Raw genomic sequence first — 121,688 nt, 5'->3', positions numbered from 1 at the left:
AGTTTGAAGTGCAACTTTTGTACTGAACAGTAAAATATTTCTACTTGAACTTGATGCCGCTTGCAGCTATTTTCCTCCTGCCTTGTAAAACGGTCGGCTCGGATCAATTTGTGGAGCAAATGAAGTGCGTTATAATTCAATGCAGCTCAAGACACACAGCTGCGTTTTACTGCTGTCTGAATTCATGGATGTATGCTGTAGCATTTGAGAAGAAAACTATTACAAGCTGAATTTGAGGTCCAGAAATAAATTGCCGTCAGCTCGACTGATGATGAAAGTTTATCAGACCAAATCCCCTTTGTGTTAATGGGATGAAGATGAATCGTATAATCTGTCCGGTTTCTCTCTCCCCTCTACACGTCCTTGCGTTCGATACAGATAAGCGATCATGGCTATATCTGATAATGTAAACTGTCCACACAGACTCTGACAATATGAAGGTGAGCTCAGCCGTAAAGTTGGCTGCATTAGTGCAGCCTGAAGTCTGAGCTCCAGCTTGATGGGTAAATAAAAAATAAATGTGGCAGAAATAATTCAAGGATGCTCTGATGCTTTATTTATCTTTGCATTGCTTTTTAAATGTGTTTGCCGCAAGAAAGTGATTTTTTTTTCTTGTTCTTGTCATCCGGAGTGTCGAGTGTCTGCTGCAAGTGTCCTTTGGGCGCTACGCAGCGTGTCCCCTGTCCAGCGGCTTGCCTCTCTGGTGTAACTCGATCTGAGCTAAACCTCGGCAGGTGCCTAAAGCTGCAGAGGAGCGACGGAGCTCTTCAGGGAACCCTGGAGTCCAGGCTCTGTCTTCCCGGCTTCTTTAGCGTTATCCTCCTGAGAGAATTTGGATCAAAATGAAAGTTTTCTAAGTTGTGCATGATTCTACAGAGATTCCATTAAAGAGCTTGTTATTCTATTTTTTTGGTATGAATCCTTTTCTGGACAATCATGAAGAAGCATGTGTTGAACTCGGCTTGAGGTGAGATCTGGGGCTTTGGTGTTTACCTTTTGCACCTTACAAAGATTTCACCTTTCCGGCACCTTCCTTCCCTCTTTTCATTCCATTTACCTCTCGGTGCATCCTTTAAACGCACCATTCAAATTTACCTCGTGGGTTGCAGTCTTACATTTCATTGATGCATTTATCTCTACAAAGTTGTTATTGTTATTATTGATATTTATTTATTTTCAAGCATGAGAGGTACACTTGAATTAAACACACACTGATTGATCTTTGGTTTCATGATGATGGAAGAAACTAGCATTATCACATTTGTATAGACACCGTGTGGAGTCGATCGCCATTTGTGTGTGTTTGGACACGTTTTGAAAGTCCCAGTCTATTCAGATACTAATCAGAGAAGGAGACATGCTCTGAAGTACAAGTAGTAAAAGTAGCAATACCATGCAATGAAAGTACTGCAGTACATCACAGCAGAGAAGTATTCACACCCACAACGCATGAAATCATTTTCAACAAGTTTCATCGGATCAATATTAATCATCACACAGAGACTGTTGGTGTCATTTTACCGCTGCTCTATTGAGAGCATTTTAACGTAATGCATTTGTGTCTGGTTTAGCAGCAGCACAGCAGCATAGAGGGTCATCAATTCGGCCCAAAAAAATCAGCGGCTGCACCCTCCCCTCACTGGAGGAACTGCACGGCTGTCGGTGTCTAAAACGGGCTCAGAAGATCATCGGGGACTCTTTCCATACTGGCCACAGTGTGTTTGAGATGTTGTCGTCAGGCGGTACAGGAGCATCAAAGCTCGGACAAACAGGCTAAAAACAGCTTCTATCCGACAGCAGTGCGGACCCTGAATGCAGCAAAGGGTTGATTTAAATGATTGTACACCGGTACTCTGTTATTATCCATTTTTTTTATTATCTTATTTTCTCTTATGTGGGTGTATGAGTGGATGTTTGCAGAGGGGAGTAGAAACTGCTTTGCTCAGCGACATCAGGATGAGGGTTCATCTCGAGGGGGTGTGTTTATTGTGCATGAATGAATCCAGGGAAAGTTAGTTTACTGGCCTCTTGAGGACTTGGGAAAAGAGGTGTTGAAGTCGTTTCTCAGATGAGCTGCTTTCCACCAGAAACACTCCATTAATGCAGGGGCGATTCTAGGACCGGGACTGAAGGGGGCCTCAGCCCCCAGCGAAGACACAGCATGAATACTGGGCCCCGTAAAAGCCAGCGCCGCTGACCCAGGTTATTTGGGGGCCCTAAGCAAAAATAAGCCCAAAGAGGTCCTTGCTCAAGGGCACCTACCCTAAAGGTAGACTAGCTCCTCTCCAGCCACAAATCCAGGGCCGGGACTTGAACCAGTAACCCTCTGTCTGGTTGAAGTGGAATGGGCAGACTGTTTTTTTGGTCTCGTATTATCATGAGTAATGTTTTCTTATACATATTTAATTAGCTAGTGCTCTTCTCACTGTCATGTTTGTGTCATGGGCCAGTCAGCAGCTGTCCCAGTAGCCAATCAGCAGCTATCCCAGTAGCCAGTCAGCAGCTATCCCAGTAGCCAATCAGCAGCTATCCCAGTAGCCAATTAGCAGCTATCCCAGTAGCCAATCAGCAGCTATCCCAGTAGCCAGTCAGCAGCTATCCCAGTAGCCAATCAGCAGCTATCCCAGTAGCCAGTCAGCAGCTATCCCAGTAGCCAATCAGCAGCTATCCCAGTAGCCAATCAGCAGCTATCCCAGTAGCCAGTCCGCAGCTATCCAGTAGCCAGTGTGGTGAGTACCAGACAACTGCGAGTGGCAGATCTAGAAGAAATATGTAATGCTGACACCTTAGGACTTTCACCTAAATATATATTTACTTTATTTCCAAATTGATTTATCTGTAGGATTTCCCAGACACAACCACATGGCACATGCACTGGTCAGCTCAGTGTGATAACAATTTAACAAACTTCATTTAATCATAAAATATTTGTCCAATAGAAATACATTTATCTGAAAACATTGTGAATTTTTTATTGTCCAAGTTAGACACAAACATAAAACCCAGTTTAAGCAGAGTTAAATGAACAGAATGTCTGAGGTCACTGCCCACTAAAGAAAAGCAAGCAAAAAGGGTCTATAAACAAAACAAACCTGGGTCAGAACGAAAGTAATAAAAGAAAGCATGCAAAAGAAACGAGGCAGCCCTTCCCCCCCCCCCCCCCCAGAACCGCATCAGTAAACACACACCACGGACACCACTCCAGCCAAAGAGAGAAAGAGAGAGAGAGAGAGAGAGGAAGAGTGTAAACCCGCCCCATCAGCGGCTAATGCCCTCCAGGACAGGTGCTGCTACCACAGCTGCTCCAATCCCCGCACGACAAAACAAACACAAACAAAGAAAACACCGTGCAACATAAATAACCATTCGGTTACACCAGTATGGAGTTTGCACAATTTTTCTTATTGCTTTGGCCACACAGCAAACCAAAAAAACAGGAACATCGGCATGCAAATAAAAGTTGCACTGGATGACGGTGCAGAACCCGGTGCAGTCAGCTCTCTTGCTTTACAGGATTTACACTGGAGCTGTCCGGTTAACAGAAAAAACAACTCGGTCTCGGCTGCAAAACTCACAACTGAGCACAGGCCAGGTTTGCAAAGACACTTGAAAGTTCTGTCTTTGTGGCGCAATAGAATCTGACATTCATGTGTGCACCCGATGGGGGAACATAAAAACCCTAAATAAATGCCAAACCATAATAGTCCTCCGCTGTTTGCCGCTGTCGCCGATCTCTTCAGACAAACAGGGCTTCGCTGCATCTGTGGCTTTACTGGCCTGTAAATGAGAAATCTGTTCCTTTAAACCACGTGAAGCAATGAAGCAGCCAAATCTAAGCCAGACATGAGTGATCTGTTAGCTGCCAATGTGAACCCGGTCCATTCAGGACTCATTTAATGACATGAGTGATCTGTTAGCTGCCAATGTGAACCCGGTCCATTCAGGACTCATTTAATGACATGAGTGATCTGTTAGCTGCCAATGTGAACCCGGTCCACTCAGGACTCATTTAATGGGAGCTCTTCCCACGTTAGCGGGCTGGAGCCGTGAACCACAGGGGTAAGTAGGAAGCCCGCGTTTCACCAATCACTTCTACAGCTGTTAATTGGTTGTTTCAAAGTGTGAGTAACTCAAAGAGTGTGTGTGTCCATGGCCAGCTGGGATTTGTACCAACAACCTCTAACCCTCGTGAGCAGATAGAAGCTAATGAATGATGGGCTTTAAACACATGCCAAAGCGTGAGTGGTGATTAGTTCTCTGATTGGGCTCATTTTAATGAAGCTGATGGCTGTAATCGGCTTGACGGTGGGAGCTGGTGGGAGATACCTGCGGTGAAAAGCACCTTCACTGGGACACACACACACACAGGCGACTGAGATGAAAACATTATCATCTGTAAAAGAAGGATTTGAAAGGCAAGTGTGTTCCCCGGTAGTACGTTTGTGCTCCTGTGATGAAGACGCCGTCCAGAGAGGACAGAGGAGTAATAATTATGGAAGGAGAGGTTAAGTGTGCGTGAGAGACACACTCAGCAAAGGAAATAGGACAGGATTAGACATCAGATGAAGTCCAGGAGTAAAACAGACACACACACACACACACACACACACACACATGTTTTTCATTTCTAAAAATGACTTTAAAAAGTGAAGAAATGTGAACCTGAATATTTTTCGAGGTCGTGCTCCACGATTAAAGGAGGGATCCTGAAACGGAACACTAAAGAAATTAAACAAAGCCTTCACAGATTAAGTCTCTGGAGGTTACCCACAACGGAGCAACAAAAGAGGAGCAAAGCTGGCTCTCTGTGGGAAGATGGAATAACTGGAGAGAAAATATTTGAGCAAATGAACAAAAGGAATCAAAAAAAAAAAAAAAAACATCAAGTAAAATAGACGACAAAGGAGATGAAAATGTTGAACATTCATTTTATGCACTGTAAACAGATGAAGCAGGAAGTCCTTCCCATTTCCCCAACAAAAACTCAGTTTATGAGTCGATTGCATGTTTAATTCTGGGAAATTCCATTCCTGCCGCGGCGCTCTGCATTTATCCGGGCTTGGGACCGGCTCGAGGGAGAAACTGGCTGACCGTGAATTCTAGGAGAATATTCCTACCATCACTGAAAAGCAGCTGATGTTTAAACAGCCCTGCATGTCTTGAAGAAAACCAATTCATGATCCCCACCGATGATCAGATAATGAAGCATTCTCGTCGGCTCGCATTCCTCAAACTCAAGCCCTCATTTTCTTCGCCAGTAGCTGCTCTATTAATTATTGTGTGGCGGCGAAATAAACATATTTTCAGAGAAATGCAAGATTTGATCCAGTAGATTTGGATTATCTGGATCAGCACACGCACACATTTTTATTTTCATTTATATTTTGTATATGATCAATTGTTTTTTATATTTTTTTTTAATGTTTTTGGGCCAGAAAGATGAGCAACCACGTTGGTGGGAGCTCGTGTGGATCCACTATAAATAAACATTATAAACAAACAGCACGCACTCATAGATAAACACCATGAATACATGGAATGGTTTTAAATTATTTAGGGATTTGGGGAGATTAGGATGAATTTACAACATGAAGGGAAATGTCTTTGAAAGAAACTGACCGGATCCTGGCCCGATTTTACAAATGAATGGACAAACGAGGGAACAAACAAACACACAAACAAATAAAGCAACTGGCTTTGCCCATCTTCCTTAGGCGTCGCTCATCAGCTTTGCTCTAAGGTCGTCTTCTCCTTTCTGTTCCAGCGGACTCCATGCTTAATTTAAATGACTAAAGTTAGTTTAAAGTCAGCTCTCTGCCTCTCAATCAGCCTGAAGCAGATTTTTTATTTTTTTTAACGATGGGAATGAAGACGCTTTTCACAACTTCAAAACTCTGCTGCTCAATCGGGCTTCACGTGCAGCATGGAGGGATTTGCTGCATCTTCTTGATCGCAGCGCCAGCCCACCGTAGCGTGTGTGAGTTTCTGGTGCTCGTTGCCACACCAGCTGTGTCTGACTGTTGAAACACACGTCCGTTACATCAGGCAGAATAAATCCAGAGGCCATGGATGGAGCCGTCAGACGGACGGACGGCAGGATGCACCATTGTTTTCATTAACATTAATTAGTAGTGGTAACTTCTATTTGTCATTGCCATCTATGGTGAGCGTCCACGGCTCCCAGTGGCAGCAATCCACCCTCAGCCTGTCGCTGCAGGATGTGTGTGCATGTGTGTGTGTGTGTGTGTGTGGTGTAAGTGTGTTTCATGTGTGTGCTACACAGATATCTGAGAGTGCGTTTGACTGCATGGTTACCGATGGCAATTAAAGCTATAAATCTAAACTGTCAGTGTGTTGGTGCTACACCAGGGACACACACACACACACACACACACACACACAGTCTCAGGATCTGGACATATGATTTGAAATATTTATCCTGACTTTTTCTTTATTCTTCTCTCACACTCAAGTCCATCAAGTCTCCTTTCCTTTCTCAGGATTCTTCTTCTCTCCTCTTGAATCCTAATGTGAGGCTATATTCAATGAATTAATCATGCATTCTGAAGTAGGCTAATGGTTGCTATGATGTAGAAATAAGAATCCATTAGCGCTAATAAGAAGAGTAGCTTGGTTCTAAGAATTTCATATATCAAGGGCACTCAAAGACCCTGGTCCTCTTTATTAAAAAAATAATGTTAAATACAAAATTGTAGATATTTCCTTCATTATCTCAATCTGACTGAAATGCATTGATTATCTGCTTCCTCTGTCTCCTTGCATTTAACGGATAAGAAATGTCATAATACAATATGAAAGTAAGGTTTTATGTATTTCTGTTTTTTGTGGTGACGTTTCTGACATGATGAATTTGCAAATGCTCAGCGTGAGTCCAGATCTGTAGAACACGGCATTCAAAGACAGCAGAAACAAGCCGGCACGAGCCGCTGGTTTAAACAGATTTTAATCCATATTTTATAGACATTAAATATTTAAAAACAATGGAACTGCTTCACAACTTCTCATCACGTACAACAACTTCATTATAAAAAAGAACGATATAAAAGGCAAAAGATAGCACTGATATCGAACGGAAAGACAGCTGAAGTTGTGCAAACACATTGAAAAATTACAACGCAACCCATGTTGGACAGATGTGCTCCCAGATGTTACCTGGTAGAACCCTTTGCAATGCCGTGTTTAGACAGTGATGCACATCAGAACCACAGACAGAGGTTTGTCCGACTGAATCAGAGGCACTGTGTTGCTGCCTGGCGCCAAACCGTCGGCTGGAAGCCTCTTGTCTCTATTTACCACGTCAGATGCTCCAGTTTTAACATTGTAAGACCGACGTGTGCCGCAGTGACTTGATTTCATCATTAACGGATTGATGCAACAACTAAAGTGGATCAGCGCAGCGCGTATCTGCTACGAGGCGGGAGGACAGAAAGGCCGACAGATCGGTTTCAGGGTTACGATAGATTTAAATTCAGATTTGTGGAGAAAACTGACATGGACGTTTTTATATAGCTTCCTGCTTTGTGAGTTGTTTTCTTTACCTGAGCCAATCCCTGCATGATTTCACACGGTTGTGTCCCGGGAAGGACAGCAGAAGCATCAAAGCAGCTTTGGGAGATGACTTGTTCATTGACAGGTTAGTTTGAAATGTTTTTCGTTTGACTTCGGTAGAGCCTGCATCTCACCTTTACTTCCATGCTAGCTGAACGTAGGAGCTCGATAGAAACGGCAATCCAAATGGCCGAGAAAGGAAAATGTGAAGCATTTTTTAAAATCTGCTTTCTTTCCAAAAGTAAAGTTTTAATTTGGCACCTGTTAAATACGTAGTTAGCGCTGTGGCAGCTTAGCTTAGCTGCCGAACCTAATTTATTACATACGGATGTAATCCATTTATTTTAACTCATTGAGTGCCAGCCATTTTCAGCTCAGCTATATGCTGAGTGCCCCAGTTTTCACGCATTTTTCCAAGGCCCCACAGAATACTCTTGATTATGACTATGCACACACTAAATGTTTCATCAGGAAAGTCTGTTCCTCCCATTTTTTTGTTCCATTTGAGTCATTGGCCATTGAAGAGAGGCAGATTTCAATGTCAAGGTTGGCAGTGAATGTTTGGGTCTTTCGACGTGAATGGCACTCAAAGAGTTAAAATGTGAATTATTATTTTATTAAAGTGTGTTTTTTCAGTAGGGTTTGCTGCAGGAACTCTTTCGCACTAGTTTGGTTTATTATGAGGCTTAAACGAAATACCAGGCAGATGTTTTTTTACTTTAGCGCAGCTAGTTTTCTGTCCATAATCTGTCCATATTATCTAACACTCCTAAAGAAAATGCATAGCTGTATTTCCAAAAATTTCAGTGTTCCTCTACACTGCGTACAAAGACAAATAAATAAAAACAGTACTGAAAATACCAGTCCTCCCACGATATTGCAATATTTGACTACCGGTACTTCTACTTGTTGGTAATTCAGCATGAACTGAAAACAACAGATTATTTTCTTCAATCCACCAGCGCAGTAGTGAGAAAACGGTATTACATCCCTCCGGTGACCTCAACGAACGACACTCGTTTTAAATCTTTCACTGCTGCGTGTCTTTGATTTTACAACTGAGGACAATCAATTGCAATCAGAAAAATAAGAGTAAAAAAAAAAAGCAGCTCTCTGGTAGATTGAATGAATTTGAAAAGCAAAGCGTTTTATTGTCCTTATAAATGGCGCTGCTGTGCGTTCATTTACTGTAGGAGACAGTTTGGGTAATTTCCTATGCAATCAAAATCTGTGATTTCCTGAAACGCAAACAAATATTAGAGACACTCAGAACTACCGGAGTGATTATCAGCTTGGAACCATCTGTTGTCAAAAAGAAATACGTCTGTTTAGCTTTCTTCTGTAATCACCGCGGCAGCGACATCGTTCCTGTCACGGCTGCTTTTGATAAACACGTTGACAACTGTGATTTATGTAACAGCAGCTAATGAGATGCTTAATAAGACGCCAGCGGAATAAAAGGCCATGCCGAGGCAGCGCTCCTCCTAAGTGTTTCACAATATACCGACACGCTGATATTGAATATTTGCAAATGAACTGTGGCATGAACTCAACATTCAAGCATAACCATCATGTGACATGTAGCACAGTGGGATGAAACCAATGCCTCCCAATGTGTTTGACCTTGTACAGCATATTATTGAGTCAGTATATTTGTGTAGCTGCATGTAATTGAAAGAAGGAGCATTGTGTGAAATTAACAATAACAATATAGCAACATCACTGTTTTCACCATAAAACAAAACGACATCAAACATCATTAAATTGGATCAACGACTGACTTGAACTTGTTGTCAAACGGAAACAATGGTGGGTTTTGTTCGTTGGCTGTTGGGGGGGGGGGGGGGGGCGCAATTTGGCTTTAGAGAATAAAAAAATAACAACTTTCAGAAGGCATTTTCAAAAAGTTAGGGAGCGTGTTCCAAAAATGTTCACGGGTAAACATTTTCCAGCCTTCAGGTAAAGAACTACAAGTCCATTTTAAAGGAACAGCCCGACATTTCTGAAGCTACGTGTTCCGTCTGTAGCGTGCTAATGTCGGTCAGCTTCCAGTTAGTTTGGCTTAGTGCAGACAAGGAAAACATTGGGAAATGACTTTCTATTTAGAAGGCGTGTTTGCGTGTATAAAATGTCACGCTTTATCCTGTTTTGTGACTTGATGTTCTGCCAGACCGTTAGCTTCTGTGTCGTGCACGTAAAACAGATCTGCGTGTTTTGTTTTGTTTCAAAATGGACACAAGTAGTTCTCGGCCTGAAGCCGTCACTTATTGCGTGCTATGGTTCAATTTCTCCGGCATGTCAGACAAACTGATGCTTGCTCAAAGCATCAAGAAAAACAAAACAGCAACTGATGCAATTTTGACAAATCACACATTTTTCTTAAAGCCAAACCGCTGGCGTCTTCATAAACGCCAGTTTAAAAAGCTCGTGGAAACATTTCATTTTACGAAAAACAATCTCTTATTTATACCAATATGGTATGGAAAATCAATCACTTAGATTAATTCTTTGTTCTTAAATAAATAGAGCAAATCCCACTGGACACAAATAGAGGCACTTGAGTTTCTATCTAGTTTTTTTTGTCATAGTGAACATTTCTTTATCACATCCACATTGTCTTCCATACACATTCATCAAATGGTCCAATGATCCAAAACTTAAAAAAAAACTCATGCTTGATGGGCTGGATTTCCAGAGACCATGATAAATAATCCAGATTTCAAGCGTTGGTGATTCGAGGTGGCACGCAGGGTTAAAATCAGATTATGTTTGGCGCTGTGCAAATGCAGCTATAGCCTGTCTCTCACACACACACATTCACACACACACACACACACACACACACACACACACACACACACACAAATATGCTTTCGTCATTCATTTTCACTGAATCATTCAAAAGACACTAAAAACAAAACAAAAAACATAAAAACAATCCACCATCTGTACATTATGGTACACAAACATTATCATTGTCCAGTCAGGAAACTATTTAAATAGACTTGACAATCAGCTGTACACAGATACACACCAACAACACAGCACGACAAATGTTGGGAAACGACTACGAGAGTTTGAGCGGACGAGTCGGTCTCATTAAGTTGCTGTACAAAGTGGCTGCCGACACACAGGGGACATTTCCTCTCTGTGTGCTCAATCTTCACATGGGTGGGGGTTCAACTGGAGTCAAATCACACTGAATCTTGCAGCCCCCCCCCCCCCCCCAAAGCTTTTGACACCATAGTGGGTGGGTTACTAAGGGAACTATAACCGAGTGGGTAAACCAGTAAGAGAAGAACCAGGCGAGTGCTTCTGCAACAAACTCTCATCTGCAGGACCAGTGAGCTGAGAGCTTTTTATGCTGAGCCTAAATTCCCAACACTGACCAGATGCTCTAAACCTTCATCGAGACAGACGCCATTATTCATGTTGAAACCCATTATATGAAGTGATATGTGTAAATCCATGTGATTCATTATTAGAACTGAACACAAGCATCACATACTGAGTGCGATGCAAAGAATTTCTCGAGGCTTCTGATCAAAAATATGTAAAATTTGTAAACTACTACTAAAGGAATACACGGCAGGAGTTCCTAGCCTCTGGGTAAAAGAGAAGCAAAGCTCAGCCTCCATCGATTCAGCAAGTGGCCGTAGCTGAGCCCCCCTCCCCTTCCATTGTGGCCTTTATCTAACGGATTGGACCACTACTCCTCCGGGATCAATATTAGCCCGAGGTTTTCCCAATCACAAACACATTTCTAGGCCTCTGCTGGAGCAGACGACCCTCTGATGAGCCCCTGCCAGACCTTTCTCCTCTTTAATCACACCAGCCGCTCACATATCACTTTGAAAATCATCCTGTTTCAGTGAAACAAACAACAACCCATTTTGTGCATTTCCTCTATTCAGCGAGATTTGTTTGTCGTCAATAGTCCATTTAGGACAGGAAGATATCCGTAACCATATTGCAAACCCTCCGAACTGCAGCATCAGCCACGTGGAAACTCGTACCGCGTGATTTATGGTTTAAATTCATGAATTTCGACGCGGTTCAAGCTTAATAGCTGGTGGAATTTCAGCCCAATTGATCCACACAGTCCACCCTGTTACAGAACTACGGGTGGCGTCGAAGGATCCCAGCGGGGAATGAAGCATCCTCTCGAGTCTCATCTCACTTGTTGTCCCCGTTCGAGCTGCCGGGCCCACCTTTCTTCATCATCATTAAATGTTCTCTTGTATTCCCGCTCGGGCCCCGGCCCTTACAGAAGGTGAGCCTCTATGCGGAGCCAGTGCAGTCCCTGTCTGATGTGTCGGACCAGCTCCGTCATGCTGCTCTGCTGACTCAGCGGCTCCATCACCAAGTCCAGCTCCTGGAAGAACTCTGCAGGAGGGCAACACAGAGGCATTTACTGACAATCAAGCAGCACAAGGATGCGGCGATGCCCCCCCGGGTGAAAGAAGATGGCACAACGAGTGAAAAGCAAACGCTGTTAGCATGTGTTTGGTGAGTACAGAGAATAAACTGCACAATAAAAAAAACACAAAAATCATCTGACGGGGATTAACACCTGGGGAGGGGACAATGGGCAATGTTTCAGGGTTGTCAAGGCAACTAGCCAAGACTTTGAGCCAGGCATTGTTTCAAGTTGAACCAATCAGCTGCCATTTGGCCGATGGTTCATTTCAAACATCTGCATGTGAACGCAGATGAGAACTATAATGTTAACCAGTGGGATCCAAGATTACATCATCTCCTCCACTGGGCTGCATGCAGTCAGAGTCTACCGAAACCTGATTGGTTGAAACCATTTCGACTGCAAACTACCAGCATCTTCCGCAGCGCTGACTCGTGGTATTCATCACATGCTGCAGTCCTACCGTGGCTGTCGGTGGCCAGCCTGTCGGCCAGCTCCCAGTGCTCGTAGCTCCGCAGGATGTTGTTGGTGATGTTCACGTGGCTGGCAGCCATGTGGTGAATCCTCTGGGGAATAGCAACGCTTCCTGATGAGCTGGGGCCACCTGAAGAACCTCCTCCTCCTCCTCCTCCCCCACTGCTGGCTGGGGAGGGGCTGAGGGAAAGAGGAGACGGAGTCCCATTGACCCTGTCCCAATGAAACAAATAGAATTAGGAAGGATAAAAGTGGAACGGAAGCACTTTACATGAGGCCTCACCCATTCACACTCCTGTGGGCAACTGCCCTGACCCAAACCAGACCAGTGATCTGATCCTGACCCAAACCAAACCAGTGATCTGATCCTGACCCAAACCAGTGATCTGATCCTGACCCAAACCAAACCAGTGATCTGATCCTGACCCAAACCAAACCAGTGATCTGATCCTGACCCAAACCAGACCAGTGATCTGATCCTGACCCAAACCAGTGATCTGAAGCCTTAAATCAAGAACTTCACTTTGTTCGCTGTATGGCAGTGATGTAATGTCTGTGATGTGACCTTGACCTATGCTGACCATCTGATTTGTGCCTGATTCCATTCTGCACTCACTCACACACACACACACACACGCGCACACACACACACGCACACACACACAGCTCAAGTCTTCTTGTTGTGCAGTGTCAGAGCTGTCCAAACTCATTAGCTTCACTTCCCCAGCGCCCCCACCCCCTGTATCACCAGCCGGTACTCTGCAGCCCCTCCAGTCTTCACATCTACAACAAATCAATCCCTTTATTTGCTTCCTGAGGGGTGTGTGAGGAAGTGGGTTTCACAGGCGGCGTGGCATTTCACAGAAAAGCTCTGGTGAATTATATATTCCCAATTATCTACGTGGAAAAAGAGGTGTGTGTGTGGGGGGGGGGGTTACTTGTGTGTGTGTGTGTGGGTGTGGGTGTGTGCTTGTACTCACTTCCCATTTGTCCTCCAGGGAGAAGGTGCTTGGTGGGAGCTCTTGGTTGAATTCTGGGTCACAAAAAGACAGATTTAAATAATTGCACTGTAATAAGGTTTACAATAATGAAAGAAAGAGAATGAAGAAGGAGAAAGTCACGGAGGTTTCCCCGGCTTATGTTCTAGCTGTGGCTCGATATTTAAAACCAGAGAGCAGTATCAATCCTCTCCTTTAACTCAGCAGCCGACTAAGCATATTTCACAGGCTGTTGAACTTGTTCTCCATTTAATTATTTGTCTTACAAGGCCGGCTCCCATTTATAAATTGCAGTAAATGCACCCGCGCCAGCCAAAAGGCTACTTGAATTAGCAAAGGTATTAAAGTGGAAAGCTCAACTAACTCGGCTGATTATGACGCGATTACAGCATTTTCTCCTGATGCAGTGAGTTAAAGCACAGAGCGAATCACGTCTTTCTCTCTTTGTGCATTCGTCCATTTATCCCCTCATACGAGGAACCAATGCAGACAAACGCGCCGGCTAAATGACGAAATGATGAATATTAATATTACGCAAGCTGAACCGCACTGAGCCACAGTTCGGCCTGAAGAATGGATCCCGTAACGTTCCTCAGTGACGAGCACGTAAAAGCTACATTGGATAAACGCATCACAGGGCTGCTCTTTTCTTCCTTTATTTTAATTAACAGCTCTGACTGATCTCGGTTATTTATTTCTTCCTGTCAAAACATACTGCACGTACACAGCAACCCCCCAGACGTTTCCTTTGCAGATATCCAGTCCCATCATTGCAAACGTGGCACTGTGATAATGACATCCTCTGTAATTCATGAAACTAAACATAATTAATCAAAACAAGCATATTAAACAAGCCGGTGTGATGATTGATGGGGCTAATTAATGCATTAATATCAGAGCTAACGAATGGATTTTAATAAGGCCGTGCAAAATTAATGCACAGGCACCATGGAAATTACTATGGAATGTATTTGAGGGTTTGTAATGAGCTTTTTCACAACACAGAGAGAGAGAGAATAAAAGAGCAGAAGGAAATGAAGCCCACATCCAAATCTGTGTGTGTGTTTGTGTGTGCGTGCGCGCGCTTGCGTGTGTGTGTGTGTGTGTTACCTTGAAGTACTCGATTAGTGACCGCGAGTACTTGACAGCGTGGTCTTTCTTCAAATGGAACATCCTCAGATACAGCAGAGACAGACAGCGGTTACTATGGGAACAAAACCATTAGAAGGCAGATGAAACCTCTGTACACATTCCCTTTAAAGCTCCATCCTCCACTTCATCCACATCAAACACGCCTTTTACGGATTAGGAAGACCTCGGGTGTGTATGATAAAATGTAAAATCCACATCGGGCTTCTGAATTCTTGGTTCACAGACGAGACAGCGAACGTTTTCAATGTTTTTAACCATTGTGAGGCAATAAAGGTGGTTTTTAGCTGATTGATTTGGTGACGGGTAAATATTTTAACCATCAAATGTTCCCAGTTGACCATGTACTTTAACACAATTACTTCTGTTAAGCAGAGTTGTATTACAGTCTCTGATTTAAAATGAAAATAAAATATTGTGCATATTTGCAAACATTTTTAGATGAAAAAAAAAATCATCAGATCAGAAAATTCTTTCATTTTGACGACGCCTTCAAGCTGAAGCATTTGAGACGGGGAATTTTGCTTTATTTCTTTTTTAATCAACATATAAATCAGAATATACTGTTCTACAAATGGCGAAGTTCTTTTTCTGGTCTTGTAATACAAATAATGGTCGGTACGTAACACTTTACACAGTAATTGTACTTTACACAGTAATTGTACTTTACACGTACTCTTACATAAACGCAGACATAATAGTTGTTCCTCTGGAAGGCTTTGTGTTCCTGATAGCATCATTCTGTTTGAGGATTGTACACATCGTCGATGTTCTCCGCTGACGAATCAACTACACGGAGACCACGGTCACGTTGATGGATCATGTCATGCTTCATCTTCATCACGCTTTCTTTGGACCCATCACTTATTGTAAAGAATACTCACAGATCCAGTGAAAAATCACTGAATGGGTGAAGCGCGCTCTGAGTCTCAAATTTATGCTCGCAGGCTCGGAACGCTCGTATGTCGAGGTATTACTGCAGCAGCTGATTGTTAAAATATGATCATGTATGCCGTCACCCGTTCTAAGTCTTTTTGGAACACTGCATCGCCCCAGTAGGTGGCACTATTGTACTCGGATAGCTTTTTGACCTTTGCAGCGCCACGTTGGCGTTGGATTCTGAGAAGGTCCGTGGTTGCAACACACTGATAAACATTAATGTGAGAATTAACTGGTCCTTCAAAGATGTACCAAAGATCACATTTAAATGACATATTACAAACTTCACTGCAATATCGTCAGTATCGTCCTCGTTAAATGTCCCTTCATGACGACAGACATTCATCATCACTGTAATAATGACATCAGCAGCAGCTGTCCAGTCAGACAACAGTAATGTTTCAAAATGTGTCTTTTCTTTTTAGAATAGACTAAGTTTAAATTCGGTCTGTTTAAAAATCAACAAAATGAGTCATCCTTACTTTTGCACGCATGCACACACGCACGCACACACACACACACACACACACACACACACACACACACACGCAGAGCATCATACCACAGCACAGCGAGCTTCTTCTCGGCGGCCGTGGCTGAATGGCTGGTGAAGTTCTTCAACCTCATGGCGTACCTGCAGGCCAGACAGGCTCATTACTCATCAGATGACATTCCGCTGAGTCATGTTCTGAACACATTTTTACGTCAGGCTCGTTACTCATCAGGTGACATTCCGCTGAGTCATGTTCTGAACACATTTATACATCATGCTCGTTACTCATCAGGTGACATTCCGCTGAGTCATGTTCTGAACACATTTATACGTCATGCTCGTTACTCATCAGGTGACATTCCGCTGAGTCATGTTCTGAACACATTTATACATCATGCTCGTTACTCATCAGATGACATTCCGCTGAGTCATGTTCTGAACACATTTATACGTCATGCTCGTTACTCATCAGGTGACATTCCGCTGAGTCATGTCCTGAACACATTTATACGTCATGCTCGTTACTCATCAGAAGACATTCCGCTGAGTCATGTTCTGAACACATTTATACGTCATGCTCGTTACTCATCAGACAACATTCCGCTGAGTCATGTTCTGAACACATTTATACGTCAGGCTCATTACTCATCAGACGACATTCCGCTGAGTCATGTTCTGAACACATTTATACGTCATGCTCGTTACTCATCAGACGACATTCCGCTGAGTCATGTTCTGAACACATTTATACGTCATGCTCGTTACTCAGGTGACATTCCGCTGAGTCATGTTCTGAACACATTTATACGTCATGCTTGCTTTAATTGTGAACTCAAGGAAACCCTTTGACATGGGGACTGTGAATCAGCCACGCGCAACTTGGTGATTCATTTGTTGAGCGTGCTGACAGCCACTATCCCATTGGCAGGAGTAGCCCGAAGCGAGACGAGCTAAAGGTTAGCTTTAATCTGACCCTATCGATGGATACAGTTCTCCTTTGGGTATTGATTAGGCACTTAAAGAAGCGCTGTAGGGGCTAGCTGCTGCTTCTGCCCACCGTGACCCTGTTTGGTAGATTAGCCAGGTGGTTAATCAGTCACAATGAAATTCAGCAGCGACAGGTGAATCTGGGGAGAATAGCTCCACGCTATTGGTCGCTTTATTGATCGCTGTAGAAACCCTTCGCTTTCCCTCTGGTCCGGGAGGTCACAGATCAGCAGCCCTGGTCGGTCTCCTGCTTGAGGACCCTCAGCAGGACGAGTGCAGAGCCTGGACCTGATTCCTTCAGACAAGGTTGTTGATGACATCACGAGTCCTATAAATGCCTACATTCTGGATAATCTCATCTGGAATATTAGTTTGATCCAGATCAGACTCCTCATTTCAATCATGTCCAAGCACTGTCAGTGGTATCCACCAATTTAGAAGCAAAATTCTGGTAATGACACCATCCCATCTGAGCCAGCCCCTGCGGCCGGGCCCGATATATATACAGATATTTATTGACAACTACTTAAATAATCCTTGCTGGAGGTAAGCAGACATGCATTCATAACGTGGTATTGGGTATTGGTTAGTTTCTATGATGTCATATCAATGCCATACAGTACCTGATGAGCTCCACAGTCTCAGAGTACATGGTGTACGGTGACTTGGCCTCGAGCGGGTCTCGCTCCATAGCGTTTCCACATTCTATGAAGGAGAGAGCGCCATCTGCGTAGTTCACTGCTTTACCGAATTTGTCCATCTACGGACAGAGACCAGGAAGGAAAACAGAGGGACAGTAAGAGAAGACGGACGCTCATCACGAAACTGGCTGCAGAAGAAAACATCTCACCAAAGCGTCAGCCTTGTGCTTCAGTCTCTTGGCCTCCTGCATGTAATAGTCTGCACTTTGGAGTCTGGGAACAGCACAGAGGAGGGAGGACATAAATACCAAGCTTGACACATCGATTAACAAAAAAGCCACGCGTGTTTCGGAGCTTATTTTCATAATTGTCGACTGTGTGCGGCTCGGAGTGAGCTACGCTAGCCTACTTTGGTGGACATACTGCACCTCGGGCCAAATGTAACCTGAGTATAACATGTTGTCTCATGAATAATTCAGGAGGGCCTTTGGGGAGAAGAAGTAACAAGACGAATCATCTCTCCAGATTTCCACGCAGCCAGAGTGCTGCTGTGTTATGGTGAACTCCAATGAACAGGGTGAAACGCTATCAATCATTCAGATCAGATGATTCGTCATTGGAGTTTTTCCTGTATGGACACGGTTCCAGAAGCGGGTTCGCGCTTCAGAGACTCTGAATTGTGTTTACGTTTTTTTTTTTTTACAATTATTTTTAATTCAACATTATTTAGCTTGGAAATCTCACTGAGATAATATTTTTTTTTTTTTTTACAACTGTAAGCATCGAAGCAAATGAATGTGTAATTATATCAGACATGTCTTTCTAAAATAAAAATACAAATGAATGCACGCCTTGGTTGTCCTTTTTAAATATCAGCTTGTGCATGTTGGGTTTTTGGTAGAAAAGGCTAAATCCAGGTCAGAAAGGGCATCGCCGTAAATATTATTGAGTGGGGAGGGCAATTAGCAACCTGCATATCTGGAGGTTAGAAATAAAGTACACCATAAAACAATGTCGCCTTGTGTGTTAAAGCCCTTCATCTGTCAGTCTGGCCTCAAATGAGATGTTTACTGTAACCAGACCTGAAGAGAGATTCTCTCCATCTACATGAATGAACTCGCTTGTCTCGACGTCAATCTCCTCGCAGTGGGACGAGATACAAAGGGTGTTTACGGAAAGTCTGCAAGGTCTGCTAAACGACGATTACAACACAAACGCAGGACAGAGCTCTCAAAGAGATAATCCCAGTTCAGTTCCACCACATCTAATCGGTCAGGATTAATCTTCTGATGGTTTATCAGTGTTTAAACGTAAAACGTGCTCACAGTGGCGCCTGTGGGCACGCGCTCTACATACGTGTCTGCAAACGAAAGCCTGGGCCGCCGGTGCTCCGCCGCTTCAGCCGCCGGCTCCGACCACACCTCCGAGTCCGACTGCCCGTTTGCATGGTAGCCGTCTCCACTGGGCTTCTCGCCACGGGAATCCACTTCCTAGAGAAGAGAAGGCATTAAATCCATGGTTATAATACTATTAATTAGTATAACAATGTGTGGCTTTCATCAAGCAGCCACTTAAATGTTATTGTCGGCTTCTTATTCACTGTGAAGGATTGAGCGCTGCATTAGCGAGCTCGCTGTCAGCGCGCTGAGTAGGTGTTGAGAGAGCGAGACAAGCGAACAAATTGTGTGCATTAATGAAATGTTTTAAACACTTGCTTCCAGCTCTAGTGATTTAGAGGAAGCTGTTCTTCATGGAATGTCCTGCTGTGTTTAGTACATGAGCTTCCAGGCTGCGTTCTCGCCTCAAACTCAAAGTAAGATGCATATTAGCTCTTTAAGTCTAACCCTTTAAAGCCCACACCATGAAGTAATCATCAGAACACTCCTTCTGACAAATTAGTCACCAACCCCCCCCCCCCCCTATTTGTTAAAAATATTCTGCTCTAATTTATGTAACTTTTGCAAAATCCAGATTTTTTTTCATGGAAAATGCAGATGCATGTGTTGGCTTGTATCAATCAGCTTTTTCAGGGGGGGGGGGGGGGGGGGGGGTGAGAGTTAGGGTTAGGGGGGGGAACTTTTGAAGTAGAAGTTGTACTGAAAGAGGCCATGTGTATCAAATATGATGCGTTTAGCAATAAAGGGTTAAAGAATGGCAGAATCATAAACAAAAACACAACATTTTCCTGTGAAAGTTATCGTCAGTCTCTCTCCGGCACATCTGCTCTATGATTTGAACTCATTTGTAAGAGGCGACAACACAACGCGCTTACACTCCCATTCCTGCCGTGAGACGACGCTTTGCTTTCACCCCTCCTGTGTCTGTGTGAGAGGGAGGAGGCGGAGGAGGTGGAGCAGGGCAGCATCCCAGCGGGGCCGCCCTCCTGGCCCAGAGAGGGGCCGCCGTCACCAGCACGCTTACGAGGAGGCTCGTTGGACAGGGGGGACAGCAGCGGAGGAAGCAGCTTCTCGTCCCGCTGTCGGGACTGCTTTCTGTTCAGAGAGCCACTGGACACACACACACACACACACACACACACACACACCACAGTTAACATCATAGTGCTATGAAAGACAATTAATTTCGCAGCAGTAAAGATGGCGTGCTCATAAAACTAGGCTGTTTAGGCGAGAGGAAGACGTGCATCAGTTCTAAGATTGGTGCTACAAGGTCAAGCAAAAGACGAAAACATAAAAGGCATTTCCTTCTCAACTATCAACAAACAATCAACAGACCAGTGAATATTCAGGCTCGTCAGTACAAACTGGGAGCCAGTACTTGTGTTTAGTGCCTCTGTTTTGAAACAGGATACAATGTGGCAGCCGGCTGGTAACAAACCTTCTTGGCAGACGTTAAAAAACATTCACTCTGAAGTTTGCACCAGCCCGAGAGGCAACCAGAAGTTTATTGTAAGCAATTGAGCAGAATGGCTCTGCGTGCATGTAGAGAAGTTTAACACTCATTTGTGTTTACCAGCCACATATATATTATTACATATAAATCAGTACAAAATGCTTTTTGTTTCTCCATTTCAGAAATGTGTCAGCAGCCAAATCTCCTGCCGACACTCTCACTCTGACCCACGTTAGAGAGAAATGCATCGTAAAGCCTGAAATAAAAAGACAGGATCTGTTATTCGGAGTGTTACTTCTGCCCTTTATGGCCCGAACCTCTGCAAATAGAATCACAGATTAACACCAGTCAGAAGAGCACACTAAAATAGATTCATTTTGCACAAGTGTTTTACAATTTAAACTCCAGTTACACTGCATTAATTACTATCTCTCTCATGCATTCAATCTACTGCTATTCCTGTAACCATCAAACATCCAAGGACCAGCTTTACATTTATGACGCCTCCCTTGTGCGCCCCGACAGCCTAACAATCGCATCACAACTTCATTTTCAATCGCTAAATAATATTTTCCTTCTTAAATTGCTGTAATTCTGCAGCCCTGCTAGCGCATTAGCAGCTACTCCCTCCGCTGCTTTACTGTAGCTCTTGTGACTCATATTGTTTGCAACACAACAGATAAGATTTTGTTATGCTTTTCTGCAGCCTGGAAACTCTGGGGGGGGGGGGGGTTGATGCAGAGCAAAAAGTTGCTGAGCTTGCAGAACAACGCCCTGAGCCCCAACATTAGTGATAATACACAAACCCAGGGAGACAAAGACTAATTAGTGGCTGCACTGCGTTTGGATATGTGAGAGTATGTGTACGCCTGGTGTCTGGGTAGAGTATGCATCATATGTGCCTGGCTATGCTAATTTGCATGTGTGTGTGCGTGTGTGTGTGTGTGTCCCTCTGTTTGTAGAAGCCGGGGTGTGAGAGCATCATATTTCTTTTAAGTGATAAGAAATTCAAAGGCCCCCAGCACAGAATTACCCCAGAGTACATTTTTCGATTGTACATTTTCAATGACTCAACGGTTACTCAGCCAGGTGGGAAGAGACCTGGCTTTTAAATTCAAACTGGAATTTGGCTGCAGCACAAAGACGTGTTTAACACGAGGGAAGAGTTTTCTTTTTTGTTGTATTCATTGGTAGAAGGACTTTCAGGACTCTGGCAGTGCAGTCGGAGAGTTGTTCACACACAGTCAATCAGATGTTTCCACAAAGCAGTAACCTTAGCGATCCATCGTAGGCAGAGGCCGCAGAGCAGACAGTCACACTGAGCTCAGCTGTCAGGTTTTATTCTCAGGACTCTTCTGCCCACTCAGCCTCGGCAACTAAACTATTAGATTCAGTAAAAAAAAAAAAGATACTTTGGGTTGACTCTTTCTTGGTCAAGCCAAGGCAGGGATCAGCCAATCACAACAGGTCAGGACTCACCAAGAACTCAACATGAGCAGCAAAAAAACAACTTCACACTAAACGTTTTGAAATTAGCATTTGCCCATTAGTGATTTGTTTTTTTGGACGTTCTCCTAGAAAATAATGGGCTGGGAAAAAAGGAAGGCAGATCAGAGATCACAAATGTATTCTATTCCCATTTCTCTCATTGCTGATGCGCTCATCTTCCTCCTCTTCGTCATCTCTGTCTTCGAATCACAGTTATCCAATTTCCAGCAGCGTCCTGTGGGTTGTCAACGCTGCTGGTGGTCGTTGTTAACCCGGGCCTCGACCAATCCGGTATGACTTTCTTATTTACGTTGCTTTTTTTGGGGGCAAATTTTGACTCCGGATGCCAGTCCTGATGAAACCCTCTGCATTTATCCGGGCTTGCGACCGGCTCAAGGGAGAAACTGGTAATGCTACGTTAGCGCCTGCTAACCGCACTACCCGTGCTACCCATGAAGCTGCATTACTAATGTATGTGTTAAAAATCTCTTTTTTCCCCCCTTGTTATTAATTAAAAAAAACTATTCATATATCTGAAGCAAAAAGAGAAGAAGCCAAAGTTAAGGCAGATTTTACCAAGGTGAAAGAAAAAAACATTTAATGGGGAGAAAAACAATAAATCATGAATATGTTCTTTCTGATTATTTATTGTCCAAATATGACCTCACTGATTAGAACAGGGTGATAATAACTGTCAACAGTCACAGGTCACACTTACTGAATGGGTGAGAGCAGGATGATCACATCATCCACTTTACAGCTTCCATAAAAAGCTTCTTGGATGATGAAGAGCGCCAGACGTCTGCTGAGCAATGTCACAGTTTCAAGTCCCCACAGCCATCCTCTTCCTCGGCTGGGCCCTCACTGATAATGGTTATTAAATTATGTTCTCTATCACGTCGTCTCGCTCACACTGACATGCTGGTTTTTAGAAATTCACAGTTTTGTCGTGCGTGTGCTGCGGCGTGAACTAAACCCACGTCTCCCGTGACTTCGCAGTCACATTATCCTTCGTCCAGGTGCTCAGTTTAGGGGTTACACAGCTTGGAGGGAACAACGGGGAAAGACAAACTTGATCTTTCGGCACATTTTGGCGCATGCCGGAATGCTTTCTGTTGGAATACCAAACGCTTCAAACAAATCACATCCTACACATTGCATGTCTGACAAACACAGTCAGGAAGCAAAGCAAGGGCAGCATAATCGCTGAAGATGAAAGGATTTTTTTTCTTGTAAATTAAATGTACTCAGAGGAGACTGATTGATCGTTGCTCCGTGAAGGAGTGGTTGGGAACGTGATGCTCATACGGGTAGATGAAGCAACACAGTCCAGCTGCTGATGCCTGATAACGCATGAAGACATGTTGCTACGCGCCAACAATGGAAACGATAATCACCCCTGCAAAGAAAGGCTGCTTCCTCACCCGTCTCCCTTTTGTTGCCGGTTTGTCCTCAGAGTTACACAAAAACTAAAGAATAGACGTCCATGAAACGTGTAAGGATGGGCCTTAGGACCAAACAGACCCAGTTGCATTGGCTGCGTTTACGTGGACAAAATGTCTTTAATCCGATCAGAGTTCGGATTAAAATTGTGATCGGATGCACTGTGTTAAAAATATTGATCCGATTAGGACTTGCGTGTTCATGCATCACACTTTAGATCAGAATATTTTATTTTGACATGCGCAATTGTACCTAATATATAGTAGTAGAAGAAGAAGCCGTAGTGACTTCCGCTGTAAACAAAAACATGACTCCGCCCTTTTCTGCTTGAATCGTCAGCGTTATTTCGCGCATTTCGCTGTTAGTTTCCTCCTTTAATATCTTCGGCAACGTGTTTGTCTCAGATATGGAGTTCTGTCTTGCGCCCGCCGTGTCTTTCCACCAGGGTGGATCCAGGATTTCTTTTCACTTTCACTTTTCACTGGCTTCAAGTGTAAGTGAATGAAAACGCCACACGTTATTGCATGAACTGTTTCCTGACAGTAAACGGACGTGTGTCAACCTCACACTCACTCTGAGCTGTTCTTGTGGTTGTGTATTGGAGAGATGCAAGGTGGGAGGAGTTGACAATCCTTGTCCACTCGCAGCTTCTTATTGCCGTGGAAAGACGACTCATTGTGGTCCGACTGGAAGAGAGAGAGAGGAGAGAAAACGATGCGTCGAAGTCGCTTGTGAACATTTGTCATGGTGCAGTAAAATATTTGAGCTCACACACGGTCTGGGTGTGAAAGGTCACCTTATGCTTCCTCTTGTTCTTGCTGGTGTGTTTCTCTGCTGGGAGCGCGATGCTTCCAGCTGCCTGCCTCCTGTGCTTGCCTCCGCTCTCTCCTCTCTCCATCCTCCCAGCCAGCCGGGTGCTATTCTGCTCCTGAACAGGGGGGTTATCCAGGACCCCCAGACTTTGGCACACCTCTCTGTCCCTCCCTGCCACCCTCTCCTTCTCCCCGGACCCAAATCTTTCTCTGTCTTCTCTGTCCGCCTGCCGTTCTCTCTCTGCTAATCTGGTTCTCTCACCTTGCCTCTCTCTGTCCTGCACTAATCGCTCATTTCCTTCTTCCCTTTTCTCCACTTTGGGTAACTTTGGTCTCTCTCTCAGCCCCGGCCACTCTCTCTCCTCCTGCTTCTGTCGTTCCCTCTCTCCCACCCCTATCCCCTGTCTCTCCCTCTCCCTCCCTTCACTCCCGACCCTTTCTGACATGCCCACCCTGGCTCTCTCTCCGAAACCCTCGCCCGGCACTTTGCTGAGAAAACTAAGGTCAATTTTTACCCATAAACTCTGAACTTCCTGATAGTCCCTTAAGGGAGGGGGAGGCGCCCCGTGTCCCGCATTGGACCGTGGCGACATGAACTCCAGGTCTTTGCTCTGTCCACCTAACCCCCCAGGATCTGGAACAGAATTACCAAATGTACCACTTATTCTGCTGATGCTGAGGGAGTTGCAGCTACTGCTGCTGCCATTATTAGCGCTGCTGATGCTACCGTTGCTACTGCTGCTACCGTTAGTGGTCACGTTGCTACCATCCTTGACTCGAAGTCCCTTCCCTCCAAATGTTCCCAGGCTGCCGACGGAGGCCAGGCATGGAAGAAGAGGTGTGTGTGTGTGTGCGCTGGCCAGAGTCTGTGTGTTAATGGCAGAGCGTGTCGTCTGTGGCAGCAGAGCGGGGATTTTAATGGCTTCTTCTGACTCGGAGTGGCATTCAGACGAGGAAGAGGAGGAATCGGTTTCGATGAATTCTCTGGACTTTGGTGTGATTCTGGCGTTCGGGCCTCTGTGCTTCCTCTTGTCCTGTTTGGAAGATGAAGGGAGAGCGCTTCGATTTAGCGATGTTTACAGCTCTGAAATGCACGAGAATAGAAATTTAATATACAGTACATTTTAATTCAACTGCTTTCTCGGATGCAGTTTCAAAATGAAGTATCTCAGCCGTAGATGGTTCGGTGTCGACTGCGTGTTCTCGCTGGCAGTGGTCGTATCAATCAGCCTTGATCGCCGCATCATCAGTACGAAGGTTTTTCAAACGGGAATCCTCTCACCGTTACGATCTAGATTAAAAAATGACTGATGCCCTTTTGAGAAGCTGTGACCATTCATCCCTGAAGATGAAAGTCAGCTGCATGGCTTCCCTGGACATCATAATCTTTTCTTTGTGCAGCAGGTGGAAACGGAAGACAAGAGTCTTCCGTTTCCACCTGCTGCACAAATCTCAAGCTCCTTATCATCTCATTTTATTTTTATTATGTAAATGCTGAAAACGATGCACTGACATGAAGCCTGGTAAACACTGGAGTATATTGTGAGGACAGAAACTCTGCTTTCTGCAGAAACCGAGTCCGTTCTTTGTTGATGACGATGGTATGTTACCTACTGATGTTTATATTGATATAGAAAGACTACATTTTCCCTCGTAATCAATAGCAAAAATAAGAAGGATATTCTCAAGTTATCTTCCTCTCTTTTTTTCTAGCAGCATAATATTTCTATTATACTATTTCTCATATTTCTTTCTTTTGCGGTGCATGCTGGGAAAGAGTGCGGAAGGAAAAGCGTGGCGTTTTGTTTGCTATTTTCATTCATTCATTTAGCTTTTTTTTGCACATTCATTCACATTAAGTTTAATATACCGGTGCTTTAATCACAATAGCCCTTTGGGTGGTTTCAGGGATTAGGGGCCTGGCCGCCCGAAGGGGCAACATGTCTGAGGCCTCCGGGTTTGATCAGCTGACGCGCCGGACATGAGCTGCTCGGTGGAGGAGTGCAGCTTGGCTGTGGGAGAGAAGGTCGGTTACAGCAGCATAAAGTCAGCGCGGTGGTGATATTCCTTGATAGTGTTGAGAAGGTGTGCCAGGAGGTTCGGCCCCGTCCTCACCCTGGCCAACCCGGCTAGAAACGAACCCCGTTGCTGATGAACGGGGTTCTGGAGAAGGAGCTGAACCGACATGGCCAGCTCCTCTGGTTGTAAGAGTTTCCACCTGAAGCACGTGGTCTCCTTCGGGAGACAAGAAATTAGCATCGCGTTGGTTTTCAAAGTGGATAACTTTGACTATACGGTCCACGTAACTACGGAGACCATGAAGTGCTACAGGTGCGGGAAGGAGGGAAATCTCATCCCCTCCTGTCCGCAGAAGGAGGGAGAGACCCAGCCCCACCAAGGCCCCGGTCTCACGACCTTCAGGTAGCGGTGAACCATCCCCCCCCTGCTGCTGAAGAAGCTCCGACCACCAACCCGGAGCCACACACACACACACACACAGAACACGGGTGATAAGGCGATGGAAAAACAGGTGACGGACACAGAAAACACGATGGAGGAGAGCACCAGAGAGACTGCTGCCAGGGGGGGGTGGAGTATCTGCTGGAGGAGGATGAAGAAGAGGAAGTAATGATGGATGAAGATTTATTAAAAACAGCCTCAAAAAGCACAATAAACAGTAAACTCCTACCTGACTGGTGCTAACAGCAGGTGTTGGGACAGGGGTTTGCTGTGGCGCTGCTGGTGGAGTGATTGTGCTGTTGCTTGAGTTGCTAGCACTGCGAGGTTCTTTCCTTGGGGCTGTCTTCCCACCGGGGGGTTTGCTTCGTGGCCTTTGGGGGTTCTGATGCTCCAGCGAGGCGGGAGGCAACGGGTCCTTCTCCCGAGCCGCAGGGCTGCAGTGGGGAGGAGCAGAATAAGAGGATGAGAGTCGGAATCGGAAACAGATTCACCACTGAGCAGCGCACTGCTTCTACCGTGCAGCATTTCACAGACAACGCGGGGAAGAGAATGTTTTCATTGGCAACCTCCGGGGGGGGGGGGGCTTTAAAATGGGAAAAATGAAAGACAGCATGAAATAATTGAAAACAGCATGTACTCAGCTGAACCCGTTTGGATGTGAAAAGCTTGAAAATGTGAAGGAGAAACAAATAAAGAGATGAAGCTCAGAGGTTTTTCTAATGAGCCTTGTGAACAGCCAGTTTAGCGTGGCTTCTACTACATCTCAACACCTTCACCAGATGTGAGCAGGGAGCTGCAAAGACACGCTGAGCCGGTGGCACCTCTGTTAGCCTTTAATTGATATACAGAGTGCTTTGCAGTGAGGGAGACTTGCAGCGATACTCATCAGTGCTTCTCAAAACACGATCAAGTCAAGAACCCCCAAACCGATACAAAGAACATCTGAGCGACGTTCATGAAACCCACGACGGAGACGTTCTCCCATTGTATTAATTATGGATGAAATTACAGGGACGATAAGTCATTTCAGATTTTGCAGGAAAGCCCCAGAATGATCCCCGGACCACTTTGAAACTCGATGCTATAAATAGCTCATAGTTAGTCTTGTCTAATCCCAATCCCAGTTCAATAATATTTATAGTTTGGTGTGCAGCGATTATGTGATTGTGCACGCTTTGTCACCTCTGCTGGTTTGGTCGGCTCCATGTCTGGTTCTGACTGTCCTCCACACTGTTGGGTCTGTCTGTCCGTCTGGGCTGCTTCTTCCCTGTGGTGGTCCTCCTCGGGGTTGTGGCCTCTGGTCCGGACAGCAGACCCGGTGATAGCCTCGTCTTTGACCTCGGCCCATCCCCGGACGCCCTCTGGTTGAGCTTGGCCTTGGCCTTCTCTCTGCCTTGACTGTGTGGATCAAGAAATGCGTCCATTGCCACCTGCAAACTATTCATCTTTTTGGGCTATATTTTCATTCATCCAACAAATACTTGGTTACTTTGGCTAACTTCCAAACACTCGTAGCTCCTACCACAAAGCTCCCCTCGCATCCTTGTGCTCCACCGCGGGTGCCGCTGGAACCGGGGCGGTGCTGGATCCGCAGGGCTTGGTCTTGGCAGATGTGTTCACTGCTGGTGCTTCACCCCCTGGAGAGAAAGTCCCCAGACCCTGAGCGATGGAGCCTATTGATGGACCGGAATAAGTCATTCAGATCAAAATAGGAAGCTTTATTTAGCAACAACTGCAGTTAGTGTTAGAAAACGACAGATGTAAATGTCCATACTAACCAGCACCACGATGTTCTTGCTGCGGGGGGGCGAGCGCTTTGGTTTGGGCTTGGACTTTATTCAACCAGCTGTCCAGCTGCCATTTGTTGGTGGAGGGAGGCTCAGGCTACAGGGGGGAAACAACACCCGGCAGCTTGCAATGTGTTTCAGTGCACACAAACCCAGCAATACAAATTCATTAGGAGGATAGAATCCACCACAACAAAATGCTATTTCATCCCGACAACGTTGGAGATTTAATAGGCACCGAAGGGATTTTAGTCCCAAAACCATTCGAGAGGGTTTTTTTTTGAGAGCGAGAACATTTGTTTCGGCGCGTCAGTTTCTCTTTTTATTTAATTTCCGTACTATGGATTCCTTTCCCATCCAGCTGACTGCAAGCAACTAAACGACTGTCCTTCTCTGCATTGAGTCTCTCTTTCTTCCAGTGCATATGGCTGCGTGAGCCAATGAAACCAAGGCGGCGTTGATCCATTAAAATAATGTGATAAATAATGTTATAATTCAGCTTTCTGCAGTTGGAGCTTTATGACTTTCTGAGCACCGCCCAGAGACAAAAAGGAAGAGACCATTTAATATCGAGACAGTCAGGAACACTGTGATGTGACGATGTGGTGGATCAGGGAGGACAGGAAGGCAATGAAAGTGTCTCTGTCTCTTTACAAAATGTAAACAAAATTGAAGATGCATAAACAATGTTGTCACTATCTTTTACTGCCAGTTTGCGAACGACTGGGATTTCAATGACAAATGATCATGTCACCTCTGCAACACAAAACCAGTAAAAATGACAACCGGTACGATCAATGGGAATAATTTGGCGTTATTCCTTCTTCTGTTTCATTCGTCAACTCACATTATTGACTGCATGTGAACAGAGTGATGTGGCATTGACACAAACACATGCATTCTGGACTGCTCTACCTCCGGAGTGTTGGTCCGGGACCCCTGATTGTACTCGCTGTCACTGGAGCTGCTCTCCGATTCGTCTGTATCCGACTCGGAGCTGCTCTCCGATTCGCTGCTGCTCCCTGGCGCTCCGCTACGGAAGGAAGTAAAGAAGAGCATGACCGAATGGAAGACCGAAGGAGACTCCCTCAAGGTTCACTTTGAGAAAAGACAGAGGCAGCAATAGTTTGGTCAAGGAGGCCCATTCATTGCCAGTGTGACTACAAGCAGAGTTACATCACGGCCTCACACTCGGCAGGGGGGCAACCTGCTCGCTCTCTGTGGAAGAACTGGGAAGAAAAAGAAAGTCACTGCACAAACCCGCAGAACAAGAATCAACCGTATGCCGATGACGCTTTACTGGCTGTTGAAGAATGAGAAAATTAACTACTGGCAAATATTCCCACAAAACATTTCTGCTAGAAATATGCTAGTTTTGAATCCAACCACAACATTTTACAAAGCATCACTCATGAGCTTTGGTGGTTTTGGAGGAGACCTGGCTGATATATTATTTTAATTTGAAATGATTCCAAACAGCCAACAAAACATGCCGTTTAGAAAGTACCTGGACATTTTTGCTTCCATGTGGCACCAAAACAAATCTTTTCAAAGACACCGCAGGAAACCCTGTTGGTGGCAAAGAGGAATCAGGTGTTCCGAGACTAAGTGCAATCTTTTCCATCAAGTGCTTTTCTGGGCCTAAACTTCACCAGGTGTTAAACTAAAAAGTACCTGCATTTCAAATAGAACGTTTTAGCATCCTTTATTTGTAGAAACATGGTGTCCTCGTTCACCCTCAAATACTCCATCTAAGAAAGCCAGCACTCAAAGAATGGATAATCTGTGTTGTCTTTACAAACTCTTTACTTCATGTTCATGCATTCTACTCAAAACACAATTTCGAGTTATCGTCTTTTATTACAAATATAATGTATAATGGAATAAATCACGCCAGGGCGTCACGGTGGCACGGGGGGGTATCTCTGTTGCCTCATAACAAGAAAGTTACGGGTTCGGTTCCTCTCTGTATATGGAGTTTGTATGTTCTCCCGGCGTCTGTGTGGGCTCTTTTACGGTTCTCCGGTTTCCTCTCACCTCCAAAAACATGCAGCTGAGGTGAAGTGATCACGTTTGTGTGTCTATGTGTGGCTCCAGGATGAGGTGGCATCTCATCCGGGGCGTACCTCGCCTCTCTCCCTTAGTCAGCTGGGATAGGCTCCAAGCAGACCCGTGACCCACAATGTGGATAAAGCGGCTGTAGGTCATCTACGAGAAGATGCATGCATGCATGGATGGATGGATGGATGGATGGATGAATGGATGGATGGATGGATGGATGGATGCATGCATGCATGGATGGATGGATGCATGCATGGATGGATGGATGGATGGATGGATGGATGCATGCATGCATGGATGGATGGATGGATGGATGGATGGATGGATGAATGGATGGATACATGCATGGATGGATGGATGAATGGATGGATATTCACGCCATCTACGGGCTTGATGGGTACGGATTTATACGAATACAGAAACATGAACACGCTCTTTTCAGAATCGAACTCCACCTGCATCAATTCGCAGGATCATCGAGCTCCGAGCCAAATGAAAAGTTAGTTCTGTCGTGTTTTGTCTCATTTCACCATCTTTAAAACACAACGGTAATCGGTAAAGTCAGCGATGCTGCTAAAGTTTGAATATAAAACGAAGCACCTGACTCAGTCAGAAGACAACAAGCAGCTACTAATAAACACGTGGATCGACGCTGCGCTTTGAGCCTGCCCAATCGCCTCGTCCTCTCTGGTGCTACGGGCTGGACCTGCATTCATCTGTCCTTCCACAGAGCTTTGAAATGACTTCCTATAGGCAGCACACGACCCGCTCATCCCAACTCGGCAACACACACACACACACAAACGGACGTCGACACACAGAAATTGCAATTATGTGTAGCTCTCTTTTTGTGCGCGAGTGTGTTAGTGTGCATGTAATTCCAGTTCAAGGCTGCCATCACAGCAGGCACCAATCTGTGTGAGCAGTCAAGCAGCAAATCCATCTACTGTTCCGCAGGCGACACACGCACACACACGTGCACACACGCGCACACACACAGTATGAATGCAGTCTCTGCCCTGTTTTTCTTCTTCTATCATTACTCATCTCTTTGTCTCTCTTCTCTCTTTCCATTTCAATTACATTTGCACCTCAGTCTGCTCATTTAGCCTCATTGTGGCGGCAAAGCAAACTCCCAATAAACGTGCATGTGTGTGTGTGTGTGTGCTTCAGACTTCTCTCTGTATGCCCTTCTCAACAAGACAGCTGTGTGTTTGGAAAACAAATCAAACAAGCTTCAGGGACTGTTTTGAACGTGTAAGAACGCTATTTAGATTCCGATGTGAGCGGCGGCGAGCAGGAGGACGTCTGCGTTTTCATTTCGCTTGTCATTACCAGCGAATCAACACCACAATAAAACAAGAAACGTAATCATGCAATTCCCATTAAGCACCTGATTGTTCATTACGGACAGTTTTCTCTCTCAGCAGCCTAAATTGGAATTTCTTACATCCACGTTATTTCAGAGTAAACTGGGAATGTTATTTATGAGGTTTGGCACAAACACACGACACGGCAGTGTATCTGCAATAGGATGTTCCGACGAGAGGAGGAGAGGAGGATCTGCCAAATCGAGCACCCTTTGCACGTCCAAATAATGGTGAGTTCGGAACATATTTACCAACTGGAAACCTTTTTATATCCACCGTTAACTTTCAGAGAGTTGAGTTCTCGCTGTACGCCCTTATACCGGATTCGTGCATCTGGCCACCTGATGAATGGCAGTCAAGCGCTCTCCCTTTCCTCGGGCTCTCCTCTGGTCTCCACCAGACCCCAAGGGAAACATCTGGCCCACCAGCTGCTTAATGCTCTAACCGTGCTCTCCAGCTATTTTGCTTATTTTGCCTCCTTGCCATTTGCCGCCGATCAGGTAATGAACGGTGGGTTCATCGGAGTTTTATATCGGTTGAAAGCAGCTGCCGCTGAAAACAGGGTCGATAAAAACGGCGAGCGTAAAGAACGTCTGAGGTGAGGGTTGAACACACACACACATGTCTGCCCTGCCCGTAGTCTAAACGGAGTGACCACAGCTTCTATAATCAGACGCTGACGCTGCGTGTGCTAGACAAATATCTCTCTTTTCACTGTTTCCCGCTAAAAGACTCTGTACTTATATAATTAGCCTCAAATCATGCATGAATACCCCCCCTCCCCCCCCCCCCCCCAGCTATAGTGGAGGGTAAGATACAGCTACGGTTAAAAATACATAGGAAATAGACATCAAATAGACACCCTCTGGACCCACGTGTGTATTGTGTTCATGCCGTTATCACTGCCTGAAGACTGAACAAGATCTAATCTGTCAAATGAGATCAGGAAATGACCTCGACGTGATGCTTCCTGGATCGGGAATGTAAACGCATTGTTCCTCCATACAGTGTTCCTGCACGGAGGAATGAGGGAGGGGGAAATAGACGGATGGGGATAAGGTAAGACATCTCCTGGACTTGTGTCCCGTCTGTGTTTCATGTCCCTCGCTGCTTTGAACCGACCCTTTGATGTGTCACTAAAAGGGAGCCAGGAGTCCCGTGAGTCAGCGCTGCAGCTCTCCGTCCCCACTGACCGACGGCGAGGAGGAGACGCCGGCCAGACTGTAGCTTCTCTACGCACCTCTTACACTGACAGCTTTTCCGAACGGACCAACCAGCTGGAGCCAAAATGTAAGTGGAAGTTGTGCTGATTAGTGTATTAGCATCCGCTTATTTTAAGATGTAGTTTCAACATAAAAAAAAAGTCTTGATGGGAATGCAAATGAAGAGAACTCATGCGTTAAAGGAAGGACATGCACTCAAATCTACTCACATCTTTGTCTAGTCGGCAGATCGCTGAATGATTTTGATGAATTAACGAGAAATAAAGGACTTGGTCACATACCATCATTTAATTTCCTAACAAGCTCTAAATTCTGTTTTAAAGATGACCCCATAATACACCGAGCTGCTGAATCCTGCTGGAATAATAATACCAGCTCTTAAAAAATACTGAAACTGACCAATAAAATGCCTTTAATGGCAACTCCCCCCCCCCCCAAAAGCTTATCAAAACCACCAAAGAAGAAAAGCTCCTGACCGAAGGACAAGAGGCTGAAGTTCTGCACACAGTAAAACAACAAGAACTCTGCCTTATACTGGTTAGACTGGGACTAAATCCACTTTGACTGGACGTGGACGCACAGCCCAGCGCACAAATCAAATATTACAATCCAGCTGCGCTTCTTTGTGTCACAGAAATAATTTGCCGGATACTTTTCATCCAAAGCATCTTTTTGTTTAATGAGGGCCTGCATTTTAACTGCAGGAAACCAATCCCCCCCCCCCGAGCTCACATCGTCAATAAGACTTCTGGCGAGAAATCAAAGTGTCTGCTTTGTCGGAGCGTGCTCGACTCACTCGTCATTAGAGCCGCCTCAGAGAGGAGCTGAGCTTTGTCCTCAATGAGTTGCGTCATATTTTTTGTATGTTCTGCATATTCGCTCTATTTTTTATTTTTTTTAAACATGAAATGCCTTTTTCATTCAATGACAGAAACGCTACAATGTTTAATAATGCATGTGACGCTTCTCTATTTAAGGCTTTATTTTTTTATTTGGCAAAAAAAGAGAACAAATTGTGCAGCATCGCTTGAGCCTTTATTTCACATTTACATTGGTATTTTTTTTTTAGATACAGATATTATACATAAGCATTTGAAGTTGGGGGGGGGGTATCTTTCAGTGTGGTTCCCAATGAGCTCTCTCGCCTATTTTCTTCTGGCGACGCAGCATGTGTGTGTGTGTGTATGTGTGTGCGCTTGCGAGTGGATTGAGATGAAAGGAGGCGAGTGTGTGAGTGAAAGCTTTACATCTGGCTCTGCTTCCCCTCTTTTTTTCCCCCTTCTCAGGAATCAGACATCAACTGTCAAAAATAATTTCATGCTGTAGTCAGAGCCAAATTAAAACGGAGCGCCAGCTGGTGCAGACTGACAGAACGCCGTTTTAATGGGCATTTTAAAAAGGCATTTCTCTAAAGTTTTGGTTCAAGTTAAAACGAAAACTTTGTTCAAATTGTATCAATATTTAAAAGAACCCCCAGCTACTATTAAAAAAAAATATTTATATTGTATATAAGTAGTTTGCCTTTTTTATTCCCACCTTAGTTCATTATTGGGTCTCATTACAGCCACACATTGTTGATGTCCTTGTTTCCATGTTCATTTATTTATGCTCTCTTTTCAGCTCCATATAACACTGCAGCACTAAAACGGCATAAACAGCATATAACGCTATATTAAAAACAATGAGTCATACGGCCGTCTCTGCGTCTCGTCCATTTTTCACTCATCGGGGCAGGTCTTCTTATTAAGAACAGCCATCCTTCACTCTGACTGTGCGCAGGCTGGTGTCAGCGCTGCATAAGTAACTCTGATAAGACAGACCAAATAGCCTTTGTCAGCTCTGCGGGCTCCAGCGAGGGGCTCTGCCTGTCTGTCTGTTTATTTGCGTGATAAAATCACAAGCATAACAAGGGAAATGAAAAGCCTTACAGCCTTGACAAAATGATCTGTGGGTTTGATACGTCCAGTGGGCCTCGCTAGAGCGCTTGTGCGGCTGCGGCTAAGCCAGCAGCCGCACTCGGGTACACAGCGACGTATCAATCTGCCAGTGTTCGTGGTTGGCGCCATCAACAGGGCCACGTTACATTTTACAGCTCGCCTGAGAGTTGCTGCCGTGTGGATGCAGGTCAGAAGTACAGCAGAGGATTCCCAGCTCTGGGTCACTCAAGCACCGTCACCACTGCGAGGCTGCGTGAGAACAGGCGACGCCGCTGCGTTCAAGTCGCCCCCCCCCCCCGAGCTCTTTTCACTGAGGGCAACTGTGCAAATGCAGCCCCACCTTTTTGCTTCGGGGAATACAACATCCTGATCTGCAGCCAATGAGAAACACTCAGCAAAATAATCAACACAACTCTCAGGCGCACTCTCCTTTGGAGGAGCTGGCGTCTGGGGCGTTGTCCCGTGTGGTAACGCCGCCGGCGATGTGCAGTAAAGGGACACATGTAGCCGCTCTCTGTATTTAGGATGCAAAATGTGTGGTGTTAACCCATGAATGGGGACGGATGGCTACGCAGGCCTACCAATGAAATGAGAGCGCAGAAGCTTTTTGTCTTTAAAATTCAAGAACTATATTTCACACAAACCTCTGTTTGTTAACAACGATGCTAGCATGTTTTAAACCGTTTTAGTTGCGTGCATGCATGACCCTAGCGAAACGTGTTCAAATTGATTCCAGCTGGCCAATAGGATGGTTCCATCTTTGGCTGTTGAGGTGGGGCTTTCACTGAATGGTGACCAAACACATGTTGTGTGTCAAAGAGGGACTTACATGTTCTTTACTGCTGGTCTGAACTCATACACTGAACTAAGTAACTAAGTAATCAATATCTTAGAAAATGTAACTCAAAATGAGCAATTTGAGAGAATAAGTTACATAAATCTTAGGACGTGCATTCTGTAGCCTGTAGCGGGATAGTTTTTTAGAGTAACCCTCCAACACTGAAAACTGCACATTTGGGCGTGCCCTTTAATTGTGTTTAATCTGCATTGTGATTGGCCACAGCTGACCGGTGGATGAATAATTTCAGCAAATGGCAAACTTTAGTAACAATTATTTTAACACGTTGTGACTAAAGTTCAAAGATATAAAATATTTTGCAAGCATGAAAGTCTGAAACCTGTTTACTTTCACTTTAACTGAAACATGTGCGCCAAAACAAAAGCATGTGCATTTCTGTTGAACACAAAGCAGTGAAATGTTTCTTTGAAACTTGCAGTTTTGAATTTTCACTTCTTACTCTGTGTTTAACGCATAAGATAAATATGTAGAAATAAAGAAGCTGTGTTGTATCAATTTTTTTAAAAGATCACTCTAAAGCTTTGTGTTGGAGACAATGTGGCAAAATAGGAGACCATACACATATTCTATGGGACTGTCTACTAACAAGATACTTGGAAAATGTTAAAAAAGAGACTGAGATAATTGTAAAAAAGCAAGCCCCTTCAAATATGTTGCTTTATTTATTAGGAGTTATTTTAGGGGATCATTTAAATTGTGATCAAAGCTATATTTTGAAGATTGTAATATTGATTGCCATGAAATCAGTCACTGCCAACTGGAAGAAGGTGAATCCACCAACAATCATAGAATGGAGAAACAGACTAAAGCAAGTCTACATAATGGAAAAAATGACTGCATCATTGCAATTGAAAATGGACCTGTTTAATCAAAGATGGGTTATAGTTAAAGAACACCTCAATCTGTAAATGTCATTTTAATTATGCGTATGTATAAGTTTTGGATTTGTTTTTTGTTTTTGTCTTTCTTTGTTTATTTTATGTGTCTTCTCTTGCATTTATTTATTAATTAATTTTTTCTTGTTGGTAATACACTTTATTTTCTTAGGTATGTGTATTGTTTTTGTTTGTTATTTTTGTTTATTATTTGCTTATTAATGTCTACTTACACACTTGTCTCAGATGATGTTTTGCTCCGTTGAAAAATAAAAAGTTCCAAAAAAAAAATCCTGTCTCGCGGCAACAGAAGCATGGAGATTCAGGTTTCATTCAGGTTTTCAGTCTGAAACGTTGTGCCGCAGTGAACATTGAAATATAAGATTCACAATTCAACTGAAGCTCAGATTTCCGCTAGAATTCCTGCTCTTCCCAGTCAACCTCATCAGCCTGCATTACAATCCATCTATAATCAATGAAACTACAGAGAGGTAATAAGGACAACATGCATGCATGTACACTAAATCTCTGTTATGTGCCTCTCGTGTTTGATTAATATATTTACATCTACAAACAGCAGCTTTAGGTACGGTTGTGCATTACAAACTTTTGTATTTCATATTTTCATATTAATTTGAGGGTATTTTACCCTCATGAGGTTTTAGACTGAACTGCTGCTACTGATGATGATGAAGATGAAGATGTTGGAAGCAGCAGCAGATCATGGCTGCTCTTCAGCAGAGTGTTTTCTCTCCTGAAAATGGGCTTCGGGACCCTTTTGCGTCTCAAGACTGACATTTTGCATATCAGACCTTGACATGGGAAAATTTCTTCTGCACCATGAACCTGCATTTATTGATTTTGTCCTAAAGGCTCTTTCTTCCCCAATTCTTCTACCTCCATCATTCCTGCTATTTTCTCTTACACACCTCGCCCTATGGTCTGATTGTATAATTCATCTCAGGTTCTTAGAAGTAAAGTAATAATATAGTTATAAACTCTGCAGATTGTACATGGTTGGACTTTTTGGTATAAACTACCCTCAACAAACAGTAAATAGTGATAAAGCCCATCAGGGACGCTCGTACTTAGATTACAGACGAGGAAAAATGTTTCACTTTTTATGTTCCATTGTAATATATTAGGATTTTATAGAGAGTTTAACAATATGAAGGAGTTTTATGGTGCACAGCTACAGAAATGTCTCCCATGTGTTAAAAAGCAAACCTCCAGTTCAGGCAGAAAAACAAAAAACAGTTCAGTATTCTTAGCCTGAATTACACACAATCTACATTTAGACCATCATTTTGTGCTTTTTTCGTGTTACATTTTACAGAGTTTGGTTGGCGGCTAGAAAATAATGGATGAGGTGGATGGGATTATGCTTGAGGAATTAATAACCTGAGCTCCAGTGAAGCCGTGGCTGCAGTTTTGCATAGCATAAGTAAACACTGATCGTGCTGTGGGTTGCACGCGCCACCACAAATGTACTGACTGGAATATTTTCCACGTAACCTGGATCTATAATTGCAGAATTATTTGATTTGTAATCATCTATGCATAACCCTCTATCCCATTCTTCACACGTGCTTTCAGGTTAGCATCCTCCGTGAGCTCCTTGAAGCCCTCCTGGACCGTTCTGTGTTAGACTGCAGGGCTCGGATTGGCTTGCATCACCTCCAGTTCAGCAGCAAATGATCATAAGGAGGACAATCAGCAGACAATAAACAGTTGGAGCTTCTTCTTTTTTTCTTTCCCTCTCCTCCCAATCACTTTGGCAGGAAAGCTGAATTGATCAATCTCCAGACAGGCCGCATATCGGCTCTTAAGATGACTGAAGACCTGAGTGGAAGCATGCAGAATTACAAGGATATTACGGGAGTGTGAAGAGAAGATGTGGAGGCCATCTGGGCTCAGTCAATCTGTCATCTTATCATCTGCCTTCAGCTCACTGGTTTTCTCTCCACTTGGCAGTACTTCCCACCGCACAGCTGGCTTTGCAATCTCTCTCTGCCCTTCTTTCAATCAATCACACTCTTATGTATTTGCACACGTGCGCGTGTGTGTTTGCATGCTTACTTGCATGTGTGCTTGTTAAATCTGACTCCGAGGTGCATGTGATACGCGGGGGGGAACGTCGAGAGGATTCATGAGGTTATTGACAGCAAACTTCTGAAGTAGAAGCCTCCAAATCTTGAAAGGCCATGTGTATCAAATATGATAAGTTTGGCAATAAAGAGATAAAATAAAACAATTATTTTCATATTGTTATATTTAATTCCGTGCTAAATTCACTTTCTCTTTACTTTACAGATAGTTTTTTTAATTCCTTTGTTTATTTGATGCCGCTCATCTCGTGCTTTTACATGTTGGAGTGAAATTTCTGTTGACTTTAATGCCTAAATATGTTAATTAGAGGAGAACTCTGGTGTGAAATGTGCGCTGAACGGCTGCCAAGGAGCTGGAGTGCAATGGTGAGAGCGCGCTGGCTGGCGTGTCTTCATGCTGCTGCACAGAGCGTTTATTAAAGAAAGACCCTGTGGGTGTTTGGGTTTTTAGTCGAGGGGAAGTTATACTGGTGTAATTCCTGGTGACTTGTAATAAAAAACGTAAAAGTATTGGCGAGCGCAGCGTGATTCTGCAGCCTCACACACAGTGAGGGCTTTGTTTGCCTGCTAATGCTACATGCTAATCACAACAAATGATCTCTGCATAATGCATCAGACAAAATCACACTTTTATTCTGGATGGTTGCTTTGCTTCTATGAAGCACAAATCAAATTTTAAGGCTGAAAAAGACAACTTTTCACCTTACCTGAAGTAAAGACAACAATGTGTGTGTGTGTGTGTGAGTGTGTGTGTGTGTGCCTGGGGCAGCACCATGGGGGAGGGCCATTCTATCTTTCCAGTCCTACATGCGTAGTTTAACACTCGCTAGCAGCAGCAGGGGTGACAGTGCTTGAAGAAAGACACGGCATCTGAACGTCAGCCATGCTGCTTCACCTGCAGACTCCGCCCACAGCCTGTTCTCAGCACCGATGATGAAATCGAATCATCTCTGCTGAGATCCTGCGTGTCGCACCGATCGCTTTGTTTCACAACGCGATCGGCTGTCGGACACAGTCAACACTAAAATAATGTAGCGACGTTACTCTGCTTTAAGTAGAGTCCTCACCTCTAAAACTAAAGCTGCTAAATATTAAGTACTAATGATGATAACTTCAAGCAGGTGATCAGAAAGAAGAAGAAGAAGAAGAAGAAGAAAACATTTTTAACGATTGCTGAGCAGAAATGTGAAAATCACACAGCTGAAAATGACCCGGTGATTTGGTGGGTGGTTGTTTTCATGTGCGTTGCAGCAGAATAACGGCTGGTGTGTAGGTGATCCTGTCAGATTGAGGAGCGTGTGTGTGTGTGTGTGTGTGTGTTCTTGTCTTAATGGGGGATATAACCAGTAGATCACTCACAGCATCTCGAGTCCCAGTGTCCCTGCAGACGTGTGTGTGTGTGTGTGTGTGTGGTGCTGAGTAGATTGGGCCGAGTGAATGGGCTCATTAGCGGTAGCAGAGTAGCACATGGCCTGGGGCGCACACACACACACACACACACACACACTCCAGACTTGCATACTAATGCCTGCAAACCCAGCAAGCCTCACTGCTGAACGATTCTTACAGCTCGTTTGGGCTCTATATCACAGCGCAACAAATGAAGACGCGATCTTAGTGCCAACATTTACTCTACATGACATCTCTGTGATGTTACACATGTAACTAACATATTAACACATGATTAATTACATGACTCGTTCCTCTCAAGATGTGAGTGAAAGCAAGCAGACTGGGAAATGGAAAGGAATCTTAGTTTAAATCAAAAAGTGGGGATCTCATCATGATAAAGTCATAGAAGTGAAGACACTGTGCCCCGTAGAGTACCAACCCCCTCCCGGAGTGAAAGACTGAGCCTTACCTCAGACGTTATTTATACCTTTCAGAATAAATATCGTTGCACTAAAAGACGCGTCTCCTTCTCAGCCCTCTTAGCTTTCATTGTAGCAGCCAACTCTCATTCAGATCTCCATCCATCCGTCCTAGCATGTATTACGCAGAACATGTGATGATCCTTTGAACCAAGCTCCCAGATGAGAATGCAGAAAGTGTTTACATGCTGAAAGCTTTATGCCTGAACCTACAAAGAGAGCATGCAGAGGACATCTGCCGCTGCAGAGTCGCGTGCCTGAGCTGCTGACTGAGGTTATCAAGCGGACACCTGCCATCACAGATGCTTCAGTGCATTAGAGCCGCAACGTCGCCGGAGCCTTAAAGGTGTCTGCATCTGCAAGCGACCTTCAAGCGTCAGCGGCGGCGTGGAAATTCATCTGATCCACACCGAGATGGAGACGCCATCCCAGAGCCTCTTCATCATCCGATTAACGGGGATATTTGTAAAGAATAGATCCGTCCTCTCCCAATGGAGCGTTACGTCCGCGTCGCAGCGACACTGAACACACACACACACACACACACACACACACACAGCGAACCGAAGGCCAGAGACTTCTCCGCCGTTGACCACAAGCTGCTCCGACTGTGCTTTCAGAGCAAAGAGCATTTATTTATAGCTGTTTGGTTTGGCTGAGAAGCTTGAGCTAAGAACGCTCATGAAGATTACACCTGGACCGCCCAGAAGAAACATCCAACACGTTTCTGTACTTCACCAGAAAATAAATCACGACGCGACAAAACACTCGTTTGCCTTACCTGAGGGCTGTGCTTCTGGCTTTGGGCTTGTCAGACACCTGTCGATAAACACACACACACACACACACATACACACACACATCATAAATTATGTTCATTGATTCATCTTACATTTTTAATTACAGTTTTAACTCTGATAGATACAAGATACCTGGAGATTAGCGCTGAAACACGAGTCCACTTTAATTTGTCTCCTATCAATTGCATTCAGTACATTTTACAATCACTTCATCTGGATTAATCTGTAGCTGGTGGAGTTAAAATGTGTGTCAGAACATAAATAACCAATACATTATTAATAGTTTTCTTTTATTATAAACATATATGAACGTGAATAAATATAAATGCATAACTCAAACAGGTCTGCATGACAATTGTGCTGGGAAAAAAAACAACATTCTTCTAGATGGTCAATGGTTCCTGAAACAGGATAAAGACATGCTTTAAACATCGAGATGATATTTTGAACGTTTATTAACTTTTACAGACAGGCAGACAGACAGACAGACAGAAAGCAGCAAAGACGAGGACCGGAATGAGAGACAGGAAAAATGAAGCACTGAGGCCAGGGCAGTTTAATAATCTTAATCCCTTTGACAAATAAATGGTGCATTTTTTAGAATGTCTTAATAAAGCTGAATAAAGTAGTTTGGCTGTGTTACATTACGATGTAGGCCTAGAACCATTTATGGACAAAACCTACTTTAACACACACACACATTGTTTTGATTGTTTTGAATTGAACTACATTTTTCTTTTACCCACTTCTCTGACTTTATCTATTCCTCTTTTCCTTTCTCCTCTAAGAGAGAGATGTTTTTCTTCAACACCAGAAAAACACTCGTCTTCTCTTCTTAATCTCTTACCCGCCATCTCCCTTATTTGCCTCCCTTGTGTGCTTCCTTCTCTTCCCTTCCTCTCAGGGACAGAACAGGCTGATTAGGATTGCTGGTGAAACCCATCCTCCCTCCCTTCTCCCCCTTCCATCCTCCCTTTCCTCCCTCTGTCAACTCCGAGTCAATTTTGTGCACGACTACATCAATTACAATTACAGTACAAAAAAAACGGTGAACTCGATATCGGAAAATAACATCCATTAATTCATCTTCAAGCACGGAAAACAACAATTAAAATGAATTGCAGAAGCAGAAACAGGGCTCAGTCTCTCTCTCTCTCTCTCTCTCTCTCTCTCTCCCTCTCTCTCTCTAGGAATACAGTGATTAACTGGACCAGTGAAGTTTCTGATGGATCGATGTGTGGCTGCAGGCGAGAACAACAAACCTCAGATCTTTGGCTTCAGCAGACTTGCAGGGCTCACGGCGAGATCTGTGTGTGAATATGTTTCGCTGGCTGTGGCTTTACTTGGGTTTAAATAAGGAACAATCCAAACAGTATTTATTCTCAGAACCTCCTCGGCTGCAACGCGGCTGCGTGCATTGCATTGTTCCCGATAAAGACGACAAGCTGTTTGACGAAAAGCGAGACAATTCCAAGCTGAAATCTTTGCATAAAGCCCTCTGCATGTGATTTATGTGAATTCCACCTTGTCTGGTGCGAGTCGTTACAGAAATGCACATCAGGCCTGGTGATGCAGTTTCCACCCGGCTTTAAACGCCCCCACAACCCGGCTTCAAGCGACTGAACAATGAAGTCTCTGCTTGTCGCTTTGCTTTGCGTGAAACACCCGATCATCAGCTCAGTGCGCTGAATGTCTGATGCAAGCAGCTATATTCTCACTCCACCAAACAAAGAGGCGCTCAGTCTGAAGTTTCAGCATTGATCAAGCCACGCATCATCGTTGAACACTTGTTTATTCAGTCCAATATTTTGGAAGTCGGTCCTGACCACTTCCTGCGTTTGACGCGTGTCAAATGTCCTCACATGTAGCCTGTCTATGCACTCACCTGCCTTGGAGTCCACCCTGTGACTTACATCTCCTCCCATTTACTCTGCAGCCTTTTCAACCTATTGATCGATGCCTGCCTACACCTCACACACACACACACACACACACACACACTGGTGGGCTGCAGGTTGCTCTGGCCGTCTGTTACACGTCTCTATTTCAAGGTCTCTCGCTAGCCTCTACACTGCTGCACCTTGCTGCAAGATGAGTGTGTGTAAAGCTCTGCCGCTTTGTTTCTGTTAGTCGTGTGTGTGTGTGTGTGGAGCAAAGCTAGACCTGGAATTACCAGTAATTAATGGGACACAAATGAAACGTTGCCTTCCTGGCAGAAGCTGACGATTATAAAGCAGACAGTATCAATAATCAGCCGGACCGTTCCAGTAAGCGCAGACGCGAGTCTTCGCTGCAAACATTTAAACCAACCCGAAGTGCGATTTGAGGTCGTTCTGTAACTACAGGCTCCAGATGCTTCGTGGTCGAGCTCAGACTCCACAGCTCAGCAGAACACGCCGAGTGCATCCGTAAGGGCAACCGACCGGCTAAATATACTTCCCTCATCGTAAAGCTGTGTACTTAACAAATCGGATCAGGAGGGAATCCTTCAACTCTTGTTTTTTTTGCAGTTGGCTTTCTCTACAGCTCTTTTTCCATGCTCAGAAAATATTGATCCCGTGCAATAGAACGAATCTCAGCAGTGGAGGTCGTCGCAACCTTTGCCTTGTAGAGTAACTACTGCAGATACTACATAATAGAGTGGAGTAAAAGTATTATCTCTATTATCTCCATCTGATAATCAGTGGAATAGAAAGACAGCATAAAAGCCGTGTTCATGTAAATCTTCTAACTTTAACATCGTGTTAGTTTACATCACAAGTGTGTGTGTGTGTGTGTGTGTGTGTTGTCCTGTGTATACACGATGCATAAAATAAATAAACACATTGTTTACATATGTGGAAACGGTTCTCCAGGACAGATAATAACATGAATCCATTTAGCTTCTCCAGATGCTGACTCACGCGTCCTTTAATGGGACACCTGAATAGAACGGAACCTTTTTATGATTAACGCCTTTTTCTTCTTCTTCTTTTTATGTGAAGAATGATATGGTCTGATTTGATGACTGACTGGAACCCCTCTGTTGGGCTTGATGCCTGCTGCTGTGTTTGTTCCACAGCTCAACTGATGACGTCAGATTTAAGTTTAACGCTGTGCTGCAGAAATGCAGATACCGCCCAAGCACGGAAGATCCTCCGAAAGCCTGCCTAAATGCTTTTGTGTGGCGCCGACAGTGAAGCAGGACCACGGTCCCCGGCGTGCTGGACAATTTCACCCGCTGCAACAGTATTTTTTTATATAAAGACAGAGCTTTTTAAGTTTGACTTTGCTCTGACCGAGGTGATCTGTCATCACAAGCCTGCGGGGTGGGAGGAATGCAAGCGCGGTAGAAAAACAAAGGAAAGTCCTGCAGCAGTAATTGGGTTGCTGTTTTTCTGTCAGTTTCTAAAGTCATTAGGAACATCTCTTCCTTTCCTACTATCTCTCGCTTCCTCTCGTCCTTCACATCCCTCTTCCATCCTCCCTTCCTCTGCTCTTTCTTCCAATTCCCTCCTCTCCGCCGTCTCTTTGCTCTGTGCCAAAAACATATTCATCATACTCCTCCTGCTGCCCTCACAGCGATGTGCCACAGCATACTAGTGACAGTGTGCGTGTGTGTGTGTGTGTGTGTGTGTGAGAGAGAGAGAGAGCAAGAGAGAGAGAGAGACTGTCAGCATGTGTTTTTATTTATGTGTTTTCTGGCATAAATGCTTGTGAGAATAAATCTGCATCGGTACACTGTGTGTCTCCTGTGCATATGTGTGGATGAATGTGTGTGTGATACCCACACGTCTGCGTGTCTGATTACGAATGCGCTCGTGTGTTTATTTGTGAGTGTGTTGTGTTTCTGCCTCCAGGCTATAAAGGCTTGATAATACACCATGCACTCATTTGCTATAAACCTGTTAACAACACACCAGTGAATGAATCTCTGCCGCTCTCTCGTCACGTCTCTCTCGTTCTATCTCTTTGTTTTCTCTCCATCTTCCCCTTGTTCTGTCGCTCCTCCTGCCGGTACCGATACCAGTCGGTCTCATCCGTCTTTGTCAGTCTGGGGGTGTGCGCCGCTAATCTATTCACCTATTTCTCCCCTCTCGTTTTCATTTTCCTCCCTATTTGTTGTGATCACTCTCCGTGTCTGTCCGACACAAAGACCAAATGATGGACGACGATGCAAAAAATGGAGACAGAAATGTGTTTGGAGGCGTGGGAGAAGGGTTCATTCTGGGAAAACAGTTTTTTTTTTGTTTCCATTTTCAGTGTTCCACATCCTGCATCTCTGTGGTAATTGCACGTATCATTAAGGGTAAAAGTGTTATTTGGCCTGTGGGAGACCCATAAAGACAGACTAGATGAAGAGGAAAGGTATCATTTAATGAATTATAATGGCTCTATATAAAAGCATCGGCTATTTATTAAATTACTGACTAGTAAAAATAGCAGGCGAGAGTCAAAGCTCGACTATCTGCTACCATATTAACAGTACATGGTCGTATTGTGCAGCTCCTGCTCCTGATAAACAGCAGTAAATGGACATTACTGAGATTTAAACTAAACACTACCCTCTGGCGTAGTGGTTAGCGCTGTCCCCTCACAGCAAGAATCCTATCAGTGCAGAGTTCGTATGTTCTCCGGGTTCTCCAAAGACATGCAAATTAGGTGAATGTTTTACTCCAATTTGTCCATAGTGTATGAGTGTGTGCGTGAATGGTTGTCTCTGTGTGACCCAGCGATGCCCTGGCGACGTGTCCGAGGTGTGCCCCACCTCGCCGCCATAGCAAGCTGGGATAGGCTCCAGCAACTCCCCTGACCCGCAAAGTTATTAGAAGCGCTTGTAAGGTTTAGTGGTTATATATATATATATATATATATATGTCATATTTGATTTGATAAAACTGTATTTTGTAATATTAAAAATATTTTATTTTTCTCCTGCAGAAACATATGAAAGGATGTAATGCAGTTAAAGCGGAAATGTTCAACATATATCTGTCATTTAGAGAGAGAGCGCTGACTGATAAGGAGATAAAAAGACCGCCGATTGGGGGAAGGTTGCGTGTCACACATCAACGTGACATTAAGAATGAGTCGTGTCCTACTTCATCCTGTCAATTTACCGTGATATTACGGCTAATCATGTAACCCCATGATTAAGGCAGCCACTAACTACCGTTCTGAATGCACACCAACTATCTGAAACGAACAGATCAACTTTCAGTATCATTAGAAGAAGTAAAAGCGCGATAAATGCCCTGCCATCCTCTATAAATACGCCAGCGAGGTAATTATACAATCAGAGGGTCAGTCAAAAAGGGATGAGAGGAATTGAAATCTTTTCATTAGCAGAAAATATCTCATGGACACTTTGATGAGCGCTGATATTAGTCTGCGCCGGAGGGGAGGGGGCAGCCGAGCGACCCCCCAGTGATTGCTTTGAACTAATTTCTGGCGTCATTAGTGCACGGTGGCGGTGATTAGGGGAGCGGTGGCCTCCACGCCACCTTTCATAGAGACGCACAAGGCGAGGGGCGGGACCACTGCATACGCAGCGTGGCACGGCCTCTTCAGTCAGCAGCCACGGAACTACACAGCCAGACTTTTCCTGTAACAGCTTATCATGTGCAAAGTCGAGGGGGGGGGGGCTGACTTTGGATTAAAGGCCGAGTTCACCCCGGACAAGTCACCGGTTGGTTACAGCCAGACACTGAGATAAAGGAGCAGAAGAAGAGTTTAGGGTGAACACAGCACGGTCCTCTATGGAAGCAGCGCAGCGCTGCGGCGGCTGCTGATCAGTATATACACAGTATATACACACAGTGTACATACTGTCTGCCACCAGATATGAACGCTGCTGCCAGGAACATGTTTGATTGGTATTATGGCTCATTTCTTTGATCATTTTATTTATAAAAAACACATTAGGAATGCTTTTCTCTGGTGTTTGATGTTTATGTGGACATCATGCCCACTGACTGCCATTTCCCCAAAATTATTGTTTGTATTCCTGTCATAGACATATAGTTTGTAGCATAAAGATAAAAAAGTATAGTCAAATGTTGGTTTTAAGTAACAAGTATACCTGTGGCATCTGACAGATGATTTAGATCCAGGTTGCTCAGTAACACTTAAATAATTAAAGTATAACAAAAGGACTTGCTGTTATGAGTAACTACTGTCTCTACTGCCTTTTATTTTGAAAATCACAGCTGACATCCTGTATGCAGGCTATGACATAAATGACACTGGACCACTTTAAAACACACTTAAACATCCCTGAAAAGTTCCTAAGGTTTATGGAGCATTTCCAGGTGGTCAAACACTATAATTCACGTCTCAAAAAACCCAAAGCTCATTTATGTGAAAGCGCCGCTTTGATCGTAATGGTCGTGTACACCTCGACCGGCTGGTGCCTCAGACGATGGTTCCTGGAACTCATGGCTGCTTGGGAGAAAGATGGGTCCTCTAGTACTCACACAAGCAGGACAGCCTGAACTCTGCATGACTTCTCGGGAAACACGGAATTTGTGGCGACTTTTAAGGCACTTAGCTTCTTACTTGTGTTTGTTCAGCCAAGTGTGCGGTGATTTAATAAGCTGCAATTTGATTGGGAGCCACACCCCGATGAGATCAAAAAGGCCTTCCTCAGGTTTCTTACATTCACAGCCAATGTGACCCTAAATGTGTTTCAAGTGCTGTTTGACCTCTGTAAGATGGACCTGGCAATAAACATGCAAAGAAATGAGATGTGCGTGTGAATCCTGATAATTAGTATTATTTATATACAGCTGTCCCTCTTTGCATGTTTTTTTTTTTTTTTTACAGCGCATTGTGTTCTCTAGTAGCACAGCCACATCAGAGAATGGGCCTTTCAACAGTAAAGATTAACAGTTAACACAACTTATTATTGATACACACAAAACAGAACAGGCTGAATAAATATAACAGCTACGTTTAGATATTTGGGGCTAATTTCATGTTTTAACGCTGTTCGCTAATTTACCAAACATCTGTCCTCTCACATAAACTTTTTGACGGAAGGAAATGATTGAGGGATTGAGGGTTTTGACTGACAGCTCACTTGTCCTATTCAAGAAAGACCAGAAACGTTCCAAGCGATTATGAGATTAGAGGGCGCAGGGGTGGAGTCCTTTTCACTTTAGCATGTACAATATAATGTGTGTGGTAAAAGGTTTACAGCCTTAAAACATGCATAATAATTGTAAAAAAAATAAAGCTGACTACTTCGCGGATTTCGCCTATTGCGGGTTATTTTTAGAACGTAAATCCCGCAATAAATAAGGGACTAAACTGTCTGTAAAATCTCCCGTCACCTTAAATCCTGTTATCTGTCAACTGAAGACATAAACATCTGTGAACTTAGTTTATAACCTGTGTCAAATCATTTTAAGTATAAATCATAATTTTATTTCCTTTCTAAACATTTCTCATTGACAAGACAAACAGATGCAGGTGCTAATCTCATGGAGCGCCTCATGTAATACCTGTTATTGATTGGTGATGATGCCTCACAGATGTCACCGACTGCCTTATGAAATGATCTATATATAAGCTCCGATGCTAACAGCTAAAAAGAGACACGTAGATGGGAGGAGGAGAAAACCCTGACCTTTGACCTGTGACTGAAATATCTGATGCAGGTGGTGTGTGGGAAAAGCTGATCGATGGCGGTCGGATGTCGGGATCGACTGAATGTAATGACGGATGAGGAACAGCTGCTTTCCCAAACAAATGCTGAATGTTCTGGACGGACAAAAGAGTCGTTAAATGTCGCAGACACAGAGACAGCTGACCATAATTTATGCGAGTGCATAAATGACTGGAGCACAGATGGAGCGAGGGATGATTTGAACAGACGAAGCACGGCACCTTTGGTTCAGCCTCCTCTTCATCGCTGCTGATCTTCAGGTCATCCTCCAGCATTCTGCACAGATATAAAGGGGCATGCGTTATATGCATCCACGGCCTCGTGTCTGCAGCTTAAGGTCAGATATGGGACGCCCTAATCCTCAGTTCCTTCCTGCAGGATTAATCAATTACATAGATCAGAACAGTGGCTCATGTCAAGGAGGAAAAGGAATGGCGGAGGGAGCAGTTTGCTGCCTACAAGCTACCAGATGTGGAGCTTTCAGAGCTTGGAGCGGAAAGGAAGATTGTTTTTTCACCTGGAAACTTTCTGTCTGACAACTGCTGACCTGAAGCCAAAAAAAAACTCCTCGGAAACATAAAGGACTCGCTCCTGTCGGGATAACATGCCGATATTTTTTGTTAGAGAGTTAAAAAGGACCATCTTCTTGTCCCGTTTCGTTTTATAGTCGTTGGTGATATTGTAACAATATAGATGCACGCAGGCCGTGAAAAAGAGATACAAGACACATTTGATAATATGACCTCCCTCAGAGCATTATCTGCTCCTTACTGGGCAAATGATTCCGTATTTATGTGCTGCGCATTGGCAAGCTCCCGCGTTTTATTGCTTTATATAAACCCTCCACACAAACTCCTGTTATTTTAAGCAGGCGCTGCTATTGTTATGACAGGAGGATCCCCTAAAGGGATTTTTACTGCCTCACGAACCACTCTTGTCAGTGCAAGCACGGTAAAAAACAAAAGAAACAAAAACACTCCCTCAGCGTTGTGCTGTTTTCAGATGGGACCGTACGAGTGGTGAATAACCGGAGCACAATAAGGAAAAGGCTTTGCAGATAAGGGGCATCGTGCAGCACGCCGCAATCATAGATATGTTTGAACGGGATGAATAATGGATTCGTGTTTTAGTTCATAAGAAGGGACAGATGGAGAGAGCAAGATAGAGAGTGAGATGGAGACGATAATGATGGAGAAGTGTGTGTGTGTGTGTGTGTGGGGGGGGGGGGGGGTCATGGATGGGAATGAAATAAAATGGAAGAGCAGAAGAGTCTATGAAGACAGACGCAGCCAGACATAAATGAGTTATGGACTAAAGCGTCCATGACTTGCCAAGCACGACATCAAATTTCTACGAGGCTCTTAATTGCGTTCATGAAATGGACTGTTTTTATTTTTTTTAAAGCAAAGCCATTAGAAGAGGAAGCTTGTCTGAGAGGATGCTAACATTTTCCGATGCTAAATCCATGCTGCCGCTAATGACTAGTTTCTCAATACAGAACTTCAGATAAATATCAGACTGCGAAACAAAAAACACAGAAATCCGTCTCGAGTTGACGGGAACATCGATCTCTGCCCAGTCCAGAAGGAGCTCAGCTCATAGCCTCCCTGCTGTCCTCTCGTGTCTAGTATATGCTAACAGTGTTCAGTAATCAGACATCATCATGTAATATCACCTGTCTCTAGGTGTAACTGCACGTAGATAGACAGACAGACAGACTGTCCACAAAATACAGTGGGCCAAAAGCAGAGCCTGTGTTCTGCTGGACCACGTTCCATCAGTTCTTTAATTACTGGATCATTCCCCTTCCAGCCGAACACAGATGCCCCGACTACCAATGTGACAGTAAGCAAACTGAAGAAACTAACTACAAGATTCAAAAATTAGCTGGGCAGTACGGTGGTGCAGTGGGTAGCGATGTTGCCTAGCAGCAAGAAGGTTTCCTCCAGGTTATCTGGGTTGCTCCCACCACCACAAACACGCAGCTTAAGCTGGGCTGACCACTCGTCTAGAGGTGTAAATGTGAGCTTGAATGAGTGTTTGTCTATGTGGCTCTGGGTTAGGGTTAACAATATACAGCAGAGGTGTCCAAACCGTGCCGCGGAGCGCCGAGACACTCCAGGTTTTATACAGATAATTGAACTCACTTGCTTTAGAGGCCGGCTGGAGGGAGAACCTGCAGCGTCTCGGCCCCTCCGTGGCACAGTTTTTGGACACCCCTGGTCTACAGCCTTGGCTTTGGCTTTGCATGGCGGCACGATCGCAGTGCAGCAAAGACACACACTGTGGTTCGGTACTCTGCAGTTAGTTCACACACATTTGAACACAGACTGAAGTTCAACAAGCTGGAGCGCTTCTTCTTTTTGAGCTCTGTCATTTTCCATTCATGCCTGCAGACATTTTCCAGGAAGCACTTGAAACAAATGTGTGTGTGTGTGTATGTGTGTGCATCCTTGCTGTGTGGGAATGTCTTTAAAGAAAATCAATCCAAACAGCTGTGAAAGGGTCTGTGCAGCTTTTATGCTGCCAAAAACTCACATTTCGGAATGATATGCTTAAAGCTCAGTGTGGAGCTCAGATGTTTGTTTCCGCTTGAGCTTCTCGTCCACGCTGTGGCTTAAAAAATGAGCATAGACCTGCACATCAGATGTGTTCACGGTGAAGAAAATGCAAACAAGGGTTGCATCATATTCACTGAGCAGATGCTCCAAAATAGCTCAATAATAAATCCGTGCACAGTCCAAACCGCATTATTTGGGTATACTACCATTAGAATGACAGTTTGGATACTGGAAACTGATGCACTTTTCTTTTCTTTTTTTTACACTGTGACCTTGCTTTGTGAGGCTGCGGTGAAGTCCAGCACTACTATGAAAGAACTACAAGGATAGGCTTCAATAAGCATTGCTTCTGCCTATTCCTTTTTTGGTTGTAATGTATATTTAGTTTTGTTTAAGTTGTATTTATTAATTTTTTTGTCTTAATCTGACAACCAAAATAAAAATCATCATCATCATCATCATCATCATCATCATCATCATCATCATCACAAGAAACCAAGAACTCCACAGTTTCTGCTTTTCATTTTGGGTTTTCTTGCTGCCCACAGATCATCAAATCACACGACTGACTGAGCAAGCACGCCATTTGGTTCAAAGAGAAACAAATTAAAAACTCTTCTTTTGTTCTGAGTGGACCATTGAGGTCCAGGGCCTATTTGGGGGGGGGGGGGCATAGTAAACACAGTAAACATCAGGCGAAGAATTAGCCTCAACAATGCGATTACTCTTAAGTAAGAGTATGTTTAGGCCTTTTCACTTACCCAAGTGTTTGCATGCATGGAGTCGTGCACTAAAAACAAATAACAGCCTGATGACTGCAGTAAACTAGACATTGTTTAACATTTATTTCAAACCCAATAAACAAAGCAGCATTTACGGTTTAATACAAGAAGAAGAAGAAGAAGAAGAAGAAATTACATTTCAGAGCAAAACAATAGCAATCCAAAGAAACAGGCTTATTGGTGCACTAAGTAACGCAAAGCCCCGGTGCACCAGCAGACATCCTCCTAATGGAGACATAATTCACTGCTTATCCAAAAAGGATGAAACGAGAGTTTAGATGCCGGCCTAACTGTAGGACACAAATCCAAGCAGCTCTACCAAACGAATCGATGCATTCGAAACGTGCAAAGATTTTGCCTCATCTTTTTGGGCCCTTCGCTTTCAGACTTTCCTTTCTGACCCCACATCTGTTAAAATACCTTCATACCTTTCATCACACGCATAAATCACTGGAACGTAGAACTCGACAGAAGCCGCTGGGCGTGCATAATAGCACAAGAGCGTGCATGTGATAATAGATGGAGCCCCCCCGACCTCAGCTGCTGTTGCTACACCAGATTCATTTCGGTTACTGTTGTGGCACTTTCACAGTGGTGGTGGTGCGCTTTGGAATAACGTTTTTGTTTTTTTTATTCAGTCAGTTACTAGTTAATCAATTTAGTTTTATGACCCCAACATCACCAGCAGTTTTATCGGCTACAACCATCTAGCTATCAACATTAGTGCTGACGATCATTTGAAACGTCTTTACTTGCTGTGAAACCAGGCATCCCTACATGTTTATCTGTAGCTACAGCATATGCTGCGCCACCAGTACGTGTGTGTGTGTGTGTGTGTGTGTTTACTGGCTGCTGGAGTCCTTCAGCAGACATGTAAAACCCGTTAGAATAAACTGTGTCTGTTCCAAATGGCTAACAATGAAACCGACCGATAATTAGGCAATCGAGATAAAAATGCAAGAACATTTTTTTTAAAAATCAATTTCAACAGGAATTCTAAACATAATCAGATGTTGTAAAATCCTATAATTGCACATGTTGCTGCAACCTTTGATTGACAGCTCCACTTTCATACTGATCTGGCTCTAACAGCTATGACGTGGGCCCGGGGAGCCGCTGGTCATTCCTGTGGCGACGCGGAAAGAAGAGGCACGCCGTTGTGGAAGAGAATAACGTGACGTCTGATTTCATTTGGAACCTCCCCACGGAGCTGCTGAGGTTGCCAGTTCTCTGGCACAGAACCCAGGAGCAGCCTCACACATGTTGAATGGCGGGACCTTTACGCACAATGGATGAAACATCATGCTAGGAGGATGATTATGTTCCACGTGAGGTGAACCATCCATGTCTGAATCATTAAGCATATTCCCAAGCGAAGGCAGGAGGAATCCGGGGGGCCATGAGGTGGACTTTCCAGCCCCATTGTGCCGTGACTCCGGCTGCACAGCGCTGAGAGAAGCCGAGTGGGCTTCAGCCAGAGATGTTTCAACATGCTGCTGGGCTCACATGAAATTAATCTTAGCTGCACTTTCTCACACGGATCCACGCAATCTTGCTTTCCCTCCTACCAGCAGTGGATTTCTTCTAAGCGTCATGCTTAATTTTTTCCTTGAGGCAAATATAGCAGCAGGTCAGAAATTCTGTGTGTGTGCGTGTGAGAAAGAGATACTCACGATTTCTGTGGTGCCGTTGGTGTTTTCGCAGCGGGCTTGTTAGCTGATACGGGACATCGCTCTGCAACACAACAGACATCCTAGACTCACAAGTTTGCTCGTGTGTTGAATTGAAAGCGATTATTGCTTGACAAGTAGCCAGACTCAAATCAGTGCATGAGAATTACCACACTGGAAAGCATGACAATCTGGTCTTGTGTTATTAAATTAGTGCATGTGTGTGTGTGTGTGTGTGTGTGTGTTGTAATTCACTGCCCGTCAACAACTCGAGGTGATGATTTGGTTTTCAGAATTGATTAAAAGGCGTTTAGATCAGAAAGCGCGGTTCTTTGCTCGTTGCTCGAGAGGAAAGATATGGAAATATTTCAGTTTCACAATCATCTGTTCATAAATGTGCACGCTGCACCCCTCTGACATCCGTCCTCATACAGTGAGTGACTGACAGAAAGGGGGGGGGGGGGTCAAATGTGACTTACTATCAGTGGGAATGTCATTAGAGAATGTTTGCAGAGGTGGTGCCACTTCAGTTCCTCCTCTGATGTCTGCTAGCGGCTCTTTCTCACATGCTTGTTCACGTCACCCTCACTTGTAGATTGCATTGATTCTTCAAGCAAATAAAAGATCCTGCACCTTTGCTGTGATGGATCATTTGTTGTTTGGAGTTTCCTCTGGTCTATTGCTTGGCTCAACAATTTCAAACCGCACGCCAAACACTTGGACCCCCACCCAAGATGAGCCACTGTATAATAATTAAACCTCATTCATTTTACCTTTTAAGATCAGGATTTTATTGTCATTTTATGTTTTACACTTTTTACACTGCCAACACACAATGAAATTCAATTTCTCCCCTGTAATGCTTCCTGTAAAAGGCCAAATCCTTTCATGTAATGACTTTTACATGTCATTTATATTAGTTCACACAAACACTCCATCCATCTGTTCCTGGACGGCCCCTCTATCAAATGTTAGAACCCATTGTGGCCCGCGGGCCAAAAGGTTTGCCCACCCCTGTTCTAGAGGATATTCAGATTAATGATGTTCATGCCAAGTGCACATAATCAATAGCCATCAGAAACACTTTCTCATCAGATTGCTCTCGCTGTTCAGTGTTTTATGACTGAAATTTCAAGATAAAAAAACATCTGGTCTACTATGATATCAGTAAGTCCGTGTAAAAGGGCCCTCAGCCCAAACACAAGCACGCGATGGACAGTCTGTGCTCCGCTCACCACTCTAATGTTTAACTCTGTGTGAGTGGCATTAACTCACACTTGTGTTTTAGTCCACTGTGGATGTGTGTACACATCATTGCTGCTATATATATATATAAAATAAACAACAGCCTGTCAAACAAACCAGTTGATCTCCGTGTGAACGATCGTGTTGGATTAAGAGGTTTGGATAAACAGCGAGATAAAAGAGACAATCGTGTTCCTGCGGCTTTAAATCCAATTGAACATCAGCTGCTTTTCTTGCGTTCCTTCTGGGTGGTATCGCCCTCACGGTCTCGCTGGTGTTAATTAGCATAGAGCTAGTAGGTGAGCGTCGAGGCTGGGAAACTTACTCTGGGTGTTGTAGCCCGAGGTCAATTGCTGGGACTCCTAGAGAGAGAGAGGGAGAGAGAGAGCGAGAGAGAGAGCCAGAGGGCGATGTGTTCAATGAATAAACCAACAGATGCCATTATTGATTTCACAGTAGCATAGCAATGAAATGAAACAGAATGCAGCTCCTCTCATCTCCCTGCGTCGATGCTGCACATCATTCTTAAAAGTCTCTGGCAGGATTAGTGCGACGCTGGGGGGCTGAAAGTGCCACAGCAGTCTTTCCTAATTCATTAACTATTGGGTTAGATTCAACGCCTCTGTGTTTACACGGCCTCTCGCACATCACCACCAGTGTTGTGTTTTGCATGTTAAAGTGATCCATAAAAGCATTAGGGGGGGGGCACACCTGCTGTCTCCGGGAGAATATTACTGCCATTTTCTGAGATGGATGTTCAATATAACATTTATAGTGGCTGTAGCATGATGAATAATCCCACTATTTACATTACACTGTGTCAAAAAACAGTTTTATAGGAGGTGAAGAAACTTCTTCCAACATCCATCTTCTTAGTCCCTACTTTTTTTTAAAGACTCTCAGTATTTATTGACTGTTTGTTATAATGCTTCTGTCTATCTATCTATCTATCTATCTATATATCTATCTATCTACATACCTACCTATCAACCAATCTATCTATCTATCTAGATTGATTTATAATTGACACATTCTATAACACAAGATATACTAAACTAATAAATCCTTTCTGAGTCCTAAACCTGGCAACCCAAAAAGTGGTTTCCCATTAATGGCATTTAACTCACAACAAAGCACAAGATTTATTAGACATCCCCACATTAATTATATTTAAACAACATTTACAAATGGTGCCATCCTTAATATTACTACGGTAAAAACATTAACAGCAGAGGCTCAGGCTCATGCAGTGAGTGTCTCTCTTCACGTCCACTTCCTGACATGAAGATAATTAAACAGGCTAAATTAACATTTTAATTCCATTGGTTGTCACTTGTACCACTGCACAGGATGAAGCAACAGCAATTCAATCAATCCCAGCGATCACAGCCACAGTGCATTTATGGATCAGATCTAATTAGCGCACTGAAGACTCCCAGAGATGGCCTAAGTGAAGGTTCCTCACAGCGTTCCGTCCTTCCCCACAAATCAGCGACTCGCAAGCAAACATGGGATGAAAGCACACGCGATAACGTTTAAGAAACGTGTGGATGACAGGCCGGGCCACCGTCACGTCGAAACCCAAACGTAAGCACAGAGCGTTTTCTCACTGGAGATGATGTGATCGGGGCGAGAAGTCACACTGACCTTGTTTGGGATGGGGAACTTGGTCTGATCAGCCTTTCCAGGAGTGTGTATGGCTGTGAGAGGAGGAGGCCAGGAGTGTGTCATCTCCTAAATGAACAAAACACACACATTAGTGAACAATTATAGCGATAATTTAATGTATTCTATTTTTAGAAAATGGGGCTATGCCTAAATAAGTGTAACATGCAACTCTGGAAACCGCGTTCTTTATTTGAGAATACGATTAAAGGAACAGTTTTTTTTTTAAAGGTGATGTGCAAATTGAAATCAAGGTTGCATTCATGTGCCCCCCCCCCCATCAGAGAGGGCTTTGATGCAACCTGGAGCACCAGACTGGAGGAGCATCGCGAGGCGATGGTGCACCAGGGATCGGTGCTCTGTGATTGAGCCACAGTAACAGCGACTCCACTGTGCTGCTACAGTTAAACAGCGGCATCGCTCCCGGTCTCAGCCTCAACGTGCCGCAGCTTCAGCTAGTTAGCTAGTTGCTAGTGTGACGGGCGGAGCGAAGCCGCCAGGTCCGGCCTCTCTCTCGCTCAAACACACACACAGACGCAGGTTCACGCTGACGCCACTGCCATAAAGCAGCAGGTCAATAAAGGAGTCAAAGGTCAGTGACATCACAGTTTCCAACACCCCTTCTGGATGGGATGACTCACATTCATCAGATGACTCATGTTCCTGTGCGTGTGTCTGTAGGAGGGCGTGCGATTACTGAGCATTTTTACCTGTAGACCGCGTATGTTCCTAGCCTCTTCAGCGCTAACATATTTGCCTTGACGACATAAGGTAAGTTGCTAGGCAACCCTTACATCAGCAGGTCCTCCATGAGTTCATCTGCCTTATCGGATGGTATCCCTGATGGTGTCTGTATCTGTGTATGTGTATGAGTAAGTGTGTGTGTGTGTCAGTGACGTGCGGTGAGGTTCATGTCTGGTGAGGCAGTCAGATTTACAAATTAATTAACCTACAGCTTGTTCATCATTTGATTGGCAACATTTAACGTGTTTTGTTTAAAAATTCGTACTAGAATTTTTTACATATTGTCACAAACCTGCCTCATCAGTTTATGACATAAAGGGGAGACCACACATAATCTCCGTATTTACAAAAGGTTTAATGAAATTATTCAACTCTGCGTATCAGTGTGCGTGCAGCGTTGAATGTGTGTGGATGCGTGTGTTGATCAGTTAAAGTTTAACTGATGTTTAACTGTTAAACACATGTTCTGAGACGTGTCTGTGTGTGGGTGAGGGGGTGTGTCCGCGTCCAGCTGGGGCTGCGGAGAGAGAGAGAGAGAGAGAGAGAGAGAGAGAGAGAGAGAACGGAACGGCAGAGATATGCCAGCGATGGAGGAAAAGCTGGGCTTCATTTGACAGCTTATGTTCTCCAGAACGTTACAGAACACTCCTTCACATCCATTGGACTCTGTCAGGCCCAGTCCGCCGCGGTTCTGCTCAAATCGGTCCCACAATTTGACCATGAATACGCGCGGTCGCTGCTCGTGTTTGGAGGCTTCTCGGTAAATTCTTCATGTCGCAATATCCCATCCAAGTCCAGACATCGTCAGAAGTTGAGAAAAGAAGGCAGGAAAAGCAGAAAACACGGGTTCTTGCTTGACGTCCAGACATCCAGACAGCCAGCGCTTCCGTGTTTACAAGCCCGTCTCCAACGAGCGGATCAGCTGATGAGTGCGCTGAATCACTCACGGGTCTCCTATGGGCTGCAGGCCGTATTACATGTGGCCTCATTCTGCAGTATTTTAATGCCGCTGAGCACAAGAATACGTGACGCACTAATTGTATTATTAAAAATGAAACAATCCTAAAATATATAATATAATATCACTGATGTTATATTATATATTATATTATTTTTATATTATTTTTAATAATACAAATACATAATTTTTATATGATTTTATATGATGACAGGTGAGGCTGTGCCTCACCTGCCTCCCCTGACTGCACGTCACTGTGCCCTTCCAGCCCAGTGTCATTCTCCAGCACCATCATCATAGTTGTACTAGGCCTGCCACGCCTTCTGTTAGCAGCTGGTTTCCATAGTAACACTCTTCCTGCAACTTCGTTGTGTCTCGTCACATGGCCAGGAAGGATTAGACGACGCTGTATGACCCAACACGAGCATAATAGTAGTGTAGAAACAAGGAGAAGTGAGTTTTCATAATGTGTCTCCTTTAACATGTTTGTTGTCACAACAAGGGCTGGACTCCACCAGGGCTGCCCCTTTGGCACCGGTTCTGAACAGAACTTTTATGGACAGAATGGCTCCTGGACGCCTCCCAGGGGAGGTGTTTCGGGCATATCCCGCCGGAAGGAGACCATGGGACACGTTGGAGGGATCATATCTCTTGGCTGGCCTGGGAATGCCCCGGGATTCCCCAGGAAGTGGCTGGGAAGACGGCTGTCTGGGCTTCTCTGCTAAGGCTAATGACCCCTCGACCCAGATAAGCGGAAGACGACGAGATCACGACGAAATAGGAACAGATAGCAGGGCAAAAATAGAGCTCAGACCTCCACCAGAGCCGTCTCTTTATGTTAAATGACATTCAAATGGCTACCCTCGTGTTTCTGTCAAAATAATGAAGAATAATTATGGATCCATTTTTATCAGCCCAAGTTTCATCAGGTAGTTCATGAGTAAATAACAACAATGTTCAATGTTCTAAAAACCATCACACAATCCTTCTCTTTATCTGCGGTCACTAATGCTTATGAGATAGAAACATCTCTTAATGTTCAAAAAGGTGAAACACAAATTTATCTTAGTACATATTAAGATAAAAAAAGAATAGATTTGTTTCTATTCTTGCCATTAGTTAGGTATCCCCCGCAACAAAACCAAACCCATAAACAAACAAACAAACAAACAACCTATCTTACTGCAGCTTTTAATATATTTTTTCTCTTCAGAATTGCAGTCTTCAGATTGGTCCATCAGCTGTGTGTTAGATAAAAGCTTGAACAACTCGTGAAGCATTCCACATGTTTTTTTTTTTGGCGACTTGTCCGGGGTGTACCCCGCCTCTCGCCCGTAGACTGCTGGGATAGGCTCCACTTGTGTGAATGAATACATGACGACAAACAAGACTGTTGACATCAGTCAAACTGAGCCACAATAAATAATAAATAAAATAAAAAAAGAGAAAAAACAAAAGCTCTGCTTCTATCGACCAGCCCATCGGGGCTCCACAGATGTTCTGCTTACATGATAGAATTCATCTAAAAGCTTTCCAGACACGGTGTCCCGGTTACTGCTTCACAGCAGACGGGCTTTACGGGGGACGGGGACAAGAAGGGGTCCTGGTGAAAACAGCTGACAGTAAGCTCTGTGGATTTCTGAAATATATTTCAATTTGTGTTGTGACACGACCCTCTGATGCACCTCACCTCACATTCCAAACTCCTGATCTTTCCACCTGACATGGCTAAACGGCACGGACGGAATTCAATGGTGCACAGATATTATTGACAAAGGCCTTTCTCGCAGCTCATCTGTCACACAGCCTGTTGGCCAGCATATTGATTCCTGAAAGGGAGAGTGAAGTGAATGACAGAAGGCAGAGTGAAATGAAGAGAAAAGAGGAAGAGATGGGGGGGGGGGGGCTAACACGGCGACTGACTGACAATGGAGGGAGAGGCGAGAGACATGGAGACAGAGAGAGTGGAGGACAAGGCTCTCCATCTCTGCTGCTACAAATATCCGAGTGGAAAACGAGAAGAAACACAGCCACAAAACAAAGATACAGGCAAAGGGCTGGACACCACAAGGGAAAGCTGCGGCGAAAAGATGTTGCTTGTAGAAAGAATGTGCAGAAAGAAAAAGAGAGAGAGAGAGATAGATATGAAAAGAGGACAAGGAAGAGGAGAAATTCTTGGAAACGATTTCTGCATGAAGTCATTCTACAAAAACCAAAACTTGTATAATCGTAGACCTGAGCCAACTGATCTTCGCCCTCGGCCTTTCTCTACCTCCTCCTCCTTCCCTTTCTTCCTCAAATCCAGACTCTTGAGAGAGACGAAGGTCTTTGCGAGCAAACAGAAAACAGCTGACAATCAGTGGTTGTGTGTGTGTGTGTGTGTGCGTGTGTGTGTGTGTAAAACAAAGCAGCATACCCGCAAGATCTCTTCAACACAGCTGGAGTCATTTGGTAGGCTGACCTGAAAAAAAAAACAGAAGGAGACTTTAACAGTGAAGAAACGTCACATGAAGCAGCAGAACAGAGATTCATACACGGTGAAAAAGACAACGTCCATCCTCGCCGTTTGATCCTTCACCACACCGTGGGTCAACCTGATAGCTTCATAGCGTGACGACAGGGCAACATTCCCTTGGTTTTGGTTTTGTTGGCCGGTAACTCTGTTGGTAACTAGCAGCTTTGATTAGTTCTGTTTAGCGAGCTAACTGCTTGCTCCATGAGTTAATGTTGTTGCATTTGACTTGTTATTGTGAAAATTAAACCCTGTGTCTTAATTGATTTACAGCAGCGTCAATCTCAAATGTAACTCTACTTGAAGCATCATAGCGGTGAACCATATATAGCTTTTATACTAGCAAGGCCTGTTCCCTTAAGGAAGAAAGACATAATGGTCTTTAAAACAGACCAGAAGGGACAGCACGAGAGATCCAATAACAAACTGTAACTTCTTGCAGCTTAAAACGGTCTTTGTCAGGTCTACTACGACTGTACTTTTGACTTCTCCCGTGAGGCGTCGCCACAGCAAATCAATGTTCTCCACTTCACCCTGTCCTTTGCATCGTCCTCCCCAACACCAGCCACTCTCATGCCCTCCCTCACTACGTCCATGCATCTTCTCCTGGGTCGACCTCTTGCCCTGTTCCCTGGCAGTTCTTCAGCCTCCACCACTTTTTCCTCTGTTCCGCTTTAATCCTCTTTGTCTTCTTAACCGCTAGAGTCATCTTACTCATCACAAGATCTAATCCACCTGTGTGCTCCTCCCTCCACTCTTGTAAGTCACCCTATGGTCTGCTGTGACTTAAAACACATCTGGGGATCAACAATGGATGCACCGTGTAGGTGATTTAAACCATCACGAGGGTGGATCCACTGTTCAGCGCACACACCAACAGAAATCAGTGTCTACTGTGTGTCTGATAGCCTTGTGTTGGCGTTGTTGGACAAATTGTGTGTTACAATGGACCAAACATGGGATCACAGCTATTTTGTTAGCTATATCATATTAGCCTGCTGTAAACTGTCCTTATACTGAAACCTGCAACCTGTAATTAGTTTATAATCTTGTTGTGGGGGCAGAGAAAAATAAATAAAAGGATATTTAGAAACTGTTTAAATGTTCAGCCTTAAAAACAACAACAAATGGTGCCTGTGGTTTGGCCCGTGTCGCGTTAACCACTGGACTATTTGAAGTCTGTAAATCATGGGGCAGACATAATTTAAAGTAGAAAGGAACAGGCTTCTGCTGAGCTTAAACATATGCGACTCCTCTGATTGAATTTAACAGCTCAGAGACTGAACACTGCTAATCTGTGCCCTGGTCAGTGAAGGCTTTCCTGCTGAAGAGGGCTGCTCTGGATTTAGGACTATAAAGCACCTGGATGTACTGTTCAGAAAGACGCATGCCTGAAAGGTGAAGGTAAAAGAAACCATCAATGGAAGCCAATGGAAGCAGCATCACACAACAAACACGCGTCAAACGCGTGTCTCTTATTTGCAGTTGCTGCAAATACAAATATACAGTTCTGAGTTTCTGTTTCTTCCTAACACAACATTATTGCAGAATATATATGATTTTGATATCATAAACCTAAAAGACAGGGGAATAAATGCTCTTTGCCGAATGATTTCTTCAAAAAAAAGCAATTGGAAACAAATTAAAGCAATTCGCTGTTCCAGATCTGGGCTTGGATCAATCCAGTGAACAGCTCATTAAAGAAGAAAGAGACTAAGGGACAGCAGGAGGAAGGAAGGAGAGGAGACTGAAAGGCTGCGAGCAATTCACTGCAGAACTCCAGTCTAATATATTACAGCACTATAACCTCTGTCCCCAGCATGACTAATAGCATCAGCACGAACAGAGGAACAATTTACTAACCACGATGAGGAGGATGACATCATCTTCAGCCCTAAATCACTGACTGCTAAAATAACAAAACAATAAAAGTCATTCTAGCTGGGTTGTGTGTGGTTGCGTGTGTGTGTGTGTGTGTGTGTGTGGGGGGGGGGGGCTCAACAACCAAACATGTGGGTGTTTTTTTTTTTGACTTGCGCTGTTTCCACATGAGCTCATTAGTCAACATTATACTCATCTGACGGGCGAGTCATTAGGAAAACACACTGGGAGAGTGAAGACGCGCTTTCAGACGGACGTGAGGCTACATAGACCCGAAGCAATAAGACAAGCATGACCCCCCCCCCCGACCCCCCACGAAGCAGATGTGCAACCTTTAAAATGTGGGATATTAAACAAAGCTCAGCATAAAATGCTAATCTAGTGCAACACTGTTGACCATTCATCTGCATGGAGAGTGGATGCAGACAGAAACACAATGCAGGAAGGTGCAGCGGCTGGGAAACGATGATGAACAATCTGCCTTCCTCCAGAGGTGACGTGTTTGGAGACGCGGGAATTGGAACGATGTAGTGAGGAAACACGCTTTGTCACACACTCTTGGGGTGTGACCATTGAGCCTTAATAGATTTGTGTTTTTTTTGTGAGGCGTAACAAGATGTAATTACAATGCTGACACCGTCAGGATATTTACTGTTGCGAATGCGGAACCAAACATTTGCCAATTACCTCATCCAGAAGACCACAATCAAGATTGTGATTCATTCGGCGGGGTAAACATTCAGATCCAGTTGATTTATGATAAATATACGGCTCTTTAACTGATAAATGATCCGCCACCAGCATTTTGGTATCAGTTCAAGAGTTACTGAGTTCAAGTAACTCAACAGTTTTTCCCGTCAAACTCGCACCACTAGTAGAAACGCTGGCTGGTGATGAAATAAGCCTGATTCCACTGTCACAGGTCAACATGAGGACTTTAAGCTCTTCAAAAACACATTACACAGAGTCACGTCCAACAAGGATGTAAAATGACCAACTGCTGTACTGTTACTGTAGCTTTAGAGTACAATAATACAACAGTAACGCTGTCCCTTCATGTCCCCAGACTGAAGCAACTGCTTCTGTCCCCACTCATTATCCACAGACCCACATCGTTTTCTGTCCTATGTTACCATAATAATACCACAAAGTGTAGAATGATCTGTATTTAGCATTGAATATGGATTGGAACAAAAGTAAAATGGTTTCCAGGACAAAACAGGGCGTTGCCATCATTTTCCAGCGGAGAGACAATAGTAGAAAGGTTGCTAGACGTCTGGACGTCCACCTCGATCGAGATCAACCTCAACATAGAATCAGCTCTCAACTCCTTTTTTTAAGAGATGCCTTTTGGCAAGACTTCTTGAGATTGATATTCTCCCAATGTCAAACACATACTGAGGAAAGTAGAACTATAACCAGAAGTGAGATAGAATGTGAAAACAGATTTACTTAAAAGTGTTTGCTTTTCATTCTTAATCTTCTCAGATTTGACTTGATAGCGTCATAATTCAAAGCTGAAGCTCATCACTGCCAACTTGCCTAAATTTGAAATGACATTAAAAAAAAATCTGAAAGACTTTAAGATGAAATCACGGCGACGTCGTTTGATGATGTCATATTGAGTTTGCACAACCTAACATCGATTAAACATATTTTGTCGCAGACCAATGAGAAGAAGTCGTCCGCCATTTCTTGTTTTATGTGGTGGATCATGCTCACAGGTACGTTGAATGCGAGTCTCTATTTCAGTGCAACGCAGCCGTCAGGCATAAACGGAAACAGTCCTGATTTCAGGCTCGCTGAGTCTGTCTATTTGTGAGACTATCTCTGAGACTATTTCTGAGACTATCTCTGTTTTATTTCCGTGTCATGCGTTTGAGTCTCCCAGCCTCAGTTTAACCGTCTCTGTCCATCATGGTTGTGTAAGTTCACCACAGCATTCCACTGACAGGGCCTGGGTCTGGAGCCCAGATGGCAACGAGTCTGTGTTACAAAAACCTGCACAGTCTCTCAGACAGAAGGCTGCTGCCTGCTCAATGAGCAGAAACTGGAATGGACACGAGAGTGTTGTGTGGCATGTGTGTGTGTGTGAGTGTGTGTTCCTGAACTTAAAGTGAGACCGAGGTTAACGTCAAGGACTAAGAAATGGAGGGAATATAAAAATGAGAGAATAATAAGTGGGAGCTGGAGAGGAAGTCTGCAGGAGGAGAGAGGACAAAATAGAGGTAAAGAAAAATGAGGGGAAGACACAGTCGGATATTCAGAGGGAAAATATAGCCCAGGCAATTACTGAGGCAGAAACCCTGAGATAGCTGCTCAGGTAGACAGACGTCTACACACACACACACACACTTACACACACGCACACAACGTTTCAACACAGAGATACACAAAAGCCTGAATACCGTACGCACACACAAACATACAGTTGTGCAACTTATCAGCTTCTATTATTAATTAATATGCGGATGATTTTGTAAAACATGAAAAACAATGAAGGTAACACTTCTTTGTTTGTTTGTTTTGTTTAAGGAGTGTAAAGGTCATAAAACATCTGTCAGACATGGACAAATGGACACCGCTGTTCTTACATGTCATTTACCAAATCAAGTCTTCTGTACTTTCTGCCAGACACACAGAGACCGGAGCTCCTCCTGAGTCCCTGAAGAGCGTGTAGATTTATATTCATGTGTTTGACGGTCAGAATATGAGCCGACCGGACCTGCTTTAAATCAGAGTTTAGTGGCTGACAGCAAATGTTGAAGCACTGCTGGTGAAGAACTTCTAACATACACAGAGCGTCGCTTTGTCTTTTATCACAACATCTCTCTGTGTTGGATGAAGGAAATCCCAACACTGCTGTGGATCTACGTTACCACGCTGTAAATAGTTACCTCCGCCGAGGCGGGGGGGGGGGGGGGGGGCTGCGTTGGGTGGTTTGTTTGTCAGTTAGCACAATAACACAAAAGGTCAAAGACGGATCTTGAAGACATTTTCAGGACAAGTTGGGAATGTTACAGCAGATGGTTTCATTTTGGTGAAGATCCAGAAGAGATCCTGGGTAACAAATGACTCTGAATTCAGTGCTGTATGCTCGCCCAACTCATTGTTTCTAGTCAAAACCAGGAAGAAGTTCACCCGGAAGTCTGAACGTATGAATAGGATGCTTTGATTTGTATTTTATTTTGCATTTTATTAACTTTAAATTAACAGGAGATGTACAGTATAACTATGAAAGGTTAAATACAATATATTAATTCTAGTACAAATGATTTTATGATTTATGTTAGTGTGTAGTTATGAAATACTCTGAATATAATATATATTTCCTATAAAACTTCATTCATTCATTTCATAAGTGTAAAAACACACTTTCACTTTTTTTCTTCACTGGAGTTGCTTATCAGGAAGAGGATATGGATGATTGAGGATTTGGTTGCTGTTTATTGATCCACATATAACATAACTATAGCATTAGAAATAATGTGTCTCACTAGCAAGGCGCTAGTTGATGCTCCACCTACAAATGCTACATGCATACACATTTGGTGTGATTCCGCTCAGAGGATTCCTTTTGCATAACAAAGTCTTTTCATATTTCAAACCCACGAGACTGTTGGTTTCTTTTGTACTGGAATTAAAAATCATTAAGCAGTAATTATAGCGATGTCTTTGAGACTGCAGAAACCGCCGTCTCCCTCCATGTCTGTTTGTGTGAGCAGGAGGGGCGGGGGGTGTCTTACTGAAAGCATGTGGGATGAATAAATGGGAATTAATAAAAATCCCCCAAAAGACATACATGTATTCATATCTGCAATAACAGAGACGTGGTAACATTTGACTTTGCAGCTTGGCAGACAGAGAGGAAGTGAGCTGGAAGAGAAGAGAGGATGGGAAATGATAATGAGGAAAGGAACAGGAAGACAAAGTCAACAGAATGAGATCCTGGAGCCTGATAAATGCAAACACTTTCTACTGAGAGCTGTTTTAGAATGATTTTCTCTGGAAGCAGAGATGATTTACTCTGTGAATCCGACATGCACCGCAGAGAAAAACTGTTGCTTTGCCGCCATAAGAAAAAGTCAACCGAGAACTGTCAATCGTCGAGTAGGAGCGACTGAAGTTTGGAGTTTTATACGGTTCAGACGGAGGTCCAGCACAGTTTGGAAAAGCTTCACCGGCTTCTTGTTTATTCAGTTTCATCTGTCCCACTGGGATTACCATCAGATCACAAGCACTGCCCTCAGAGGGGTATATATATATATGTGATATTTTTATATACTTTAATGTCTCCAGGGTAGACGGATAGACAGAGCTCCATTAGAGGAGATGTTCCTTTATTGATGCTGCAAATAGAGCAGGTAACGCTTTAAGACAGACACACAAACGTCTGTACTGATTAAATACAATGTGACGACCAACGTGGAAGGAGGAGCCTGTAATGTCAGCAATATGAATAGAAGTTGTATTGCACTGCTTATTAAGAGCCGTTCTTGTAGTCGACTGACTGCTGCAGGAAGGAACGAACTTGCGATGCCGCTTGGGTGTAACATCCCGTCACCGGAACTCTGCACTGCAGTGAGTGTGTGTTGGAGGGGGTCGCAGCGGGCGGCTTGGCTGTTACCCTCCGCTCACAAATTCTAGAGGCCATCCCAGAACTGAGCTGGACTTCCTAATGAGTTTGACCAGCCTCTTGCATCCCTGTTCATTGGGACGACAGTCAGGAGAGACGTTGTCCCAACTGAGACGAGGCTGAAGTCCTTAGCGCTCTCCAGGGTGCTGATTCTGCTGCTGGGAGCAGTGGAGCGCTTCTTCCACGGCTCTCCTTCTCAACTGCAACTGAAGTGATGAACAGCAGCAAAACAATTCACCGCTTCACCTTCATCTTCAACCGCTTCTCCGGGGTCGGCTCGAGGGGGAGCATCCGAAGCAGGGAAGCCCAGACTTCCCTCTCCCCGGCCACTTTTTCCAGCTCTTCTGGGAGACATAGTCTTTCCAGCATTTCCTGGGTCTTCCCCATGGTCTCCTACTGGCGGGACGTGCCCTGAACACCTCACCGGGGAGGCGTCCGGGAGGCCAGCCAGCCTGATGTGTTGGAGCTCCTTCCGAACGCCTGAGGAAGGCTTTCAGGGGAGCTCCCCATAACTCCTGACTCAAATCATAGTTGACAACTCTCTAATAAAAATGGTTCTCAGCCTCATATTAAAGCCTTTTGAGTTCCTCCCTAACTGCACCTAAACACGTCTTTTAATTTGCTTCCAAAGAGACCCTCGCTGTTTTTATAGCCACACTATGACAGTCCATGCTCAGCAGTGGAACTGTTTCCCCTCATCATCTCCTCTCGTTCCATCACTCCCCTGATCCAGCTCTGCTGCATGATAAATTACAGGTCATGTGACATGCTGCTGATGGCGAAGCATCGAGCCTGGATGACGACTGCAGTCAAACAAAAGTCAAACAGCATCATAGGTTTGTTTTTGTATGCATTTTGTAATGCATTTTGTACAGCATTTAAGATAGCGCCGTTTAGCTGCTGCGCCACGTCAAAATGTTCGCGTCGTAAAATGTGCCGCTTTGGCTGTTTGCAGAGGAATAATCTGGGCCCATTGGTTGTTGATGGGAAGAATATCTTCTGTATTGATGTGTTTGTTTATTTGCTTTGTTTGTTTATTTGCAGTCACGATGGAGCAGCATCATCTGTTGTTGCTTCCTATTAGCCAGAGCACTGTAGCATACGTGACTGTCAGGGTGACATCACAGTGCTACAGAGCGTACACATGTACCTGTTTTCCCTCTCTCTCTATGAGGCTCTTCGCCCCCCCCCCCCTCGCTTTCTAAATCTCATTTGCCCCTCTCAAGCTGTGGGGAGGCAGATAAGAAGGTGATTTAGCATCCAATTAAATGTCGTCATTGAAACATTGCCTCAAAAAAAAAAAAAGAAAGCCTGTCGTTTTCACCCTGCACTAATTGCCCTTCCATTAGCACGTGCACGTGTCGGATGCGTGTGAGCGCATCCGTGCATCTCGTGCTTCACTTTACGGCCAGCAGATTCAGTTCCCACTTTGAAAACGGTGTCATCCTGAGTTCAAACTAAGTTGTATGAACAGATGTTTGTGTCGGCCAATCAAACTGAGCCAGAGACCCCCCCCACAATTTAGCATCACAAACTTGCCCAACTTCACAGCTCGACCTTGTTTGAATGAGCTAAAAACCACACATTTATTCAAAGCTTCAGTGTTTCCTGCTCGCATAAAGCGTGTTAAAAGCAAAGCCTGTCGATGCTGCCTGCTCAGAATCAAGCAGCACCTCGCAGACAGCTGCGCCAGGTGCATCTTTAGACGTGTGACTAGTGAAGTTGTATTTCTCATGTTGTTAAGGCAGTCTGAAGCGTCCCCCCCCCCTCCTTTCTTTTCTCAAGCAAAAATGAAAAGAGGGCTTTTATAGGATTTGTATAAATCCACGGTAAAGCGGTCTCAACACTCATTCATCAAATCTTTAACACTGCCTTAGCCATTAAAGGGGTTGAGAGAGGAGAATAGATTGAAGAGGAGCCATGATCAATGCCAGTGAACCATATAATTGCACCAGGAGTAGTTTAGCTGAAAACATTAGCCTTGTTTTCTGACGGATCACATCCTGGAGTCGGCTAACCAAGCTTAGCATTGCAATCTGTATTAGTTTGAGCCAGAGTCATTTATCTACGAGAGGCTAGAATTAGCTCAAGTATCCAGCACAGCCGCTAAACTGCTCCGTTCTCCACTTTGAGTCAGAATAACTGCGACTTGACTCCCTTTTTAAAGTTCAGCTCACAACATTTTGATCAAATCTTTTTCTTCTCTTCACTCAAGTGCATCAAGATAAATCCCAGCACATCGTTGAGCTTCCGTTCATTCACCTCACACACACACACACAAGCATGCATTCCAACACATGGCTTTTTCCAGCTCTCTTTCATCCCCTTAAAGAACCATCTGTCACACAGTCCCTGCTGAGCTGGCTGCCGAGTTACCAGCTCCGAGCTCCTCCTCATTCTGTCGGAGCCGAGCTGAGTCTTTCCCTCACAAATGTTCCGCTTCACCGCTGAACAGGCCCCGGCTCAGTTTCAGGCTCTGCCCTCTCACATGTTTTTCAGGGATGAGGGATAATTACTAAGGACAGAAAGCGACGGTTTCCAGGTTTAACTCCGATCACAATCTCTTTCTCTTTCCCGTTTCTTTCGCATATCATTTATTTTAATGATCAAGAAACAGGAATCTGGGACCAAACTGATTCACCAATGAATAGCCTTCCCACAATGAAGCCAGGAATGAATGAATGTGCACTTAGAGGTGTTGCTTTTGTACCTGGGGACAATGGGGTTAATATACACGGCCTGCTTTACTACACAGTTATAACTAACAGAATAAGTTTGCCGCTGTACCATCAACCTTAAACTTGTTTCAAACAAATAGGATGAAACGTCTAGATTGTTGTGGTCGTTTCCTGCATCCCAGCTGAACTGAGATTTAAGTCTTTCAAACAGAATGTCCTTTAAGTGCAGCTGGTCCTCACTTAACGACGGCGTCACGTCCCAAAGACCCCGTCGGTAAACTATTTCGTTGTTAAACAACCTGGTCAAAACACATTTATATTTGCATACGAAAAAGCCAGTTATACTGTATCTATGATACATAATGATCCCGACATTTATATATTATATATAGTTACAGACAGTACATATTGTGTTGGGTCTGCCAGGTGATTTTTATTCATCAATTTTCCAGCGAGCGGCACGGTGGCAAAGTGGTTAGCGCTGTCACCTCACAGCAAGAAGGTACCAGGTTTGCGTGGGTTTTCTCCGGTTTCCTAATTTCAGTAAATTGGTTACTCCAAATTGTCCGTAATATCTGAGTGGTTGTCTGTTTCTATGTGGCCCTGCGATACGCTGGCGACGCATTCGGGGTGTACCCTGCCTCTTGCTCATCGCAGCCTGGGATAGGCTCCAGCAACTCCCGTGACCCGCAAAGCTTTTTTTTTTTTGCTGTATTTCCTGATCCCTCTGTGGACGGCTCTGAGCCCAACTAACCTGATGGTTGACTTTTAAGAGGGAGCGATACATTTGTATTTTTTTAGAACGCACAGACCCCAGGAGCGACGGACGATCCGACTGCAGGATCATCGTAGATGAACACAACCGACAGCTTGGAACGGCATGAGAGACGACGAGGACTGTCCTCAGGACTGTCCTCACCGCGCAGCACGGAGACTTGGACATAATGATGCACGGTCAAACTTTTGCCCCCGTCTGAGTGGAACTGTGTGCGAGTGGACAGCATGAAATACTCTCTCTTCTAAAAGTGGAGAAGAATAAAAATTTGTCCCGTCTTGCCTCCTCCCCTTTTTGCACATCCTGTTACTCTGACGGTGTTACGTGACAATATGCACACTTTGACTCACAGCTCCACGGCGAGAGCATTCCGCTCGTCCTAACAGCGATTCCTTGTTTACTTTTATATTTCAGAAAGTCCATCGTAGCTCTGTCAAAGTACGTCGTCAAGTGAGGACCACCTGCATTTTACTTGAAGCCCCAAACGGTACGGAGTCGTACAGAGTAACAGGCGGTCAGTCTGTACGAGCACAAGAACAAAAGTCAAGTGTCTGACCTGAGAACAGGGGAGACGAGTGCAGAAGGACGGGAGCGCCGTGAAGCCAAGACAAGTGTGAAGCATCTCCTCGTTCTCTGCACAGCAGGTGCAGACAAATGATGCGAGCAAACACAACGTGGTAACTTCAACATGGTGCAACGTGGAAATGTCACGGTGAAGTGAGACGACTGTGTGAGCAACGTGAGAGAAGACAGGACAAGTGTCCCTCAACAACAGATCAACCGAGGCACGTTTCCCACGCCGACGGAACCACGAAGATCAACTTCCAAATGAACTGCGATGCCATAAAGTTATTAACATTATCGCTGTGTATTAATAAGAGTTTGTTTTCCTCATCGTCCACTGACTGCTGCTTGTCTAACGTTAGGAAACCTGACTCTTTGCCTGGTAATGAGATGCTGCAGCACTAAAGCACTTATTATTATGGACTTGATGCTGCTCCACATTCCTCTCCCGCTCCCGAGCTATTATCCTGCTGCCAGCAATAACGTTGACAGCATCCATCACAAAGTTACACAACAATCCGTTTCTGAGACGGCAAAAAAGACGTTTATTTATGTCAAATGTATTTAAATGTAGTGGTCCGCCCCCTGCCTGTCTTCCTGTCTTCCACCTGCCTCTCTGTGGACTCACCCGGGAACCCGCATCTGTGACTCAACATCTAAACACGACGTCTGAAACAGATCCTCGACTTCCTGAGCTGCTCAGTCGCCGTGAGAGTCGCCGCTTGACGCCGCAAACCCGCCAGCAGGGCGTTTGGGTAAAGAACGATTTGCTACAACAATCTTAAGGAAGTTTAATTAAATGTTATTAAGATAAAGAATAGTGACTGCCTGCACCGCAGCAGCAGCAGCAGCAGCAGCAGCAGCAGCAGCAGCGCTGTGGACGACATCTATATTACTCGACAAGGGGAGGGAGATTCATTAGAGAGATTAACTGCAGCTAGAACACCTCCTACATAGAACCACACACACTCCATCACTTCACACACACGCTATTCTAGTGGAAAGAAAAGGGTTTTGTACAGTCACAAATGCGCGTCTGTTTTAATTAGAGTGAAGAAAGAGAGTGATTGACAGGGATGTGTGAGAATGTGGGCAGAGGCAAACTTCAAGCTGAGTGTATTTGATTAGTTTTGTGTGTGTGTGTGTGTGTGTGTGTGTGCGTGTGTGTGTGTGGTCTGCCTGTGTGTGTGGCTCTCAGCAGGACATCGGTGCACCGACTAAACAAGTGCCCCTTCGGAGCTGGGTGATGGAGGGTCCTCTGAACAATAGGGCATTGCATGTGTGTGTTCCTCTTCTTTTTTCTAGAGGAACACACACACACACACACACACACACTCACACCTCACACACGCGAGATGGGATATTTTGTGGATTATTTGCACACTGCTTGCTAACAAGCAGCTCGCTAAATCCTTATTCTCTAATTTAGTGACCAGCTATTCACTAAACTTGCACAATTAGCAGTCGGGTAACTGGAGTGGGCCTGTAGAGGCTTTCATTTCATTGTTACTCTGATGTTAAAATGCTATTTATTACTCACAGTCAGCAAACTGGCTCAACAATGTCAGTTAATTTATAATAAGATGAACTTTGCTCAGCATAAATGACTGCTAATGAATATTGATTCTTTAAACCTTACATAATAGTGGCCTTTAGAGCCTGGACACTTGTTGGGGTAAACTCATGCATTAAAAAGAAAAGGAGGAACCCTCAGGAAGTGCAGACCTGAGGTCAGCTGGGACAGAGAGATGCTAGACTAGAGCATAATAATGTAAAATGTGCTGAGACAGCCGACCCGCAGCCGGCTGTTCACGCTGCAGCGTTTCACACCGTGGTGGCGTGGACACACTGCAGCATGGTGAGAAAGGACGACCGACACACACTACACCGCTGTAATACTGAAAGCTCTTCCCTTCATCAATGGGAAATAGCTACTAAAGTTAGGTACCTAAGATCCTCTAATGTGTGCCGGAGATCATATCTACAGAATAAAAATGGCAGCTATACCTTCCCCTCATTTATAACATGGGAACATGTGTTGTGTCCAGGGAGTATTTGGCTGCAACTAGTGTGCAGTACAGATGGGGTACTTGTTAGTGTCTTAATATTTTTTTTCCTGGTTGTTTCGTAGATGTTTAGTAGATATTCCCTGGTTGTTCCATGGTTGCTTCCTGGTGGAAGACGAGACGATTACGCACATTGTCTTCAGCCACTTATGTGAAGTACGGGTCGCGGGTGTTGCTGGAGCCTATCCCAGCTGGCGTCTCATGCGGGGAGCACCTCGGATGAGACGCTCATTGCAGGACTACACAGAAGACAGACGACCATTCATTCTTCACCGAGTCTACGTCGTTTTTATCTCCCACACGGGGAGAACACACAAACTCCACAACAGAAGGCCCCAGGTGGACTCGGCCTTCTTGCTGATGGGCAACAGCACAACCCACTGCGCCACCGTGCTGCCAAATACAGGGCTTTTATCTTATTAGCTGTCCATCACAGCCGACTGAGAAGACGACTGAGTTTCCATGAATGGCATGGATGACTTGGTGACTGAGCAATCCTGGACTCACCTTCACCTTAAAAGAAGAGAAAATCTTGTTCCCGCTCACTTTCCTCCCCGGTCATAAGTCGCCCCACTCTCTCTTTGATGCTCTCTCTCCCATATCTCTCACCCTCCCTTCTCACTTCCACCCATCTCCCTCTCTCTCTCTTTTATATTCATAGGATTTTAAAATGTCTGTAATGGCTCTACTAGATCAAAACACTCCTTTTCCCACTGTGTCCATGTGTGTTTGCACCCACTCCTGTGTGTGCGTGAGTGAGTGTGTGTGTGTGTGTGTGTGTGTGTGTTTACGTCTCTCTGTGTGTGATTTGCATATCTTGGCTATGCTCTGATTGGCAAACTGGCAACACACAGCCCAGTGGGGCATTTTTTTTATTAAAAAAGACCTCTCTCTCTCTCCCTCTGCCTCTGCCTCTCTCTCTCACACACACACAAGTTAGGAGCAGCCACTGGCCTGTATCAGAACCTAATGAATAATACTAAAGAGCTAGCAGTAGGGGTTATCCTTGTATTGTTCTGTGATGCCAAGAGCAATAAAGATTTTTATTACCATTTTTTTAATGGCCACCAGGCATACGCTACTACAATATATTGTGAGCAGTTTTTTTTTATTAGCAAAAATTTAGTTGTAGTGTAATTTATTATATTTTACTAGTAAAACATATACACTGTATGAACTAGCATGTTTGAGGTCGGGCTGGGGGCAGTTTATTTGTTATTTAATAAATAAACCTGATCCTGTTCAAGTCGGGATTATAATGAGTAAATAAATTGAAACACCAAAAATCCTGATGAGCCCCAAACGCCTCAGAAAACAGAACCTGAATTTTCCCAATTAAAGTTTTCATTTGTATTTTAATCAAGGGAAATTTTGTTCATTCATTCATCTTCTGAACCGCTTTGTTTGTTACCGGGTCGTGCTGGAGCCTATCCCAGCAGACATCGGGCGAGAGGCGGGGCACACCTCATTCACACACACACACACACACCTGTGGGCAATTTAGTGTAACCAATTCCTAACTTGCAAGTTTTTGGTGGTGGGAAGAAGAGAACCCGGGGAGAACCCACGCAGACACGAGGAGAACATGCAAACAGAAAGGCCGCAAGTGGGATTCCAACCTGTGACCTTCTAGCTGTGAGGCAACAGTGCTAACCACTGCACCACCCTGCTATCCAGGATATAAGTTTTTGAACTTATATATATTGTTCTGGTAGCATGAGTACTGGCTGAACTGGCCCTAATGGGGACTTGGGATAAATTCAGTAATAAAGCTTTGCCTCAGCGCCTACCGATAAATATTCCCAGATGTGATTATCCAATAAAAGATGATGTAATGTTACACAGGATAAAATTTTTTAAAAATAACATGAACATCCGCTTGATTTGCTACTTTAATGAAATGCTGTTTAGGCTGAAAATAGTAGTACCATCATAAACCGATGACCATGTCCAATACGTCTGCACGTGATCGAGCTGGACAGAATCGAAGTGTCTCAGACTCAGGTTTGAAACAGGAAGGCTGAACTGAAGCCCGACAGCGAGCCTGCGCTGCTGCTCCAGCTGTTCCAGCTGCTAGACGGCGGTTGCAGGAGGGATTGACTGCTGTGATCCCCGGTCAACGATAACCAGGAGCCGCTGTGTGTCGAGTGTTTGGGTCCTGCCCTCTGCTCCAACCGCAGCCCTCGGATCCACCGGTGGGGTGTGACTGGAAACTCTGAAATAAAAGCAGCTTTATCTTCCCAGCCTCCTGAAAGACAGCCACGGGGGGGGGGTAGACTTCGGGGTGAGACGGCAGCACTCTGAGGGGCTACAAGGCACGCCATCGGCCTCCCAGAGCAGCAGCAGGGATCACCGCTGAAGCTGCCGATCATTGCAGCTAATCCACTGGACCAGAGCTAATCCTCGGGGTAAACAGTTCATCTGAAACAAGCGGTGGTACATTACCAACTGAACACCGTGTGTGTGTGTGTGTGTCTGGGTACGACTTTATCTGCTGCTGGTGTCCCCGCTGGGGACGAAAGACACGATCGGGGTTCAAGAAATGACTTTTATCGGGGTAGGGATTAGGACACGGTTAGCGCTGGCTGTGGTCGGGGGGTCAGGGCATGCCTCCAGGAAGTCAGGGCATGCCTCCAGGAAGTGCATGTGCAGGTACTTGTGTCTCCGTGTGTGTGTGTGTGTGCATGCCCCTCTTAGTGACAACGACGTAGAGAAATGCACTGACGTACCTGGTCAGCAGCGTTTTCGCTGACACCGGCACGCCGTTTCCTTTCCTGCTGATTGGTCACGGTCTCTAACGTGACATCACGTCCCCGCCTCCTCCTCGGTCAGACGCCACATCGCTCACGCCAGCTCACTGCCAGAGCACTGCCGTCTCCACGCCATCTCGTCACAAAGCCGGTGATCTTAGCCGCTGAGAGGTGAACTTGAGACCCCACCGAGACGAGCCCAGGCTGCCCCGCTTTGACGTCTCTTACCACCGGGTGGCTGTTGCTGTGACGACACCCCAGCCAGCAGATGGGGCAACTCACCTCTGCCGTTTTGCTAAATTATTCCACCCCCCATTGTCTCTCCTGCCTTGCCGCAGCTACCCAAGAGCCGGTTGAGTCATCGAACTGTTCTTTGTCTCTAGAAGACAGTTTTATGACGGTTTTACTCGCTGCGTGAAATCTGAATGGATGAATCTACCCCTCTCTGCAGGGGCAATTAGTCTGCTTTATGAACGTCAAATTAATTAGGGCATTAAAAGGCTTCCGCTGTCATGGAGGAGTTTTGTAATTTACATCGTGTTTCCTGAGGACGCCAGCAGCTTACCATAGCACTGGTGAAGTGAGTGGTGTGCACATGCGGGTATGTCTCAGTCGTGAGTTGACAAGCTGCCTGAGGGAAAGAGGGGCCTGATGGGTATTATGCAAATGAGGCCAGCTGTTTTGCTGCATTAGCAACTCTTCATAACTCTCCTAATATACTCCTAAAATATTTTATCCCTGTTCGTCACATTCTCCTGCCTCGTCTTTATTTCCTCAGAGAGAGTATTTCTATATACACACACATATATATGTGTATATGTACACACCATCCTCTCCACATCTCCCTGTTATTCCCCTGTGTCTGCCTGACTATCCATCTGCACCGTTATAGTAATGAATATACAAACAGAGAGCGCTTCCTTAAGCACTTGATGACTTCTATATCACCATGGAGTAAATTATTCTAAGACCTTGAATTAATCGCTCGCTCAGCAACCTTTTTTCCCCTCATTAGCGGGTCTCATGCCAATTCAGTTGTTTCACTTATGCAGGCAGGAGAAATTCATTCGACTCATTCGGCGGTTCTTTTTGTTGCCTCTTCAATAAATGGTGGTTTTTCTCTCCAGTGTTTATCTAAATTTCTCCCGTTTGAATCTCCACTCAGACGCTTCTGTCAGACCGTAAAATAGATTTATAGTCGTCTCGGTTTCCTGCTTCTGATGCCTCCCGTCCCAGCTCTGAAGGGAAGCTTGCAAACCTTCAAGGCATTTTAGTGAAGGCCTTGAACATATTTTATATTTCTATACATTCATTCAATCTGAGTTCGTGGCTTGAACTTAGACGTGGCTGTCTTAGCAAATCTTTGGCTCAGCAACTATCAGCTTGCTAATGTGGCCGTGAACGCGACGCTGGCCGTCGTCTCATTCCTTCTAACGTTTGTGACAAAGCGAGATGATGAGAAACAAACTGAGAAATGGGATTTAGAGAAGGCTGAGCGGCTGGGTTTATTTAAACTCCATCATCAAGGTTGTTTTTCTCTCCACTTATCTCTGAGGGAGATTTTTGACACTTTCGCTGCCAAAAACTCGACTATTTATTTCTCCCAAGTTCTCCCGTTTCATTTGTTTGTGTGCTACTTTGGTGGTTCAGGATCAACATCTGAGCATTAAAGTTAAACCAGCTCTATTATATGATGAGAGCAGCAATATTGATTAGTAAAGAAGTACAACACAATGAGCTGAAAGGCTCTAAAAGGCTACGTGGAGTCGGTGAAGATCTGACCAGCGCCCCTCACTCTCTCCTTAGACTTAGAGGATAAGACGAGAGAGAGCATCGAGCTGCTCTTCATCTCCTCGGCTGACCCTTTTCAGACTGGAATATTGTTGTCTCTTTGATCAAAGCCAGCGTGTTATTTAAAGGCAGTAAAAAGGCTGTTAAAGAACCTTTTCTCTGAGAGCAGAATAGATCTGGTCGCCGTTTGCCTCGTGGTGATTTACTCGCTGCAAGTCTGAGTCCATCCCGCTTCTTATTTACCGCTACATTAGCGGCGAGTTTCTGTGTGCAGCCGAAAGGAAACGCCACAAATCAGTGTGAAATGACATCAGCTTTAGACTTGGAACGACATGTAAATGAAACCTGTCACCTCCATGTTTACCTTCCTGCGGCCTCCCTGCCAGGTCACGCCCTCGTCGGCTGACTGCTGCCTGTTCGAATGGGAACGTGTCGGAGGAGCGAGCGGCTGCGGCTGAAATCAGAGGGACGGTTGCGCGCCACCTAAAGCCCGAACGTGTCTCTGAAGTCTTCTTCCGGTGAGATCTATTCTTCCCGTTAGAATAACGGCGTCATTGCATTACAACGGATGTCTTTACTTCACGTGAATGTGGACAGACAGTCGCTCGAGGTTTGTTGGGATTATATTAGCTGCGTCGACAGCCACAGCGATTTATCACTTCATCGCCGACCGGCTCTCTTCAGCGCTGCCGTGAAAGTCCTCATCTCAAAGGCCGCTGAATTGATTTCACAGCACACAACCTCACTGTTTTACTTTCACCGCTCTCAACAGCCTTGTTTCAAGCAGAAATCATTAAACACTGAGGAGCCCCCCCCCCCCCCCCCGAGTGTTTCAGGAGCGGCTGGAGACCAGCACAAACACATCAACTCCATCAACAGTGCCAGACTGATTTTCAGCAGTGTGGCGACCCCCTCCAAAGCTTTCTGCTGTCTCACAGAGAAAGCGCATTCGATTCTCTGTGCTGCCAAACTTTGATTTTCCAACGAAACGATGATCCGACAGGCGGTTTCCCTGCGGAGGTCGTATGTCGCTGCACACGATGGACGCATCTCGCATTTAATGCATCTGTGGGGTTTCTCTCTGAGGAATTTCGACTTGAATGCACAAGTCGGGATTTAAAGGGAAACAGGTGATTATAATCTAAATAAATAATACAGGAAGATGTTATATATATATATATATATATGAAGCTTATTTAGTCTTCAATAAAGAAGTTATGAAATGGCTGAGGAAGAGACAAATGTTCCAAACTTAAAGCTAATTTCTTTACATTTCATGTACATTTTTTACATTACATTTACCGCTGATCACAAGATGTCGATTCTGAATGGATGCACGCTGAGGTTCCTGCATCAGACCCGTGGCTGTTCTCACACCAGCTGGGACGTCGTCACTCCCACTGTGATGAGCTCCACATCTGAGTGGGTTCAGTGTTTTAAGTTTTAAAAGACAGCCTCAGAGGAAGCTCAGGAGATGAAAGCGAAAGCAGACACTCCTCACCATTCCACACAGCGAAGCTCACATAAGGAGGCGTGGGAGTGTGTGTGTGTGTGTGTGTGTGTGAGAATCATTATTGATTCTCAGCCTGATCCTTGACTTCATGCAGGAAAGACAGAATATATTATTATTATGTTTGTTGTCTGTATATTTAAATAAATCACTCTATTAAAATCATAATTACTTCCACCTTAAAATTGTGAACACACTATGAGCTACTGATAACAATTAAGTGTGTGTGTTCAAAGGAAAAGATCAATAGTGTTAAAGTCTCCCTCACACACACACACATCAATAATTCTGCATTGCTAACGGAGAGCTTCCACAGCAGTTTAAAGGCTTATTGCACACACCCTTAATGCACCCTCATAAAACCACTTAACACTTAACAGCAGAGCTGTGAGCCAAATATCGAGTGTTTCAAACGCATTAATGGCAGCCGAACTAATTTCAAAACCGTTAAATGGAATATCAATCACGCCGCGTCACTCCACGAGAATCTCATCCCTGGGCTTCACGTTCCGTCGCCACCGTGGCACTTATTGCTGTTACGACTGTTAGCGCGCTGCTAAACTTCCAGTAAACACACTCGACAATTAAAAGGGACAAATGTGCACTTTTCACTCTTGCTTGCCGCCATGAAATATGAGTCAGCATTCTCGTGCCTTTCTGCTGTTGGAGCAGCAGAACCCATCCAGCCGGAGCACGATAAGGCGTTGTAATCAGTCAGACACTGTCCTCCTCTATCCATTCCTACTCTCTCTGGGCCCCCCTATCCAACCACGCAACTCTCATCAGCAGCCCCCCCCATCTCTCTCTCTTTCTTCTTTCCTATATCTCCCCGTCAGTCAGGATGGAGTTTACATTTTCCTTCCAGCAAACTCTCACCAGAACAAATATGAGGAGCAAAAGCTAAAGAGAAAGGAGGCAACGAGGAAGGATGAGTGGGCGAGACAAAGTGAAGGAACCAATCACAGGGAGGGAGTCGGCCTCTTTCTCACCTTCTGGAGGAAAGTGGAGACGAGTTTAATTTCGTCCCTTTCTCCTCCATCTATCTTGCTTCCTCCTTCTCCTCTGTGCCATATGCTCAAATCTCCATCTCAAGCTCATTTGGAGTGGCACACGCACTCGCACGCACACGCACGCACACGCACGCACACACACACACACACACACACACACACACACACGCCAGCTGGCTTTCTCGATATGGATGACTACTTGCCTGTCAACCTGTTTTACACAAACACACGCACACACACACACAGATATACATGTAGTACACTGCATCAAGCCTGGTGCTTCTTGCTGTTTAGCAATTGAAAGTGAGAGAGAGAGAGCGAGAGAGAGCGAGAGAGGAGGGTCGTAGCATTAAGTGAGTGACTGAGGGAGTGAGAGACGTGTGAAGCCTTGTTGTCAGACTCGTTTGACATTTCTATTAGTTAATGTTCTCCACAGTTTTGTTTAACATGTGATGCAGAAATATATTATTATTATTATACTTAACAAAAATATAAATGCTACATTTTTGTTTAAATCTAAAACCTTTTCTATTTCTCCCAAAGATTGTTCACAAATCGGTCTAAATCTGTGTTGGTGATAACTTCTCCATTGCTGAGATAATCCCGGCCACCTCACAGGTGTGTCCTATCAAGATGCTGATTAGACTGCGTAAACATTGCTCAGGTGTGCCTGAGGCTGGCCGCAATAAAAAGACCCTTTGAAATGCTTCGCTTGGCTCCAGGGGAGCCCGGAGCCCGGAGCCCGGAGCCCGGAGCCCGGAGCGCTACGTAAGCTACGTAAGCTACGTAAGCTACGTATGTTACGTAAGACTTGCTCTTACCTCTCCTGCATGACTGAGACTCAGTTTTGGCAGTTTATTCTTCGCGTTTCCAGAGTTTCCTCCAAAAGCCTGACTGTTGTTAAATCCCTCGGTCGCCACGAGAGGGGGTTTGAGCTGCGGCGAGTCGCTAGGCGCCTGGTCCTGGCCATCCATTGGCCGAACGTACGCCGTGGGCTTCTGCTGCACAGCGATCGGCTTCCCCGACAGGCTGCCAGGTGGGAAAGTGGGCGTCGTCAGCCCAGATGTGGGAGTGGTTAAACCAGGAGTAGGCGTCATCAGAACGGACGTGGAAGCCAACGGAGAGGAGGACGTAGACAGGTGAGACCCCGCCTCGTTTTCAAACGGGGACGATTTAAAAATGCTTTCTGTATTACTGGAAGACTTAAAAGGGCCGCTGTCCACGGTGGAAGATCGAAAGGTGCCACCGTCTGTGAAAGAAAAGAGAAAAGAAGAAGAAGAAGAAAAATAAGTAACACCTGTTATTGTCAAAATCCAGTGAAGGCTGAATGTCACAACCCCCCCCCCCCCCCCCGGATGGATGGAACCAATCACAATCAAGGCAAATTACGTGCTGCTGAAAATCAACTGAAAGATTCAGTTATCATGTCATTATTCAGAAATCTCACCAAATAGTCGGTTTTGCACGTAAAGTATTCACAACAACTCACGGCTCCGATGAATAAGCATCAGAATTCTCCGTCTGTTACGTGAATGGCAGGTTTGATCAGCCGCGTTCCGGTTAAAGGAAGCGCTCTGGAGATTCAGACGGCAATAAGCAACTACCAATGATTGTACAAAGACGGCATCGTCTTTAGATCCACCGCACATTGGGACACGACGATATTTCAGGTCTGGACACAGACCGGCTGATCCTGGAACTGCGTCGACTCAGTTTGGTGTCAACTTTGAGGATTTGTTTCAAAAGTTACAAATCTAGATCCTGAAGAAATCCATCAATGGTGAAATACTGTTGGCACTAATATTAATAAGGATTACTAGGTTTTCATGCGATGGGAGTCATATTATGACATCATTAAAGGATAATGGGGCTGCCGCCTTCAGGTGCAATGACATCATGGGGAAAGCGTTGTACTCTCTGACTGCTGTCTAGTCAACAATTACTACATTTTAACATCTTTAGACGAGACGACAGGAAGCTAGCATTGCTGATTTTATATTGAATGTGCAAACATGAACGTCCCATGGATCATTTCAGTTAGCCCTCACTCTGAACATAGCCTCCTTCCTTCATGCCTTTCTGTGTCAGACTCACCTGAGACGGGAAGAGTTTTGGAAGGATGTGAAGCGTGCCTTCTCCGAGAAGAAGAGGAGGAGGAGGAAGATGAGGACGATGAGGAAGAAGAAGGACTGGAGTCTCCTTTTAGACCAAGTTCATCTTTAAGTGAGCAAAACAGTTCTTCGTGTCTCTGTTCATCTAAAAGGGACATTTTGCCTCTTCCGCCAGCGGCTGCTGTGACCTGCCCCAGCCCCACAACAAGGCCCGCCCCCTGGCCGCTCTGTCCGTGGCCTGTCCTTGACCAGTCCATGGAGCTGCGGGCCTTTTTCAAACTCTGATGTGGGACCATTGTGCCATTTGATGACGCTGTGGTCGAAGCAGGAGGCTGCATCGAGCTTGAAGCAGAGGAGGATGCATTTCCCATTCTCTTGTCCCCACCTCCATCCACTCCTCCTCCTCCTCCTCCTCCTCCCCTCAAGCTTTCGGTGAAAAGCTGCGAGTCCATGGCAGGCCTCTCTGTGGTCGAGGCGGCCGGCGCCTGCAGGTTGTTGCTGCCTTTGGGGATTCCCACCAAGTGGCTCTGATTCGAGTGGCTAGTTAGCAGGTCTTTCATTTCTTCATAGGAGCCCAGAGTGTTCTGGACGCGGCTGGCCAATGCGTCGCCTTTATTAGTCTGGAAGAACGAAGGAGGAACAGACAGGAGGGGGGGAGGAGAGACAAGAGGGTTAATTAAGTCTTACATTTTTCCATTTCTCTAGGCTTGATGAAAAGCCCTCTTAATTCATCCGGAGCGGAGCAACGAGAGGCGGATCAGGTGACCAGCGACCAGACATGATTAATGAAAAACATGCCATCTTTAAGAGGGTCCAGTCCAGGCTGGGGTAGTAAAATTAATGGGGCAGGAATCGTTATTAGCCCGACTCCAGATTCTCAAGCAATCAGTGCTGAGGACGGAGCAGGCGTCCCTGATATATGGAGGCACGGCACCTTCGCCCGCTACGTGAGAGGCTTCTAAGAACAGCTCCAGACGGCTCATTTCAGGATTTAAACATTTGACATTTTTGAGGAGCAGAGCGATCAGCAGCTTTCTTTTTTTTTTTTACGACAGAGGAAATGAACAGATGACGGACAGTTGAAGCACAGAGTGGGAGAGACGTGCAAAGTGTCCAAAGTGTTCTACATCTTTCGCTTCAGTGTGCATAAGGTTAGCGGTTTGGTGGACAGGTACTCCACTCATCGCCCGTGTGTTGACATGAAGTTGTCGTGTTAAGCTACAAAAGGTTTAAAGGTTAAAACACATTAGAAAAGCACTCAGAGAGCGCAGACCTCCTCCAATCAGCTCGTTCCCCTCCTAATTAGAGTTTACACCGTCCACATGGTGATCTAGATCATCATCAGAAGCTTCTAGATTATTCTTGGTGTCTTTATACACCAACCATGAAAAGTCAAAGTGAATCAGAGTTGATTTTTAAAATGTAAAAAATGTTTCCAACCCCCATTCTGGATCCGATCCCCACATGACTGTCAAATCCCATAAAGATCGGATCAATAATCAACCAGGATATTGAGTAACACCTTTTGAAAATCTCAAACTGATCCATAATACAGTATCTCTTCTGGATCATCGCCAGAAATGAATCGTCTGTTCCTGTTAACATTCCCAACATTTTCCTGAAAATGTTATCAAGATCCGTCCAGAACATTTAGCGTTATCTTGCTAGGTGATTACATAGCCTCCGTTCTCTGTTCTCAAAGACTTTAGTTTTAAATGCCTGTATTCAGATGGTTACTGAATTTTCCGCCCTCCAGAATCCAACTAAACAAGCGGGGATTGTAGTGGAACTCCAGTCATGCAGCGTTAACACGCTGTAAGGGTTAAAGAATAATATCACATATGTCATATATATATGACTCATGAAGTTTACATTTATATCAGAAAGCAGGATATATATATATATATATATATAGGTCAAGGTAAGTAGAGCTGTCAACTAGAGCCACATTTCTAAACGTAATATATTAATAAAGTACAAAGGTACTCTGACTTTACAAACCCACACCAGGGCCAAATGTCACTCCTCTTACATTTATGTGGTTTTCCTGCTTTATTTGTGTTTAGAATTAAGGTGAAGAGATAAATGTTTCTTCCAGTCACATACTGTAGGTTAGAAATTGGGTTTGTGTGAACCACAGAACATTAATGGCCTTAGAGGACTCTTAATCAGAATCAGAAGTAGTTCATTGCCATTGTCAATGAGGGTTCACAGACTGAATGTTTCTCGGCGAAGTCGTGCAGCATGTAACAGTAATGACTAAGATACAAAAAACATAAGTACAGAACTCTATAATGACTAAATAATGGACCTTAAATAATGACTCTATTCTTGCCATCTGTTCTTTTGCACATGTGTGCTGCAGGACGTCAGCTGGGCAAATCATTACAACTTGAACTTCCTCAGATGAACTGTTCTGTTGCCTCCCCACTGGTCCTCTGAGGCGGTGAGGAGGGGGGGTCAACCCAAGCCTGGCCATCATAGTGAAAAGTGATTTTAATACGCCCTGTGATTCAGATCGTCTGCTGGGCCCACTTTCATGACATTTGAGGAATCATTGTTTTGTAAATCCTCCAGATAAAGACACCGTAAACTGGCCTAAAGCTTGGGAGTCAGGAGCAGGAATTCCCTGAGGACCCCATGTGATCCCCTATAACCCCTATTATACATACTAATATAGATAGTGTTGAGTTTAAGGTCCAACACTCTGGATACAGGATGAAGAAAAGCTAACCTGAAACTATCCAGATGCAGTAACTTAATTTACAGCCATTTCCAGTAGACGTCGATCTTCACGAGAACGTGACTGATCTCAGGAGCACGAACCCATGGAGTTCTGTGGTTCACAGAAACCACATTTCTACCCAACTGAATGTGAGTGGAGGTGACATTTAGCTCTTTCACTTCAGTGTATCCTTCAATTTAAACACAACTAAAACAAGAAAGCCACATAAATGGCAAAAATGAAAGGAATCAACCTTTACTTACTAAAGATTCATGAAAGGAAGGGGAGAATTCAAATAGTCTTCACAGATGTCATTTGTGCATGCACACACACACACACACACACATGCACACAAACTGTGGTGAGCCAAAGTTAGCTGTGAATAAATTAGCCCAGCTCCTCCATCTCAGCCTCATGAATAAAAGATCTGGTGGCTGAAGAGGAACAGAAAACACATTTACAGACGCAAAATGGAAAACAGAGGAGAACAGGAGGATGAATACCTGTTTGTGTGGGTGTGTGTGTGTGTGTGTGTGGATGGATCATCCCAAATAGCTGCTAACAGCATAACGCTGTTTAACAGGATTAGACGAGGGATTAGCTAATAGCAGACAGAGAATATGAATACGAGAGCGAGGAAGAAGGCAAGACTAAGAAATGGAGTGACGGACGGACATTAAAGATGCTGAGAGGGAATGATGATAGAAAGAAATGAGAGCCAGAATGATAAAAGTTCTATAAATCCTGCACTAATGAAAAAAAAAAAAGCTGGTCTGGATCTCTGAAGGAGGCGAGGAAGTTCAGTCGGCACTTAAACAGAGAGCAAGCGGTAAATCCAGCGACTTGCAGGAAGTCGAGCAACACCCTCAGAAAGAAAATCATAAATCAGGAGAGGAAAGTGGCAAGGTGTGCCAAAGCCGTTTCTCAGGTTGAGCAGCAGTGAGAGATAAACGGTGGAGGAGGATGGTGGGGGGGCATTAGCTGGAAAGAGCTGGAACCCCCCATGACCGATGCAGGCCGGTCACCTGGAAGACGTATCACTGCTCAGGGGATTATCTGAATGATCTCACTGCAATCATAATTCCCTTGTTCAGGCGGCCCTACATTCATTTACTATTTAAATAATTATCATTGAGGTTAGTTTAGTTTCACAATATTCAATAATCGATACCTGCTCAGCTAACAAGCTGAAAGAGCCTAAAGTCTCGGCAGTTTAGGGTCTTTCAGCTCATTATTTTGGCCAGAAAATGGCTTCGAGTCATCTCGAGGGTCGTGCATCGTTTTGAGACATGCAGATACTTCCTTGCAATAAAATCCCAACGTGTTCTCACACACCCAACTTGTAAACGGCAGCTTGGTCAGTGCAAACTTCACATTATATCTCCATCTTTATTCTTCTGGGCTAATAAAGCATAAGCCCGACTTCCCCTACACAACATAAACCACACAAATGCATTTTAATTAGGTTTTTGGGGAAAACCCACCTCTTGATTTGATCATTTCATTTCTTATTTTTGCTGCATTAGCACATAGAATACAAAGTCAAAATTTAAAACTCAACTTCTGAACTTTTTTCAAGCTTAAAATTGAGGTTTACCTTGCTTTTAGTTCACACGAGAAGAATCAACACAACAACGCTGTCAATCAAACGATGAGCCCGCCAGTGAGGCGACTCGAGCCTTGCCCCCCCCCATTACTCACAAAAATAATAAATTAAAACACAACGAACGGCTGTGTTAGGTGCCAGCGACAGCTTTTCATCTCATACGAGATGAAATCACAAAGCGGGGCTGCTTCAGATTGGAGTGGCTCATCCCCCCAGATTAATAAATCGTTCACCCCCCCCAGATTAATAAATCGTAAATTCACTCCTTTCCACTCCAAATGAAATTCTATCGTTAGGTATGTCCCCCCCCCCCACGCATCAGAGATCAATCAGACTTCACAGCGACTTATAAATGTGTCTCCTAAACAAAGAGAGATCAGTCCCGCTGTGAAGACGAGTGTGTGCTGTGTGAAGCTTTCTGAATTTAGTTTTTGAGGCTGCTTCCTGTTTCAACCCTTCAATGTGAAAAGATAGACAGTGACAGTTTGACTTGTGTAAAACTGTTTGATTTTTTTTTTTACGATTCAGGATGAATAAATTGGTTTGGAGCAATTTATTTTTCTTAAATCCTGCTTTGACAGGACAAACGTCACCGCAGACGCCAGGACGGACATGTCTTTTGTGCTCCTGTGTGATTTAATTCGCCCGGCCCCAAGCGGCAGGAAATTAAAGGATTTGCTCAGTAATAGTTCAGCGGGACAAAGTCGAGAAGGCAAAGACACTGCCGGAGGGGGTTTGTGAATCAAAACTCATGCTTTGTCTATGTAACATTGGCTCTGTCGAAAAAGCACCAGAATAATGTTGTGACTGTATCAGCTTGAATGTTGAAATCCCGCCTCTAAGAGCTAAATCAGCCAATGGCAGCCTGACCTGGTCGCTAAAGCTCACCAATGAAAATGACCTGCTTCTAATTTAATTTACACACAAACAAAAAAACAGTTTTAAATGTTTCACAACAAACAGAAATACGTTTTGATCCCATATCTTAGCGTGAACGATCAGCTCTCTGCGGGGGGGCTCTTACTTTGTAAGGTTCTCCGAACAGGTTGAATCCGGTAGAGAACAGGTCTTCATCCTGTTGCACCTCCTGGTTCCTCCTCTCCCACTCCCTCCTCTTCAAGGCGCTCCGCTCCGACTCCAGATGACTGGAAGGAGGCAAAGACAGAAGCTCGTTAGCATCCGGCGCCCGGGCAGACATCTTACCTGAAGACAGCGAGACCGGCTGTTCGCTGCCGGGCGTCTCGGCTGTGCGTGAGTGGAAGAACTGACGGCCGGCAAAACGCACATGGAAGAACGAGGAAACCCGAACATCAGTTTCATAGAGGCGGCAGCGAAAGATGGTTTCTGTCCAGACGGGATTTCAGCCGCGTCGGTAAAACGATCCCGCAGGATTAACGGCGCCGAGTCGATGTTTAAGGTTGCGGGTAATATTTAGACACGGGAGACTCGGACCTGCCTCTCTCAGACTGGACATCCGTCTCCACCTCACTTTCAACACAGGCCGTCTTCCACTGGAACCAAAGTCCAGATCATTCCTCTCCTGTGGAACAGCGGCTGAAATGTTTGGACGGACAGCGACTATAAATACTCAGAGTGTTTCCCGTCGGCGTGACTCAGCTCAGCGCCGCCGAGGCGAAGTAGCCGGTCTGTGTTTATCCTGGACGTCGTCTCAGGTGCGATTTGAACCGGCTGCTTTGTTTCCAAACGTCAATAAGTACTTCTCCCAAGGCGCGAATGACACGAATGTCAATCTGTCTGTTTTCTACATCTAGTACACGTATTAGGATCCAGGTACAAATACACAGTAAATCCGAGTTCTCATCGGTTTGGGTACCGATCCTGTTCTAACGGAACAAATGACCCTGATCAAAGCGAGGACAAGCGGGGGGAGAGGACATCATCGACTCCGACGTCATCTACCGTCGCTGATTAAGTGTATAATGGACGAGGTGGAAGATAAACAGGCTTCGAGTTTCTACATTAGTCATGAAAAATGTTAAATCTTTCCCTTTGAAAAATACATCAGTTTGACGTATTTGAGGTAATTTTCCGGATGTAAACGTCCGTGTTCTGCACCGACAGCGAGCTCACTGTGATCAAACAACACCTCGAGGAATCCCAACATTCAGCTCTTCCACAGATTGCTGGTGCCCCCCCCCCGCCTGCTAAAATAATTATATTTCATTCACGTGAACAAGGAAGTCATTGCTCCCCCCCCAGGAGCTCAGCTTCACAAAGGCCCATTCACGCCGGGCTCCCTCGGGAGCGCCCCCTACAGACCAAGAGCGTCGTCTGCCGGCTTATCCCTGCAGCTCGCCGCGTTAAGCGCAGTCGCTGAAATGCAGCAGAACGCTAAAACACGTCAGAAGTTACTTCGACAAGGAGAGTTATATACTTCCAGACCTCTGTTCCAAAAATACTTTCTCAATCTGTTTGGCTAACAAACACAACAGAACAATAGTCTGCCACGTTTAAAACCCACAAACCCGGGTTTTTACGTGACCTTTTATACATGTATGTGCTTAAATAAATGACATTTCGATGTCTCTGACACGTCGCTGGGTGCTACTTTCAGTCATCGTGCTCAGCCATCAGAATCTCCCACGTCTCCCACGTGAAGGAATGAATGGACGCTCGTCCTCATGCACGCTCTCACACTAAACACTTGAAGCGATTAGCCGGAGCCTTTTTACAGTTCTATTGCTATTTATAATAAGGTCAACATGATGTAACGCACGCCATTAGCCGGCTACTTTCACTCATGAGTGCAGTCATTTTTGTAACAGAGGTGGACCCAGCGGGATCGGAAGTCCCGATCCCGGCAGCGGTGATGAGATTCCGTAGCCGCTGAACCACATCACATCGCAAAGGACAGACATTTATAATGTGCTGTCAGCGGCGTCGGATGGATCCGAAAATAATGTGCATTTCATCCTTCATCAGGCCGGCACTCCCTCGATGAACTCTGTTATTTTGGACCTAAAAAAAAGCAGAATTACTGCTCGTGGATACGATTCAATTTATCTTGGCATTTAAAATATGAGACAGCGGTTGACAGTAAACAACGATAAGAATGATTGGAGGCAATGATGGGCGGAATAGAGGAGGTGGAGAAACCCAGATCTACTCTTCCCTCCGGCTGCACAGTTCCCGACGCACCCTGCGTTCCCCAACGTTCCCAGTCGCCATTCTCCACTGAGAGTCTCGGAGCCGTGGCCCCTCCGACCCAAGAAAGGGCACGTTCTAGCAACTTCCACTGCAGAGAGCGAGGAGACGCGCCGGGCTAATTAACAATCAGCACAATTAAAGGAGACTTTCTCTTTCCTCTACGAGGCCTCGCCTTCAACATGAGCGAGACGCGAGTGGGAGGTGAGGCAGAGAGAGCGAAGGGGGGGGGGGGGGGGGGGGGTAATCATGGAGAGAAAAATAAGATTCAGGGAATGTTTCAAAAGGAAAGAAAAATAACAGAAGGATGAAAGACAGCGTGGATGAAGGAGAGGAAGGTAGAATAGGAAGAAGCAAAAGGTGGATAGAGCAGAGGGAATACGAGACGAGATGATTGGCAGTGTGTGTGTGTGTGTGTGTGTGTCATAGATGTGATCACTGTGTGTACTGGGCCCACTGACATGTACATTGTCTGTCAGTGCAGAAATACAGCTGACAGGAGTTTTGCTGTGTGTGTCGACACACACGCACACGGTAAAGCAGTCCCATCATGACACACTGACTGTCTGCGCTCGTCACACACACACACACACACACACACACACAAGACACTCGCAGCGGGAATCAGGTCAGACGAGGCAATTAGCACATCCAGGAGCTACTTCCCAGCTAGCGGCAGCTACCTGCTGCGTGCAGGTCAGAGTGCCGCGCGGCCTTTTCACAAAAGGTCAGAGAGGTCAGGACGAGCCTTTACACGTCTGAGAGGGCCGCGAAACAGAGTCGCTGAATTTAAAAATGCACATGTACTTATTCATTTAAAAGTGACAGTGCCTATTAATGAACATGTTCATGTAAATGTGCCAGAATTAGCCAAAGGCTACGTTTCCATCTGCAGTCCCTGGGAGGTCAGAAGAAATGACATCACAACACAATACAAATGAAAAACACAAAAATATGAACAAAACACGAGAAAACTGGACAACTAACACATCCCAGCGAGAGAAACAGTAGAGAGGACATGAAAAGCTACATTTAAAATTACAATTAGTGCTGACAAATCTGGGTTGTTTTTTTCTGCCACTTTTTTGATTGATTTTAAAAGTATTGATGGAGGTACAGTCTCTTATTGGAGCCGGGATCTCAGTACCTTCGACTGATACTACCCAAGTACTGAAGGTTGTGTGTCGACGTGGAACTGCACAGTCACCTCTAGCGGAGGCTCTGGTTGGTTATTCTGGTTATTCTCCCGCCGGTGTTGGATCTGAACACGATGAACTCCCCGAAGGCGGTGGAGCAAATCCATGCAGGATCTTATAGACAGAACAAGCACGTTTAAACGTTTTAAAATAATCAAAACTTAAAATACTGCACTTCTGGAGAATAGGCCAGTGATGCGAGGAAAAGGATTTCTGGTCCAATATTTCGACTCGATCAGTTTTAGCGTATTTAAACTTGCCAGTGACCAGTTTGTCAACATTATTCTATGTGAGAAAAAAAATCTTATGAAGAAACATTTTTGCAGCCCTCTGTGAGAGTAACGGTCTGAAATTAATACGATTGAAGTTTACCGTGTTACATATATTTTTTTTACATGATTTTTAAAAGTTAGATTTGAGTCAAAGATATGATATGATATTTAAGATATCTCAATGTGTGTACAAGCTGGAGCGCCGCATTGAGCCTGTGGTAGCGTGGGCGTTGTGTCTTTATTGGTTAATATCCACCACTACCAATCCTCTTTATTTATATAGCACAGTTAAAAGCAACAGAGTTGAAACCAAAGTGCTGTACGTTATTTTAAATATTCATATTTAATATTTCCTGTTGCACGAGTCCAAAGCGAAAACAGTATTTTATGTCTTACTTGAATGTTCAAGCTACGACACAGAAGTGCTCTTAGGAGTTAAATGTTGAAATGAGATTTATAGAATAAAAAATATGATGCATTAATGCATTGGTTTTATTTCGCGCTTTTCTGGACACCCAAAGATGCTTTACATTGTGCATTATGTAACAACCCAAACGGAGCCCATCGCCGGGCCGCGGCTGGCGCCGCTGCAGGGAGAGACAGCATTGTCTCTGCACTGACAGCCAGTGGGGAATACTTTGTCATCCTTCCTGAGACCAACTTCATAATGACGTCTAGGAACTCGCAACAACACACAACGTAGTTCTGGAGCTGCTCTGACTCGAGCGTCACAGTTTAACTCGTCAGAGTGGCCCAGATCCTTGTGCACGAACAATTTCCCTCCAAGCAGCACATTGAAGACAACACGTCTAATAGATGCACCAATTCACACAGTTGGCAAGAAAACGCTTCCAAAACACATCAAAGGAATACCCTCCTGAGTCGATTCTTTCTAAACGACGTGAGGATAACTCTACCTTTAACGACAATCATTAAAATATCATCTGCGCTTCGTTTCAATCTCTTCGGGTTTTTCATGTTGTCGTGTCGTTAGACCAAGCTGAGACTCTCCTTTTGTCTGCACAAAGATTAAGGAAACACATTTTAAGATGAAAGAACCAAAGAAAGGAGATGGAAAAACAATGGACAGATGGAGGGACAGACAGACGGATGGGTGGATTAATGGCTGTGGTCGTGCTGGTGATATTTACAGTGAATAAAACTGTGGAGATGGCAGCTTTCTTTTTCCACTACTCTGCTTTCCTTCAGTGTGTGTGTGTGTGTGTGTGTGTGTGTGCGTATGTCCTGAAGTAATGCTGATAGCTAGAGTAAGCTCTGGGAATTTAATCTCAGAGCAATGCTGTGCTCCCCTGATAACTAAACACACACACACACACACACACACACACACTGCCTCATCACTCTGGTTCATTCTCGCTGCACACAGCATCACAAACGTTCCCTCCCTCCCCATCAAATGCTGCTCAAGTGCCCATCAGCAAGGGAACAAACCTGCAACTCAGCAGGCTGCCCCCCCCCAGTGGAGCTACAGAGTTCTCTCCTTGATGAATGAAGATTAATCACAAGCAGTAGCGATGGGCCGGCTGCAGCTGTGATGTCATACGACACCGAGTCCTTTGTGTTTCATGGTTACGTACAAAGTAAGTGCAAAACCACGAGTCCTCGTGACCTATAAGAATGGCTTCCCTCCAAGATGAACATTTTAATAAAGATTATCTTTACATGCAAATTCAAAATCATTCATTTATTTACATTTTGGGTAATCTTTTGTACTGAAGATAACATTTAAATTTGCATTATGCTGCTGACAAAGTGGCAACATTACCAGACGTAAGATTTGATTTTGTGTGTCTAAGTTTGTAAATTATGACGACTGAGCAAAGCATGGACGGGCTTCTTTTTTTCCCCTCAGGTACAATAAAGGCTCCCGTAAATTAAAAATGTCAAACATTAGTGTCCTCATGCTTTAGCAGAATTTATTCAAGCATTCTGTCTTTGACGTCCTTTTAGAATCAGTCTGAACTTTGCAGCTCCGCCGATTCTGAAAGAAGGAAACGCTTGAAAGCAAAAACCAAACAAACAGAACGCCATGGAGAGATCGGGCTCATATTCTGCTTCAAAGTGGAACCGACATTTTGAGTGGCACTTCAGGCAATTATAATGCAACCGACAGGATTGGCTCGTAAATTAATTAATTGAATTATTTAGCAAAAACAGTTAAATACCTTTAAGGCTAAGTTATTATAAAGACTTTATATTATCAATCATATGATTTTATTTGACATGCATTTAATCAGGCAGCTGAATCCGGAAACAGTGTGTGTGTGTGTGTGTGTGTGTGTGTTTGGTGAAAGGATGAGGGGGTAGAGCAAGTGTTTTGGAATGACAGGGAGAAGTGAGGGGATAATGAGGAGGAGGAGGAAGAGTAGGAGAGGGAGGAGAGGGGGAAGCAGAGAGGAAGAGCTGTCAGGCAGTCGACACAAGCTTTGTTTGAAGTGTCATCTGAACGACGCGTTTTCTGCCTGTTTGTGTGTGTCTTTGTGTTTGTGTGTTTGTTCATATGGCATTAAGGCATCAGAGGAATATCAGCAGCATTCCAGGATAGTCACAGACGTGGAAGATCCAGAGACGTAAAGCTTTAAGGTTTCTGTAAGAGGACAGAACGAAGGAGGACATCAGAAAGCTTTGTGTCTTTGTGTGTTTGACATGAGACAGAGGAAGTATTATAATGAGACACAGCCTTCAAACACGTTGTTACCTCCGGCTTTGTTTAAATGCACATCACACACACACACACACACACACACACAGAGGGAGGCGGGACGGAGCAGGGGCCTGATGGGACTGCACCTCGGTGTCTTTGGTCCCATTATACAGCAGGAGAGGTGAAGGTGGCGCTGAACGCAAAGAGGTTTTCTTATTGTTGCTTCTTGTGTTTAGCTTCTATTTAGAAAACAGTGAAATCTCAACATGAAAACGGTTTCCTTGTGCTTTGGTTCCTAAAAAAAGAAAGCTCTGGGACAAACTTAAAGGACTTCGCCACGTCCTGCAAGGATGCTTTCTGAAAGACAACGTGTTTACAGTAAATCTTCCAGAGAGCTGTGTGTTATTGGCTTACTTTAGCCACTTGTCCTTTACTTTAGTATAGTATTATCTAGAAGACGGATCTGCAGTAGAACCTCGGTTCACGATGTTAATCCGTTCTTTGACTGTTTGTAACCTGAAACGTTCGTCTAACGAAACAGTCTTTCCCATTTAAATGAAGGTAAATCCAGTTAATACGTTCTCCGTCCTCAGAAACACCTGATTAAAACCTTTTAAATAAAATATTACAAATATAGAAAGATATTAAGATAACCTAAATGATAGAAAAGCACAGTATAATTATACATCAATACTAAAACGATTCATAATAATTGGAGGAGGAGGATTACTCCTTTGAATACGCTTATGCTTCTTAGTCTCACTACCAATATCAATTTTAACTTTATTTGGAGCCATAATGTAGTTTAAAAAAAAAAAAAATCACATTAAACAGGGGCAGAACGGTGGCGTAGTGGGTAGCGCTGCTGCTAAATAAAGTTCCATGTTTGATTCCCTATCTGTGCAGAGTTTGAATGTTCTCCTCGTGGGCTTTCTCCGGGTTCCTCTCACCTCCAGAAACATGCAATTTAAGTGCATTGATTACTCCAAATTGTCCGTAGTGTGTGAGTGTGTGCATGTGTGAGTGTGTGCGTGTGTGCCGTGCTTCTGTGTGGCTGTTCGTACGCCGAAGCTTGATCGCCATCTGAGTCAAAATCTGTTCTTGCATCGCGTTCAGAAACCGATTTTTCCGTGAAACAGAGAGCTTGCGAACCGAGAGAGGAACTTTTCAGAGCCAAAGTGGTGCGTTTGAGTATTTCTAAATGTAACCTGAGATTACATAATCCAAAGAGAAAGTGGGGAAATGTACCTTTTCCAGCAGACAGCCATTGTTTTAGCGCCAATATGGCAACACGGCGCTTGCATGTGTGTGTGTGTGCATGTGTGTGTGTGTGTGTGTGTGTGTGTGTGTGTGTGTGTGTGTGAGAGCCTGTATTAAATCACGTACCTCTTTTAATTTAGCTACTCTAACATAATGGCTTCTGGAGCCCAGTGAAACAAAGGATGAAAGAGAGCTCGATTAAAAGCAGCAGTGAGACGGAGGTATGTTGAAGTGTGTGTGTGTGTGTGTATGTGTGTGTGTGGCACAATCAAAACAGGCCACTCAGGCACATTCCTGAGTGCAAACACTTGTGAGCAGAATGATTGTCGGGGCAAACAAACACACTCCGGCGACGGCAGCGACTGTTCTCGTGCCATCCGCCGCTGCTCTTTGAACGACGGTTAAATCCACGAATCACGGCCTCATAAAATAGATCCACAAACTCGAATGATTTGGCTGTGATGCACTCTGGGTAGGGGTGGGGGGGGGGGGGGGGGGGGCACTACTCACAGCTGTGCAGTGGTGGACTGCAGAAAGTACTTTCACTTAGTTTGAACAGTCTGACTATAAAGAATCTTTTCAGCTCTGTTACGATGACCCAGCTTCTGGAAACACAAGCGGCCCATTGTGAGGACGTGCGATCGTTCACAGCCGAGGCGTAAAGATTCATGCTGCATTCATTAATAAAGCAGCGTGGGGGGTGGGGGGGTGGGGCTTTGTTCATTAAGATGAAATGTAGAATAGAAATCTGTAGTAAAAACTTCAGGCTGAAAATTCATGTTGCTATTGTGAGAAAAAAAACATTGAAATACGTATTTCAAATAAATATTTTCTACATTTTGATTTATTTGTTTACTAAACAGAGAAATTATTCAAATCAAAAGAACCTTTCTTTTATATATTTTTTGAACTGGTGAATTTTGTCATAACACTTTAAGAGCCAGTATTTAAAATATTGTTAATTGATGAAATTTTCTACTTCTTTTCAAAGACGAGTGTCGTCTTTTATAAACGCGACTTCATACCGGCGTCAGCAGATAATCAGGATGTGGCTCTATAGCACCTCCAGTGGACAGAATCTGCACAGCTGAAATCTGAAATGAAACGCATCTTTTGTTGCGTTTATTAGATTCCATACTCCATTATTCTGATCATTAAACCTGAATGTTGGGATGACATCATACTTATGACATCACCTATTTGAGGGTCTTTCATATCTGCCAGTTTCAATCAAGTTGCAGCCAATTCAACAGGAGAAGGTTCATGTAAAAAGGGACAATAAATAACAGAAGACCATCTTTTAATCCGTGACATATTTTACAGCAGCTTGTTATCAACAAAATCAGAAACCCTAAAAGACTCTAGACTCTTCTTCCACCACCAACCGGCACCCAACCGTTTTCATACAGTCCCTACAGTCACTGCTTCCGCTGTGTCCTCGTTTGATATAATCCTCGTTTGATATAATCCATAGATAATAATTTCATTCCGTTTTTTTTTTTTTTATCTTTGCTTAGACTCTCATTTTTCATTGAAAAAAAAATGAATGAAATTATTTTGGACGTGAATTTAAAGATGTAACTGGATGCGAGATTATTTTTTGGATTAGAATGCTCCTGTTACCAGTGGCTGCTTCACACAACCGTCTGGCTACATCCTGATTTCAACATCTGAACTCTGATTACTCCCAGCAGTCCTGATGTTTTGACGCTACAGATGGCTGCTTTCCATCATCAGATTTCATGATTTCTTTCCTCTCTGCCTTTGATCTGTAACTCCTAAATCCGCCCGAGGGGTGTTTTTGTGCGGCAGCCGGGGCCCAGTCACTTCCAAACTATCCTGAAAGCGAAAAAGGAAAACTGCATGACGCGAATCGCCGTCGACAATGAGTGTGCAGACAATGTATTCCTAACATGAAAGGGTGTCATAGCAATTACAGCGCAGGAATGTGTTGGGCTAAAAGGCTACAGGTTGCTTATCTGGCTGCTAAAAGCAACAAAAGACAAATGTCATAGCGAGGCAGCAGACGAAAGGTGATTCCTCACTGCTGCTTTATGAAAAAAAAAAAGTGATTAATCTGTGATCGACCTGATTGGTGATGAGGGCTGTTTGTCTTCTGGCTTTTACCTGATAAGGAAGGGTTAATAATTTAGCATGCACTCAAAAAGCAACCCCCCCCCCCCCTCCTCAGACACATTCGTGCTTAATCTGCAGACTATTAGCTGATGAGCAAGAATTAGCGTTGAGTAAATTAGTTAATTAGATAATGAATGAACACGCTTAACTACATCCTGTATTCTGTAAAATTAGAGCAGACAAAGAGAGAGAGAGAGAAAATTATCAGATAACAGGTTAGAGAGAAGGACAAAAGATGGAGAGAGATGGAGGAGGAGGGGGAGGAGGAGGAAGAGGAGGAGGGGGACGGAGAGAGTCACACAAGCATCCAGTGACGTTAATGTTTGCCTCCAAATGCTCTGAGGGCTCTAGAGATGTGGGCTGGTAAAAACCAACACACAGACAATATCCCTCAACGTCGCTCTCAAAAACACTCATTAGTCCGTGCATGGAACACACACACACACACACACACGCACACACACGCAGCTATAAGAAAACAATGTCAGACAGGCAGTTTATCATGAGGGCAGGAAGAGACAGAGCGAGATTAGAGACCATCCCTGCATTCACAGGAACATAAACACGGTGATTTTGTGTCAACAAAAGTGACTCAGACGGAAAAAATGGCGGGGGAATTAAATCGAGATTAGGCCGACATGAACTTTGTGTCTTCTTTGGCATTCGTGTGTGTGTGTGCGTCTACCTTCCATATCTAATGGCATTATGTTTGTTAATATCTGTGTCACATAATCCTTGTGCCATAATCTCCTTCGCTTCCATCCCTCACGCATCATCCTGCTCATTTCCACGGCGACGGCAGCGTTTGAAGCTGTTTATATGTTAATGAGATCTGTCATCGAGAACATAATGGCTGTCCTAATGTAATCACAGCCATTATCACGGTGAGGATCTCTGTCGTGGACATTATTGCTGATGTCACCGGCCCGTCGCTGCTGCTGCTTGGATCCTCCGGCAGGATCGCCATCAGTCCCGGAATGCCTGTCATTCCCACAGCAATGAGGTTTCTTCTGTTTCCACCTGATTCACAGTCAAGGGCGAATATAACCGATATTTAATGGGGAAAAAACAGGCATGTAACCCTGGTCTCGATTATTACCATACATACGCGTGTGTTTGGAATGCCTTAAATTGAACGTTCGCAGAGGTAGAGAGTTAATATTGATCGGTTTGGGCTCTCTGATGGTGTTCAATTTCACTGATACTTGTATGCTTGTGTAAAATGCACATTTTAGAATCGTCTTCTCGAACTTCCAACTCGCTGTATGGTTTCCGTTACTTGTGGATAAGTCTGTGCTCATCATGTAAAATGATGATCTGGTGCTACATGGGAAAGCAGTCCAGAGAAATAAAGCTTTAGAGCCAGACTTCGGAACTTCTGAGAGGAAACGTAACCTTAGCTCTATTGTCAAATGACATTTTTCTTCTTAGATTAAAATTGAATTGGTCAAGACTCCTGCTGATGATGTCATTAAAAGTGCCTCAATGGACAGCAATAACATCAAGCAGTGATCAGTGGTAAAAATGTACAGGTTTGATCAGACCAGAACATGAAGCACACACATTTTCAGTTCCCAGACACGGAACATGTGCTGATTTATATTCATGTTTTGAACCACATCTGGCTCGGGACCAGCAAGTTGGGTTTCTTAAAGAATTAAAGCTTGATGGGAGGTTGAGACGGTTTTGGACACCGACCACTAATCATTGGCTTTACCAGGGACCAGGGAAAACGGTCTCTGCAGTCCAGCTGTCCTGAGGGAACCTTCAGAGGGAACCTTCAGAGGGAACCAGCTACTCAACGGTCCCAGTAGTCTTTGGCCCCTCAAACCTAGGTCACACAATGGGCATTCAGGCCCACTGGGGGCCTCCACACAGGCGACACCCTGCATAGACACAGCTCTCCATCCATTGGGTCCTGACTCGCCCACTCATGCACTGCTTACCTACGGGAAACTGCCCAGACCATCACAGCAACACAAGATTTGGTCCAAACATTTTTGTAGTGAAAATCAGTATCATTTTGTCAGTTTCCGATCGTGGAAAACAAAGTTTTAAATTGTTTTTTAGACTCACTGGCTAATATTTGAACCGATAATATTTAAACGATTCCAATTCTATTCTCAATTCCGTGTGACGATTTGGTTCTCTTCTCGATTCTTGTTTTGGAAAAAGGAAAACAAACAGGTCGAATAACATCGACTTATTTTGTATATCTTATTTAAGAATTTTACGTTAGCCAAACTTTGGAGCTTTTGTGCCGCCCGGCGCCATGTTTCCTGCTGGCTGCCAAGCGAGTGGAGTCGCTACACATGTTGCGTAGTTCACGCAACGCGCGCAGTGACATTATTCACGCCCGCTCAATTGCAAACGGTTCCAGGGAATTGAAAAACTGGGAAGCGGTTCTCAAAAAGAACCGTTTTTCGATTCCCATCCCTAATCGTCAGCCTATTCAAGGTGCTGCCACTGCAGTTCCTCTCCATCAGCTATCATGCTAATATGCTAATCAGTATGAACTTACAGGTAGTCCGAGAGATCGATCGTAAATCGGCCCATGTTAAATTACTGTAAGTATATTATGCTGAGTCGTGATTCTGTAAATGAGGAGTAGAAAGAGACAATTTGCTCCCTGTAGACATCGTGGGTGAAAAGGCAGAAACGTCGATGTCGATAACTACCTGTATCACATTACTCACAGCCGTTTAATACTTCGTTTACCTTGCTGAGTACAACTTTAAAGCAACACACTTGAATCATGAACTAACATTAACATATACACCTCTGATGATGATCATCTATTGCCCACAACATCCCTGCAGGGTTGGAACCTATGACCAGAGCAGACAGATTTCCAGTTGACTCCTTGGGCCAGATTCTCCTCTGCTCCATGTTTTGGAGTGAGTGAGTGAGTGAGCCGGAGCACAAAGAGGGAAACCATGCAGAGGGAGGAAGAAAATGTGAACACGGCATTTAACCCAAAACCCTCTTGTTGGGAGGTTCCAGCATCAAACGTACCTAAACGCTCATTCCCAACACAATTCCCTAATTACTCACGTAATGTGCTAATTAGAATCAGTGTGACAACGGAATTCTGCCGACTTCCAAGTTGACAGTTTTAGTGTGAGTGCTACCTCTTTAAGACATGGAGCGACGCCTCACACTGATCCAGAGCGCCACACACACACACATCAGGACTGTCCCAAGGTGAAGCCACAGAGTGCGCTTTGTGGTGTTTTCCTGCACCACAGACATAAACGAATAAACCAGCTAACGATGTCGAGCCAACACTACCTGTTACACAATCAGCTGGCATCTACAGAAAGCAGCACATCATGATGAATGAGTAAAGGGCAATTATTAGTGGCACAAATAAACTGCCCCACTGTTGTGCATAACCTCATCTGCCGTGCTGAAACACGCTACCAGTCCCCCGTTTCCTTCAAGCAGTCTCTCTCTTTCACTGTGTGTGTGTCTGGATGACTTTGCTGCCAGCATTAGCAAGCTGCACTGGATTCATTCACACACAAGCGTGCGCGCACACACGCACACACACACACACTGCAGCCTGCCAGTTTGTATATATGCAAGATAGACGAAGGAACTGTGTGTGTGTGTGCATGTGTGTGTGTGTAAGTCAGAAAAAGATAATACAATTTTTGGGATTCTGGCAGCAGTGCCTCTTCTTCTATGTTGCTATGGTAACAAGCTCTGGACCAGAGAGTGAGAGTGAGAAAGATGGATAGAGAGACCCCCAAGGACACACACACACTTAGTGGAAACATACCTCCACACCATTTCTCTCTCTCTCTCTCTCTGACAAAGGCTTTTCCAGCCAATTATCCATCCCTGGCACATGAAGGGTTAACAGCTGCTCAGTGTCTCTACCAGAGAGATTTCACCTCCAGCCATTCAGTCTTGGCTGCCATCGCTGCACACTATTCTCCCGTTGTGGGGAATGGCAGCAGCCGCGTCCGGACACACAGGCGTTACGGGCTCACGGTCGGGACTCGTGCTGACTCTGACTCCACATCTGTCTGTCACCTAATATACTTATATAGCACTAAATGCATATTCACCAACGTCATCACGATAAGTCATTAAACTTATGTGTGCAAACATCAGAATCAATATATGAACATGTTTTACAATCATGGGCAGACGATGCATGACTTTTTTAAATGTTATATTACATTATATTCTCAACAACTCATATGAACATTATTTTATTGGTATATAACAATGATAATAAACACCAAAGTAAGTCATCTTTAATTGGAAGTCAAAGCTCATGCTTTATTTTTTAAGTCATGACCCGACCGCCACCCTGTATGTGTTAAACCTGCCATCAACCGCTGTGGATCTGTGCATGAACAATTTCCCTCCAAGCAACACATCAACATTGAAGACAAATTACAAACCCTTAGCGCATCTGATCAAATCAATTAAATGTAATTTATCTAAGGTTCGCCTCGGAGGGTTCACGACTTCCACAGCGGGGGCGGCGCCCTCTGTCCTTGGATCCGCCATTCCTTTGAAGAACTGAAGAATCCTCGGGAAGAGCCACAGAGGCGGAACACAGAACAGATAACGGCGGGGAAACAGATAACATGGATCTGATGGATTCGGCTTGTCCTAACAGCAGGTCGCATTTAATGGAGACTCTACACTCCACCACTATCTGATCATGCAAGCCCCAAGGCCTCTGGATTATCAACGGTGCTCTTTGCTTTGCCTCCAGATGACTGGACCTCAGACCCTCGCGTGATTATAGAGTCCCCCCAACAGGCCCCATCAGGGCCGATAGCCAGGTGGATGAGTTTAATCGGTCTGTGCTCAATAGAACTGAGAGGTTTAAGAAGCACTACCTTTTTTTTTAACAAAGGTTAGCTTGATGCAGTCAGAATATTTGAGGAAGATGAGTTCTAATCTGCTGGATAAAATGTTTGAGGTATGTTCAAGTCTGCATTCGGGGGGGCATAAAGCAGAATTACGAGCATCCTCACTGGGCTGCAGAGGTATAGTGAACGGATCCACACACACACTTCTCAGTGGGGCTGAGAGGCCATTACCGGGTTCTCTGTTAGAATGTTTTAGTGAATCCATCAGAGCCGATACTCACGGCACCCTGCAATAGAATAATAGCCTACTTGATTTTCCTGAAGAGCAATTTCATCTTCCTGTTCTCTTTCGGGTTGTACCTTTTTTTAATGAATCAATTTCAAATAAGCAGTTTTCTCTCTCTTTTTTTGTTATTTGAATGCAACCACAATCATGTTTTTAAATTTGTTGTACAGTTCAGTGATGCTTGTTTCAGTCGTCTGCTGCCTCGCTTCAGAGTTTGGTGTCGTGATCACGTTTTTGGCTCGACTTGATGTTTACTCTATAAAGGGAAAGCCACATTGTGTCCACACAGAGAATTTGGAATCTGAATAATTTCAGATCAACCGTTTCCTTTTCAGTCCGTTTACAAGTTCAGATTCAAAGTAAAGACTGACAGCCAATAAAATCCACTGCCATGCTTGCCTTCCTCTTTGAGATGCTGCATATGATGTAACATGCAAATGAGGGGGGGGGGTGAATTTCCTTTCTGTGTACGCAGAGTCCACCTTTGTCTCTGCCTCCATCTGGCAAAAATCCTTCTGCTCTGCAGACTTTAACGGCTCCCTCCGTTCATGAGGAGAACACACCACAGCGCCAGCGCTCTGCTAGTTATAATCCAGACTACAAGATTTTTAACGAGTTTCTAATATGATTAACAATAGCAGGAGTTTGACGACGGTAGCAATCTTGTTTACGGTCGTGATAACAGTCTATTATACATTAGGGTATTTCCATTTAACCCAGGTTCAGAAAAAATGTGATGCAATAACCTCACTACAAAGCTTGTAAATATGTGTCATCTCTTTAAAGCATTTAAATGAGGAATCTCACACTGGTTGCCAACAATTCTTTCTTTCTTTCTGTCCTGTCAGCGGAAAAGGGCCCGACAGGACGGCCATTTTTGTCCAGGTCGGCTCTTCCTGCATAGCCGACATCAAGGCCACCAGCATACCTGCTCTCATCGCCAGGGATATGACGTTATGAGAGACCTCGTTCTCCAGCAGATTCAGACAGACAAGGACTCCGTGTTCTGTCAGTGTGAAAAACGTCAGATGGGACCTGGAATCCGTTTTCAGTTGTTATCTCTTCACAGGCACAGGCTGGCTCATGGTGATGTGGCGTTACACACCGACACAGCCGCCAGAAGAACACGAGAGGCAGCCTGAGAGATCGTGGTCCTGCTATAAAGTGCACTCTATGCAGCCCCTATATGCCATGGTCAAATTGATACTTGCTATTAGGATTTTAAAGGTGCAGTTCAACTTTTGCAAACACGGATTATCTTTGACTTTGACACACATACAGCAAACAGCGGCTTCCGCCCATTAGACTTGTAGGGTTTCTTATCGGGAGCTGAACAAAGCTGGTTTTAGATATAGCTTCACTGCCTAACCTTCACTTTAGCCTAAGTCTATCTTGCTCTTGGTGGATGTTACTAAATCCAACTATCTTGCAGACAATAGCAGTTTAAACATCCCTCAAATCTCAATGACAGTCAACAAAGCAAGCTGCAAGTTGCTGATATATCCCCCCCCCCCCACACACACACACACAGAGAGAGGCTGTTAAAACACTAACAGTCTGAACGTTTCACGGAATCAGCTACAGGTCAGTGGAGCCAGAGACAGAAAGTCGCTTTACTGCTACGTGTCACCAGCGGATCAATGGATGCGTGGAAACATACCGCGTTCATCAGTAGAACCGCGTCTTACTCATGTAAAGAACGGTTCTCTAAATCTTTAGGGATAGTCAACCAAGATGATAACTGAAAATGTTGAGAAATAAATCACAGCCTTGAATAATTACAGCCTCCGCAGAGCAACACAGCGATCTCCTCCTCGTCTCTAGAAATGGAAAAGCTGAGCATTATCTCTGACTAAAATAGCTAAAGCATGATATTAAACAATAAATGAGGAAATTATTGCAAATCCCAGAGAAGCCAAAAAGTCTTCAGTCTGGAGCGCCGACTTTGATAACATGATGATTACACAGAGAGAACAAGAATGGCAGAAAGAGAATTATACATAGAAATTAAGACAATAAAGGGAAGACAAGACACGAGTGAATATTAGCGTATAGAGCTGCTGGGAATAATGGGTTTATGCCAGAACTCGTGGGTGGTGTTATGTATCTTTGGCTTTGGATGTTTGTGTTGTTATTTACCGTAGCATTAACAATTTGACCTGGTTTCTTCATTTCTTTTGAGTTTGAACCCCCCCACAGGGTCGAACACTGCATTGTATTTCTTGCAAAGGTTTATTATTACCATTATTATTTGCCTCCAGCTGTTTCACTCCATCTCCCGGGAGCCCCTGGATACTTAATGATGTGGAAATACTTCAAACAAATGTTGCTCCTATTTATCTAATGGTGGCGCTAAAAATATGACTCAGAGAACAGCACAGCCACCACTGCAAGTATTAAAGTGTAAGTATTAGCATGTAACTATTAATGTGTAAGTATTAACGTGTAAGTATTTATGTGTAACAATTAACGTGTAAGTATTAATGTGTAAGTATTCAAGTGTGAGTATTAATGTATAACTATTTAAAAAAATAATTTCAACTAGGATTATTACAGACAAACGTTGACACACTAATGAACAACTGCTTAGGGACTGTGTGAAAATTATTATGAGTGAACTTTGCATTTTATTTGATTCTTTTAATACTAATTAAACAGGAGTAGACCATTTCTGCACTTTTCATTATCATATTATTACGAGAAGAGGACTGAGACAAACTCAGAAGCTGCTGCATGCCAACATTTCTCAAATAACTGTCTTGAATTTACCGAAACGTGTCCAAAGACTCATGTCCTCATCCTCGTAATCCCCCCCCCCCAACAAATCCTACGTTGAAGTTAGACTATGACTTTCATATGCCCTCAGACGTTCTTTGTGTCTTTGCCCAGAATATAAATCAGATTCATGAACTGTCAGAAACTTGACTCCCGCCACATGTAACAGCTCACAGATCACTGGTTCTGCGGTACGTCAGAAACACGGAATTTAATTGAAAAAGATAGCAGTTTGTTCAACCCCCTAATAAGGGTACCCATGATGCTGGATGTTTGACCTCTCAGAAGGAGGGTGTGTGTGCCGGTGGGAAAGTGGCATCAGTGCAAGCCCTCTATTGATCTAAACCTTTGCCAGAGGTTGTAAATCTTTATGGTCGCGGCCCTTTAAAATGAAATGAGCTCAGCGCTGGCTGCAGATGTGCTAATGTTAGCTTGCAGCTGCTACGGCGGGTTCCACTGGATGTCTTTGGTGTCTGTGCTCTCCATGACGATTGGCATCGATTGATTTGATCATGAATCCGTGCTCAGAGGTATTGAACCTATTCATGAATGTTACCCACGTCCTCCGAACAGTGAATTTACAGGCAGGCTGTAAAATTGCAGTGCGTCGCTCTAATTTTCTATAAAGATAATGCGCAGTTGTCAGATGAGAGGAGGAGGAGGAGGAGGAGGAGGAGGCGAGATGGAGGGAAGATTCTCCAGGAGGTCGTCCAGAACGGTGTCATTGTTTCGTCAGTCAATATATAATGTGCTGCAAAGATGTACATCTGACATGCCTGCTGTTAATACATCCGAGAGAGACAAGGAGTGAGCCCTGGGTACACACAGGAATAGAAAATGATCACCTTGGGGATCAATGTTACGGGCAAACTGGAGTATGTTCTATCTACTCATTAAAGACTTCCCCATGATCAAAAATGCCTATTTAAAAATGATGTAAAGAGCAGAAAGGAAACAGAAACCAAAGGATAGTGTGAGCTCCATGAGGGGAAATAAAGGCAGGAGCACCTTAGAGGAGATTTTAAAACACCAGCAAAAAGCTAGTGTGTGTGTGTGTGCGTGTGTGCGTGTGTTTAAATCCGAAAGGACTCAAACTGGGGATAAGCAATCTATACGTATTACCCAAAGTGCGCCAGGTCTACTATGAGAGAGGTGAAACTTGTCCTGAAGCTGCTAATAAGAATCCCACTGATGGATCATCCTTCATCCGACTTCATCCGTCATCATTTGCGCGTTTGACTCACCGTAATGAAACTAAACACAGCAAACCATCAGACAAACAAAGCAAAACCTCGCGATCAATGCACATTTACAAAGCCAGCTACAGTCGCACTAACACCAGCGAGACTCACACACACACACACACACACACACACACACGCACACACTTAGCATATTGATTGAGCTCCCTTCAAGTCATTTTTTCCACTAGCTCTATGAGCATTGAAGGCTTACAGCGTGTCCTCACCAAACTGCCCCTCCATCCATCCAGGGGTTAATGGTGCACAGATAAGATAGTGTCTGGCTGTTGTTTTTTGTTTTTTGTTTGTTTACTTTGTTACTGTGCTAAGCAGTATTATATGCAGCACAACACAATTATAAAATAGATCTCCTTCCTTCCTAAAGTTCCTAAGTCGTTTTTTCTTTTTACTGGAATCATTTAAATGTGTTCTCTTTCAATACTCGAGTAGAAAAATGTAATTTTGGGCCAATGTAATCCTGTGGATTATTGTGGTACTTCACAAAACCTTTACATTTATGACAATTATACCTAGATGCCAACGCAATAATAAAGCAAGTTTAGGTGTTTGGTCAAATTTAGCTCATTGCTCCCAATATTTATTTTTGTCACTTTAATTATGACAGCAGCAATAAAGGAGGCCAGGTCAGATGATGAGCAAAACCAGTCACACCCTTGATAGAGACAGATAGAAATTAACCCTTTATTGCCAAACTTATCATATTTGATACACATGGCCTTTGAGGCTTCTAGTTCAGAAGTTTTACCCACCCTGAAAACGCTAGATACAAGCCAACACATGCATCTGCATTTTCCCTGAAAAAAAGTGACATAAATTAGAGCACTTATACAAAAAATTATGTGTTTTTTTTCACAAATTTATCAGAAGGTTCCATTAAAACCTTATTTTCCAAAAATTAGAGTGTTCTGACAATTACCGGTACTTCATGGTGCAGGCTTTAAAGGGTTAAATAGTGATTTACTGTAATTGACTGTGGTGTAGCAAACACACTCCGGCTCGTTCTTCAGAGTCCGGAAATATCTGTCTGCGTAGCGGGAGCACATTCGGGGACAACAATCGTAAAGTTCTTCTTGAATCGAAACCTGTGCGTAACAAATCAACCCATGCTTGAGGTAATGAAATGCCTAAATTATGGTGCAGCATAATTTATATTTAAGACCACTGTGTGTGCATTTGTGTGCAACAGCAGGCACGCCTGAAGCTGCAGACTGGATGCATGGAGTGGGGGCAGGAGGGCATACATTTGTAGCAGCGTAGGCAATATTCATGATACCCAAAGCTTGTAAAGATGAGCCCCCTTCGATGGATGTTGTACTTTCCGCCAAGAACTGTTTCCTGGTGTCAAATGTACAAGGCAAATGAAATGTGCCTTTCTTTTCACGGGGAGACACAGGATCTTAGGAGTAATTCCGCTGAGAAGGAGATGTTATCGGGCAACATTTCAAGTAAATGCTAATGGCTATCACACAGGCCCCCCCCATGAACCCGTCGTGGCAGCCTGCCAGGAACTACAAGACCACAGCTTGAGGACAACTACTCTGGTGGACATGAAGCACAACGCAGGAAAAGTGAGAGACCGTCTCACGCAAGGGAAGCTGAACCGAAACACCGAAAATGGATCCCTCCGTCCTTCAGACCGATAAACTATCGATAGATAATAAAGCCTCAGAAGTGAAGATGCAGGAGCCATCCTGGAATTCATCAATAATAAAAGAAATGAAGGCGGGATGATGATGAGAAAAAGAATGAAACAGGAGATAGGAAAGAGAAGACAGGAGTGACTCAGACAGAGAAGGGAGCCTGTTAATTAGAGAACGGGTGGATAACAAATGTATTAGCACATCTCTGAAGGACAGGAAGTGGGGTGAAAAGAGATAGAGAGAGGTTAACGCAAAGAGGAAAGAGATGGAAGACACTGAAAGAGCAGGAAGTGAGACACCGGATATTTCATTAGGAATTAGTTTATAAAGAAGTAGCTATTAAATATCCTGAAGGTGAACAGGAGGAAAGGTGCTAATCGCTATTTACTGTAGCGGTGCTAATCGATTAAAAAATATAACCCAGATAATCACACTAATGGGTTGTGATTGATCATGATTAATCACCGGTGTAAAGTAGCAGTAGACACATCTCCCACTTTTTTGTTTTCACTTCCAGACCAAACAAGTACAGTTGCATCAAGTTTGATTGATTAAACATAGATGAATCACTTTATTAAATAAATGGGTTGTGAAATTGTGTATACATTTGGAAATGTACTTGTATCATCAGGAAAAAAAAAATCAAAAAATTATATTACCGTAAATTAAATGACAATTTAGGAAATTCATTTTTTTCTTAAAAAATGTGGAGAAAAAAATTATCCAACTATAATAAAATATTTTCTATCAAGATGGTATTTATTTTAATTATAATAAAAAAGAAGTACAGTTTTCTAATCTGTGGCTTGTTGATCAAATATTATGCTTCGTTAATTTCCACAAGATGTGGAATGAAAATATTTATATTTCTGTTCGTTCCCAAATCCCTCAGCATTTAACTAATCATCCCTTTGGCTCTTGCCTCTCCGATAGCCCAAGGGACACGCATACATGTGTGAATAATCCTCTGGTGTTTGTGGAGTTTGTGGGGGGGGGGGGGGGGGGGGGTGATGATGCAATACCGTATTGTCTTTATTGTAGTACATATAATAATACTGTACAGGTAGTAGGCAGCAGTAAATAATAAACTGGCAGCAGTTTGTGCTTCGTGAAATCAGTTAAAGCACAAAATACATTTTTGATAATTGTGAAATTCCTTGCTAAAAATAGTGGCAAAGCAAAGGGGGGGGGGGGGGGGGGGGCTCAGTGGACAAACTGAGAATACAGTCCTACCTGTACTCAAAAACATCAAATCAATGTCTTTTGATGGTACGTGGGCTAAAGCAACCCCGTATCAAAGCTACAGGCGTTTTATAAGAGTATCATCAGGCAAAGACCAAAGACAGTCAAACACACTCTCACACCGTCGTACTGCGTCTTCCTCTGGGTGCCCAGTCGGTGTAAATAAGGTCATTTGTCACAGACAGGCCTCCGTGTAGGAGATGACCTTTTGAAACCTCCCAGTAAATTGGCCTCAGCAGGAAAAGCTACGTCATTAGCCCTCTCTGTCTGCGTCTCACGCTCTCTGTCTCTGTCTGGCGGTGGCTCTGTATGTCTCAGAACAAGAACGTTCCGGGTTCACTTCCATACTTTGTTTCCCCCCCACCTCCAAAAACATGCAGCTTAGGTGAATTGCTGAAACCAAATTGTCCTTAATAATAATAATAATAATGCATTGATTTTATTTTGCGCACCCAAAGACGCTTCACATTGTGCATTATTCATTCACTTCACACTTGGTGGTGGTGAAGCTACTGTTGTAGCCACAGCTGCCCCGGGGCAGATACAGCTGCCCTGGGGCAGACTGACAGGAGCGAGGCTGCCAATTTTTAGGGTTTTAAATAAAGTTTATCATCCATCCTCTTGCAGACGAGAGAATCATCTAGTCTACAGCCACTTTTCCGCTTTGCAGGTCAGGAGAGTTGCTGGAGCCGATCCCAGCTTGCTACAGGCGAGAGGCGGGGCGACACCCCGGACACATCGCCAGCACTTCACAGGGGCTAAATAAAGTTTCTTTTCTTTCATTCTAGGCTAGACTGCTACTCTTGTTTTTTATTTTACAGTTATTTGTTGCTTTTTAAGAAAAAAAAATCTATATTGCTACAGACCAGCTGAAACAGGGAGTCTGATCTCCACAGACAAGGTTCAGACACCTACACAAGGGTGTGTGTGTGTGTGTGTGTGTGCGTGTGTGTGTGTGTGCGTGCGTGCGTGCGTCTTAGTATCTTGTGGCCTCAGGCCAGAACCTACTTGGTTTTGGCTGCAGTCTTTTTTTTTGTAGCTTTGAATAAGTTGAATTTACAGCAAGTTCTTCATTAAGAACGATCAGCTAATTTGACAAAGTCTGAATTGATTTCTCACAGCAACTAAATGATCATCATCTGATGCCATTTCTTAACCTCTTCACTAAATGATCACATTGACATTTTATCATCCAATCCCTGTTGCCCATTAATAATAAGATGACGCGCGTTTGATGGTCGATCAGCTCTGCAAATGAAATAAAACTTAAATGTAAGCTTAAAAAACACTCTGCAGCAGACAGGGCACCGATAACTATATTAAATATGAAAAACTGCAGTGGCGTTCCACAATGTCCTCTAACCCTGATGTCCTCAGACTGGACACCGTTATGGACAGGACACTGGATTTTTATGCACCTTTCATATAAAATCATATTTAACAGTGCGACCTCACCACCGCTGCACTAATAAACTAGCAGCATGTGCGTCTGGTCACACCCATTTTTTATTCTGTAAATATTTTTAAACATGTATTAATTTAATATGCATATTAGTTACTTTGCTTACTTGATTACTTCCATTCCCTTGGATTACAAGTTCATAGTTGTATTTTATAAACCGTGTGACCCTTTGGTTAATTATTAACTAGTTAATTAGTTAATTTTAAAGGAACGAGCAGGTCACACAACAATTCCAGGAATCTCACAATTTAATTTATTAACTCTTTCAGTGCCAGCAAAAGAGACGTTTTTTTTAAATAACCCAAACATTCACTGCCAACCCTGACATTGAAATCTGCCTCTCTTCAACGGCCAATAACTCCAGAACAGAAAATGGTAGCAACACTCTTTTTTTTCATGATGAAAGAAGAGACTTTGATCTTCCGTTTGATATGTTCGGTGTTTGCTTAGTCATATTAAAAAATATTCTGTGGGGATTGGAAAATCGGGCAACATGGGCTGAAAATGGCTGACACTGAAAGAGTTAAAAACACGAGATATGTGACAAACACGGACAAGAATCGAACACTTAATTCCTGTTTCCCAAAATGTTAACGGCCCAGGTGAGCATTACCGCTTTAAGCAGGTTCTATCAGAGCATGGCTCAGATTAAATGATCTCATTTGACCTGCGGCTGCAGCAGAAACGAGGTGGTGCCCTTGAAAAGCGGTAATTAGAGTTTATATGTTCACCAACAAGGGGCATGTAGTGTTTGACAAGGTGGAGCCGATGCTCTGCAGCATATGCGCGGAAGAGCAGGTGCGTTAACGGTTTCCCGTTGAGGTGCTAATTATACCCAATCAAGCTTTCAAGACGTCCGTAACCACGAAGTCATCGATTCCAAACGTTCCCTGGGAGAGACGGACGCGAGAACCCGAAAAACATTCACTCCGCAATATTTAGCCAGTTGTTCATTCATGCATGGGTGTGTACAAGTACATTATGGTTTATTAATACGAGTATTCATGTTGAATATTTTGCTATAAACTCAACAATAGTTAGAAAAGAACGTGTTCCACTTCTTCCTCCTCCTTTTTCGAACTATGTGCTGTTTTGTAATGTCTTTTGTTATTTTATTCTTTCTTATGCATGTACAAATAGTTACATATTTGTATACATGTTCGAAAATAACATTCATTCATGGATTTTAAAAAGGCGGAGAAGTATTTTTGGTCAGTGAGTAGAAATAGTTCAGGATGGTTAGGCGTCGGCCTAAAATGAAGACATCACAAATAGTTTTAGTCCACATACTTACTGTCCTCTGAATATATAATATTCGGGTAATGTGTCCTTGACTGTGATACAGAGGAATTACAGTCCATTCTGGACGTTTCCTCTTTCTAATGTCCAACAATGTGCTGAAGCCAAAAGCATGTCTTTGTGAACTGGACTCTGAAAGCGTGTTGGACGTTTCGCTGACAAGACAAATGTTCTGCGGGGGGGGGGGGGGGGGGGGGGGGTTGAAACTCATCCAGATGGTTGACAGTTTGTTTTCTTAGGAGAAACTCGGCAGATGGCTCGCTCTTCATATGGAGTGAGTAGAATCATTGCAACACTTGACCTCTGTCCAAAATGACCTTTTAGAGGTTGTTCAACTAAATCTACCTTAAAATAAAGATGATATGTGGCTTTGTGTGATGTGATTTTAGTGCAACCTCCAATAATCTCAAGACAGGCAGACCTTTTTTATTCCTCGACTGTCTGTTGACGTCTTTGACAAAAGCAACCCTCAGGAAAAAGACATCGCCGTCTCTTGATAGGAGACTCTTAACCCTAATATGTCTCAGATGTGGTTGCACGATCTGTCAAGACGACTCTGGATCAAAATCCCAAAGAACGAGCTTCTTGTTTTATTTTGCGTGAGTTAAAGTCTATCCACAGTTGTGGGACTGTCTGGTATTAAAAGCAAATGGGAACAGATGAGATTCAGTCGAGGTCTGCAGCGTGTGTGCGTCAACACATCGAGTCTGTCAGATCCCCAACATCCAGAGGACCAGATTAAAAGACTGTCCTCTTCCCTCCGTCCTGCGTTTGAGACCACGGAGCGGTGAGACCGGCCTGCACACCGTTAGCATCCTTTAGCTCACGGCTTCAGGCTCACACTTTGCAACCGTTAGCATCCTTTAGCTCACGGCTTCAGGCTCACACTTTGCAGCCAAACACTTCCACAGTGACAAATTTGAGTTTAGCTTCTTTCTTTTTTTACATTTTCCTGAAATCTGCCTCCATTGATCAGAAAAACTATGTTCAAGTTAATCGTTGTGAAATACTTATTACTAGCAGCTCATCTAACAGTGGTTCATTTTGGGTTTGATGAAAGTTCCTTTATTAAACGTGGGTAAAGGTTTCACTTTGGTTTCTCAAAGCCCTTCAGACTTGGGCTATCTTGTGCCTTTTCTCTCCGTCACCATTTTTTAATTGCTTTTGTTGTAAACGTCTACATTTATGGAGCTGCTAGTATTTTTGTTCAATCTGAGTAAAGGTTTTTCTTCCTCATTAGACTGTTCTGAACCGGGGGGGTGGCGGCTGCTCGCCTCACTGTGGTTCACACCTGCTGACAGCGCTCCCCAGCGCACAGCCCTGAGGGACGACGGCTCCGCCAGTATGAAAAGGGTTTTTCCTCCATAGGAAAGTGCTGTTTGCTCCTATTTGGGACGAGACACAGCTTCCTTTCGCAGCCTCTGAGCAGCTGATGATTTTGCCGTTAAGTATAATCAAGTAGAGCTGGTTTGGCGACCCCCCCAGGCCCTTCACGCGGCGATGAATGAATGAATGATTCAATGATTTTTGAGCTGACTGAGAACTTGAGAGAACTGCCAGGCAGATTGAACATTTAACAGTTAATTGACTTTTCTCCATTGATCCCATTTTATTCACTTTCGGGGGGTTATGCCCAGATTCATTTTATGGCCCGAGTGCAACTGGAACTTTTCAATCTGATTTTCAACATTTGACGGAAGAATTAATTATCCAATAAGATGCGGTCACAATAATATGAATATGAATTTGTGTCTTCCCGCAGATGTGAATTGTTAAGATCCAGAAGCGCAGCTGGAATCTTACAATTCCATGCTGGTGATATGTGCAATCAATCCCATAATTAACTACCTAAATGGTTCAACCAATCACCATCAGTGTCAATTAACATTCAAAGCGATCTCCCCTAGATTCCAGTGCCATGATTAGCTAGCTACACGATGGGCAATTACAGCAAGGAGTAGGCAACATTCAATGCAAGCCTTATTACAATCATACCAAGCCTTCAGATCTCAGAGCGAGAGAATGAAACAAGGGGCTAGCTGGGAGGAGGAGGGAGAAAGAGCAACAAAGAGGAGAGGAGATGAAAGGGCAGTTCCTCAGGAGGAGGAGGAGGAGGAGGAGGAGACCTACAACGTTGGATTCGTTCAGTTTTAACAAAGGCATGGGAAGCTTCAAGTCGGTTTTCTCTCCTCCTTAAAGGGAAAGTCCGCTGTCGCCCCAGGACTGACTCAGTCAGACTTTTCACTCCAATCTGACCCGACGATCCTGGCTCTAATGCCTCGAAAATCCACTGTCCAATTTAAAAATGGTGAATCTAAAACGTCGTCTTTATGCGTCTTCCTCTGAGGCTCCTCTGACGGTGGGACGGCTGAGTTGGGTCGTGGGCCGACCTGGAGAAGTTCAGTCCGCGGTCGTTCCAGAAGATCCTTAAACCTGCGACAGTCTGTCAGTTCCCCGGGTCCAAGCCAATCCACCCCCCGTTCCATGTCGCCAAGACCAAGCGCATCCAGGAGAGTCCACTGGTCAATGGGGGGGGGGGGGGCACCCCCCACCCACGCTGTCTGTCGGCTCCTGGAGTCCCATCTTTGAGGGAGGGGCCACCAGTATCTTGTCGACTGGGAGGGATATGGCACTAAGGAATGGTCATAGGTCCCTGCGTGGGTTAAACTATCTGAGGAGGACAATAATGAAGACATGGGCGATGCCTCCCAATCTAAAGGAAGGAGAGACACCTTCAGACCAAGAGATGGAGGTCAACGGGGACAACGCTGATGATTGTTAGCCCTCCCTCCAGACCACCCCTCACCAGACTCTGCAGGGACCTGCCTTTGGTCTTTCTAGAATCTTTGTTTTGGGATTTCGGATGGGGATGTCCCGGGGGGGCGGGGTGTCTGTCACAGTTGTTATGACTTCCCAACATGCACTCCCTGCCAGGTTGCTCTCTCTCATTCAATCTCTTTATCCATTCTGTTCCCGTCCTGAAAATAACTGGATCGTCTACTTCTGTCCTGCGTTTTGCGAATTCGATTTTCACACCTCTGCGTATCTGACCGATTGCTTTCATGAAGTGGAAGAGATTATCTCATCAGAGAGATGAAAGGTTTCCCGCTTCTGTTCTCAATCAGACAAACACTTGGTGCAAAGCTAATAGTTAATGGTTTCATGATGTCCAGTGTGATAAATCATCCAATAAATGGTTGTAATTTCAAACTTATCACAAACTTCTCAACAAAATACTCTTAACATTAAAAAAAAAGTGTATTTAACTGTTTTGTATGGTTTTAGATATTTAGACATTTATAGGTTTGCGGTAAAAAATGATTATTTTTATTTTATTTACAGTAGTTTCGTCAGGGTAATCCCTATTTCTCCACGGAAAATTAGACTTTTAATAAATCTCATTGTTGCAAACCATTACTGCAATACACTGGATAATACAACCTTACAATGAAATACAACCTCATGACCTGAACTTACTCCGTTTTAGGCTTTTGAGGGGAAAGACTGATGTCATTTTTTTGGGCGAACACAAGTCAAAGCTGTTTGCAGCCGAGTCAAAGCTGAAGGAAGGCCCTCGTCTTCATCACTCTTCATCCGCCCAGAATCGTGAACGTCGAGTCGTACCTGATCGGCCCATCGGCAGCTCTGCTGTTAATCAGCTGCTCCTCGTGCATCTCGGTTTCTCTGTGCAGGCCTGATTTCCCATAAACTGACAGCAGCGGTGAGATGGAGTGGTGGCGGGGGGGGGGGGGGGGGGGGGGGGGGTACCCTGAGCTCGCTGTCGAGCCATGTACCGCTCCACTCCAGCAGCGGGGGGTTAAGTACCTTGCTCCAGGGTCCTTCTATGGTGGCTGCTGAGGGACAGCAGTGTGTGTTACTTTCCCTGCTCATATTCTTCCCCACTGGAAAACAGATTCTAAATAGCAGCACAGTTGCCAAGTTGTTGTGCTCTCACTGTGACGCATCGTTGCACTGGAGAGATCTCCAGGAGGCCACGCGCTGCAGCTCCTACGCCCTCCTCGCTATGTTAGCAGCTAGCGGTCCAAAAGTCAGTAGATTTATCCGGCATGTCATTGAAACAAACGATGGCAGCGAGCTGACGCTATATGTGGATTATATTCAGCACAAAATTCTTCCAGAATGCAGATTGCTCCATGTCTATGATGGTTTATTCAGCCAGGAGGGGGTTCAAACATATCAATGGAGAGGTTGAGGGTCTGCAGGTAGAATGGGCCTATTTACCCACATCAGCAACTTCTAGCGAATTAGAGAAAAGAAAAAAGGTGCCTGAATGCAACTCCACCTGACCGAGGCCTTCACTGACGAACTGCTGTGGATTTTAATTTCACCTTTTTGGATGTTCTGTACAAATGTTGCAATAAAGTCTGGAAACATGTCAAACTTCTTTCATCTGGGAGCCTCTCAGCCGTGTTTTAAAGCCGGTGTTAAAAGTCTTAACAGCAAGTCTCTCCGTGCGAGTCTTTGTTCCTCTGCAGATGAAATGGCTTCACTCAGGATAGAACAGGAGGATAAATGAAAGATTGCAGCCTTTACCCGACGCCGCACAATGAACAATTATTTTCATTCCACAAGTTTGACATTGATTTTCATTTTTTAATAGATATTAATGTCAGTTAATGTGTGTACGTTTTTTTTTTTAAATGACAGCAAAACGGATTATGAGCTTTTCTAACAAAAACCAATCCTATACTGATCCATATTTTGATCTCCAAGGAGGCCGTGCTTTTGCCAGATCAAAACTCCGATGCCCTGCTGGCAGTTTGCTGTCTAGTTATTTTCATCGACACAAAAAATACTAATGGGTATTTAAAAAATATTCTTTTCATTTTTTTTCTCTCTAATCTCCACAGACAAGGTTCAGACACCTACACAAGTGTGTGTGTGTGTGTGTGTGTGTGTGTGTGTGTGCGTGTGTGTGCGTGTGAAATACCTTGACCATAATCAATTATCACAGAATATGCACAAGAGGAGGCGAGTCACATAAATAGATAGAAGCACTGACAGGTCAAACTGATCAGATCACCCCCCCCCCCCCCCCCCCCCACACACACACACACACACACACACACACACACCCAACTTGCTCCTGCGTCCCTGTCCGTGCGCATCCTCAGAGCCGCGTCTGCGCAACTCTGCCAAACTCACCTTCACCAACGCGCCGCCGATCAGACCAACTTCCAGTTTACATTTCATCCAGATTGGTTGTTTGTCATCTCCATCACACACACACACACGCACACGCACCAGACATTTCTACCGCCACAGCGGCACGCTAAAAGCTGAAGTGTGTGTGTGTTTGCGTGTGTGCGAACGCGCGGATTCAAGCAACAATGACAGCTTTACGGTGACAAAGAAAAGACGGTGCGCAACGATCTCTCCGGGACTTTGGCTGCCGCCCCATGTAAAATAAATAAACACAAAAGCAGGATTCTAGAAGTCGTCGCCCCCCCTCTAGAAGCGCGGCTGCATTAAATCCATACATCCAGATGTAAATCAATGGGAGCGCAGGAGCGCAGGAGCGCACGGAGGACTTACCATGGCTGCTCGAGCTCCCAGTCCCTGAAGAAGTCGAATTCAAAGAGATCCATTGCGCTCCGGCTGCTGCTGCTGCTGCTGCGGGTTACAATCCAGTGCTACGTGGTCCTACATGGGCTACCGGTGCGGCGCGGTGCGGTGCGGTGCGGTGCGGTGCGGCGCGGCGCGTGGACTGCCTCTGCCAGTGGGGCTGCTACGTGGTCACAGCAAGCTGACAGCAGGGAGAGGTGGAGGGAGGGCGAGAGCACGCACACACACACACACACTGAAGGATTCTGTGGACGCGGAGACGTTCGCTGTTCACGCTCCCAACAAGCGCCGCTGTGTACACGCACGCGCCTCACGGAAATAAGCCTCGTCGTCATCCCACCGCACCCCGCAGAGATATTACATGGAGACTTGGCGACAGCCTAAAGGGTTTCATTGTCTTTTGAGAAAGTGCGGTTACTAATTACAGACTATAATACTTCAATCAGGTTCATCCTGAAAGCGCGCGTCTCGAGGAAAAGACGCGCTTTCTGCGCCGCAGGGGCGGACCAAAGCTTTCTGGGGTCCAAAGTAGACGTTTGACATTTGACCTTACATTAGTACTTTGACATTCACAGCTGTGCAGCACTCTTTGGCAGAGAGAAGGCACTTGTGTAACATTAGTGGTATTCTCTAATACAAAATACTAACAAAATACTAAATTGATTGAATAGATCAAACGGCAGTAACAGTAGCAATGGTTCATCAATAAAACATAAAGCTGAATAATTGTTTTTGAAAATGCTACAGATGAAAGTGGAAAAATGAACCACTTTAATTAAGACATTTACTCGTCTTGTAAACCTTCTTAGAAAATACCTCGGTGTTTCAATTCCTCCTTCCAGTCAGGCTCTCTCTTTGAGGCATTTCAGGAGTCTTTGGGGGCCCCTGGTGGCAAAAGAAGCATCTAGTTTTGCCTTTGCTTTGGACTCTGGTCCCTATTGTTCCTGATAGTGTTTCCTTGCCAGTACATTCTAGTCAGAGACTTGAGACTAAGCTATCTATTTGCAACTACGTGAATTGTGTAATGTTTTCAAGCCACTAAAAAAAACAACATGAGGTTTGGTGGGAGAGTCGGTGTGTACTCTGCACGGGAACATTTTTATCATTGGTTAAACCTAAAAAAAATGAGGAAATCATTCACATCTAATATTTTTTACATTGACTCAACGCAAGTAAACGTGTTCCATTTAATCCAAAAAAAATGGAATCAGTGCAAACTGTTTTCTGACAGTGAGGCAAACTAATTATTTTGAGTTCATCTAAATTAAAAAAATATATATTGTCTTCATTGACTTAATGTAAATATTTCAGCTTAACCTAAAATGATAAGTTACATTTAAATGTAAATCAAGGTTAAAGAAAACTAATTATATTAAAGAGCCCTAAAGCAATAAATATATACTTTTCAAAATACAAAATATGTAGAAAATGCATGAAATATACTTTGAAACAATTAAATAAAAAAATATTTTTTTGCAACATGTATTTATTGTTCAATTGTTTGAAACATGGAAACACACATTGCTCAATTTGGGACATATAGAACAAGTAGTTACGTATAATCAACCTCCAATGAGGGAATCCAGAGTTTCGGTACAATTTATTTCTGTGTACTATGAGCTGCAAAGCTTGTAGTCAGTCTGCTGGTACATTGAACTTTTGAACCTCTGCAGACATATCTGTAAATACTACGCTGTAAATTCAGTCCTCCTTCAGTGCAACCTCTGAAAATCAGCTTTTTCTTAAGACTTTAAAATGTTTAGCGTCAGCTCAGCACATTTTTCACACAACATTCTTTAATAACACTGAGCAGACTTCAACATGAGGCTGTTAATTCATCTACAATTGTAATGAACAATGCAGTCATGTGACTGGAACCTCCAGTACCAACCTCTCAGAGTGAACTGTCTGAAGTGTAAACCGTGTAAATAGATCAACACAAAATTAAACCACCAATAGAAAAGAACCAAATGCAGTGAGTCTGCTACTCAACTCTTCCAATACTCTTAGCTGGTTGCAGAGTTTGTTAACTTTCGGGCTCATCTTTTTCCGATCAAGATCCATCAAGAATTTCTGCACAAACTCAAAGGTGTATTCCAATGCCTTTGGATACTTCAGATTGAGTGTGTATATGAGCCCAAAGATCATGGTAAAAGCTGCTGCAACTGAAGGCAAACCATTGAGAACCTGTTCCTTCAATGGTGATCTTGATGTCTTTGGATGGGTGGAGAGGATCCTCCTTGCCTGTGGTCCAGATTGCCATGGCTGTCTGCTGCAGTTCTTTGGTCTCATTTTCTGGAACATCCTGTGAATAATATATAGTGGTCACTTTCATATCAACACTTTACTTCAAAGGGATGCGGTTGTCACTGTATTTATAATGATTAGACAAGCGGCCCAAAGTATTTTTCCTCTTGGGCACTATAGAACAAATGTTGGACAGAGATATTTTATTTCAACAACATTTACAGGACTATAAATGTGTGCAACTTTTTTTAATGGATATCCTGCCTTTCATCTCAAGGCAATTTAATTATACGATTCATTCAAATAACAGGTATCATCTCTACAGTCGCAGCCAATTTATGCTAGTTTCATACAGATTTCATTCCAAAGCATGCATTTTTTTGCAATATGGGTAATAAACTGAATACGACTATAAAGCTGAAGCTTGTGAAATCAAAGACCATGTATAATTTCATGTGTATGTATGCATTATCTGTAGTGGCTATTTTGCATAAAACTTTATTATCATTATTATTATTAGTAGTAGTAGTATAAAGGCATCGGCTTTGAATATTGGGCCACTGGATCTAACACTGGTTTGGGTGGGTAGGGTTTTTTTTTGGGGGGGGGGGGCCTTAAACCCTCCAATGGATTTTATTTAAACTTGGTAGAACGGTTCAACTCCCAAATCTAAGGCAACGTCATTGATTAGACATTTCAACACAGCTCTTTTAATCAAGCTGTTAGTAAGGACTGCCGACTTGATGAGGCGTCGTCCAAAACATTAAATCACTGAAGTTTGCAGCAGATAACAGGATGGATCCTCTTTTTTTTCACCCTGAGGTTAGCTATTCAACTCAAAAAAGGAAAGAC

General features: G+C 44.2%; 1 protein-coding gene across 1 annotated transcript; it reads right to left on the bottom strand.

Moving 5' to 3' along the window:
• Nucleotides 1–11,833: 11,833 nt before the first annotated feature.
• On the bottom strand, nucleotides 11,834–118,612 carry aff2 (AF4/FMR2 family, member 2). The gene is made up of 27 exons (XM_068740331.1): nucleotides 118,560–118,612; nucleotides 88,530–88,650; nucleotides 83,158–83,794; nucleotides 81,885–82,312; nucleotides 61,307–61,351; nucleotides 57,171–57,257; nucleotides 55,849–55,885; nucleotides 54,282–54,342; nucleotides 49,487–49,541; nucleotides 41,599–41,636; nucleotides 29,429–29,546; nucleotides 28,505–28,610; nucleotides 28,249–28,399; nucleotides 27,909–28,124; nucleotides 26,956–27,160; nucleotides 25,705–25,707; nucleotides 24,251–25,300; nucleotides 24,028–24,140; nucleotides 19,943–20,177; nucleotides 19,027–19,160; nucleotides 17,880–17,943; nucleotides 17,653–17,789; nucleotides 16,112–16,183; nucleotides 14,572–14,665; nucleotides 13,444–13,496; nucleotides 12,453–12,676; nucleotides 11,834–11,955 (listed from the first exon to the last, which is right to left on the bottom strand). The coding sequence occupies exons 1-27, from the start codon at nucleotides 118,610–118,612 to the stop codon at nucleotides 11,834–11,836; spliced, it is 4,659 nt and encodes a 1,552-aa protein (XP_068596432.1).
• Nucleotides 118,613–121,688: the final 3,076 nt, after the last annotated feature.

The sequence above is a fragment of the Brachionichthys hirsutus genome, chromosome 6 (assembly GCF_040956055.1).
Source record: "Brachionichthys hirsutus isolate HB-005 chromosome 6, CSIRO-AGI_Bhir_v1, whole genome shotgun sequence".
NCBI lineage: Eukaryota > Metazoa > Chordata > Actinopteri > Lophiiformes > Brachionichthyidae > Brachionichthys > Brachionichthys hirsutus.
Note: the sequence above shows the minus strand (reverse complement) of the source record. Positions and strands in the feature narration are given on the sequence as shown.

Coding starts and splice junctions, on each gene's coding strand:
- aff2 (XM_068740331.1), bottom strand. CDS start 118,612: ATGGATCTCTTTGAATTCGACTTCTTCAGGGACTGGGAGCTCGAGCAG. Junction 41,637..49,486: donor AAGAGGAGGCTGAACCAAAG/GTGCCGTGCTTC, acceptor GTTTATCGACAG/GTGTCTGACAAGCCCAAAGC. Junction 11,956..12,452: donor GCTGGCCACCGACAGCCACG/GTAGGACTGCAG, acceptor GCCCTCCTGCAG/AGTTCTTCCAGGAGCTGGAC.